Below are 144179 nucleotides of genomic sequence, written 5' to 3' on the forward strand. Positions count from 1 at the left end.
ACTTAGCAGGCACTCTTATCCAGAGCAACTTTCAAAAGTGGAGAGAATCTCTGTTTGACAGAATTATGATATCACCAAGAAGGGACAGAAGGACCATTAATAAGTGTAAAGTAAATCAAACAAAACAACAAACAGTGTTGCAAAAAAAAAAAAAAAAAGAAAATGCCACTTAACAGGTACAAATTAATCAGTGAACTTATGTTTTTCCTATGTGATAAGTGGCTATGGATAAGAGCATCAGTTAAATAACTATAATGATTGTTAACCTGATGCATGAAACCTGGTATTAACCTGGTTCATTTTATTTCTATCAAAAACAGTTAGCATTTAAAATAATTATATAGGCTATTCTTCCCTCCACACCAGTATGCACATTTAAGCATTTAGCACTCTGGTTGATGGAAAGCATTGTGGGACTTGCAGTAATGTGTTCCCCAAATTGTATCTGCAAATGGTGTATCAGGCAAACAAGGACATGTCATGTTTTCTTAACCTACCTAGTCAGGCCTATAACCAGGCTAACTTGTATTGAGACTGCATGTCTAGCAGTCCCCTGTTGCACTGAATCTGAAATATTGAAGAAATCTTTGGATCACAGTGCTGATATTTTATTTTTACACTTTGTTGCCTTGACATGTGAATCACAGCATTAAAGAATGATTAATATGTTGCCTTTTTTCATTCATCTTCATTAAACAATGCAATACTTAGTGGTACATTTTCTGTGAAATTTTCTTGGATTTTCTGTACACTTCTGTAGGTCAGGTGAGCTCATTGGGGTAGGCTACTAACTGTAAGGAAAGGATAGTAAACCCTTGCTGTAGAGAATAACACTGGTGCCATCTGCAGGAGAGAAAGGAAATGACCACAAAATAAAAAGGCCAAGGATTAAATCAATTCACATGACATTAATTCAGCAGATGCTCTTGTCCGGAATGCAATAATTACAATATTTTATATAATAATAGTTTATATGAGCAATGCCAAACCAGCAATGACCATTAGTTATAACATCACTAAATCATTCATTCAAGATAACTGTAATATCCAAGAGCCAAAATACAAATCCTGAATACACAAAGATCACATCCATAACAAGCCCTAAATATTATTATTATTATTATTATTATTATTACATTTTTGTATTTCTTCAGAACCACTGGGAAAAGCAATTACATTCGCATAATGTCAATAATTCCAGAAGTGCTTTGGTGCCAGAGCCCTGTGTCTAAATACCCAAGAGTTCAGATCCACCCATAGATAGAAGTGAGTGTAATAGCATTACAGTACAAACATAAATGGGCTGTCAAAATCAGAAGGCTAGGGGTGTTCGGGTAGCTAAGTGCTATGCACTTACATCACAGTTGAGTATATTATTTCATACCAAATAGAAAAATAAATTAGAATTTCTTTTTAAAAAATGCATTACTTAAATAAAAATATGTGATTGACATGCAAAACGGATTTAATGTAGAAAAAATATCTAACAATAATGCGAAATGATTTGCAAATTGAATGGCAATTGTATCATATTTTAAGCTTATTATATTACATCTATGTATGTCATATATACTTTGCATATATAATGTGTTATACATCTATGACATATATTTATTTTGATTAAATATATTTTAATTGCTATTTTCGGAATGGAAATGTAACTCTTTTTGGTACTGAGTGCTAAACATTCGGAAGAGTGCTGTGGTCAAATGAATGCTGACGCCTGTCAGATTGACAGTAATCTCACCAAGGATTCACTGACAGCAAGGAATTAGAATGAATGTTAACTGTGCAATATGGGAAATCTCTGGGTGTGTGGGAATGCACTGACAAGCCAGTGTGTCCACTGTGCAATATGGGAAATCTCTGGGTGTGTGGGAATGCACTGACAAGCCAGTGTGTTCACTGTGCAATATGGGAAATCTCTGGGTGTGTATGCAATCAAGCTTTCCCTGCATGGTCTGAGTTTGTTCTTTTTAATTCAGCAGTCTCCCTCTCACTGGCGATCAGTGCAGTGCTAATTTTTTAGCCATCTCAGAGGGATTAGTCTTTACTGGAAAGCATGTGTTTCAATGACAAAATCTCAACGGCACTTACCGAGAATAGTTCATTTTGGGACCTGGGAGGGCTCTGGTACAGATATTTTTGGAACAGGCATGAAAGGATATAGAAGGCTTCTACAATACTTTTTGAGGAGCCATTCCTGCATCAGGACTGAGCAGGGAGAGCTGTGAATTACAAATTCACTTTTGAGAATTCAGTTCAAAAGCTGTCAAATATCTCCCCGGCATTACATTTGATAGTTATGTGCAGAACTAGATGCAAGAATAGTCCACGGTAGTGCTTATTCTCTGCACAAGGCATGAAAGGTCACCTTCAATTTTAGTACAGCACTTCCAGTGGTTTGCAAATCACGGTCTGAAACACTGTACAAAATTACGTTAAAGCCTTTGTGAGCTTTGTACTGTAAGACATCCATCTATAATTAGGACCAAAATTACTTTGTAAATCCATCACAACCATGCTGTGAAAATTTTCTGGCTGTTTATTCGCTGGACCGCAACAGTGGGGCCAGCCCTACAAACACGAATGTCTGTGACTGACTGAGTAACTGACTGAGTGAGTGATGAAGTTACACCATTGGTCGGCCGAGTTATGACGTCACACCATTGGTCGGCCGGTCCAGCCATATACTAGGTTTTGACTTGGTCTTGTTTTTGTGTACTGGTTGTATATTGATTTGTGAATAACAGGACTTATGTAGTGAGGAAATATATGATTAAAAGGTTAACCTGAAAAAGTCCATACATGTTCGCCACAGTATTATTTAAATCAAAAACACAGCTGTCTAGGTGTCAACACACTAAAGCCATAGTTATTCATATTAATATTCACCGCATGCAGGAAGGAATTTCAGCATAACATTACCTTAAGGGCTTGTGTATCCTCTGGAAATTCAAGGTGAAATTGCGTCAGTATGTTGTATAGTGCAAGCATCACCCTCTAGTGGAAGCTGTGGATATGGACTGTGTTCATTCATTAGCAGAGTTTCCAAGAATAAGAAATTGTAACCTGTCTGTATTGCTTGTCAGACACATGGATAGATTCTGTATTTCCACATAAAGGGACTAGAGATTTGACATGTGAAGTGAGTGTATGTCAGAAAAAGTGTCTCTATCAAATGGCTGACATACTCTAGAAGGTAACAGTATGTAACTTGAGGGAATACCAGTAATGGGCATAGCCTTTTTTGAATCAGATATTTTATGTATGGACTGTCCAATTGTGTATGTCTTCCCTTCATCAAATGGGAAACATTTGCCTACAGTATGAAAAACAGAGCACTTCTCTTCCTTGAGGCTATAAAGAGGCAAGCTAATGGAAAACAGCCCAAATACAGTCCAGTCCAGCTCTGATATTGCAGCCTGTGTTTCGTTAGTCTAGCCATAACATGATGATAAACAGACAATGCTAATAAAATCAAAATACTGTAAATACCAAAGTGAGAGACACAAAATATACAGTAAGCAGCTTTTTAGGCTACCATAATTTTTCAATGTGAAACTTTTTTTTTGCAAAGAAAAGAAATGTTGTTTTTTTATTTTGAAAAGAGAGATGCAAATTATGGAATCTACATATCTATCAGTGCCCATTCTAAACATTCACACTAACCAATGTCAGGCAAATAACCCTGTGGCCTTCAGACAGTAAAGTAGTCAGTACCTCTCCTGTAGCACTGTGTGGCTTGTGTGGGTGGGGGGCTCATTGTTGCAACCTTTGATATCAATGAAAATGAGTGCAGACAAACATGCACTCTTCCAGGATGAGGTGCAGTCTAATCTGTGTCTCTGAAGAGGTAGTCATCCCTGACCGACTGATTCCCTACCATCCTGGGCAATGTTCCAGCTAACTATGTGCTGAACTGCAGGCCACTGCTGGTCACAATCAGTATCAGCACAGCCTGAGTGCTGTACAAGACTGTGCTACCCATACACAAACTGGAACAGCGCCTTAACCCGATGCGCCATATAGTAGCCCCCAGACATGAATTCTTAAGCATATTCACTCATTCAGAGTCTAACTGGACATGAAACAATGGAGCAAGGCGAAGGGCGGGGCCAGGGCTGCTCTTAAGTGTCAGTCAGCACAGGTATAGACACACCCAAAAAGCTCTAACCGAGCAGTAGATAAAAGCACATAAACTGTACACAAAAACACACTATAGTCCTTCACAAGTTTAACGGAAGGTATCTGGTATCTTTCTGTAGATTTGTGGGTTTTTAAGGTCTCCTCCATACCCGAGGCTTTGAACAGATTCACTTCAGAAATAAAATAGGTCCATGGGGGACAGACCGAACTGTTTGAAGTGCATAGTGACAGGGCAAGTTGGATCATTCTACAATGATTACTTGTGCTTCTGGATTACCTGTGCAAGTACAGTACATCATATGCTATGTCAGTATTCTTTAACTACTTTTCCCTGGCGGACAGATTCATTTTACACTTATCATTTTGTCATGGTGGTTGATGCTATGACACCGTGCTAATGCATATCTGAACAGACAATTTATTCTGTTGTCTCTGTTGCTGATGTCCATTTGTAAGTCAATAAAAAACATTCAATTTTTTATTTTTGAACAAATAAAATTCTATATTTTCCTTTGGACAACTGTCACACAGACCAGAAAATTGTCAGACTATGAAAATCAAAAATGTTGATACACTTTTTTTAACATAAAAATGTTTCATCTATTTTTCAGAAAACCAAAGGATTTCCACGACCAGTGTGATGTGCTGGTTTCTCTGTTTGTTGATGTTGTGTCTATCTGCTGTTTGTCTGCTGAGTGTTTTTTTTTTTTCATTCCCAAACCCTTTTACAAGAGGCCTTTTGTCTGTTGACAAACTTTATAATTCAATCATCAATAAAAAAGTGTTATTCCGTTTTTTCATAAAACCAAGGGCTGTGCAACATGTGTCCGTATTCTGTGAGCAATCCAATAGTGTTTTGGGGTGTCTAGGTCATGTGACCTAAAAGCTATTGAATATCCAAAATTTGAAAATATTCATATAAAATAGTGTGAGATGAAAATGGACAAAGCAAAGGCTGTGCAACATGTGTCAGTACTCCGTGAGCAATCCAATAGGGATTTGGGTGTGTAGTCATGTGACCAAAAAGCTATTGAAATTCCTAACTTTGAAATATTCATATAATATTGCATGAGATGAAAATGGACAGAGCAAAGGCTGTGCAACCTGTGTCCATTGTTTGTGAACAATTTAAAAGTGGTTTGAAGTTACCCATTTGAACTTACCCACTGTGCTACACTCCATAGGACGGAGTGCACAGTGGGTAAGGAACTGGGCTTGTAACCAAAAGGTCGTAGGTTTGATTCCCTGGTAAGGACACTGCCGTTGTACCCTTGAGCAAGGTACTTAACCGGAATTGCTTCAGTATATATCCAGCTGTATAAATAGATACAATGTAAAATGCTATGTAAAAGTTGTGTAAGTCGCTCTGGATAAGAGCATCTGCTAAATACCTGTAATGTAATGTAATGTAATAAAGTTTCTAGGTCCTTTTGTCGAGGAGCTATTAAAATTGAAAGAATTTGTAATCTGTAATTTGTGGACGGTCCCTAACAACTTGCACTGACTAAACGGAAAGTAGGGAAGAGTCGGTGAAATAAGACGATACGAGACTGGGTGTCTGAATATCTGTATGAATGTCTGTGTCTCTAAACACCGGGACAAAGCGGGAAAGGGTCGGAGAGACTGGGTGTCCGAATATCTGTTGAATAGCCTATTCAACTTCACCTCGGTCGACTTTCCGATTTTCCACGCAGTGGATAATATGATGAGAATTCCTTGATAATTGTGTATTTCGTCCCATATTCACTGTACTGACGCAATAGCTGCGACTGGAGTAACGCGGACTTGACGTGCGGAACACTGTGAGGTTTAAGGAAGCAGGGAATCAGTGGTCATAGCGACAAGTACCCCACAGTTGACAATTAAGCTTTAATGGACCATATCGTCATCGGACTGGATTATAACCGTACTACTGATTCAGTCTTGTCCTGTATAAGCACATGGATATTAATGTACGATTTTTCTATTTGGTGACGAAACTGACCACGAATCCACATTGCTTGGTTTTTGGCGTTTTTGGCGTTTTTGGTTAATGATAAAACCAAACATGCTTGTAATTCTGGAACAGGCTACCATAATAATGTGTTGTGCAATAATTCTTATTGAATACATCTCTGAAGCTTATTACATCATTCATATTTAATTTTACGTGTACAGCTGAAATTATATAAGTGCAGCCTACGGCTAGGTAGTAATACATACGACCGACGATAAGCAAAATGTAGTTTCTCGTAAGCGACTCCTTAGAATTCCTCAGGTTTCTTGCGCACATCGGTGAAGTTGTTAGTTTGGTACTTCCTTAAAGTTTTATCACCTAAATCTGTGCTTGTACCGCTCAGAATATACGTATCAGATGGCGGCGCCGTTGAGTATATCTCCGCTATATTTAATCTATCAAAACAAGAAATGGTTAATAGCCCAGACGACCCTCTTTGACCACACGACATATGTGTAGGAAACCGGTTATACGTGAAACGTGCAATCGTACCACGTCAGGTAATGCTCAGTGCTTGTTAACCACCTTAAACGCTCACTGCTGTTTTGTTACATTGTAGCGGAAAGAATGTCGGAAAGGGCCGATGATGACGTCAAACGGGAGCAGCGCAAAGCGACCAGGCAGTCAAGGCAGCAGCAGATCCAGCAGGGAGAGAGTGTCACAGCAATGGCGACTGTAGGGGAGCGCAGATCTCTGCCCAGTCCAGAAATACTGTTGGGACAGCCCTGGAGCAACTGGGTCGATGCTGCCAAACTCAACGGGAACGTCGGTGAGGAGTTAACATTTCAAAAGAATTAAATGACGTGTGTTGAGATTTACGGAAACGGAAGATCTCGACGTTTTTTTTCTCCATGCATGCAGTTTTGGAATATGAGGATTGCTACTAGTAGCACAGCTCCTGCAAGTGTAGCTAACTATTTATGTGGCTTTATCCGATCGCTTCTTTAGGTACAGAATCGGAGGAAAGTTTGAAAGAGTGCGGGAAAAATCGGGAAGGCATGCGGCTTTGCAGAGACGGTGAGTGCTTTTCATTGGAGAAGGTGTGTTTTGTTTTGGGGGATTTGCACAGCTAGACTTCGTGCACCGGCAGTTATCTGCGTTCCCTTTGAAGCAAGTGTATTTGGTGGATTTTCAGTTGCTAGGGTAAGGAGGCAGATCCAAATGTGTACACAAATGCAAAAATGTACACAGCATGGACAGTAATTGTATCTTGAGAAATGGTTGGTTTATTTTTTAACAAGAGTGAAATTGAACTGGGGCAAAGAAATGCGAAGTAGTTTTCGCAGCTATTAATTGTTGTACTGTTTACTTCATGGGAGGGGTAGATCATTATCAGATCATTATAAACACATAGGCTGTGCTGCTATGAACAGCTACTCATTTTACATCTGTAATGCACTTCTCAGAGTCATGTTGCTTTGCAAGTTTGCTTGTGTTCACTGTACAGCTTAATCAATCACCTTACTTTTACACAAGAAATACTTAATGACTTTTTTTGTATTTCTGGGAAATTTCAAAATATTTTCATACTTATGAGGCAAGTAATATTTTACTAATTTAATGCCATCAGTTTTTTTCTTTTGTTGTAGCATGCCTAGTACCCTTGTTCCCAAGCAGCTTCTAAGCAACACAAGTGAACTGTAAAATGTTCAAAAGTTTTGGTGCAATTATTCGGTCTGTATTATTCAATAACATAATTCCTTTCACCAGCAGAAAATTAATGACTGCTGATGTGATAATATAAAGTATTAGAAATGCGTTTACTGGACAAACTGTAGCGTGAAAATGAAATATAAAAAGAACTGTTTTGATATTGAGGTGCCAGCTCTTTTCTTCGTGTAAGAATACTTAATTTAATTTGCATTATTTCTTTGCATTATTTAATGTAGCCTTAAAATTAATAGTCTAATTATATCATAATTACTTTTTAAAATTTTGCACAATTCTTCATATGTTCTGTACAGTCCGATGTATGCATGCCTTGATCACTTTAAATGGTGCCTTGACAAAAACGTGCTGGTTTCAGCAATAATAAAGCCTATTTCAAAAACAATGAGCACATTACATTACTACAATTTGAGCATGCAACGGCGGCACTACTCCAGAGTGGTGCTGTAGCATAGTCAACACTGACGCACCTCAGGGACAAGGCGATGACAAGGAAGAAGAAACCTGTGCTGCTGTAAAGCTCATAGCTACGCATATTTAACAAGTCAGGAAAGCGCGCCCTCAGCCAACCTAGGCTGTGAAGCCTCAGAAGTAAGCCTGAACTGTCTGCACTGTGAGGGCCGAAAATGAGGAATATCAGACATTTTAAGGCCCAATAATACTTCCCTGATGGTATGCTGAACCTCAATTAATGATTATAACTTTTCATATGAAAAGCAGACCTTGAAAATGTAAAACTTTTTAGGCAAGTTTACAGCAGCTAAATATGTTGTATGTCTTTCCTCACGTATGAAGTAGATGGAGTGCCAAGCTCTAGAAATTTCCAATTTGTGGTGGGATTATACGATCACCTGGACCGCAACGAGCGCAACGACTCTGAAATACGACTTTAGAACTTTGGAAATACAACTTTAAAATCTCGTAAACACACCTTTTAAATTATCGGAGTAATCTCACAAATACGACTTTACTGTAAAAACTCATATTTTCTATTTTAAAATCTTGGATATTGGGGGTGGGGGGGGATACTGTGGAATACCAGGGCATGTGCAAACGATACACAACAAGTAGTATTAATTCTCACCAAAAATATATAAATGTCCTCTGTATTTACAGTAGGATAAAACGGGAATAGTCAATTAAAGTTAAATTAAGCAAGTTAAATGATGTACTATGAACAAACATGGCTGAACTCAGTAAAGAAAAGCATTTATGTAATTCCCATATGTGCCTATTGACTGGATAATTCAATATATAAAAAAAAACACAGGTACTACATAAATAAATAGTGTTGTGGTGAATCTGTTTATTATAAATGTCTTGTTTCTAAATCAGTAGGTTTCACATCACTGTGTTATTCAGATTGCTGCTGGTGTATAATTATTGCATAGACAGCCAAACGTAGGGTCATTCGAAAATAAGGCAATGCAAATCTCCATGCAATTCTTTTTCTCCTGCTAAAGCAAAGGATTCTAACTCTAAAAGTGGGTGGGAATGGATTCCTCAGAATGCGTTCAGTATAAATGTGATGCGTTTCAGTTAATTCATTTGCCCTATGAATTGTGGCTAGGGTTTAACTACCATATACATCCACCCTTATGTGTATATTGGGGATCACAAATTTCTCTTGTGAGGGAAAAGGATTCTAACACAGTAACGCTAGGGTGAAACGGCTTCCTCAGAATGTCTGCTACATGAATCATAGGAGCTTCAAGACCTCGCCCTAGGAATTGTGGCTTAGGTTTAACCCCTGTTCAGTTTTGGTTGAGATGGCCACCTTTGCCTGATTTTTGGCCAAGAAAAACTCTAACTTCTCTCTCCTTCTGCTTTTTTATACAACATCACAGGCATAATAACATAAAAGAGGTAATAAAAGGCCAAGTCATATACAGCATGTTTGAAGTGGGAGCTGCTCATTATTTTACGCAGTATTTATTTCTGGTTCTCTCCTCTCTGGTCAAGATTTCCTCTTGGCACTTATCAACTATATTAAACTACATTTAAATTGTTCTGCATTGCAAAGTATAAATAGTGTTTTGCTCTGCTTGGTATCTGTATGCATGTGCAGTTGTTTGTACATGAAGCTAAACAACTCCTTTCTGATTACTTGTCAAACAACATGTAGGCTATATCTTGGAATAATTATGGAGGATCAGCATTGCATTCCTGTTCATCTGAGTCAGAGTGACATTTATTTACAAATTGATGAATGCTATGGCTGTGTCATCATTCAGAGAATGCAGAGTATACTTCTAGGCAGTGTTTCTAGAACTGCCGTTCTGCTGAAATTATTCACGGTTTCAGTTGATAACACATCGAGTTTCTATTTAATAGTTTTCAGAGAAGTTTAAAACTGCCATGTTATATTTTGCCTGTATTTTGATGAGGGTGATGTAAAAATATTTTTTGTTTTTGCTCCAGTTGTGAAAACTTCAAATTTTTCCTTGTAAACTATGTGGATCTGTCATTGTTTACATGTACTTATTTGACTCCAAGTTAAATGAAAACTATGGAAATAAGGAAAGTTTGCACAAATTGCTTTCACTAACTTTGGAGTAGAATCCACAGCCATCTAAAAGGTGTAACGACCCTCAGTGGCATAATGTCTGTTCAGGTTGGTATACCAATTAGATTTTATTTATTTATTTATTTATTTGGCCTGCCTGGCATTTAAGAGATAATTGATGCCACAGGTAGATAACACCAAAACATTCAACATTCAAACATTAAAAATTGTTAACACTTTCTATGCCGTGTTCCTCTTGATGGATGCTGCTGGAGGCAAATAAAATTGGCCGATAAGCTAGCTAAAAAGCAGCTTGGGGTGTGTTGTTAATTTATTAAATATATACTCCAGCATTGTAGAAGTCACAGCAGATTGCAAAGAAATGGGATGTATAAATATATTTGATTTGATTTTAAAATTTGCAGAATTTAGAATTTTTATTTTTGAGTTTTTTTTTTTTTTTGCATCCTCTAATGCCAACAATGCTCAAATTATAAAGCAAATATCTTGGAAGGTGGTGGTGAATTTTTTAAAAAGCCCATGAAAGTCCTTGACAATCGGTTAATGTTGGCAGGAATGGTTTGGGAGATAGACTAAGACTTGTTTCCTTGCATCCTTTGCAGTTTTTACCAAGTACAGTATATTGACTGAGAGCTGGGAGCACTGCGTATGCTTGTTTCAGCTTTGAATGAAGAACTGCATGCAAAGTGGGTATTAAGGGCCCCTTGCTATGTTTGTATGGGCTTTATTGTGTGCTCATGATGAAAGTGGAAGAGGTGACTCCACACTCTCCCACATAATGAAATAATTCAGCCAGCCTACCAAGTGATGCCGTCCAGATCTACCATTCTCACATTCACCCACATCTCCATAAGCAAAAAGGGTGCCAAGTTGACCTCCATTTCTTTGCTCACTTATTGCTGTACATTCTTGATTGGTGAACAAAACGTGTGCCTTCTAGAGCACTGCTAATCCCTCCTGATAGGACTCGTACACTGTTGTGGTGGTAGTTCATCTCCTGGTGCTTTTTGTCTTCGGTAATGAAAATAGCTGATCCCTGTTGCTAACACGGCTGCTCATCTTTTGTAACGTCAGTAGCGTATCCTTTTTGATAGCATTCCTGCTTGGCTTTTGTAATGACAAGAGCAGAATTGTCCTGAGTAATACGTTCTGTGAATATACTACTTCAGGATCAGTGATTATGTCTTCCACTTACTCAACAGTGTCAGAGTCATCTGAGTCACTGATAATTTGATTCAGAATTAAATATTTCAGTGCTGTCCATTTCTGTCATCCTTTCAACCAAATGCTGTCCATTTGTGTCATCTTTTCAACCCAAAGGTCTAATTGCAGAGCTGCTTCTGTTCTCCAAAATTACGTCACACATCACAGAAGCAATTTTCCAGGGTGACTTCAGGTGTTTCTGTCAAGAGTGATCAGTTTGTCGAAGCCATACTAAGAACAATTTCAGCTTAATGTAATGAAAAACCTTGAGACTAAAAAGAATCGGGCCAATATCTTTGGGGGAAGCCGTTATGTGGTGCTTGCCCTTTAAGTATATTTCACTCGGCAGCAGAAAGCGCCATTAACGTGAGGCTGGGGATGGTCACGTCTGAATCATGACCCTGGTGTCTCGGCTCCCCTCGGAATGACTCAGAATAATGGTTTCCCTCAACTTCACCTCAGCTATGACTCACGGGCTCCTGTCTCGGAACACATGGAGGGTGCAGCCACATCAGGACTCATCAGCATCACGGTTCCCCGACTAATTTAACTCTTTCAGACACTGGAATTCTCATTCTTCCTGAGTACTGCTTGTTACTGAGTGTAGTTCATTTACGTAATGTTGCTGTTTCTTGTTTTAAACGCTTGCTATTGTTACTATTTGGAATACCGTACAATTATTATTGCCTAAGCCACATTAGACTACTTGAATTGAATCCTTGATCATAGCTTTAAGGAAGTAGTAGTGGCAGTCAGACTAAGGAACTTTGATTGCATATGCATGGCTCTGTTCACAACAGTACAGTGCATCAGGTGGGAGTCAGAGGGAATCCAGGAAATCACATTAAATTCAATTAATGTATTGGAGACATCCACGTAAGATCATTCATGTAATGCATTAAATTTAATTTCTTTGTCTGAAACCCTCTGAACAGAAATTAAATGAACCCCCCTCCCTGCTGAGCGCTGAGTGAGACCTACCAATTCATAACCCTGTATACCTCTAGAAAGACTCATTATTTTTAATTGTGGGGATATTTACTGAAATTAATATGCTCTGAAGTCAGAGCATTGTATTGTTAGAGAAATTAGCATTTGAATCTTGACATAAATTGTACACCATACAATGTATGTGAAGTAAATTTCACTTCCTGGAAATGAAGAAACCCTTCATGGTTAAATGTATTTTGATATCACACAGTATATTAAGTAAAGCATTTCTGTGGTAGTACGCTGTCGGAAAGCACCTCCTGATACTTGTGCTGCATCAGGTCCTGGGAGGAGGGGCTGCTTACCCACTTCACTCACTAGTAGTGTAATGGTAGGATTCTTGACTGTGCAATGAAACTGTCAGAAAAACAAATTTCTTAATGACCTAAAACCACAAAATGCATGTCACCACCACAGCCTGTCTCATTTCTTTTTGCACATGCGTACACACTCAAGGTTGTGAGCGTTAAGAACAATGGAAATTATTTTTAACACTCTCAGTAATGTTGACAGGTAGCTGTGTTATTTTGGGGCATATGTACGAAGGACTTGCGGTGCTTTTATAGACATTAATGAGACAAAAAAAAGGTGCCACACCAGAGGTTTGCACTGGTAAAATGAGAGAGTCCCTACATCCCAGGCATCCCTAAAATTTGGGATTGAGGGAGATTGGAGACAGAAGCATGCAGAAGTGATTGGCAATTTTTTTATTTGAGTTTTTCACCCTAGTTTTTTCTGTCCCAAAATAAGTCCAATTTAAAGTGATAGTTTACCCAAATTACCTAATTCTATAATAATTGCTAATGGGCAGTGGTTTCCATAAACTAGCCTGCTGCTGCTATGCTGCAGTTAATAATGGATAACTCCAATTCCACTATTAGCTATTAACTATTAACTATTTGCCAGCAGCCATACCTCCATGCGCTCTGCTCCTGCTGAATGGCTGAAGCTAAGCAGGTGTGGGCTTGGTTAGTACTTGGATGGGAGACCACCAGGGAATACTGAGTTGCTTCTGGAAGTGGTGTTGGTGGGCTAGCAGGGGGCAATCTTCCCTCTGGTCAAATAAACCCCAATGAGCAAGAGGAAACGAGAGTTGGTGCCCTGGGAGATCATGGACAGGGCTTCAGATTTGGAGATTAGGGACACTAGATGGTTTTGAAAACCCTTCTACATGTAGTGTCCTTTTGTCTTTTTCCTTTATTAACTTTAGTGCGTACGCACATTATCTGGTGTTTTCATTTACTATTACAATTATTCCGCATCTCTGTTACATTCATGCTGACTAGGAGGTATGAATGTAACATCGGACTGCGTGTACATAATCCGACTGGATTACTTTATGGATGTAATTGAAACGCCTATTGACGACTGACTTGTCCGAGCTGTTTGAATTAAAATTTCATAGTACGGGGCTGAATATGTAATCGTAAATGCACAAAACCCAAAAACTTTGACATTTATAGAAAATCTCTCCTACATTAGCTGCGATTTCCTTCCATAAAGTTTTTCTCCTCGGTGGAACAACATAAATACCGGGAACTCGCTGAGGCTATGCTCATTTACATAACCAGTCTTAGTAAATACCGCGCTAAATTGAGAACATGCGGCGACGCGGAATTTTTCAGCCCTGACGGTAATATGCGGCATGCTTAGTAAATATGGCCTTTTGTCTCGTTCAATTTAGAAAGTAGTAAGTCTGGGATTCAGAAGTGTTCGAGTCCTGTTTTTCCCATTATTTATTTTTTATGGGTTTAAAGCTGCTCATGAAGCTTTGATTCGGTTCCTGCTGTGCAGAGCTGTTTCAACCCCAGGAGTGTGGGTCACTGTGGACTTCTTTTCCGAGCATCAACAAGAAGCAAAAACCGAACGTTCTTTAAAGTGTTTAAAGCCTGCGAGCGTTACTTTCATTTTGCAGTGTCTTATTTCAAACAAATAATCAGCGCTTCCGCGTTGTTAAGTGACTGAAAACCCTCTACGATTTTTCAGAAGTTGCAAACATCTTCTGCTCTGATGTGTGGATGAGATTCATTTTGTTTGTCCTTTGTTGTAATCTCTTAATTAGCCTGTTTAATTAGCTCTATCTTTGAGACATAGTGTGACAGTACATTGTTTCTGTCTGCTTTGTTTTTATCAGTTTTCTCCTTCACTTCTCTTCACTCAGTTTCTTCCTCTGTAGTATGTGACAGCGATTATTTTATATTTGATTCATTATTCATGTGTGAGTTAAGTGTTAATTTGGCAAACAGGCATTTACTTTGTTCTTCTGCATTGTCTATATTGTATTACCCAGAGCAACTTAGGACATAGGATGAGAGCATCTGCTAAATGAATGTGGTGTATAAACAGAAGGTTCCACTGCTTTGGACAAGGACGAAAATGTTTCACGGATATGAAAATTCCATGATTCAGATCTCACCAGTGCCAATTATGAGATAAGTGATGCGAGTCACGCAGGTAATGTATGCAATGTTGCAAAAATGCGTGCTCATGATTGACAACCCACCAAGCCAATTAATTTCATAATGAACTCTTAGTCCTTGTCAATTGTGAAATTTCAAATCTAGAATGTATCGTCACTCCCTCCCCCCCCAAAAAAATTGAATCAACATGAATGTGACAGCTGTTGCTTGTAATCTCTGAAATATGGAAATCTAAGTAGCTACACGCATCCCTGTTTTGAAAACTGCAGTGAAGAATACTGAGTTTGTATTTCAGTTTGTACTTGATTGAATGGGGAACAGCCACAATTGTCCACTGTGAGGAAAAGACTAGGTTCACAGTCATCCCCTGCCTACGCCTTGCTATATTTAAATGGCCTGCCTATTTATTCTGTCTAACTGTTCACCTTCATGGCTGATGCTTATGTACTGAGATAAGTTGAGAACTTCTGAGGTCATGCAAAAAATAAAACTGGGCATTAAATAACATTTGGCTCGGATTGACTGCTCTTTGAGTACAGAGAGATCCGTGTCTAACAACCCCAATCAACAGAGGCATGTACTGTACTGTGTAACTTTGTTGCATTGGCTTGCCAACTGAGCGTCCTTACAGTACTCAGGAAATCAGCTGACCCGTCACCCCAGGCCCATTTCCCGCGGACTTCAGGCTGGCTGCTGTCGTAAAGGTGCGCGTGCTGACCCCTCCTCAGCGGGGATCGCATCGTTATTGGCCCGCTGAACTGCGCTGACCGCACGCAGCTGGCCTCGCTTCACATTCAGAGCCCCGCATTCATAAAAACGTCTCAAGTAATTAAGACGTCTCGAGCGCTGATCTGGGGTCAGTTTTGCGGTTTAGTTGGTAATGGATAAGGTAAGGATATGGGCGTGGGAACCCTGATCCTAGGCCGGCCGCTCCTACTCGTGAGACATTGTTTATAAAGGTCGTGTGCGATGCTGACATTGTAGCATCACACACGCTAGTTAATGCAGTCACTGCCGCCTGGGTGAACACATATAGTGTTACGTTTAACAGATCCCATAATTTCCAGAATTTCCACTATGCAAAGAAAATATTCAAATTTTATAGAAATGTTGATTGCATTTTTTACTGTTGCATAAATATGTTTTCAGTCGCTCAGAGACAAGCATATCGATGCAGTATAAAGTTTGTTGTGATACGCGGGCACAGTCAGGATTCGATGCTCACTGAAACACTTGGCAGGAGGACATACTCCCTCCTGAGTCATTTTCTGGGCTTTAAATGGAGGATGTGGTCCTTTATTTCAGCATTGGAATCATGCATGAAGATATAAGCGCACATAATGAACAGGCCACTCAAACCATCCGGACTCATAATTTACTTACAGACTGAAGGATGCCCAGTGACTGTTGTAATGCAATAGTGATGAGACACCTTTCAGAATACCTGTAGATTTTGGGAGGCCGTTCGCCTGTTGCTTGGACTTCCCTGGCCATACTGGTATTACACGTTTGTGTGAAGTGTCTTTAATGCTCGTGTGGTGTTGGAATCAGCCCTGGGTGAAAGCTATGTAGGTACAATGCTATTGCAATGGACCTACATTCTATACAGCTCTAAGAACAGGATTAACTTTTAATAAGCCCAGGAATGCTGGCTTGAGCAACCTACATATATTTCACATAGAGATCAGACAAAGATGAGCGCATGTAAATCACAGCAGTTCCTATTAGCCAGGCTGCTTGTTGACTTTATTGTGCTGGGAGTTTTTTCATAAACAGTGGGTAGCTGGTGTTCTGGGTGACTCATGGTTTGGTACGGAATCCAGACCGCATCCTCTGTGGCCGTCAGCCCCCCCACGGCGGGGAAAAAAGATGAATTTAGCGAAGCCCTCAGGGGGGAGAGACTTCTGTTGGTGGGATTGACTCGTCTCAGTGCGCACCAGCTCCCCCTGCTGGTTAATGGGACTCCCGCAGCCTGCCTGCAAAAAGTGCACAGGAAGTATCCTCCTCTGACTCAGGGTTTAACTGGAATTTGAGTAAGAAGAAGCAGCGATTTGACATTGCATGTTTCAGTGGAGAGCGTGTGCTTGTCTGCTCTCTCTCCCTCTCACTGATGAGCAAGAAGACGCACAAAGTCAGTCAAAATGTAGAGAAGATAGGGGTAGAATTAACAGTAGTTAACTGCAGTTTGCTAATTTTGGGAGAGGTTGCGGTCCCCCAGGTGCTACCGAATGGCCTAATATATTACTATATTATTATATAGTACTATATTACCTGTATTTGTCTGACTGGTAGGAATTTTCAATAAGTTCATGTGTGGTGATCCGCAGTGTAATTTTAAGTAGTAAGATTAGTTTAGAGGTTTGACTGCATCTCAAACAGTGTGGTACAGTGTTGTATGTACATGGTGCGCTTGCCTAACCTACCAGAAACCTGAAGTATTTGACTTTTGACAAATTAGAAATGGATGTTGAATAATCATATCCATAAATCTGGTTTTTCCTATGTATCTACCTGTCTTTTAACATGTTTGCTGTGTTCTCTCTCCGTGCAGACATGCCCATATTTGGACAGTGCCCAGCGCAAGACGACTTCTACCTGGTGATGTGCAGTTGCTGCAGTCAGGTGGTCAAACCACAGGCCTTTCAAGCACATTACGGTAAGCCAGAAGGAACATTTCTAATTTGCCCCAGCGCTGGCTAGCTCTTGTCCACCTTATTTTTTTTTTTGGCAGAAACTAGGGTGCAGCCATGTTTATTGAATCAGCAGGATCATTTCTGGTTCTGCGCAGTTGCCAGTGGGAACGTGTTTTCTGTTAAACCAGACTGCTCACCACTAAGATTACTTGCTATTGCCCAAAAAGCAATGCATTCACAATGGGAATAGCTGAAGCTCAAACCAGTTATGCAAGATATTAGACAATGACACAAGCGGGTAAGATAATAATGATACTACAGGAGCCCTCATTGGCTGGATGCAGATGTTGTTCAGTGCATAACAAACCCTTATGCCATGCCATGGCAAGGTGAAGCTTCTTTTGGGTAAGAGCTGTTGGAAACTGTGCCGTGAGCTGAAAGGGGATTGGATGTTTGACTGGTGGTTCTCTCCCTTCACGGGGCGTAACTTGTACACATCAGCCCAGCTTCTCAAATCTGGCTGTAACATACCATATGGATAGGTAGTTCGCTAGCTGGATAGGTGTAGGTGGTGACGCTTATGTCTCTTAGCACTGCGTTGGCGCTTTTGAGGTTTTGCATAATTGCGCCATTGTTGCAGGGGCAGTAGGGAATATAATTAGAAATGTCCTTTTAGATTATTTCTGACTGCTGCCCACATTATACTCCCAGTCCTGAATCCCAAAGCTCCTCCAGACTGGCTGCTGGTAGATAATGTGGTGGTTAACAGCACAGGGCAGTGATAACCTGTACCTGTCCATAGGCCAATAGTGTGAATAATAATGCAAATGATCATTATTATTCTTATCTTTCATTATTATTCACAATCAAAATAACTTGTAAAACGTTGTTAATCTATACATACAAAAATGATGATGATGATGATGATGATTATTATTGTATATTTTTATTATTATAAATTTTTTAGGAGTAGTAGTAATTGAACAGTAGTATTAAAAAGCATTCAATTTTTTAAAATTATTTGAGTATCATACATATGTTCTGAATGAAGTTACTTGTGTTTTGGATGGGTGTTTGTCATTATTAGCATGTGACTTCTCCTATAAACTGAGTCGATACATTCCGCCCGGTCTTGACTCACGAATCGCAGTGATGGCGACACATAATCCTCTTCTGGCGGAGACGGACGAACCTTGTTTATATTTCCGACGCAAACAGAAACGCAATACGCACACGGGCAACGGCTCTCGTATGGATTGTGTTTGGCAATAGAAAGCTGTGGCCCGTGCATGTGATGTGCGTTACGGGACAGGAATGCGCTCCAGACACACGCCAGCAGGCAGGGGAGCGCCGGCACGGCCTTTGTCCCACATACCCGAGGGGAACGGCCGAATCGGAGCCGGGGGCCCGGGGGGAGTTCCGCGCCGTGGAGCTCGGCTGAGGGTCGTTCCGTACCGTGACCTGCGAGCGTCCCGCCCCGGCGCGACACCCCTGCGTCTCCCGGGTGCTCTGCGGGATGTGGCGGGCGTGTGTGGTCTGATGAGCTTTCAACAGAGCCGGCTCTTTAGCCGCCCAATAGGCTAGCTCCAAGGTTTTGGGTTTGGCGCGAGCTGATGCTGGTGGCCAATGAAGGGTCTGGCACGAGCTGCGGAGGGTCTGTTGGAGGAGGCTGGGAGGCCAGCAGGGAGGGAGTTGCAGCGGTCCGGGTGGGAGATGATCAGTGGCAGGACTAAGAGCTGGGTTGAGTAGGTGGGTGTGGAAGGGGCGGATTGCCTCAATGTTGTACTGTAAGAATCTGCATGGCCAACAAATTGCCATAATGTTCTCAGAGAGGCCAAATGTGTTGACCAGCAGGGTTGTTGCAGCATCACGGTTTCACCACGGTAGGTCACAGTGAATGATCTGTCGGTTGCTGCACCATTGACATTTTTAGACAAGCATTTAACCGTCCAGGCCCATGGCGCAGCTCACTTCCACAGACGCATTTTAGCTGGCACCACCTGCGCATGCGTCCCACAAAACGTTCCTCAAAGGTCGTTCGTGAATGAGTGAGTGACCGACCACAACTTGCCATGCATAGCCCACGGCGGCAGTTTCTGCCCGCCCTGGGAAAAAACGATTAAAATACACCTCCATGGGTATATATGCTATACTTTTTTCCTGCTTCCATAACAGGTGGTCTTTTCATAAGAAGTAATCATCGCAGCCCTGTATGTGTTATCTGACAGGGTTGCCACTATAAATATAATAATTTTTCTTTCAGTTTTCACCACCCTCTTGTGTTCTTTGTAAATGTATTGTACTGTGATACTGTAAAACCGTGATATTTTTGGACACGCTGTGACACCCCTATTTTCCAGTACCTCTTTATAATTCCTGGTGGATGAAGAGGGTGACGCTGTGGTGCCATGTGGGATGAAGGGATAGCTCCAGCCAGTGGGAGGACTTCGCTGGGAGGAGAATCTCAAATTTAGCCGAGATGAGCTCGATGATTTGTCATCCAGCTTCAGATGTCTTGTAGGCAAGCTGAGAGGAACATATCGGGAGGGGGGGGGAGTGTAGTGTGTCATCAGCGTAGGAATGATAAGACGGGACATGGCAGGTGATGACATCCAAGTGCTAACAGAGCCCAGGCCTGCTCAGCTGCAGCAGCGTGACATCAGAAAAGTACAAGGCAGAATGACACATCAGACACATCGTGCAGAAGCTCAAATGTGACGGCTGGAAGTGTCCTTGGATCCGTCTGCCTGCTTTCTGATTGGCTGGGTTTGTAGCGGTGGATGCTAACAGGTTTCGGAGATTTCTGCAGAAATGAGGAACACTGTTTACAGTCAGAGCAGAATCTGTCCTAAAGGCTTAAACCTTAAATCATTACTGGAGGCAGTCCCTGGGCACCAGTGGGCACATACCCTGGCACTGCCCTCTCAATGTGTGGTTTTGATAGTAAGCTGTGTAGACTCCTACTGGGTCGCTGTGTGAACGCTTCTTTATTTAGGGATGGATGATGCCCACGTCCCATCAGTAGCTTGTGCTGTACGTTTACCAAGTCAAAGCTAATTTCTTACTCTACTGTATAAAGTGTGTTGAGGGAAGTAGCACTGAGGTGCACTGAGACTTTGTGCATTTAGCATTAAGGCCTTGTGTTTGTAATGTTTTTCTGTGCGAGGACTGGTCGAGGACTGCTCATGTTTTTTATTTGAGCTGTATCCATTTGGTTTAAGTTATCCTATTACTGCCTCATGTTCCTTCAGGAGCTTTCATGTAGTCCCCTGTTACTGAAACCATGGCACTTGAGGTCGTAGTACTGCTGGATTTCCACCATCCCTTTACCTGGGAGTCAGGTGTGAATACCTGTGGCCAATCAAATGCACTAATTGTTCAGTTGATTACCAGGGGGAAAAGTAAACCAGGGCCGGATTTGGATTTGAGGTCCAGATTTGAGTAGCCATGGTGTAGACCATTTCAAACCACTGTCTGTCAGTAGGGAACTCAGTCAAACAGGACTGCAGGTGAGTGACGGTTCCTTCTTGGAACATATGATTGTTTTGTTAAAGTTTTGAATATAAATTTTGCGTCCCCTTTGTAGTGTGTCTGACTGGTTCCCGAATATGTAAATATAATTAGGGTGTGGTAACACCCATTACCATGAATCTTGACAGAATAATATGCTGAAATCAACAGTATTAATGTATTGCATTGTACATATCTGGCATAACCAACAGCATGGCCTAAAAGTGAAGCAGTTGAAGTGGAGCTTATGATTTTTACATTGTTAGGCATGCGTGTATTACTCATTAATATTAATTTGCATGACGCTACAGAAGGTTTTTCTTCCAGTTGGATTGCTGTATTATTTATAATATGATCTATGTTTATGGGGATCAGTGTAGTTTCGCCGTTCGTACCATTGGCTCCTTGTCCTTCTCTATAGGCAAGCACAGGCATTCAGAGCAGTGCGTTTTATTGTTCTGTTTCATTGGTCCTTCGGGATTAGAATGTTGGCTTATTGAAAGAGCGTCAGGGCGAATCACCCATTAAAGCAGAGTTAGGAGGATATTTGAGTGCTTACTGAACTCTCGTGTGTATTACCGGTTCTGGATATCGGGTTATATTTTTGCCGTTGAATTGGCATTGCACACAGGCCTGCAAATGCTGAAAAATAATCTCTCAGGTTTTCATATCCCAAATGAGCCTCAGACTATCGTTAATGTCGGAAAGGAGTTTGGCCCAACTCCACGAAAGAACGTTTCCAACGACTGGCGACGCAGCCGGATCGCCCCGGACGGTTCTGGGACGTTGTTTCCCGTGGGAAGAGTTTGGCCTGCGCACGTGCGCGCTCGGCGGGAAACGGGAGGTCGTCCGGCCGGTAAAACGCTCTTCCCACCCGCCGTTACGTTCCCTCGGGCGGTCATTACCGACGGTTCCCCCAGGACGAGCGCCGCCCGCCGCACGGCAGCGTCCGGCAGGGCCCTGCAACGCTGCCATTTTAGAAAATTGACGTGCGCTAACCGGAGAGATCATTTAGGCGCACCTCAGCTAATTGGGATGCATAGTGTGCTCCTGAATTTTTCAACTGAGGTACGCGTGTGCTTCTTGGAGAAAAAAATGTTAGCGTGGAGCCCCCCGTCCAAGATGCTGAAATGGGTTTAATTCTGCAGTGTATTTAAGTAGCATTTCGGTCTTCATCCCTGTGAATATGATTTCAAGGGCACCAAGCTGCTGTATAAAAAAGCGAGGAGCGGTTGATCTATAATTGGAGCTGGAGATTTCTGCAGATGAGGCCCAGAGGGCCGTCTGGGGCTCCTGTGAGTCTGGCGTCTCAGACTTGGAACAGCACGTACAGTCAAACACTTCCTTGTTGTCTTTTTAATTTTTATATCCCTTTGACGATGATGTCACATATATACGCATGTGTCGGCATAAGCGTGATTGCAGTGCGGTGGGACGGGGACCTTTTTCCTGAAGGACTAATGACGCCGAAGGGTGATATGCAAATTATTCACAAAATGTTTCTGTTTTATACAGTACCAGGAGCGTGCACGTGGGGGGATCTTGGCTCCTGTGTTGGTTCTCTGGCATACCAGGTCCTCTGGTGACACCTACTGTCCTGTCCGAGGATTACAAGCTGCTACAGTTGTTGCAGTTGAAACCTTTGCTTTCTGTCATATCGCCTGCTGTAAGATGCTTACACGTTTATATTAGAATCTCTGGTATTGTTTGCTCACCTGTATAGAGAGCTGATGGATGTTCTACCAGGTGTATATGATTTAATAATTCAAATTCAATTCATGAGTGTAAAAAAAAAAGAAAAAGTTATCCTGAATGCGATCTGTGGCTTGTATGAATATCAACACATTCTTTGAAAAGGCGTTGCTCTAAAAAAAACCTCAATAATAATATTGTTATGTGCATTAATGAGTTTTTTGCATGTTGGAGGCTGTGGAAATGAGGTCCAGACAGCAAAACTATCCAAATCAGCTCTCCAGTGGGCAGTTTAGATATATATATATAAATGTGTAAATAAATAAATAAATAGTCAATGCACAAAAAAATATCCATTTCAGGAAAAAAATTCATATTACAGACTGTGACATCATTGATTAAAGAACAGAACAGGATTTTGTCAGACTTCCTCCCGGCGCGTACCTTCACAGCTCTAATTAATGGGCTAGCAACACCGACATGCCAAGCTTCCCTGCGTGTGATTGGCCCGCCCACAGAGCCCATGAGTGTGCTGTCATGTTTCTCTCTCTCTCTCTCTCTCTTTGCTTTTCTCCAATTTTCAAGAGGGCTGTATTTTGCCAACAAAAAACAATATTCTAACAAGTTTTAATTGTTTGTTCCCCTTTTTTCTCAACTTCGATGTTCACCAAATATTTCTCTGTGCAGGAAAATCCTGTGTATGCCTGCGTGTGTGCGCGCATGAATGTATGCATGCGTGTATGTGTGTGCGTGCGTGCGTGCGTGCGTGTGGTGTCCTTCAGTTTTCTCTCTACATCTCTCTTTCCTTTCTGTATTCCTCAAGCAGCTCATTCGCTATAAAGCTTCTCCCTGTGCTTCTCCCCTGTTGCGCTTAAAGCAGCCCTCTTCCTCTCTTCTGACCTTCATGTTAATAGCTACAAATTATATTAAATAAACGTATGTATGATTACATGCAATGATGTAAGATTCTCAATGAAATTACATTATCTACAGCTAACTGGATTATGTCCATTACCATAACTACTTTATATATTTCCGTAACAACCTCTTATATGACATGGGAATGAGTGATAAGCATTACGGTAATGATGACCTTGGCCTTAGCTAGCATAAATTGGTGGATGCAATGATGCCTCATTTGAAATCTTATCATTTTGGTTATATAACACTATCTTCTTTGTAAGTTATCAAAATAATGACTTTTAAAACATTTTTTAAAAAATCAAAGGTGTAAACTTGGCTGCAACCTCTTTTTTTCTGATTGTGTCTCTTCTCTCTGTCTGTCTTCTCTAATGCCACGGATGCCTCTCGTCCATTTGCACGGTCTTTGTGCTGTAAGGATTTTGTCCAAAGCGTGTAAAACCCTTTGCTCAGAATGTTGTTTCAGGAGTGGTGCTCGTATGGATTTAGAGTGAGTTTTTTTAATGTTGTTCTCGTACAGTCAGGTAACAGAAAACTTTGAATTTGCTCTTCTTGCTCAAAAGTCAGTGGCCGGTAGAAGTCTGTTTTCATAGTAAAAAACGGGGAATGGAATTGGAATTGGATCCCATATAAATCTGCAGTGACCCGCCTCCCCTGGTGTGGCCTTTTGTTTAGATTCAAGATTGTCCAACTGGGGACCCACTGTTTATGGTTGTTTTTGCTCTCCCCACTTTCCTTGACCAGAGAGAAGACACGGCTCGTCCAGCAAGCACCCGTCGGCCGCGTTCCCCGTGCCCACGTTGGTGTCCCGCCGCAACGGCTCTGCCCCCAACGCCAAAATCCTCAAAACGGCCAAAGAGAAGCTGCCCGCACACCTCAGGGTGCTCCACCACAAACTGTAAGTGACCCACCCTCCCCTCCACCTCCACCACCAACCCGCTGGCCTGGACTGGAGTAGTGACCCATGGGAAAACCCAGGAATGTGATTTCTTTACTGATTGGAAGTGTTACTTGCATTACTGCAGCCTTCTGTTTTTACAGACTGCTGTCATCGTGCAGCCATAACGCTTTTCTGTAAGTTTTCTTTTTCAGTGGCCTGTCATCATTGACTTTTTAAAAAACTGTTTGTTCTGATCCTTTTTCAAATGAGACTTGGTTCATTTTCCCCACACTGTATTCTTTACCAACTGTGATGGCGGAAATGAGTTTTGATATCGCTAAGGCGCTAGCACATGGACCTTCAATGTTCATACACTTTCAGTCCATGAGGTTCTGCTATGTTAGATGTGAGGGGCTTCTCCTGTGGATGGCCAGAGAGGGGATCCTCTTGGGGGCGATTCGATTGATATCTGGGCTCCCTCCCCAGCCTATCTCCGGCGGTGAAAGTGGAGAAGATCCCTCTGAAGGCGTCGGACGGCCACGCCCCCTCGGCCTCGATCGCCGTGAGCTCGTCGCTGAGGCCCAGCCTTAACTGCCCCTCCATACCAAAGGCCCCCCTCCTGCCCCCTGGGCACATCCCCAACGGGAAAACCCTCCACTCCTCTCTGGAGAAGAAACAGGACAACGGCTCCGGCAGCAGGAGGCACCTGCACAAGAAACTGTCCGGTGAGCCGGCCTCTCGCTGTCTGCTGTTCTCACCCCTCCCCAGCCTCCATCAAACTCAAGCTTAAACTCAAACTCAAACTCAAATGTGCTTTAAATGTGCACCAATGCAATGTTTAAAATAAACATTTAATAGGTGAAGTATATCTGGCTGAGGTAGCAGATATCAGCTCTGAGAACCCCAAACCCCTTTAATTTAATGCCTGTTTGGGTTTGTAGTTCAGCGCCCTCGATGTACTTGTTCTGGTTTGTTAGTTTTTCGTTTTTCTTGCTTCAGGTCCCTGTCTGTATTTCTGACAGGCTATCGGCTTGAAGGCTTCTGTCTTTGAATTAAATGCACTGTTATATGTAAAACAAGCAGCAATTGGAAATGATTTCACAGTGTCCTATTTTGCATGCAGCTGCCTATGTATGCACTGTTACTTATATTCCTCACCTCCTTTAAGCTGCTAAAGTCTGATCAGGTTCGCACTCACTTGTGAGAAGAGTCTTCCAATCTCCCAGGGATGTGCCAGTAGTTCATTACTTAGTATATCTGTTAGGACGAACTGAAATGAATCTATAAATGTGGTAATTCAAAATATTTCCCACAAAGAAATTGCGCATTCGTAACAATGGTTTAGTGTTACTGATTCATTTTTACAAATATGTTTATTAATTTTATATTTATTTTTCACAAGCTAAGTAAATGCAATTGAATCGTTATGTGAATCTGAGTGTTTCCTTTGCAACAGAGCGCGAATTCAATGCAGATTTCCACTGTGGAGTGTTGGACCTGACTACACGGAAGCCATGCACAAGATCACTGACATGCAAGGTGGGTGAAGTGGCCTCCTTCATACTCTGTGTGTTTATGCTCAGTCTGTAAGGTGTGTGGTTGGATCCAGGTTTATTTTTGAGTGTGATTGATACCAAATATTTTTTATACTAAAACTGGAGTGTGATTCTATTTAAGAGTGAAAATTCTTCATTTACCCCTGAATAAGCAGACAGAAGTGACCCAGATGTGGGGAACCCCATTCTCGAGACATTTTTGTCTAAAAACTCTGCTGCTAGGCTTTTAACAAAAACCAAGAGGTATGACCATATCTAGGGCCTCATATTTTCTGGAAATCGGGATGGAATCACAGAGTCAGGGTTAAAAGCTAAAAGAACTTACACATAAACGCGGAATGCTTGGAATTGTGAGGTTTTTTGGTAAATGATTTCGCAAATAGCATTTTGTGCTGTTTGAGCAATGGGGATACCGTCTGCGTATGCCTGAGCGTGAATGAACATGCCTGTGCATCGTCATCCTCGGACGCAAAACAGACGTTTGCAAGAGGAGTTTGTAGCGGCACGTGCTACAATCCAACATCCCACTGGAGAAGATGAAGCTGCTGCTCCCTTTCCTCCTGGATGGAATAAACTTGATATTGCGATACTGATGGGGACTGTTTCCTCCACAGACGCATTCCTTAACCCAGCGGAGGGCGGTCCTGGGCCGGAGGAAACGCTTCGACGCGCTGTTGGCGGATCACAAGGGCCGAGCGAGGGAGAAGGAGCTGCAGTGCAGCGCGGCAGACCCCTCTCGGCAGACCCCGCCTCTCAGGGACGCTAACCCCGCCCCCTGCCCCTCCCCCGTCTCCCACGGCAACAGCACCGCCGACGCCAAGCCTTCTGCGCCGAGCAAACCCAGACCTCACAATCCAAGTCTTCCACGGTGAGTGTTCCCCGCTGCGTGCTAATGTTCCTCGCTACCTGCTAGTCTTCCTCAACTCCACGCAAGTCTTCTTCACCAAGCTCTAATCTTCCTCACTGCCCCCTGGTCTTTCTTCCTACATACTAGACTTTGTCACTGCACACTAATCTTTCAGTGACTTCCCCTTTTCGTCTTCACTGTGTGCTAGCTGTGCCTGAGTCTTCCTCGCTATGTCGGCTCTGCATTGAGTGTTTCACGTTAGGTAGGTTGAGTAGGTTTGGACTGACTGTACAGTTCTTCTTCAGTTGCCTCTTTCCTATTTCTGCCATTAACCTCAGGAACCTCAGGCAGTACTCCAAGTGCATGTATTCGAAATATATGTTACATATATGTATTTCATGTAATGGGTCAGGCCACTAATTTATCATGTGACCCACAGAGACTTAAACTTGTATTTCAGTCGTTCTCCTCCAGGGGTTCTTGCAGGCATCTGAATGGTACACTCAAATTAGTTATACAATTGTGGCTAATTGTGATGTTTTACAATTAGTTGACTTAATAGAGGGAGGGCAAAAGGCCGGGAGGTGAACAGGGATGGAATGGCAAATGTGCAAACTAGTAAAAGCATGTCTTTGAGCAAACAAGTGTAATCATGTCTGTCTTTCACTATGCCAAGTCACTAAAAGAATATAAAGATTGACCAACAATTAGAAATTAATACATTAATTAATCATGTCATTCAGCATTCAGTACTTAAGTGCACGTATTCCTTTGGGAATTAATTAATGGTGGGGCAGTGTCAACAACTACATTGCTTTGACAGTATGCGCTTATGCATCAAATCAAAATTAAAGAACTGATCGAAGCGACTGACAGAATACCTGACTCAACAGATAGGGCAGAGAGTCATGTTTTGCATATTTTAACTGTGGGAAATTTGTCACAGCTGAGCTGAAAGTTTTATCGCCGATACACGGTTTCTTACTGTCGCAGTTTTTTTTATAATGTGTTATTAAAAATAAAAAAAATTGCCACGTTTCAGTCCGCCAGCTCACAAACTCCTTAGGCTGTGAGGATCCCAAGCAAACGTGTGCAACGTGATAATTGAGTGCACGTGGTAATCCTCTCACTAGACTCAATTGCAAATCTCCACAGAAAGTGTTGGTTGTAAGGGGAATTACAAATTATATTCACTAGAAAAGGGCACTGCAGTGTCCCTGCACGAATTCTGGGAAACGGCTGAGGAGATTTTTCCGGATCTTTCTCAAAAGGCAAAATGATGCTTTCCATTGTAACTGCTGATGCAGAATGATACGTCTCTTCATATGGATGTGTTTTACCAAGCATGGCAACAAAAGAGAATCTTAAGCACCTGACCATTATCAAATTGAATTGCAGTTTACAATATATAGTTTTTTTTTTTTGCTTAAGATAAATGACATTCTCCACTTTCATTTAACATATTTTTTTTAATTCCTCTGATCTAAACTACTTTATTATTAAGTAATAGTATTACTATCAGAACATTAAGTGATACTGCTTATTGAACTATTTCTGTGCTTGCTAAATGGTTCAGTAAACAGTATTTTTAAGTAGCAATACTGTTTCTTGAACAATTTCTGTGCAGTTTTTATGGTTACATAAATATTCTCATTTTTAATGTGAGAATTTACCACAGCTTTAAACAAAAAGTAACATCCCTCTACAACGATTTCAGAATATTGCCACATGTCAAGGGTTGTAAAATGAATTGCACTGAATTTACCATCTGAATGCTGCTTGTAAAGATTACTGTAATATTCTGTGCCTAATTAGTGGTAATTAGTTTATCAGTGTAGATGATTGAAGTGGTGCCGTCAGTCAAATCTCTTGACACATGGTCTGACAGAAAGGCTGTCGAGCTCAGGTCTGTGGAGGACTGCAATACTGGACTTCTGAGAAAACAAGAACAGGCAAACTGGGGCTTTAGTAATCAGGTTATTCCGCCCATTTTGAATGTGGATTTTAGATGCATTTATCTGGCAGGTATCTTGAAATTTGTAAAAAAAAAAAAAAAAAAAAAAAAAGAAGCATTTTCGTGTGTGTTTTTTCATTCTTGGTTAGGCTGTGTGTCGCACCAATCATTCCTCGGCTTGGCTATCGTAATATGTTGTGTATGGAAACCAAAACGGCGCTTTGTTTAACAATCCTTTGAATCGCAGACCGAACAGCTATCCCGCACACCTAGGGGGGAACAGTCACACCCAGGAGGACCCCGCCCCGCTCCAGGAGTCTTCCCTCCAATCCGCACCCACCCCGGACGGGACGTCCCGTCTGTCCAGCGACGAGGGGGAGAATGAGGAGAGGGAGGAGGACTGCCACTATTCGGGCTACCACCCTCGGCCTGCTGCTGTAAGTCTGTCACTTGCTCTTTCCTGAGTGTAATAGGAATTCATTAATATAATAGGAACGTTTTAGTGAATTTTGGAGGTCCTCGCAGGACCCTTATTAGCTTGATTTGGAGCTGCAATCATGCACTTGATCATGACGTTTGGTGAAGGATGTGATTATAGCGGCCAAATCAACCCTGTAGTACTCTCATGTCAATCTGCTGAAGCTAATCAAGAGTGGGCTTGGGTTGTCAGCAGTCATGGTTTAATCTAAGTGGGCCTATGATTTGGTAGTACGGTCAGCAGTCGTCTGGTTGAAGCTAAGCGGTGCTGGGATTGGTTAGTGCTGTGAGCAGTCATGTGGCTGAGGCTAAACAGGACTAGGATTGGTTAGTTCTGTCAGCAGTCATATGGCTGAAGCTAAGTAGGACTAGGATTGGTTAGTTCTGTTGGCTGAAGCTAAACAGGACTGGATTGGTTAGTACTGTCAGCAGTCATGTGGCTGGAAGTAAGCACTGCTAGGATTAGTTAGTACTTGGATGAGAGACCTCCTGGGAAATTATGTTGATTCTGGTACACGCTGATTTTTCTTTACGATTACTTGAGTACTCAAGCATTTTCTCCAGCTTTACACAGAACACCAGGACAGAAATAAGTGAATAAGCACCTGACAACTGTTTTTTCCAATTATTAACGGCCTTTAATAGACTGATATACTACAGATATTGTTTCATAAACATTCTATTTAGCTATTCCGGGAAACAAAGACATAAAGATAGACAAAGATTTAAGGTTGAAAAATAAGGGCCTATGAGATTATAGCCTATATGTTAGCCAGCATGTTACTTTGACTCTCTGGGATTGCCTCTCATTCCCTGCAGTCTAAGTGAAGGGCCTTTAAACTGTAACTTATCTGTTGAGAATGAATCAGTGGAGTTTATAGTACTCACAGGAAGTGCACTAATTGGGAACCTTTGTGTTAGTGTGGCCCGTGCGATGTGACTGTTTCCTGTTTTCAGTTCTGCACCTTCGGGAGCCGTCAGTTTGGGAGAAGCTGCTACATGTTCAGCCGACGATGGGATCGGGTTCGACACACCCTCAGCGCCATGGTAGAGAAGCACATCAGCTCTCAGATGTGGAAGTGAGTCCCCAGACATGAAGCATACTCCCATTCATCCAGACTGAATCTGCTGACATCACTTCCTGTGCGAATGTAGACGTGGAAAGGATATTACATATTAATGCATAACAAATTTAGCTTTTTAACAGTTGTAAACATTTAGCAATTCATTTTGCCATTGGATATTTGTTGGATACATATTTATCTCTCAAACTAATTTTTTACTCTGAATTCGTATTGTAAAATTGGAAATCAAAGACAGGTAGTACTGCTGTTTTGGTGCTGTAGTGGTTGAATTTATCTCTGAGATCAAGTAGATCTTGAAGAAAGAAATCTCATGTAGCACTTTGGCCTTCACTTGTGCTCGTTATCAGTGAAGGTAAGTTGTGACATTTTTTAGCCTTTGAGCACTATCACCATGGCAACAGAACGACTTCCTATTAGCAGGCAGAGATCGACTATTCAGAACAGAAGGCTGGCTTTTCTAAGTTAGCAGTATGATATGGTCACATCATTCATTTATAAGTTAATATTGTTATGATACATGCATACATATAGTTATGTAGTTGTTATAAGACTATGAAAATTATGATGGAGTTTTTCTGAAGCGTTTTAAATGGTTTTATTTTCCATAACTGTCCAAGACTGGGTAGTGTCACTGCCAGGTGCTTTGTCTTCTCCAGATTTTTCATGTCCGTATGAATCCTGCTGGTAGTTTTAAAGCGGTTATCCTTTCAGAGAGAGAATGTTGTCTGTGCTATCAGCTTCTTTTCCAGCTTTTTTTTTTGTTACTTTCCTTTCACATGCTGTGACAGATGGATCTAGCCAACCTGAATGGACACTTGAGTGGCACAGGTTTTCTGGGCCTTGAAATCCTGCCTATTGATTTGCTATTTCTGCTATTTCTAACAAGAAAATTGACGAGCCTCTCTTGAGTTCATTTGTCTCGGGTCTTGTAAGGGCAAAAATATTTTAAAAATAGATTCATATTCTAAAACTGAAAACCCACTGTGGTGAAATATGTACAGGACAGATGTTTCTGGCTCTGTAGGAATTAAGCAAGATGTGCCACACAATGCAGTTTTTTTCCCTTTGGAGGGCAGGCAGTAATCACTGTAAAGCTTGCCTAATTCCAAAAGTGTGAAAAGGATTACATTTCTTCTTGGTGACAGAGATCTCTAGCCAAATAGCATACACACCAGGGTGAGGCTGATTGGTTTGGGCTTTGCCATTCCCAAAGTCTTTTCATTCTCATTACTGTACTTTTAAAAATTTAAATCTACTCAAATGTACTACGTCAATTCAAACCGTTTCGAAGAAGGAACATCAGCAGTGAAAATTTCCCACTAAAAAAACAAAGCTAAAATAAAGAATCATCGATGAACTAGCAATGGAAAATTCAGCCTGTAAACACCAATACAATGAGTATTCTCATGAATAGCACAGCATTTGGGGAAATTCGTTGAATGTCTGTTTTCTACATCCTTTCCAAGAGGGGCACCCCTAATTCCTTTGGTAACAATTTCCACTACCTTTTTTGATTAAAAAAAAAATGCACTAGCTTCACTGGACTTGATGTCTAAATGCCTTAATATGCTGCAAAACAATCATTAATTTGTTCCATTTCTGGTGCTGCAGTGGTGGCTGGCAATGAAAAAAAATGAATAATATGAAACATGACTTTTCAAAACCTTTTATAGCTTTTTTTATTTTCCAGAACCCATTTAGGCCTGGAAATATCACTGTCAATTTCAGTGACTTTTTTTATATCTGTATGAACTTTGCTGGCTTGAGAGTGAAAAGCCTCAGACAGCACTGGCCTTTCATTAACAGCCAGCTTGTTTTCCAGGAAAATCCCGCCCGCTACGCAGAACTCCACGCACTCGATGCCCCACAGAACGAACGCAAACTCGCTGGCCCCACCCCACCCGAGCGCCAGCGGGGGTGGGTTCCTCCCACCCGCCCCCCAGCCGCTGCCTTCATCCCCCTACTCTCAGTCCCTGGACAGCCGGGCGGTGCTCTCGTACGGGACGACCCTGAGCGCGCGGCAGGACCGCCCCCCCTACAACAGCGCCCAGCCCCGCCCGGGCCCCTCCTGGACCCAGGTCCCTTCCCTGGCCTCCAGCAGGCCCCTGAAGACCAGGCCCAGCGCGAAGCCCTTCAGACCCAGGGAGCCGCCGCCCGCCAACTCTACCGCCAGCCTGGGCGTGGCCAAGAAGAGGAAGAGCAGCTCGCCCACGCACCCCACCGAATCCTCCTCATCATCCACCTCCTCCTCTTCCTTCGTTTCACCAGTGCCGAGGAAGAACTGCGCTCTGAACCCCAGGGGCCCGGGGAGCGCCCGCCCCCTCTCGCTCATGGCCCCACCCCCCCATGCCGGGGTCCACCATGGCCCGGGGCTTGGCTCCGCCCTCAGCCTCAGGCTCGACCAATCGGGGAGGGGCCCTCCGACGGGCAGTCCCGCGGAACCAATCAAGCGCATGAGCGTGGTGATGAACAGCAGCGACTCCACCCTCTCTCTGGGGCCCTTCGTGGCGCACGCGCCTGTGGACAGCCTCGAGGGGAAGAGGCACAAGGGGCCAGGGGCCCCGGGCCCCGGGAGGCCCCTCAAAATGGCCAAGCTCCCCACACTCAACAACGTCCATGGCAAGCACAGCCGAAGCATTCCAGGGTCACAGGGGCTTCCCAACAATGCCATTTTACAGCAGGTGGGCCTTCATACCCGTCGTAACAGCTGTGCTGATGAAACATGAAAAAGCATGACCGTGTAGTGTCATGTGGTCCTGAGACTAAGGAGTTGAATGAATGAATGAATGAATCATTGCATTTATATAGCTCTTTTTCCGAACGCTCAAAATGCTTTACAGTGATGAGTACGAACTCACCTCACCTATCACCAATGTGCAGCACCCACCTGGGTGATGCACAGCAGCCATTTTGCACCAGAACTCTCTCCACACATTAGCTAAGGTGGAGAGAGAAAGAACAGCCTCCAGCCAGGCCCCTGAAGATGTTAAAATTATTCAACACTCAAACACAACTAAAAATGTTTTGTTTAATTCACAAGGTTCTTACAGTACCTACTATAGGGGAATTTGGTATCAGTCTCTTGGTGACGGATTTACATTCTCATCAATCAGCAGTGCAAATGTTTAGTTGGCTGTCCGTCAGAAGTGAACCTGTGAGGAATGTCTACATGGAACACACAATATCAGACCCTACCAGCTTATAAATAATGTTCAGAAATTACATACTTTTCATCAAAAGGAAATTCTGTTTTCCGGTTTAGAAATTTGTGAAAAGTACATTTACCTTAATTAACACTTTTTAAATGGAAGAAAAAAGGGTCTTTAACCTCTGCTCTTCATTTCCTCCAGCCAAAGGCTCGTCCCTGACAGGGGGTTGTGTGGTTTCCCACAATTCCGGCCAAATGACCGCACTGGTTCTCCCTGCTACTCCAAACCAGAGGAGGCCTTGCCTTGCTGTCCCATGATCCTCAGGGGCAGAGACCTGTCGGGACAGAGTTGGTAACCGCGGAATTCCCCGAACAAAGCCATTCACGTCCACGGCCGGGCAGGTTGCCTTGACAACGGAGACACTACACGTGGGGTCGTCGTCGCCCTTGTCGCAGTAGACTGGATCGGCTGGCTGGTCTTCCTTTAGAAGGGGATTGTGTTGTGTGACCTTGCACAGAAGGTGTAACGGTACAGACTACGAGGCCAGGCAAATACACACGTGTGTGTGCGCACACACACACACACACACGCACAGACACACTATCACACTGGTGATGAAACACTACCTTCCTTGTAGCACGAACGCAGAATCACAGAATCTGTGTTTTAGCAGGTCAGGTTCTGCCGAGCTGAGATTTTAAAGAGGCTCAACCATCACTTGAACTCAAGCCTTAGAAAACTGGCTCAAACTAACACTGATAACAGCTAATTCCCCATTTTCTACTGGGTCTTACGGTTTAAGCATATTTTATTGCTTAACTTCAACTATGAATCTATGAGTGTCTGTTTGTCTAAGAACACCAAGCTGACTACAGCAGGTTTTTAGGTCAAGTTATGAAGTTTTAACTAGCACCTGTCTGAATTAACACCTGTTCAAAGGTTTTCTGAGACCTGTGGTGTTTTAAGGGATGTTGTGAGACGGATCTAGAGTGATTATATAAGGGCATATGTAGTAGGAGAAAATGAAAGCCATCAATGTAGAATTTTAGATTCCACATGAGTTTTATGCCTTTGATAGTGATGAGTTGCAGTGCTTATTCCATCAAACACACACACTCACTGTAACACACACATACTCACTCACTGACACACACAGGCACACACGCTCCCTCACCATAGCACGTGCACACAAACACACATACACACACACACACGCTGACACACGCACACTCTCACTCACCATAACACACACACAGCTCTGAAGACCAAACCAAACTTTTGAAATAATGAACATAGGACCACATTTGCTGTTTAATTATTTTCTGTTCTGAGAGAAGCCCTTTCTTGGCTTGTCTTTACAAACTCTGCCTAACGGTGAATGTCAGATCAAATAAATATGAATATAGGTACATTTAAACTAGCTAAAATTAATTGAAGGCCATTGATTTGCTATAGATTGTGTCATCTGGAAACCAACGCCACCCTTATCGACTACCAGATATATTACTGTGAATAGTATTGCCTAAACAAAACACTATTTTGTACACAGATTATGCAAGTTTGTTTAGCTTCTGTTCCTTGCAGCAGGTGATGTGTAATGACTGCTGTGGACAGGTCAGGAATACATGCATATGACCAGTTCAGCTATACCACATGTTTTTGCGATCCAATCAAAAGCTATTGCCAGTAATTAATCTCAGTTATTACAGTGCCCTCCAAGATACCTCTGTCATACCTTTGACAATGATGAGCAAAGAAGGCTGTAAAATAGAAAATACAAGTGATTTTATGCAAAATGAACATAGGGTAAGTAATATTATTTTAAAATAATACAATTCCTCAGAAAAAAAATATTGTGCCGAACAAATAATATCTTCTCCCTAAAAGATGTCACAATTATTCACGCCCTACTAATTATTTGAAATAAAATCCAACAAAAATAAATCTGCATTCATATGCTGCTTTTGACTGTTAACCAGAATTCTTAAGGAACTGTATTGTAGCCTCCTGTTTTCCTGGGGTATGAAAATGAGGTAACACATGTAAACCTCATGTGTCATCACCATGTGGAAAGAGGAACATCGTTCAGCAAGATAGCGAGTTTGAGCATACTTTAAAAATGACCAAAAAAAAGACCTTAAAAAACCACAAAAAGACACTTTTGCAATGGCCATGTCAGAAACCAGACTTGAATGCAATATAAAAAATTGTGGTTTTAATTGAAGAGGTCAGTCCATAGAGCACTGACTGATAGATCTGAAGGATCCTGAAATATTCTGTATGGAGGAATGGTCAAATACACCCCCCCCCAAATATGTTCACCAGTCTCATCAAATAAAATCCTGTAGAAGATGACTCATTAGGGACAGTCCACAATGTACTGAAAACAGGAGTGTGAATATTTCTGACAATTTATTGGAAATAAATTAATCATTTCAGAAGTGATAGTTTGGTTGTTAAAGTAGAATATATTTCAAATGTAAAAAAAAAAAGATAAATATATCTCAATACTTTGATAAATTATTTTATACTGGCTTTGCTTCTCATTCATCATTATCAATGGTGTGAATAATTTTGGAGGGCACTGTATTTGAGAATTAAATATGGGAAGAAATAGTGTGATATGAGAAAGGTGCGTGGATATGTGGATTTCTGAATTTCTGAACTCACAAGCAACAACTGAGAGATTCATGTAGATTCCATATTTTCCTATTTTATGACAGTCTGTGCTCAAAATGTCTCAGTCCACACTTGCCAAGTAATAATAAATAACTCTTATTGTCTCAGTGGGTCATCAATCACCTAAATAGATGTTTTAGCTTTCTTGTGCAGTCACTCATCGATGATGTCATAATCAGTACCGGTGAGCTCTGAAATGAGGAAATCCGCACATCTGCTGAACTATTATTTTTGATGAAATTACCAGTAGATAGTTGTTTACCATGTTTACCATTTTAAGGAATATTAATTTCAGTGCTGAGTGCGACTACTGTTCGCTACTAAGTGCGACTAATTACCCTCTATTGTCAGTCACGGAAAAACAAAAGTATCCAAAACATGTTTTCTTGGAAAAATACCTGCAAAACCTGTCCCCTCAGTCAGTCCGAGTATAGTTATGGTGGCTGCACATCGTTAATGGATATGAACGCCACTTTCAAACTTCACTTGTCTTTTGACCTGAAACCCAGACCGAATTCACATTTGGTTTTGTCGTTCAGCATGTTGCTCTCCGGTGACTGTTGCTGTAGAAATTGTGAATCATTTGCCAAATAATACCAAGAATACAACCCTCTCCCATTCCCCTGTGAGGAGTCAAGCGTTAGGGCGGTCTGGCGGCGAAAGTGCTGAAAGGCGAGGCAGGCAATACCGTGTAAAACTGGCAGGCAGACAAACTTCCTTAAGTCTTAATTAGTGAGTCTTAATAAGAACTGACCTTGGGATAAGTCCACTTCTTCCTCCACTTGAAACATATTTTGAGGACTGTTGAATTTGAAACATTAGTGGCAAACTTTTAAGGTGGAACCGAAGTTCAGGCGCAGATATGATCCTGCTTCTCTTGTCATTTCTGTAGATTTTTCACCCCCTATTGATGTCAGGCAGTCAATGTAGCCACAGAGTCAGATTTCTACCCGTTATTTTGGCATTTTCTTCTGTGTATTACGAAATATTGAAATATCCCTATTTCAGATGACATATTTTGTTAAAAATGTACATATTTAAATATGTATTTTTGCACAGGCATTCTTTTATATCCATGTTTGGTACAATTGATCATATGTATTCATTTACTAAAAATTAGTAAGTTAAATTACTTTTACTGAGTGGTTCACTGCCAGTAATGCAATATACCTACTTAAAAAAACTGATGGGCTGTCTCAGGTCCTTTAAAAGTGAAGCGTTGTCTTCGAGGTGCAACCAATGAAAAATGAACATGTTAAATGGGGGATGTCCCTGCAGCATGCCTGCGGTTGATTGGTCCTTTTAGACCAAAAAAGCAAAGCCACGTCAAAGCAAAGAATGTCAGAGCTGACCTAGTCACTGGATTTTCTGGCCTGGCCCAAGTATACCATTCATACTGCTGGTCTGTTAACATTTCATAAGCTCAACACTTGACTTTTAAAGTTGTAGGGAGCAGGGAAATTCCTAAAATGAACAATAAGTCATCTGCAGTACAGCTGTTCGCATCGTGGTTGCCAAACCTTTGTGTTATAACACTGCTTTTTTAGGGTTTTTATTTTTGCAGCTTCTACAATAATTGAAAAAAGAAAGTGCCTAACAATACTTTCACACTGACTGTTTAAGTATAGCTTCTGTCTTCTTCTTCTTCTGGGAGCTCGCTTTCTCACATCTGTTTCTGGGTCTTTACTGTAGAATTAAACACAGTGTTAGCCAGTTTCAGTGACTCCAGCATAGAGGACCTGCTCTTGAAAACCTGAAGTGAATTTTTACTTTTTTTATCTTATATTTTATTTTATTGTGGGTCCTGGTCGATCAGTCAAATTAACTACTGTTGTATTGTAACTCAGCCCCCACAAGCCCACGCCCCTCCCCCAAAAATGAAAATGTGTTATGTACTGAACCTGTGTGTTCGTGCATTGAACAACAGCCCACAGTGGAAAGACTCATTTACCTTTAACAATCTTGAAAATTATGCCAGTGTTTCAGTGATAGAACTACACAGAGACTTAATTTAGCACTATGAACATGTAATGTGAATTTATGACAGAAAGCAGCTCGTAAGGGAATTGTTCTAAATGCAAAACCCAGCTTATAATTGTGTATAGTTGATTTTTGTATACATAATCAAATGCATTGGATCAGCTGGACTTGTGTTGGCTGCTACTTAATTCATGAACAAATGTCATAGGATAGAGATTTTAAAATATTTAAAATGAGATTGTATAGTCTATTTGTTTTTTATCAGGTTTCTGTAAATAATAATACAATTATTTATACTGTTATTTATACATTAAAAAAAACAAAAAAAAAACAGCTTGGTTTACTTTTTCTGAAATTGTGGCCAAAACGTTGGGGCACATTATTCACATGGGAGCTTTGTATCCTCCACATTCTTAACCTTTAAGGATCTTTGTTGAGCTTTCACCCTGGAGGGATGGTATGCATGCTGGCTTTTGATTCCATAATTATCTGCCAATTCACTCATACATTTGATCACAGTAAAGTGTTCATATACTATAGGGAGAGAAGTACAGTATACCCTTCAACTGTCATTTATGAGCTTATAAAGAACTTCAGATAAAATGCCAGATCAAGTAAATGATTGTGCTAATCCTGAAAATCTTTATAATCGCGGTGGGGTGAATCGCATAGGTGCCTGTACCTTCTCACCTCTTCAGCTAGTCTCTCTTCAAATGTCCACTCCATGTCTATTTTATGTATTCCGCATCACCGCGTGTTTCCGGTGCCACATGAAATGCATGTTGATGTGAAACAGTTTCATACCGAGCCATGATTTGTGTGACACAGGTACGCGTACGCTAGGCACGCGCGGTCACAAAAATTGAGCTTCGCGCGGACATGCCAAGGCGGACGTACGCTGAGGTCCGCTATTTCGTCATTTTGACCGCGCGGACCCCAGCGGAGTCCGGTCCGTGTATGCTACGTCTGGACCATGAATTGGCCTTTAGCCTACTTGAGCACCTGCCTGTGTGCAGCAGTCACTGGGTCCCTGTATGCAAAGAAATGCACGCTGATGAAGGTCTGATAGCGATCTCCAATCTGCGTCTCCAATGCACTGACAAGCTTATGCAACCTGTATGGGCGTTTCCACCTGTGAAAATAAAGAATAATATTTACACCACCAGGCAAACCAGAAATTAATATTTTAACGGCTCAATGGTACGCTATAGTGGGTAGCCTTTTCTTCCCCTCTTGCTACAATTATATTTGTACTTACTATGATTTCGCAACCGACCAGTATTAAGTATAGCCGACTGAAGCTGCAAACATTGCATTTAAACAATTTGTGGACATTCTAGATTTAAATAATATAGATATAATTATATATTGATTTCTAAATATGTGCAGCTGAAAGTGCAAACTAGGAAGATCTAACCGAAAATGAAAGTAAATTTTGATTCTTCCTGGTCTTTCAGATCGTCTTGGTGTCGTTTACCTGAAAGGGGAATCGGTGGAGCTAGCATAACATTCGGAAAAGCAAAATGGTATGCATCAGCCACTTTTAATATCTAGCGTATGTCGCTTAAATTTAAACAATCGACTGGAATAAACTGTTGGCTAGCCTGCCAATGGCAGCCTGCTCCTACATGTATATGGCTATCAAAACTATCATTTGAATTTCAGTTTGTTTTCCACTGTTGCAGCAAATGTAGGCTAAAATGTTAAAAGTAAAAATCATCTGAATACTTGGATCGATTTGAAATTTAACCACATTAATTTATTCCGTAACTGACCTACAGGTATTGTGCACGTTTCCTAAATCGCTGTCGTGCTCGCCTCTGTTACTCAAATATTGTTTTTTTTTCATGACTCAGCCAGCCTTGTATTCTGTGTAGGCCGGCAGGTTGATGGAAACTTTAGTTCCTTTTGGCGAGCCGCTTCTTTTGACTCCGTTCGTTCAATTATAAATATTTGAAATGTCAGCTACGTGTCTTTTAAGCGCTTCTAACAATTCTACAATTCTGAAAAGATCAAGATTATCAAATGACATGGTCGTGAACTCTCAACATAACATCTCATGCAAATGATGTAGCCTATGTCACAAACAACATTATTACTTAACACAAATGCTAAATGCATCTATGAATAACATTAGGTTTCATACGAAATTATATGAGAAGTTGTTGTCAAAGTTGTTGGACAAATATTTCAAAAGTACCAAGATTACGTTACATATAGGCTAAAATGCAGTCTGTATTTGGACAGTGAGACAGTCCGTGTTTGGCTCTGTACTCCAGCATCTTGGATGCACTGCATTGTCTGGCTAAAAGAATATGAGGATAAAGTGCAGACTGTAATTTCCAGGTATTTACATCCGTATCGAGTGAACAATGTAAGAATTGCAGTTCTTTTTTATAGATAGTCCCGATTTGCGAGGATTTATAGGGTACTGAATATTAGACCTTTATGGAGTGGTTGATCTTTGCAGGAAGAGAGAAGTCCTTTTAGAAGACCCAGAAGTCTGTCACTCCAAAGAAACCCTTTGAAGCCAAGGTAGGTTCAAGTGGGGCATTCATATGAGATGTCTAACTTGTAAGCAATCTCTTGTGTTTATTATTATGACAGCTCCTATATGGTTAAATATATATATATATATATATATATATATATATATATATATCAATTTCTATACTTTTGAAGTATTATTCATCACTTAGGCACTAGGCTAATTATCACAGTTATATTCACTGATTAAATATCAGTTGTTCCTAAATATTTGTGTTTATTGTTTATGTTTTATTTGGGACAGAGCCCAATTAAAAACATGAATGATTACGTTAATTAGAATGGGTTTTCTACTTGCTGCATCTATTTTCAGTAATCCTGCCTGCAGATTGAAGCCAAATGTCACGGGTTCCTCATCTAAATTTTAGCTTAATGAAGACTGCTTTCGGAATAGTATTTATGCGTGTGTGTTTGCGTGTGTGTGTTTGTGTGTGCTTTATATGTGTGTATATGTGTGTGTTTGTGTGGTTCGTATGTGTGTTATTTATGATTTTCCAGATTTAAGAATAATGAAATGTTTTTAAGGTGGTCAAGCACCAGTTTCAGATTCCAGAGATATCACACTACTGAAAGTCATCCCAGAAGGCACCCTACAGGCTTATATCTGCGCCCCCTATCGAACCACTATGATGATGTGAGAAACCACAGCAAACATTATCCTGGGTCATCAAAGGGACACAAAGGTATGCTAGGTTCCAACATTGTTCTGAGAAATGTATTTTAGTACTCCAGGGGTGGACAACACCATTCCTAGATGGCCGTTGATGTCTGTTCTAGCTAACTACTCTGGCTTAATTTTCTAAATTACTATAAACACCAGTGCTGGTTCACTGCTATATCAGTCTAGAGTGAAAAAAATATATGATTGGGCTTAGGTAAATAATTGAGAGCAGAAGTTAGCACAAAATCCTAAAACTGTTCAGCCATCCTTGTGCATCCTTATGCCTATACAGTGTCTCGATCTGGGTAAAGTCAATGTGAGGGCATGTCTGACCACCAGATGGCAATCTTGTTCAGTCTTGTAACATTGATGAGGTAAACGGAGTAGATGCATTTACTGTGGCCCACTCCTCACCAATATAGCCATATGCATTAAAATAAACCAAAATGTTTCATTTTAGTAGCATATGGGTAATTCCATGCCAGATGAGACCAAAAGACCCACATTTTACCAAAATGAAATTGAATTTAAGAATGAAAATTAAAATGATGGTTTGTCAGACCAAAAAAAAGGAAAGAAAGAAAAATTAGTGACATAGACTTTTCTACAAAAATACTGAAAACAGTTAATATTACCAAATTAATGACTGTGAATGTTACATATGGTAGAACTGTGTTATATAAAGGAAGTCATTTATGAATTGTTAATCATTCTTTAATACCTTAGGCCTTTTATGAATTTTTATTTGTGAGCAACCTATTCAGCAAATATCATCAGTTCGTGGAGTTCATCCATCAAGAAGTCCATTATTCGGAAGCTGAATCATTATAATTGCCTTAATTGTATCAACAAAAAAAATCTGTAGCAAACGATTATATTTTCCCACTGATACACCGTGGATAATTTATTCTATGGAGTATTTGGAATTTGAACATCATTTTCTGGCCATGTGAGCGGTGTTCTCACAGGGAACTGTGTACTCTGAGCTCTGAACAGGTTTTTGTGTGTTTTTCCGAGATGTGTGAGAGTGACTCACTGCTTGTGTGAGAGAGCTGGGCCTGAACACTGCAGCATATAATGAACCATAACAATTCTATTCCCACGCATCAGAACGCTGCTTTCAAAAACCTCACCAGGCAGATTTTATAAACTCTACCCCATGATTTCCCTTAAAGGAGCATATTTTATTTTCTGCAGATCATTTTCTTACTGACTAGGGAATGATCTGATGTTTGGAGGCGCCTTTGAAAATGAAACAAACTAGCTGCTAACCATTGTGATTATTGTCGTACAATTTGTGCACGTCATACACACGTCCCCCGAAATGCAAGTTTTTCATTTATCCATGTCTTGGAAGTTACTGGCTATTGATGATCTGTCTGTTATTTTGTGCATTTTTCAGATGCTCCAGGGTCAGCTCACCGCACAGACAGAGAGAGGGAAATAAAACCTCTTTCCGTCATGGTAGGCTTCGATTTCCTTCAGATAAAAACACACAAGATTGTACCATGCAATATAGCACTGTGCAGTACTGTAACACAGTACATTGGTCTGCCACAAACGGTTTTTGTGAATTGCTGGTTTGACATGCAGCATTCACTTTCACTGAGTTGACGTGATTGGTTAGAAATGATTTATGTCATGTCCTGAAAAGGGGGTGGGTATATCAGATTACAGATTTGTGTCCCATGAACATAAATGTCATGCTGCTCCAGATGTTGGCAAACTAATTTTTATATGAGAATCAGTGATACAGCTTTGCAAGAACCTGTATTGGATATCGTGTTTTTTTATTTCTTTATATTTTCGTGTCATTTATAACTGTGCACATGGATCTGTGCGTTATGGGTCTGTAGCAAAATAAAAGTATGTTCATCATCATGAAGGCATAAAGTGGACTTTCATTTGAAATATGTGCATATATGGGAAATTCTGATTATTGACAATTAAATGGGGTTGTGCTTATAGCAAAATAATGAGCGATATTCACCAGTCAGGACCCATTCTGTGCGAACGGAATGTTCAGTTGAGAACAGGCGTTGCCATTGAAACAACGTTCCAAGCACATGCTTTGCAAGATACGCTTGTGAAATAAAATAGCTAATTTTGAAATAATATAATCTTTTTTTTTTGGGAAACGCTTAACAGAGCTAAACAGAGATGGAAAGTGGTTCACAGGTATTAGGTTGCATGTCACATGTATTCTGAAATGGACCCCTGAACGGCACCGCTTCCAGCAGGTTTATAACAGAGAGCCACAGGCTTAGCATGTGAGGCTGCTTGCAGTGAGTCATTTTCTCCCCTGCGCACCACCCACAGATCTCTCAGGAAAGGGAGAATGCCTCCAGCAGAGGGCTCCCATCTTCCGTAACGAGGGCCGCGGCTCGAAATCGAGCCATTCAGCAGAAGAGGAGGGAAATCGAGGAGGTGGGTACCAGCACAATCACCACAGAGCAAGAAAGCAATTTTCCAGCAAGGAAAAAAAAAAAACATCTTACTCAGTTCATTTATAACAGAAAAAAAGAATATAGATCATTGATTCTCATTTCTCTGGCGGCCATTTTCTCCAGGATATTGTGGTTTTTTTGTTTTGTTTGTTGTTCATTAAGAGCTGTGCTTTGTGCTTGTCTTTGCGAGGAAAACAAATTGGTTCTCTTAGTTTTTCTCATGGTAAGATAAGATCAAGGAAAATGAGTCCAGTATGTTCTTAGGATAATATTTATCCGATTTTGTTTTCTTAACGGTGGGTAGAGTAGGTTTTTTTTACCGAGTTGGGCGTAGTGAGTGGGATGGAAAAGTCTGGAAGCCTAGTGTACTGCTGCCCACCACTGATCGGCAATATGCCCAGCAGGCCATAAGCACACTGAGTTATGCTACAAAACATCCAGCCAGTCAGGCTTGATTCCACTATTACAAAAAGACTACCGTTTAGTACAGCTGGTCACAAATCTAAAATATAAACATTTTGCTGCTGGTCTGGCTACCTGTTAATCCATTAGATTGTGAATATCAGTCATTCTATTAGCTTTTCCTATGATGCAATATTACTAGGGCTGTCAACGGTAAATGCCTTAACTTAAATTCGTTTTGAATGATTACCTGTTTTTAAACATATGGGCGGTTCTATGACCAGATTTACCTTCTGCCATCCTGTCTTAAACTGTTGTAAGGTAAACCTGACCATGGGTATGCTCAGATGGATCTGTCACTGAGAAAAACATCCTCCAGAATCTGTTGTGACCCTGGCATGCAGCTTGTAGATGAGTTGGGTACTCTGACAGCAATGACCGAAGGTCTAGGTCAATGTACTGTCACGGTATCAGCTGAAGCAGATTCAGTAGCACTAGAGACAAAAAATAAAATTAGAAAGGTTCCTTTTGTTATAAAATGCTTTTGTATGGCTCACTTGATAAAGCTAAAGTCATATGGACTTTATGTCAAGGAGGGTTTGGATATCACAGAAATACTTTGAGTTTGTACTGACCTGTACGTTACCCTCACAAGATACAGTTGTTTCATGTATACACAGTGCCGTCAGATGCCAGAATTCACTGGGGGGACCAATCAGTTTTTTTTTTTTTTTCCCAAAGGCATTTTCCTCTGGCTGAAGTTTTAATGCATTTAAAAAACATAATTTTATGTTGATTTTAAAAATTAAAGGCTATTTTATATGGAAAATATAAGTTTGGGTAAGCATTTGGATGTCCAATCGTTTGTGCATACCACAGCTATTTTACAGTGAAAAGAAACTGTTTTACACAAACAAACAAGCTCACGTTGGACTCTTTCAGGCAGACTGATCTCTTGCCTGCGTAACCCATTTATTTATCAACTGTCCATCACAGCAAAAGATAGATGTGCTGCTTGAACAACATGGCTGCTTTGGTCTGTCTGTCATCATTATCCAACACCATAATCTTTACCCTAGCTGCTAGGGCCTAGCACTTTGTCCTCAGCTTTGTTTTTGCAAGCCTTCCAGAATCCTCTGTCAACTGTACTGGCTCTGTAGACTACAGAGAACTGTTGTGTTTTTTGTTTTCAATTTGGACATTCATTTTAGTCAAACAGAAATTTTAATTTAGCTGCCGTTTCATAGATGTTATACGTGAACTTAGCTTTGATTTAGAGATGATATTTAGAATGAATAGAATGGTATTTACAACTCGATTTTCCAGCCGGCACTTAGCATGTGGCGAACCGTGTTTTTATCATGGATTTTGACGCGCCGAAGCCTGTTTGGCAATTTGGTGACTCACCATGCACCGAAGTGGGAGGAGAGGCGCTGCTGGGAGTGTGCCAGCCAATGCGGTACCTCAGTTCACTTCAGTGATTAAGTGATTTGTTTCAATAATTCAGCTTTAATGTGACTTTCATTTGGCACTGCATTTTGTGCAGTGCCTTATCCTGATATAGCAGACCATTTTGAAGAAGACCATTTTTCTCATCGTGATCCTCGGTCCTTTAGTATATACTTCAAGACTAATAACGGTCATTTGCTAAAGCATACTTCACATTCGTCTTTGCTCTCTGTGAGCTTAGCTGTAGTCTGCGGTGTGAAAAGAAGCAGCTGGTGACACCGTGTGTTTTGGAGGAGAGCGATGGATGTGTACACTGTCTTGAATCGGCAGCGGGGTTCCCGTATGAACGCGGCTGCTTCGGATGCACATCATTGGACGTTCCAAATTAGGGTGGAAATTGGATATGTTCAGCCCCACATTGCATGCCAATTTTATTTTTATTTTTTAAACTGCCAATTTAATTTGCATTCCATTTTGAAACGGCTGCTGATGCTGTGAGTGCACTGACAACATTACAAGGTGGGAAGGGGTATCATAAAAAAAAGATCTGAATCATCCTGGCTTGTTTGTGCTTACATCCAGTCCAATCTTACTTACTTACTTCCTGTACTTAAAGCAATATATAATGCTGAGAAAAATTTCCTTCCGATGTGAGATCAATCGTGATTAAGAAGTGCAATCTATTGTCAGCACTAAGAAATACACACAGCACATATTTAATATTTAAGCATAATTTCTGTTTAGTCTTTTATTTTTCATTCTTGTTTAATTAGCATGGAGTTGAAAAAGTCTGAGCAGCATGAGATTGGAACTGAAAGATATGTTTGAATAAAGGTATTTCAGGTTTATAAAAGGAGGGAAGGCTGACACTATCAAAATAATACATGCTATGAGTTCAGAAGGTACAGAAGTTAATGTTCTTAAGGAGAGCAACAATCCATACTATGCGTAATTCTGTGCTTGATAAGATAGGATAGCACCCATAGGATTTAGACAAATGACTCCTGATGCGAAGCACTCCACAGCAGTTTAATTAGAAATATTTTTGTAAATCAGCATTCCTGCTGCTTCTCTATTATCAGCTATTTCAAAATAAACCATTCATACATGTGCAGCTACTTTTCCTCTGTGAATTCAAAAATTGGACATCTCCAATTTGATGTTCCCAAATTTTGAAATGTATCTTGAATTTCATGCACTCGCTACCTTGTTTCCCTTGTTGCGAAGCAAATGTTTGTGATGCCTATGATATGTTAGAGAAACACTTGGTCTGAATTGTATTACAATGCAAAACAAATTTATTTTCAAATATTTAAATCAGAAGCACCTTTTGGAATTAATGCAGTGTGGTGAATTTTTATTGTGATATGATGACACAATACAAACCTTTCCACAGAGACTCGTTGCACTACCTGAAGTTTCCAGAAACATTTTAAATGTAAACACTGTTGGCTCATCAGAGATTCACTATTCTTCTTGGTTCCATTCCTTGGAGCTCCAATGGAGAAATAAAGTGTTTCATTGTTTAAGCATGACATGCAGCTCTAGCAGGCGAGAGCATTGTGCAGCATTTTATTTTTCCTGATATTGAAGGGCAGGCCTTTTTTGCACCTCTTACAACATCTCCATGGTTACTGCAGGCAGAAGAGGCCATTAGCAAGCAATCTGGCATCAGGCAGCCTGCAGCAGGCAGAACATAAATGTCTAACTGTAGCACTATCACTGCAACACTGTAGCGTTGTCTAAATCTGTTACACTGTCTAAACCATTGTAATATTGTAACACTGCAACAGTCTATAACAATAACATTAATAATAACATAGGCACACTGTCTAACACTACAATGCCATAGAATTATCTAAAACTGTAATACTCTGACACTGCAATCAGCAGCACTGTCTTAATACTGCAACACTGTAGCGTCTAAAATTGTACCACTAACGCTGTAACTTTGAAAAACTCTGCAACGTACAGCAATGTGTAACACTGCCTAATACTCCAAAACTGTAACAACAACAATGAATAATAATAATGATGCATTTTTATTTATCAGGCACCTCTCCGAATACTCAAGGTCACCTTACTGGTATTAAAAATGGGAATAATATAAATATGAACAGACATGGCATCGCTAGTTAGTTACAAATAACACATACTGTACAATTACAGACAGCATGTAGTCAGACAAATGAGGATGTCTATGTCCTGTTTAGGTGAATCCTAGTGGGAAGAGGCCAGTTTCCAGATGTTTCTTAAAAATGGAGAGTGTCTCAGCATTACAGAAGTGGGGAGAGAGTGAGTACCAGAGTTTGGGTGCTGCACAGGAGAAAGTCCGATCACCAAGAATGGAATGGTGGGATAAGAGGATAGTTGAAAGACTTGCAGAGGAGGAGCAGAGTGAGTGGGTGAATAGGTCAGGAGAAGGTCAATCAGGTAATAAAGCTGGAACTAAACCATAAAGTGAATTGTAGGTCAGCAGGAGAGTTTTGAATTGTATCCGATATTTTCCTGGCAGCCAGTGCAGTTAATCATTTTGAGATATATCATCGTGTGATTTTGTGTGGGTCAATCTTTGCTGCTACATTTTGGATTATTTGAAGTTTGCTGATTGATATGATTGGAATACCAGGGAGAATGGCCAGTAATCCAGCCGAGATGTAACAAAGGCATGAATTAGATTTTCTGTGGTGGCGTAAGGTAGGATGGGCCTGAGTTTTCATATGAAGAAGGGAGAACTGGTGACATATTTTATGTGAGGTTCAAATGAGAGTGTAGTCAAGGATGGTTACCAAGGAACACAAAAAATCAAATCCGCTGTCAAGGAAACATTGAATAGAGCACATTCTAGGTTTCTAAAACCAAGGAACACATTCAAGAAATTTGTAGCGAAAAAACATCTGAACTAAAAAATTTCCAAAACTAAAACCAAACTTGCCAGAGTGTATGAGGCCTCAGTGACAGCAGTAAAGTCAGTTCTGTGGTTCCTAATAGACATGTATTGCTGCCTGTCAGAGAGGTAAGATTAAAATCAAGCAAGAGCAAGATGGATGATACCAAGGCTAGCCATGCACTCAAGCAAAATGTTGTGACAGGGTGTGTCAAGTGCAGCACTCAAATGCGTGCGTTAGCACTAAGATATTTAAGATCCTGTTGTCAGCTGCATGGAGAAGATCATTGGCCTCTTTGACTAAAGCTGTCTCAATGCTATGTTTTTCACTGAAACCAGATTGGATAGGTTGAAGTAGTTGATTTGTGGAAAGGTATTCGTGAAATTGAACAGCTACTATTTGCTCCAGTGTTTTGGCTCAAAAGGCCAAATTTGAAATGGGTCTGGAGTTGTGTAGGTTTCGAAGGTCAGCACCTTTTTGAGAATTGGTGTGACTGCTGCCACCTTCAGACTGCTAGGTGGAGTGCCACAGGTGACAGAGTAGTTGATAATAACCAGCAACAGAGAAGAGGGATCAGGGAGGCAAACATTGACCAGTGAGGTGGGCATTGGCTGGCTCAAGCTGACATGTGGAGGTCCTAGATTTAGAGATGACTTCAGATAAATTAGAATCCTTGACATGGAGGAACTGAGCTAGCTCTGAAGTGAGGAAGAAGGACATCAGGTTCAGTTCTAGAAAAGGGGAGCTGTAAAATTGTCGCACTGTCTAACACTGCAACAATGCAGCGCTATCAGAAACTGTAACACTTATGAATATTCAGCGTTAAAAACTGATGACTTGGTTGACATTGGTCAGCCAATTAAACCTTGGGCTCTAGGTCGGCCCTGGAAAGGAACAGGTTCACTGAGGTTTTGGTAACTGCACTGTGGCAGTGTTCTATATTACGGCATTGCATTATATTGTAATATTGAATCGGACTGCATTGCATACGCTGTGTCATATGTGTGGTGCTTTACATTTGGCGTGAAATGCACCAGCTGAAGGGAGGCTTAGCAGACTGTGATAATGCCAGAGAGGCTTACAAAAGCTTCACAATTAACATGATAGCGACAGCAGAGAAAATCCGTTGACATCCCCATTCGCGGGAGTTTATGTGTTAAAATAATTAGAAGGAATCTGCTTCCCTTTGCTGTCCCCTCTGTATGAGGATTACATGTGATTAAGGCTATCACCACCACAGCATGTGCCTCTCCCTGGGGACACGAGAGGCATGGCGGAACATTAGGATGAGGCTAACTGTAGCATTTCTTCAGGTTATGTGAAACAGAAAGGTTATATGAAGGTTAAAACATTTGTGCTGAAGGTGACAGGGACTTGGCAAACACCTTGATCAGTGTAAACTTAGCAAACTTAGTGTGTTAGCATGCACGCATGCATGTGGACGTGCATATGAATGTGTGTACATACACATCCATGCATGTGTGCGTGTGTGGATGTTTGCATTCGTGTGTGGTTGTGTGCATGTGAGTGTGCTTGTAAGTGCATGTTTGCATGTGTGTGTATGTGTGTATATGAGTGTACAGTGTATGTACTGTACATGTGCGTCCATGCTTGTGCATGCATTGTGCTATTGCGTGTGTGTGCATGTTTCATGGTGCTCCACTTGAGTATGAATTAAAGGTCAGATATTATATTGCATGAGCAGCAGATGTAAAGTCTTGTATGGGGGCTATAGTGCTGACTGAGGCTAATCCTGCCTGTGCTAATTGAACACACGATGGACGGCCAACGAGTCAGCAACTCTTCCTCCCTCATGCATCGGGGTGGCAGGTGTGCCATCAGTCAAGTTGCGGCTTGGCGGGGCATGCCCCATACCTATACAGCACCTTGAGTGTGGTACTTTAAGGTTTCCTACTGAAATAACCACAATGACCACAGACTCTCAGCCCTTAAGAACATTAACTTCTGTGCCTTCTGACCTCATGTAAAAACACAGAATTCTGATATAACTTTGCATGTCCACACAATAAAACCCCAAACTTGGGTTATTTCTCATTTCCTCCTTTTTCCTGCCGATTTCGGCATCACAAATGCTGGAGTCCCACAATCAATAATTTCCCCCCTGGACATTTTGGTACACCTGCCAATAGCAACATCTGATCAAAGTTGTCTGATGAAAGTAGCCATTAGCAAATTATGATTGACACTGCAGTTCCCAAATCCCTGTTTAGAAACGGTTGCTATGTACGACTTCCTCCGACATCTAGCTCCAACACTGTTTGCAACATAATTGTAGCTGATATCGGAGAAAAAGTTACAAAAGTTACTTCTGGAGGTGTTGTTGGGGTGTTGTGTTTGTGTCATCTTCAAGTGACACAAAGTTTGAATGACTGCATTCTCTTCAGATGGTAAGATGAAACACAGGGTCATGTTACATAAAATAATTTAGGAAACATTGGGTTGCCTTGCTTTGGAATAGTATGCCGGTGGTATGTACTGTATGCCACAGAAGCAATGAAAGACCCTCAGAACCATGTCTACAACCATCAGTGGAAGTTTGGGGTTGTGTAGCAAGATCTGGAGTTGGTGATTTGGTTTGGAACGGCATGAATGCATCATGAATGCTGATAAATACAAACAAATCTTAACATGTCATGCAATAGCCTCTGGACAATGTTTGATTGGGAGAAAATTCATTCTACAGCAAGATTATGACTCCTAAGCAGGCTGCTAAGAAGATCAAGCTGCTGGTGTTCTTAGAACAATGGACTGGCCACCCCATAATTTAATGTGTTCGGGGTATACTTGAATCGAGAGGAGCCGAAAATGCAACAAACTTTTAAAACTGAGCTGGACTCACTAAATACTGAAAGATTTAATATTGTACGTATTGTACTGCATTGGAGAATTTTGTGTAATTTTGTGTTAAATATATGCTTGCTGCATTATTTCCCGACATGGAAAAAAGCAAGGATGGTCTCTTTTGCACAGTACTATACTACATTTCCAAAAGTATGTGGACACCTGAATATTACATCCATATGTACTTGCTGAACATCTCATTCCACAGCCATGGGCATTTATATGAATTTGGACCCCCCCCCCCCAGCAATACAGTTCATCCCAAAGGTGTTTTATGAAGTCAGAGCTTTGTGCAGGCCAGTCAAGTGCCTCCCCACCAAACTCACCAAAATATATACCTTGCTCTGTGCACAGAGGCATTGTCATGCTGAAACAGTTCACTAGAATGTCAAATTGTCTGCTGTAGCGTAACCTTCTCTGGAAGTAAGGGGCCTCGCCCAAAGCATGGATAACAGTTATACGGTTGGCACTGTATATACATAGCATAAGGTCACAAACTCTCATTTGTATGCACAGTTACATATGTACCCAGGTGCTTCCTAATTGTACGTGTGTGTGCGTGTGTGCACCTGTGTGGGTGTATGTGTATGTGCGTGTGTGTGTGTGTATCTGTGTGCATGCTTATTTCTTCAGGTGTACAAGCAGGACTGTAACACAGTGGGCATTGTTGTGAAAATGCTGATAGATAAGGACCCCACTCTGGAATGGCTGATCCAAGCGTCGCTGCAGGAGAACCTGAGAGAGATCGGCCTACGCTGTGTGGAAGCCATGGAGCGCTTTATCCAGGACTACGACTCCCAAGATTCCTGCACTGCAACCTCTCAACAGTACTGAAACCTGTATTTTCTTCTCTGTGGCTATCAAAGAGTATGACTCCCAAGATTGCCCTCATATGGGACGAGATTTATTTATTTTATTATTATTTTTTTATTTATTTATCAGGAAATACTGACATCGTTTGATAAATTACTCTGATTTGCTTGGGTATGTCGTGATAGCAGGAGACAATGTTCAACAAACAAACGAAATGCTAGTGGCTTCAGAGAAATTTAGGATTTGAAAAATATTTTTAAAATATTCTCATTAAAGAAATAATTCACCACCCCTGCGATCAGCCCAGTTTACAAAACCGGCAGTCTGACTGTCTGTCCAGCCTCGTGCGGTTAAGGTCGTTCTTTCTGGTGGAAATCGTACCTGAAAATTTTGCCTGTCATTCTAACTTTTCCAGAAAGAGATTCTCTGTCCTTGGTAAATCTCAGGCTGTATATTTTATCTGGTTTTATATATAAGAAGTGGCTTCTCGTTACATTATGTCATAAGATGCCCTCATGGCCGTCTTAGTTTTAAATGCATTCATCCACACTCAACACAAAAAACGAAGTAAAAATAAATAGTAAATATAATCACAGGTTTATGTATCAGCTGTACAGTGCAACGTTGGAAAAAACTGGCCTTTATATCCTGTGGTGTTCTCTTCATTTCAGATCTAAGATCGGAAAAGGTGAAACACCTAGATGAAAGGTGTCCATTTCCTGATCTGCTGCCTCCTTCCAAAAGAAGCAATGGATCCTTTAATTAAATGTCATCAACACAACAAAACACAAGATTGAAGTCTTAATTTGGTTATTTACATTGCGTGAGATATTTGGCCTGGTCTTCAGACAGTTCCCCTGAAACATGCTCATGCAAAAGCATTTTGACAACAGGGATAAAGGACTGGAGGGCCAGATTTACTAAGACCAATAGCACGTGCAAAACCTATAAGCACGCGCAAAACCGATAACATCGCCGATGATTGGTCGTGGTATTTGTTTTGTATCAGTCATTGGCTGTGTTATTAGTTTTGCATGCGCTAAAAGGTATGAAATTCCAAGTTTGCCTGTTAGCCATTTTGTATATAAATACCTCTTCTGACCACTGGACAACTCTATAAACTTAAAATCATCCATTCTATGAAATTTCCATGGAGAGGAGTCAATAAGTTATTTTTATTGAAATACTTTTTAAAGTTTTAACACAACACCAGATCAGCACACAGACGTGCATGCATATCTATTACTACACTAATATGGTACATGACTACAGTGTATGGTACATTATATTAATACAAAATATAAAAATATGTGGGGCCTCATTTGCACAATATTTACATTAATACATCAACTTACCGGATTTACATACAGTTTACAGAGTTTAATTTGACGGTAACTTCCAGAACCAAGAACAATGCATTAATCCAGAACTATACAGAACTTTACAGTGCTTCACTGGGAAAAGGAAAGTCGCTAGCATCCACAGCCTAACAGAACAAGTACATAATGCAAAAAGCAGGGAAATACCTGCTTATAACCAGTGATATAAGGAGATGACAGCAAACAGTACAACAAAAGGCTTTATTTGTCTACTGATGCAGGTAAATCAGTGTCCATCCGATGTTCATCTGGTGCGCAACCACATGGTCAGCCTCAGCCAATGGCAGATATCCTGAAAGAGGAGCCCGTATATGGGTGTCTTCCACCATGTTGCCATTCACTCTGTCATTGGAAGTGCATTCATTAAAAATCTTTTTTTTTTGTTGTTGCTGTTTGCCACTCATTAACAGGATGCAAGAGCTCCAGGAGACATAATACTCTCAAGAAAAGGTATATAGTAATACACAGTACATATGCAGAACATTTGTTGCCGCCAATGGTCACCACACTGTACACCACACACTGCAGACTTTACAACATTAAAAAATGTTCCACGTTTCAAGTTAGAATGAAATTAACTTTGCAAATGTTTACAAGGGCCTGTTTGATGTTGCCGTTATCCCAGGGAGCCCTTTAATCCATTTCAGATCAAAAAGTCATTGGCCGACAAGATGGTTTTTGAAGTTAACTAAAGTTTCAAAAGTCTGCAAAAAACTGTCATTTTATGTAATTTCACACAGTAACATTCTAATATATTTTTTTTTCATGAAAATGGGTCATTCTTTTTTCATCATCTACTCTCATGCACTTTTTGATCTGAACTGGACTTCAGTTATAATTTGGCACTATGAAATGATGCAGTTCTTGCTCTTCCTGTGCTTGCGGCTGCTCAGCTGAGCCCCGCCCATCCCTGGGGCCCCGTACTTGTGCAGGAGCTCCTCATTGGTCAGGTAGCAGAGCTGGACGGGGCGGGGGATAGGTTGGCCCAGGAAGTAGCCCTCGTTGTCAGATTCCGAGGAGGAGGAGCAGGTGGAGCACCAGTCAGCTTTGTCCTCGCGGTCGTCCAGGAAGGCCCCCAGGCGGCGGCCCACGGGGTTCTGCAGGGAGAGGTCGGAGGTCGTCCGCGGGCAGGGCCGGTAGAACTCCCGGCGGAACCCGCCGCTGCCTCCCGGGGGGTGGGGGTGGTACTGCAGCTGGGTGAAGTCGTGGTCGTGCCGCTCGGCTGCCAGGTGCAGGGCGTTGTCGGAGCGCGATCGGCGGGAATGGCGGGACAAGCGGCGGCGGTGGTGTCGGGGGTGCGGTGCCCCGAGAGCCTCAGCTCGGCGCCGCGTTCTCTCGCTGGTGGGGGCCATTCGCATGTCGCCATGGCAACCCGCGGAGGCACCCTCGAACGCGAAGCCCTGAGGGGAGCCGCGGTAACCCAGCGGGTACTGCAGCCGGACCGGGACCTCCAGGCCCGGGTACCGCCGGCCCGAGCTCAAGCTCTGCAGCGACTCCGTGCTCCGGAACGGGACCGAGGAGTCCAGGGTTCCCATGGGGCTCCTCTCGGACACGTTCACGCCTGAGTCTTTGCTCAAATCCGGCATGGAAAACCGTGACAAATGCTCCTGCCTCTTACCACCTCCATCCATCGATGTGCCTGAAAGAGTTATCATAAAAGGACAAGGCTATGTCAAACATCACACAATCAAATGATTACATTTTTTTCCTGTAGCAGAACGTTACTTCCTGTTAACATGTTATTGGGGTCATTAAAAAACCTTCCATCTGAAAGAAAATGCAATTTTCAGGGACAGTGAACAAACCTTTTCTCCCCATTTACTAATACCGAATTATGGATAAATAAAGAGTACTTATTTCATATTTCAAAACCCCACATGACTAAGCACAGTACAGAACAGTCTTTGGGGAGCTGAAAATTCTATTATTTTGAAGAGGCAAGGATTTTTCGCAACACTGGCCTCAGAAATGCAAGAGTCAAATAAAGCTGAAAGACCTTGCAAAATTCCACTAGTCAAATGTGTGGTTGTATACTAACACTTGTCAATAAGTGTCACAAGCATGCAATCATATTTTTATTTATTAATAAATAGTAATTTTTAAAGTGTATTTACCTGTTGCATTGGATAGAGCAAGAGACTCCATCGAGCCCCTTGGCGTTTGTTCCAGGGGGCTTAGTTGCTCAGGGAAACTAAGACCACTGATGGGGTTCCTGGTTCTGCCCAGCTGGGGCCCGGCATCTCTGTGGAACCCATGCAGACTGATGCTCCTTTTCCCTGAGAATCCGTTGCTAGAGGTCTCGTTGAAGCTCATCTGCATTTTGAGCTTGGGAGGGCCGAAGTCTTCTGGGCTACGGCGGATCCAGTTGTCGTTAAATGACTGCCCCTTGAAGGCAGCCATGGAGGTCCTCTTGGTCTCGCTGGGCTCTTTGGCCCAAGAGCCAGGGCGAGGCGGACCCTGGCTGGAGCGGTTTGCGGCGGTCGGCGGGGTGGGGCTGTAGGCCGTCCGGACGCTGCACTGGCTGAGGAGCTGCAGGGGCGTGGGCGAGGTTTCCAGCTGGTCGCGGGGCGGGCCCAGGCTCATGCGGTCCATCTGCAGCGACAGCGGGTCGGCGTCGCCGGGGAAGTGGTCGGGCGCCGCCGACAGCGCCGCCTCCAGCTCGTTCCCGCCGTTGCCCCTGGAGCGGCCGCTCTGGAAGGCGGAGTCCGAGGAGTCGGAGTCGGCAGGCTCCTCCCCCATGCTGCAGGAGCGCGAGCAGAAGATCTGGCCTTGCTTGGGCAGGAAGGGACGCCCCAGGAGGGACCGCTTACAGCACGCGCAGCAGAAACACTCCTCGCTCGCGTGCCAGTGCTGACCGTCATACGTCATCTGACCCTGGTCAATACCTGCAACACAGGTAGATACCTGGTCAATACCTCTAGCACGATGCAGTCAGGTTCAGTAACATGATCAATACTTAGAATACAACAGGTCTGGCCCATGCAGCTCCACAGAAACTTCAAACTATATGTGCCAATCTTCTTTATTCCATTTGAGCATCATTTTCCACAAAAAATCTAAATAAACAGACCTTGTCAGTCAGACCTTGCTTTTTTGATGTTGGATAATAAGAACATTCTCATTATGTTTCGATAAATAAAATACTGGACTGTACATTCCTGTCAGATGACTCATGGTAATGAATGTATAATGGAGGCATACAAGATGATAAATTGCTTTGAGCTTGTTTTGCTGTGGTGCAGCAAATCTTCCATCCTTTAAAAAATATATTTTCTTCTGGGTTAGTTTTTTCATCAATATTGCACATGATATTCCAGATTTATGTGCCAAACACAGCTGGCTCCAGCTAATAAAAACATTCTGCCAGTGCTTCATGACGGATTTATTAAACAAAGGAGGCTGCATTCACACAAATCTTTATTTTTAATGTGTTTAATCAGCATTCTGAATGTCAAAAGCGTAAAGTGTGGTGTTGCGGCTTAAGGAGGCAGGAGCCAAGGCACAAAGCCGGTATTTAAAAGAAGCTGCAAATTTTATTGTGAAGCCATACGTGAAAGCACACACCAACAAAATAAGCGAAAAACAACACTGACAAATCAAAACCAGACCAAATAAGGCAAATGCTAGCTTTGGACCTACAGGCCCTGATACTGGCACCACAAGGCGACCAGTATACTTTTAAATACTCTCCTGCCACAATAGAGCCACACCTAGCCGCCATGACAGTCTCCCGAAAATGAACACCTATCGCCCTTATAAGGGGTAAGAATCCCTATCCCACCCCATGGCACAATCCATGTGTGGGCAATTTTAGGGAAAACCTAATATAATACCATTAACATAAACAACAATGACAATAATAATGTCCCGCAATAACTATTGCAGGACATTATTAATACACATGCACCTTCTACCCTCAGACAGAAAATGCAACGCATTTCAGTATTTTCATATTTATACTTAGATAATTTACGAATACAAAAACGTAATTCATAAACACAATGCTGTCTCTGAAACAATCCCCCACTCAGAATGATAGATTGCTAGTAGCTATGCGGGCCCAAGAAGAAAGGAAAACCCAGAACAAAGCACGCAGTTTCCCCCCAAAATATATTATTCCCCACCGCTGCTAAATTCACTACTATTTGGATTATACAAGCAATAGTGGCCATGCATTATTCAATGGTGAAAGGAAACTGGCATTTTAGACACAATCAATGCCTGCAAAGGCACAAGACACAATCTGTTTCACATTTTATACAATGTCCTACCCATATAATACAAAACGTGAAGCGGGAACATTATTGCAGAGCACGTGTGAATGGAAAAATGTGCATGAGAGTACTGTGCATGGGACGATATATACATTAATACATTTTGTGTTAAGCATACAAAATTTTCCTTGAAAACTACATTGCTCTTAAAAAAAGTTGTCCTCTGTATTTTACTCAGATTCAAATATTGTCTCTTATTCTGAGGCCCAATTAGAGTATTTTTGAGGCATAAACTGTGTAGCAAAATGTATATAAACCATAGATTAAATATAGTGTTATGTCACTCAGGTTAAGAAGTTTGCAAATTGCTGGAGGTTGGCATCAGCCTGGACTCGCAATGAACTGTCCATCGGTCTTTTTACCAAACAGAAATGACAGTAGGCTAAACCTCAGATCAATGCTAATTAAATGCTTATTAATTTCCAGCCATTGCCACAAGAAACCTAAGTGTATATTTGGCACTCACACTGCAAACTGTCTCTGTAATTACTTCAGAATGCTAAGAATGGCATCTCCTCCTCTGAGCAGACAAGGTCAGAGATGACTGTTGAGAATCGCTCTCTGTCTGGGCCGGTGATGGTAAGATGCTTGGCTTTAATATGATTATGCACGGAAGCTGTTGCAGTCATACATTTTAGTGCCGTGGCACACAACTTTCACATTACAGTTCTCATTGTTAGCACTAGGGTTGTCACTTTTTTGTTTGATGATCAAATTTGTTTGAATCTCAGGAAAATTGAGAATTTTTAGTATGTACTTAAGGGTTAAAACTACCGTTGCCTAGACAAAATAAGGAGCCCAGTGGCACTCTGCACTTATCCGTGTGCTGCTCATGGTAGTGCTCAATATCAAAGAGACCAATAACAACAAGCCATGTTATTGGTTTGTCAGCAGGGTATACCAATAGGCAGAGTAAAGTTCATGTGTGGGTCATGCTATCCGCATAGCCTGCAGGCTATAAATTTCAAATAAAGAAACTTAGGAAAAGTGTAATTCCACTGCAACTGCATCATTTGGACACATAACAGGTTTTATGCCACTGGGGACAAAACAATAACCAAAGAGAAAGTCTCCTAGAAAGTATGCAAATGGAAACTGCCCTACTAATGCTCCAAATGCTGACATTTTTTCCTCTCTAAAAGAAATCGGTCAGTTCAATTTAGTGTAAGCCGTGCCATTGTTGTGAATTAATGATGGACTTCTTTGGTTTGAGTAACAGTTTATCTACTGAGTCATTTATTGCTGTGAACGGCCTCATTAACATTGCTATGATTTTACCTAGTCGTATTTTGTTTAATAAAACTGCAAGATACTGTTGTCATTATTTCTTATTAATGCATAGTGCATTTAAGCTATTTAGCTGCATGTTTAATGGTAAATTAAACCTATGCCATAATAATTATACATTTAGGCAATGTTTTATTGAAATTATCCAAGTTTAAAAATTCAAACACTTAAGCATTTGGACCTTAAACCTCTAGTACTGTTTTTTTTCCCAATGTGGCCCATTTGAAAGTGACACATTAACAAAAACGGCTTTAATCTTTCTCAGTGCTTTCAGATGTTTGAGAGCACTATGTGTCATACGAGGTAATGATGCCCCTCACCTATTTGTTGGCCACAGGCGTCGCAGTACTCTGCAAACAGAGACTGGAAGCAGTCACAGCAGTAGGGCCGGCCTTCCTTCATGATGTAGCGCTGGCCCCCCAGCACTGTCTCGCACTCGAAGCAGCAGAAGTGCTTCATGTGCCAGTGCCGGCCCTCTGCTTCTGTGCATTCGTCTGCAAAAATGATCTGGAGGGAAAAAGACCACCAGTCAGTGCATGCAGTGACATCAGTGTGGGAGGAGTTATACATTCACTGTATGTAGTGAAAGTAGTGTGGGTGAAGCTATGCAGTCACTGTATGCAGTGAAAGCAGTGTGCGTACAGCTACGCAGTCAGTACAAGCAAAAAAAGCAGTGTAGATAGAGTTATAGTCACTGTGCACAGTGAAATCATTTTGGGTAGAGTTATGCAGTCATTGTACACAGTGAAAGCATTTTGGGCAGAGTTATGCAGTCACTGTACACAGTGAAATCAGTTTGGGTGGAGTTATATAGTACAGTCACAGTACACAGTGAAAGCAGTTTGGGTGGAGTTATACAGTCACTGTAGTATGTAGTGAAAGCAGCGTGGGCAGAGAACATCTGTTCACCTCGTCACAGGCGGAGCAGCGAGGCTTGAGGCGCTCGGCGTGGTGGCGGCCGCAGTAGATCTTCCCGTCCTGGTAGAAGTAGATGAGGTCCACCAGCAGCTCGTCGCACATGCTGCACACAAAGCAGTGCGGGTGCCAGCACATTCCGTGCCCAGCGCGGGATGCGAACACCGCGATGTCTCCCCCGTTGATCTGGCCTCCGCACTGCCAGAGACAGGACACATCATTTCCCCCTTAAAATGGAGCCTCTCACTTCTGCGTAACCTTCCCATGATCCTCACCTCACACAACCTCATTAAAATCAAATAACTTCATGGGCTAAAGCCTCCTGCCTGGTCAGTCTCCTTCCTGCTCACATCCTACTGGTCAAGGAGGTCTGCCGGCACCTGAAATTGCACACCTGACTGCTGACATCACTGAGGCCCAGTCACTCTTACTAAGCATTTGCCTAATGTCACCCTGAGCGGTGATAATTAAGTACTCTTCTGTCATCAGTTATAATAAGCTGCCAGTTTGCTTCCCCAAAATGCCTTGACTCCGGGTGAATATCGAGGAATTTACTTATCAATGTCAGTGGCACAGTGGAACATAAGAAATTTGTGCTTTGTGAAAATCAATTCATCTAGGGTCAATGGCTTCTCCACTTTGACACTCTCCCAACAAAATGATATTTTCATGTTGGCTAATGTTAACTATTTAACCTTATCATTGTTAGCTAGCTGGCAGGCACTAACTACCACATACACATATTACATTATAGGTTTTATGGTCCAATTACTTCCTTTACATTTCACTCACAACAACTGGCTCCATATAGTTCCTTGTCAGTCTCCACTGTGTTGCTGTGTATTTTAAGAAGCACAGCAAATTATCAGTGCCTTATGTTGAAAAAGCACTCATTCTCATTCTTTTTTTCTGGTGAGTTCTGTGCTCAGATTCCACACATGCTTTTAGTAAGATTTATCACTCTTGGCTTGGTGGGCTGTTACTCACATGAATAGGTTTCTGCTGAAATGTCCAGGTTAAGAAAGAGAGTATTTAATGACAGGCCACAGTTACACAGTATGACTGATTTCAGTAGTGTATAATGTTGACTAGGATGCCGACGAGGCTGAAACATGGCAATCACTATTATTTTTTAGAAAATATAAGCCACCTTTTTTGATGAAACCACTTACCAGCAGCTTGATTTCAAACCATACTTCATGACCTCAAAAGTCCTCTCATACAATCCCTGAACCATAATGTCCACAGACAAACTGAACACTTTTTGTACTGTGCACTTGGTGTATTGGATGGGCAATTCTAAGTATAAGATGAAACATCCTTCATTTTTTTGAAATAACCTCTGCATATATTCCCACAGATATATTTGGGGCAAGGGCTCTGTCCAACAGATGGAAGCCAAGCAATCTGGGGCAAGGCCTACTAGTCAAGTAGGCACACACACCTGGGTTGCATTAATTAATCAGCCCAGGGCTTAAAAGTGTGCATCTTTCCTCAGTAGGTGTCTGAAACCGGGGAAACTCTGCACAGAGAGAGAGCAAAACCAAGAGGAAGAGATAAATACGAGAGAAAGCAAAATGTTTCTGAAAAGTTTCTGTAGTGTTTTTGTTTCATTTGTCTTCCTCATTTTAGTCAATTATTTTACCAGTGTAAAAATCCCCACAGACACACCAACCAGTGGAAGTATTAGAGTGGGGAAGAAACATGTGTAGTCTTACCTGGTGCTATTAACACAATTAATTGAATGTTATCTCAGATATTTGACTCAAAAATAATGCTTTAACCTTTCCTCAGTGCTAAGAACTGTGCAGAGAAGGAGACTGCTATAGCCTCTTTCTACCAATAGTGGGGCTCTATACGAAATAAGGATCACTATCTATCTTAGTAGACATGGACATCCCTCTGGCTTGTATAGCATACAAGGATACAATGGGCATCTAGTGTATAGGCGAGTGACTATGGGTAGATGTATACTGTTTAGAGTCAAAGAGAAATGAGAGGTTAAAGTGAATGCAATTTATTATGCAGTATGTTCAATAATGGCAATATGCAATGGTGCAAAAGGTGTGTATAGTGAAATGGCTATACGTGAATGGAACACAGGAGGTTGTATGGACGAGTCTCCTTGAACCATTCCACTTTTCCGTTTATACACCCAAAGATCAAAGAAAGACATAATTGGCAGTAACAACAAAGGTCCCTGTGTTATCTCTGTACACCCATCAAAACACATTAACCATTTGTAGTGCAGCTGGCTGGTGACTCATTTGCATTACTGTACCCACTGTTCCCTTTTGAATGGTGCTCTAAGATCTTAATTCAGCACTCACCATCAATGACACCAACTTGTTCCCCATGACATTGGCTTTCCAACAACACCAAACACAATTACACTGTTTTGTGGAACGGTAATGTAATGTTATGTCAGCTCAGTAGTTCTGGGAGTATTCCACCAAGGTGGTAGAATGATTGCAATAGTGCTAATGGGGTAATAGTACTGTCTCTTTATCAAACCTTTCTGACTCCCAGCCAGCACTGCAAACACAGTCTGTTCTTCTTTGGGGGTGTGATAAGGGGCACACTTCTGTAAACCACCCTACACCTCTGCCAAATTTTACCGTACCATATTTGATTTTTTTGTTCAAAAACTTGCTCTCTCAATAAACCACCGGTGAAAACCAGAATTACCGCATTTTCCTGTGTCCAGCCATTCTGACGCTCCTAAGGGTGGTCACCCGGCGTGCAACTAGATACCAACCAGATACTCCATGCTCAACACTGATAGTTCTCTCTCCCTTTTGATGATGTCAAAACATTCCAATTTGAGACGTCTTATGGAAATTAATTTAGGGCCGTGTCCAAGTACAATGCAGTTGTAATGAAAAATCATGTTGCCTCTTGTACTCATCAAGAAGAAGGGATGGAAATGATTGGCACTCTGGCTAGCCTATAATAAAATCAGAGGTTTCTGACATGATGCTGCCCTAAAGGGTCCCCATACTGCGGAGGAGTTACCTTCTCACAGACAGCTCCAGTCATGGTCAGGGGGAAGGGTCTAATGTTGCCCCGCCCCAGGTTCTCCCTCTTGCGCTGGTTACTGAAGAGCTTCAATTCCCTCTTCTCCTCATCGTCCAGAGTGTTACAGTACCGCACCTGCAGTAGCACATGGCCATCCTCACCATCACAATCATCATAATCATTACCAACAGAGGTTTAATGGTACATTTATACCGTCAACAACATCAACTTGCATAATCATCATCATCATCAACCTGCATTATCAAGACCAGTCTAATCATCATTAGAATTTGAGTGGTGGCTCATAAAGTAGTCTTTAACCAAATTTATCTATTTCAGAGCTCAATTCACATATTTCTGTGGCTTTTGGGAGGTAAAAAAACCCCATTACATTTATGAACCAGCTCAATATGCAGCTAACCAGAAGGTCAAAGAAATAATAAATACAATTTTCACAATGATTAAGCATCTGCATTTTATTTGGATTAAACAATTATCTTGATTATCCCCATGTGATAGCTAATTACAGCCAAAAGCAAAATTAAATGAACATGAACAGAAATTAACATTAATCAAGTTAATCTATCTAGCTAGCTAACTTTAACCTTCATCTCATTACATAACTAATCTATCCAGTAAAACATTAATTTAAACAAGAAAATTAAACCCTCTGAGATTTCGTTCTCGTTCAACAGCTTGGAAACAACAACAGCTAGCGCTTGGCAATGAAGCTCAAACAGTACATTATGGTGAGTCAATGGTATCAAAGCTTAAAGTTCCAGAAGCAAAAAATACATGCATACTAAGGGCCCTATTTTTACAGTTGAGGCGCTGCAAAACACTAGTGGTAATGCAAGGTGCTGGCAAATTGGGGAGAGTCCAACTCAATTTAGGTAATTTTTATGACCTCGGGCATTAGCGCAACTGCAGTGTAGTCATAAAAGAGGTTGGTTCAATAAGAATAAATTGACTGTGGGCGTGGTGGGGGTTTGATTTCATCATTACCAATCAGTTCGGCCCGTTTCTTTCGATTTAAAAAACACTGCGTTAGCGCAGAGGCCAACTGCTAATTTTGTCATGGCCGAAGAGCAAGCACATTATGAAAGGCTCGATTACAAGCATCTCCATGAAACATTACTCGAGATTTCAAAAGCACACATTAAGACTGAATATTTTTAATTTCATATTTATTTTCCCCCTCAAAATATATTTTCCATTTATATGCCAGTGCTAAACTGCAATATATGGTTCTCGTGAACATTTTCGCAGGGTGAATATTCCCAGAATGGCCAGGAGCAGGAGGCAGCTGGCAGAGACAGCCTCCAGTCGGCTGCTCCATCGTGCTGCTGCTGCCACTGTTTCAACTTGGCAGGCATCGCATTTTGCAGGCATCGCACTTGCCAGGAGGGGGAAGAAGATAGCGCATTAGCTAGAATTTTCTATAGCTTTTTTGTTTCTCTGCTGTCAATTTTTTTGTTTAATGCCATAGATTAATGTACACTCACTAAGGAAACAGGTCTGCAGCCAACCAGGCCCTGCTCTCTTGTGGACTCTGTGCCTCTGTAATCTCCATCACGATTGTCAAATGCAACACTGACTCTCTCCACATGAAAGTCTTGTCCTCTCTTAGGTCTGCGTCACATCAAAGGCATATGGCTATGTAGTGTAGAACACAGCATGCCGCTAAGAATACAGAGAGCTGTATTGTAATGTACCAGCCAACCTATGCAAACATCTTAAGTGCATTGTTAACATTCCAAAGATTCACTCAATCATTGACCTAGCCCTGACAAATGTACAGTTGTTGGTGTGCACTGGGCTCAAGTAGCCTTGATGTCAAGCAATGCGTATCTACAGTACACTATTTGATGGGTGTAGAGCCAGTCTTGCACCTTCCTTGCATCTCTCATACAACTAGCTTACACTGTTAATTCCATACTGATGCACTGCCTAAATAGCCTAAATTAGACTGCATAACAAAACAGAGCTTGCATTTCAAATATTTAAACTGAAACAAGAAAAATATTCCCTGCAGCTGTGTTGTGTTCACGGTGCATTCATAATGCTATAAAAATGCACAATGCATCACTGTTTGAGTTAAAACCTGGTCGGAGCTGGTTTACGTGGAAATGCATTATTCAAGACCAAACTTGCTACACAAATGCGTTTACTGCAGACGTACCAAACCTGGACGCAGGCAAAGAATATTCAGTCTGCACATGAAAATAGCAATTCCGCTAGTGCCCAGCCAGGTTTGTGCTTACATTGTCACCAAAATAGAGCCCTACAGTGCCATTTGAGTAACATATTGAGTAGCAGGTTTCTAAATTGAAACAAATCATCATTGTCATCAGCATCGTCATCATCACAAATTACGTGCAATACTCCAACAAATAGGCTTTATTAATCATCATCATAACCTGCTTCATCTTCATCATCACAATGTGTGCACAACTTTGCAGGATACTTGATGGAGATGGAGGCTGAAGGAGGCAGGGTCATACAGAGGTGGAGGGTGAGAGGGCGGGGTCTCATGGAGATGGAAGGTGAGAGGGTGGGGTCACATCAAGGTGGAGGGGGAGAGGGCGGGGTCAACAGAGAGAAGGAGGGTAGCAGGGTCACATGGAGATGGAGGTTGAGAGTAAAGGTCTGCATCAGGGCGGGATTCATAATTTCCGGGGTAGCGGGAGATATTTAGAGTACTGCGGGTGGGAGCGGGCAGTCAGTAAAAAAGCTAAGTCAGCAAGGTCCCAAACTTATTTCGTAATTAATTCATATAAAAATGTACGAAGCTATGCTTTGACCATCTAAAGGATTAGATAAAGGACATTCATTCATGGATTCCCCAGAACGATGCATTCTCACACTTACTTTTCAGCCAATGAATTAAAGGCACGCCAATTATCACTCGGTTATATGCCACTCACTTCACTCGCTTTAGTTTAATCAAAGTCATCCATTGTCATTGCTGAGTATGCCTGCCTCAAGCGTAGAATGATGAGTAGCCCAATACAGTTACCAAAAATCCAAAGGGAAAGTCTGACATTTGAAAATACTTTTCTATTGTTGTCAATAGTGCTAGAAAGGAACTTTGACAAATGTTCCAACACAAAAGTGCTAACATAGCCTACAGTTGTCTTAAGTCGGGCATATCGGGAATCAAATGTCACATGGCCAATGGACTATTATAAATGGTCAAACTAAACTGTGTTTCAAATGACCAGACCATTGCAGTTGCCTGATACTAGAAAAAGAAAGCCTCGTTTAAAAAAAAAAAAAAAATTTAGTTGTATAGCAGGCTAGTATGAGCATGTCTAAATTCTAAATAATAGAATTTAAAAATTATCATACGAGCCTGCTATACATACATCCTCAATTAACTTTGGCTGTTTTAAAACATGTAGAGGTCCGTTTTTTATAGCCTATTGAGGTCTGTTTTTATTTGTACACCAGATAGTCTGTTTTCTTTCGTTTAATAGGCAATAGCCTAATACATTATGCTGAATAAAGGAATTTTCATGTTTGAAATAATGTCGTATTAGGCTCAGGTGGTATGTAGAATAGAACCATGTTATCGGAATGACTGCGAATAGATTTTATAGGGCAGGAATGATTAAAGCCGCGTTTCCACCGCAGGAACTATACCCCGGAACTAGGAACCTTTTGAGGAACTCAGTGCGTTTCCACCGCAGGAACTAGGGTCTAAATTTAGTTCTGGGGGCTTTGTTTTACCCCCCAAAACGTTCCTGCTCGGGAGGTAGTACTTTCCGAAAGTACAGGAACCTTTTGGGTGGAGCTTGCAGCGCTGAACATTTCTGATTGGTCGAGTACTCGTAGCATTTGTGTTGTATTTATTTTCCGCCATTACCCGCCATGTTTGAAAATATGCACCGGCAAACCAATTTATTTTCATAATAACTTCAAATCAAACTTGTATGTTATGCGGCGCAGTAGCCTACTTCTTGGTTATAACGTCTTGGAATTATAACGTGTGCTCTTCTGTTCTTTTCTTGCTTTAGTATTCGTTTTATAAAATGCTAAGCATTCGTGCTGGGACAGCATATTACGTAGGCTACCAAAACATTCAAACGGATTAATTCGGTTGCTGAATATTTTCTTCCGGATTTTCTTTGTTAGCCCGTTGTAATTGACTCAAAACGTTTGATACAGTTATGTGAGGTATGCGGTAGTTCTGCATAATTAACATTGGTGATACAGTACAAGCAAACTGGAAATCACCTTCCGCACTTTTTATCCGGGTAAAATAACAGGTTAATTCTAGTAATCTTCCCTTTAGCTTTTTCAGACTGCCGTAATTTTACTGCCATTTTTAAATTCCACGAAAAGACCAGGAAGACTATGGACTCATTTATGGTGCATGGTTCGCATCTGGAGGGCACACTTCGCTGCTCGGCTAGCAGTAACTTCGAAGGAAAGCAAACGGTGGCTGTACCACTACTAATTTACATTTTCACGCAAGTCCGAGTTTTCGTTCTATTCTTGTCATTTTGCGATTAGCCTATATGGAATTGACGACGAGAAAGTAATAAAACAGCAAATTGTTAACAACGTGTGCATGTTTTCTGCTGTTAATGAATGTGTTTGAGAGGATATATGAAAATCAATAAATACAAAAGTAACCATATATAGTCATTGTTGGTAACCCGTTGTATATAAGTGGAATAAACCCCTCCGGGCTGTCCCGGTTATTAGAAAATAATGTAGGCTACTTCGGTGGTAGTATGGGGTTACAGAAGAAATCATTTGACAGATGGACCGACGACAACGTCAGTGGGCTAATTTGCCTAATCTTCGCGGTACTTTAGACCCCGGTGGAAACGCAGACAACCATTGGCTGAAGGAACCTTTTAGTTCCTGGTAAAGTAGTTCCTGGGACTGAAAGTTCCGGGTAATTTTGGTGGAAACGCGGCTTAAGGCTATGGGCGGACGTTAGAGTAAGTGGCGCGGGTGAGAGCAAAATTTAATGTTGCAGTTTCGGGCGGGTGTGGGATGTGAAAAACAGTCTCGCGTAGACCTCTGTGGGAGAGCGTGGGGTCACAAGGAAATGGAGGGTGAGAAGGCGGGGTCACATGGGAATGACAGCGCAGGGGGGTCGCTCACCTCATTATCATGGGGGGGCAGCTGGTGCAGAAGCTGCTTGATTCGGTGCTTCTCTCCTGGGCTGTTCACATATGGAACCTTGTCCTCTGGGAGCGAGTTATAATACTGATGGACCTTAGAGGGAGCAGGGGGGTAAGTACAGGTTTTAACAACAAAAACACATCCTCCTTATGTGATGGCAGATGGTTCTTTGACACTCCAGAAGTTATTCCAAACAATTATCCTCATCATCCGGTACACTGCCAAAAGCTGGCACGAATGGAATTATTTTGGATTCTGTTGGTTTTCAAATGCAACAGACCATTGTAATTCTGAACGCAGAGCCCAGCCTGATCACTGATATTATTTATGGATTTCCATTATGGAGTTATTTGAATCTGGTCTTTCTCAGAATACAGAATTTAAGTGATTGCTTTGTTTTCCAAATCAAATACCTCACATAATAAAAATAGTTAAAATGAAATGTTAGATGTGACATTCAGATGATACAAAATTAAAATTTCAGTCTTCCTGATGGGCTTGATTGGTTAAAAAAGACTATCATTCTCATAGCGTTTTTTGGCTGAGACACTTTCCCAATCTTTGGGTCCTGTGAATTATTTCTGCAGAGGTAAGATGGTCTCTGCAAAGCAGCAACTGGAGAACTGTAAGCCGTTCATGGTGCCCCAGCAACGGCTGTTGCTAAGCAGAAACACTTACTAAATTAAGAGGTGAGATTTTGCTTGATGTAAAAAAAAGAAAGAAAAGAAAACAGGCTAAGGAAAGAAGTAGCTCGAACAGAGATCCCCAGAAAGATGTTATAAACCACAGAGTCAAGGATGACCCTGGATAACTATGTACCCTGCGCTTACTCCTGACCACAAAATGGTTCTCCGAAACCCAGAAACCTCTGTAAGTCACTAGGCTAATGAGTATACTGTGTGTAATGTGGGAAATGCAGTCTGACGTTCACATTCTAGTACAGAATAACCTGATGTGCCCCTTCATTTTGTATGCATGCACACTGCTGGGCTGAAATGTGTTCTAGTTTTTCCAAGCTGGCTTCCATATTTCACACTTACTGAGTAGGCTGCTATATTACGCTGTATGCAATGTTCTTGCCTCCTGTAACACTGGCTTTGTATATGTCTATAAGGAATGGCCCCAAACACAAAAAACATTGGAAAACCTAGTGTTGAGATTTATGAACATGACATGAAACATCAACTATGCTTCATGATAATAAATTAGAGAGAAAATGCCCAAAGGCCTCTGTGTTCCACAGATCTCCAGCAAACTGACAGCTCTGAAATAAGTGTAATCAGGACCCGATCCTGGCCTTTACTGGAAAGCAGACTGTAAGCACATTGCAATAATATAATTTTATACATGCAGATTTTTCAATTTCAGCAAAATAGTTTTTTTTAAAACAGCCCACAAAAATAGATAGCTATGACGTCAATGGTAAAAGGGAAGAAAACACATGCGTGCATGCACATACACATACACATACACATACACACACACAGTGGCAGACACTGAAACATTCATTTTCAGAAAACAGCACAGGCAAGAAAACAGGAGTGAATGCCACAGTAGCTTATAAAAGACAGCACGTTAGCATTTCGAGTGCTATTGAGACAAAAGCCCATTCCACTCGGTCGCACAATTCGCCTCTGCAGTAATTGAGACCTCCGCATCCAACCAGAGGCTAGGTCTTCAAAATAAAAGTCATAATTCATGGCTGATTGGGAGCGAGTATTATGTGATCTCGCCGTATCCCGGCAACACGCCTCATGCAGGGTCATTAAGGTGCGGATTATTGGCTGGGACTTCAACACAGGAGCTGATGAAAGCTCTTTAACAGAGCTGCCGGCTCTGACATCTACAGGCAATAGGATATTAATCAGTAAAAACTCCAAACCATAACCAAAAAAATTATGTTTACCCTTGTTGAGAGTATGAGAGGCCTGACAGGAACTCTCATTGAATGGGTGTTCTCTCTAAAAATGAAAAAGGACTTGAGGGTTTGGGAGGCCACATTTTCCAAATTCACAGATAATAAAGATTCTTGTTTTTGCTGCACTTCACAATGCTTTAAAATAAAGAGGCTGACACCTCCAGAAATCCTGGTATCTTTGAAAGCATACTTCAGTGACTCGGCTTTTGTCATGGTATGGTTTATTTCTGAATCCAAAGCATATGGTACAGTTTCAACCACAAGACAAAAGAAAACTAATCAAATTAGTTTCTTATAGTCATACAGTACATTCAACAAATCTTCTCTGGTTAACATACTGTATACATACTGATATACAGCAACATAAACATATGTATATCTACAGTATGTTAACCGGAGAAGATTTGTTGGATGTACTGTATGATTAAAATAAACTAATGTGATTAGTTTACTTATGTCTTGTGGTTGCAACTGTACCATACATTTTGGACAAATACGGACACACAGGACACCAAGTTTGGTCATAAATCTTGGATAGAAACATACACATAGTTGTCTTTACAGCCAGGCATACGTGAGAGTGAGGAAGGTACTGTGAAATCTGGGAAATTTTAGAAAGGCTAGGAATGCACAGTAAAATGTTGGGTACCTGTTCAGGTTTCAGTCCGGGGGGCACCCAGGCGTACTCCTCCAGGGCGCAACCAGAGTCGTCGTCAGAGGTGGAGTTCCTCTGGAAGTCGTACATCAGCTTGCTGACAGTTTTCTCCATCTCCCGGGGCATCACCCCCGCTGCATGCTCCACCCGCGGGCACTTACGATGGAGACAGATCCTCCTGCAGGGGGGACAGACAGGCCCGGCTTCACCTCATCTATCCATACTCAGGCTAACTCGGCTGACTGCTTGGACACAGAGTAGCCCTATCTCTTCTGCCCCCTAGGGGTGCAGGCAGTCCCACCCACAGAATGGGGACAAAGCATAGATCCACAGTTCAAACTCAGCACCGGCAACAGACTCTTTTCTGGGCCACAATACCACTCATTCCCATTTTCAGTGCTCAGAACAGTAAAACAAAAGGATTCCCCTTATGGAAATCACTTATTACACCCTAAACCCCATCATAAATCTTATTTTTAATAATTTCTAGTTATGTTGCCTCATTTATCTTTGCATGAAAAATCACATACTCTCTCAGCTTTCTGAACAACGCCTCAGATCACCTAATAAATCATTCAGAAATAAAGTTTTAGATGTCCATATGTAAAGTACTTACATTGTACTTATTTTCAGTGTATCCAGTACTTTAAATTACACCCATTCATATCGCAATCATGAATTTCAAAGCTGTTGTGTGCTTTAATATAGTAAGCTTCTAACAAGTTGCTATATTGGGACTACAACAAAAGGTTGCATTCCGCGAACATCATGACACAATGGGGTTAAGGGGTAACCTTTATGAGAAATGCTGCTCATCTTCTTATCCAACTATTTTAATTGTATTTGAATTTTTTTTACAAAAATGTAATCTATGTTACTTGATACAGCAACTAATAGTACTGAGTTGAAAATAAAAACAATCTATTGGCCATAAAGAAAGTGCAATGCATTGTGGTTTAATAAATGTACAACTATTTTAAAATGTAATTTAACTTAAATTTCTTTTATATTTGGAAATGTCATTTTTGGATCTCCTAAATTACATTTGGGTCTCTCAAATCGCATGTGAGCCATCATCTTGCTTAAACCAGTGGTTCTCAATGCCTATTTCTGGAAAACTGATGGCTTTTGATGGATTCCATTTTACTAAGCAGTTACAATAAGTGATCAATTAAAGCTGTTCAACGAATGGATATCATCTCACACACCAGGACCAGGTTTGAGAACTACAGGCTTAAGAGTCAGTCTAACACAGTGATCCTCAATCCTAATCCTGGAGAGCCACAGGGTTTCCTGGTATTTGTTGTTATTCAGTACTTGAGTAGCACATGACTGAGGATCACTGGTCTAACAGGTTACTGTGTGCTACTACTGGCTTTATGATAGATTTCAGCTGCTTTATGCTTGAGGATATTTCAGCCTAATTATGCAAGTGCATGCACTCAGTGATACTTTCATTGTTCCAAATTATGGGTAGAAACTGCAGCTCCCACAGAAACTGAATGGGTTCATTATACCTTCATACCAATATGTGACAAGTGATGAAAATCAGCAACCACAGTGGGACTGCAAATGAAGTTACCAACCTCCATATAAAAGCCTATCTGCACTGGAGTGTAAAGGTCCATCCTAATGGCAGAACCGAACAGGAGCTCTATGGCATCCTGGAAAAGGTCAGTCCCTTGGGAGACCACACAGCTGTACCAGTACTGCACAGGGTATAACTACTGCACTGTTACATGACTGACAGGAGAAGATGTTTTCTGCCTTTTACAAGTAAGAACTGTGGACGATGATTCAGACGGTAAACAGGTCACCATAAAAGCTGAGTCATCAACTCCCCCTTTCCCTTCCACTTATTATATAGTGCCTTCACCGGGTTTTAAAAGGAAACCGCATGAGTAATCCTGCCAGGGATTCAAAATTAGTCTGTACATAACCCTAAATGAATTCAATAGGAATTCAATTCACACTGAATTCAATAGGATAGTGGCATTGGCACTAAAATGACCTTGGGTTACCCAAAATGCACAGTGGGCGGAGGCAGAATAAGCTGGGGAGGCAAGCCGTGGGAACAGGATCAGGGTGGGTACATGGGTAAATCCAGAGTCCAGACACAGATTCTTTAGACTCAACAGATACTCAACTCCTGATAAAGGTTTGCCTGAGGACTGCAGGATAGCTCTGGATCAGCTGACTTGTAAGTTTTAAATGGGACGTTCCTGCTTACTAAGCTGCCTGCTTATTAAAAATAAATAAATAATGAAGCCCCGGTTACTCCCTGGTACCCCTAAGGAAGAACATGTACTAGTACAAGTGAAATAGGGAGAAATACATTTTTCATTTAGTTTTTTGCATTATCCGATACCCCTCCATACACATAACATTGCTTGTATCTCAAAAAGTACCAAAGATCCCACTCAAAGATTTATACAATACAGGTTACAGAACAATGCATCCAAGGACACTTCTGAAATAATCATAGTTGTACTTTGCTAAATCAGTAAATTACTGTATAAAAGTAAATCTCAGACCCTCAAATACCCAATTTAAAACATTCCATAAAACAACACCAAGATGCTATGGCTACAATGAATTGTTCTTGAAGGAGATATCAACAGGGCCAAAAATGGCCACAAAAGGATGCAAGTTTCTCTAAAGACCTTTGATATATTTCTGGTAATCAGGTGATTTACTCACAAATTACCCAAGGCTGATTACAAGATTAATTCTTGAGCACAAGATTAATTATTATATTATAAATACAAAAAAAAAACAATTGTATGATATTAAGTGTTTTTTATTATGCTGTGGTTTGGGTATTTTAAGCTATTATACTGCCAACTGCTGTAAGATTTGGTACTGATCTTTCAATACTTTGTTCACGATATCATCAACAAAATTTACATAAAAGTTTTTTTTTTCCAACAATCAGCTGTAGCAGAAAACCTGTTCAAAGTCACTTAACCAGCATTGACTGAACCTTAGGCACCGTAGGGGCATCATGGAATGATGCACAGGCATCTGCAAGGGCATGTCAGAATTGAATATATTAAATATAGCTGTGTAAGGAACAAGATGTTGTTGCTGAGGTGGAATAGCAAGCTAAGTTACCCAGCGAAAGCAATGTTGTGTCAATAAAGGGTACGTAGAGAAATATCATCACCAAGGTTCCTTGGATGAAATAGTATTACTTCATTCTCAGAGGAAATTAAATTGCACTGGAAATTTGTTAGAAGGCTTGATGACAAACTGACACAGTTGCCACATAGCAATAGTTTGCTAACCTGGCAACCCAGACAGCAAACACTAGTCGCCATTCTGACACATTACTACACTATACTGCCTTATACCATATTTATATAGCACTTTTTCTCAAACCTCAAAGCATTTTTTTACAGTGAAGAGGGGGAAACTCACCTCAGCCACCACCCTTGTGTATCTGAAATACTGTAGAACCTCAGAGATACAAATATCAGAGTTACAGACTGACCAGTCAAGCTAACTTCCACAGTAGCATTATCTTTATCCACAATAATATTATTAATATTTAAATAATGTCAGTGACTAGTCTGATTTAAAACCAATATAATCATCAAGATAAATATTTTATCTTGAACAGATAAAATGCCCCAGTAATATCCAAAGCACTGAACAGTATGTGCAGTAATGGCAAAAGCTTCATTCACAAAACTGATTGCTGTAGAACTTCATTCAAAAACATTCAAAATCTGTTTAAATGCTGCGCACATTACCTTATCTTGTTAAAAAAAACCCTAGTTGCAAACACTGAGAAAGACTACATCTGAGAATCGAATAGGCTGGAAGTTTCATATTCATATATTTCCAGATCACTAACCATGGATATCCTTCCATTCACTTCTAGGCTATATCATTTTTTTTTTTTTTTGATTTTCTGTTGAATATTGTCAAAATCACTGCTCCCTTTACATACAAGACACCTCTGCCTTTTCTCATAGGATTACATTTCAATTACTTTTCTGCCAGGGAAATATGAAAATTAAAACGACTTTCCTTAAATATATTAGCAGCCTATAAATGTATCTGGTACTGGTACAGAAAGTTAGAAGCCTGCAGTAATAGTACAGTGCATTGTACGTCACAGCAGACTATACAAACTAACATTTTTTTAACATTTAAATAAATTCCATTTTACTTGTATATCACTTTTTTACACACTGGAATACTGTCACAAAGACAGAGGAAAACAGGGCCTGAACATTGAGCTATGGCATTAAATAGACCTGGGTTGTCTTTTGTTCATGCGGCTGACTAACCTATGCTAATTTTTATTTTTTTTAAATATATTTTTGAGTAGGTTCCACATTAAACCATTGAAAGTGCTAATTTTACATTTTAATTTATTAGTAATAAAAACAAGCATGCTGTTTAAAATTAGGTTTTATGTCATTTGCAACAGGAAACGGGAAGTTTGAGAACATATTTATTGCAGCTTCAGATGGTTAAAGAGGGCACTGGGAGGTGGATGTTAAGTGTAGGATATGTGCCATCAGGCTACGCACTGCTCTAAATTAGAACAGGAGATACACAACGCTTCAGCATCACACCAGCAGTTAAAAAACAAAGGCCTAAATTTGTCAGCAAGCGGGGGTGGTGATGCAGATGGGAAAAAAAACTTGTGCGTTTAAAAAATAAAACTTTATTAGTTCATAAAACTGTAATTAAACATGAATATACCAACTTAAATTAAACATGTCCTACCAATTTTTTTCCACCAAATGCATCTATGTGACATTAATGTTAGAGAATAAGCTTTTCTCACCAATTCTTGAGCCAACTGGCAAATACACCATCTTTTTTTTTTGAAAATCTTTATAGGTAACTGGAACATTTCTTTGGCAAACAGCACCATATAAGTATTTCAACAAGCTTAAAACAACACTTTTCGTGTTGGCTAATGGATGGGGTATATTGTAGCATTTTATTTTAAAACATTTTTAAAATTCCCAGTTAAAAATAATTCCCTCTGTGAAACACCAACCAACAAAGGATTATTTGCTCTCTACACTGCATTACCATACATAACCTTTCAATTTACTGTACCTGTCAGACCTGACTACCATGCTGAGATTATGCCTGTACTCCTGCTGAAAAGCTGCAGCTCACTGTCTTCAGTATAAACCCCGGGAAACCGGGTAGAAATAGCCAATAGCATTACATAAATAAAGCCAAGTGAATCCATCTCCTTATGCAGGCTCTCTACAGGAGTCCTGCAAGGCCTATCCCTCAACAAGTCTCACCCTGCTCCAGAGATATGAAAATAAAAGGCCGGAGGGCCGCAGTGTCTGCTGGTTTTTCAGCTCTTCAGAGCTTAATTTAAGTAACTGGCTGACTAAAGAGTCAAAACAAATGTTTCCATGGACTGAACCGGCTGCTGATAGAAAGGGAACCACGCAGATCTGCAGGCACCGCGGCCCTCCAGGACTGGCGTTTGATGTCCCTGCACTACGCAGCATCTCCAGCCTCAGTCATCTCCTGTCCTGTCATCGCCGCGCTGGCTTTCCTCAGCTCTTTCTCTCCTTTCCCCCCGCTGAGTCACACATCTACGCATGGATCATGGCACGTCTCAGTGAAATATCTGTGTGGGTGAGCAGCGACCATCTGAAGCTCAAGCTCTCTGAAAACAGCTTTACGTGCCAAGCCGATGCACTGTTCTCCCAGAATCTCACCATTGCACTTCCAGGACATAATCTCACTTCCAGGACCTCTCCGTCCCGCTTCCACGACCTCTCCGTCTCCCTTGCAGAACCTCTCCATTGTCTTGGATGGCTTCACACAGACAGCAGCCAAGAGTGCTTAAGATCTTCTGTGTCAATATCGGTGACCAGTTCTCTTTCTCCAAGAACAGCGTGTCAGTGACCTGAGCCTGCGGGCTCTTCCTCTACAGCAGGGCTGACAAACTCAAGTCCTGGAGTACTGCAGTGCATGCCTGCTTTTGCCAGGTTTCCTTTCCATCAGCAGTCAATTTATGCCTCGGAAATGAGGCGTGCAATCTCTTTAGTTAATTAATAGGTCACTTAAATTAATCACTTACTGTAAATCCTGATACACTGCCAACTTTGGCCCTCCAGCACTGGAGTCAGACGCCCCTGCCCTCCAACATCTAATTCTTTACCACCTGAGTGCACTGTTGCCACTGAACTCCTTGTCCAGGTTCTTTTGTACCTAGTATACTACAATTGCTCCCAACATGCACCACTAAACCACGCCAACTCATCCAGAACATGGCCACTCTCCTTCCTCACCAGGACTTCACTGTGATCTTATACCGCTGGCCTCAGCCTCAGTCTGGCCTCTTTTCCACCCTAGCCCAACAGTGTGGGATTCAGCTGCCTGTGACAGTCAGGACAGGACAGTAGCATCCTCTTCATCCTCAAGCTCAGACTGAAAGCCCACCTCTACACAGATCCTAACCACCTGGACCATTCACAGCAGCTTTGACACTTAATATCTTACTTAGTTTTTTACTGGCATTATGGTTCATTTTGGGACTGTTACTGACTCATCTGCTCAGTTGACTGTAATTTTCCTGTTAATTTGCACTTTATGTTGTTTGCCATAATGGCTTTGGAAGTCACATAAAACATAATCCTAAAATTAGTCCTCAGCCATTAAAAAAATGTACCATATTTATGATCTGTCATCGAAAAATAAGTAGGCCTACATTAAGAACAAATTCTGCCATTTTGAGGTTATTTTCCGGTAAAGTAACATGTGTCTACAGCTCGTGAGAAATGTGTGAGGCTCTATGATATACGCTGTTTGTTCTGGGCAGGCTGACGATAAAAAAATCTATTTCCTTTATATTTTGCATCAACTTCACAGCCTCCTTTGTACTTTGCAGCTTCAGTGTGGGCGTACATGAGAGCAGCTTCTTATTTATGTAGAATCCAACATGAGAGGAGATTTTTCGACGAGGCATCTACACAGTAAAATGTCCAGTGTTAATTCAACTCCAACAGAGTTTATGCAATAGGAGCCACATGTACACTTCATTGAACACAAAATTTTACTGCGTAGTGCTCAGCCGGATATTTTTTTAATTCTTTCCTCAAGATTGTCTTTATTCTGCAGTATTCAGTATTCTGAAATACCAGTTTCAATGTTTCCTGCTATAATTCACTGCACTGTATTCACATGAAAGAAAATCCTTCTGATCATGCCCTGGATGGTGTTTGTGTTCCAGCACTATAATTTACAGGCCTGCTTCACCAACAGCCCTCTCTAGTAATGCACATGATCTGTATTCCATAGAATGGACCATCAGAGCATTTTGTTCAGTGATACCAGTGTTTATCTTTTCCTCCGAAATGTCGCCCCCCTCAAAGTGGGGATGCAGTTACTTAAATTAGTTGTTAGTCCACTGCTAGTTTTTTCAAGTGCCAATCCAGAGGCCTTTTTATGAAGCCAGGATAGTCAATACACAATGAGTGGTTCGGTTGTAAACTGTCACTCCAAACGCACAAGCACAGTGGGGTTTACAGACATCAAACACATAGGCTACTGACGCTCGTGCGCGCCCGAGGCGTCCCCAAAATAAGAACTAGAATAAAAACATGGATTTCGCACACGTAGCGGCTTCGAATTGTCATCCACAATATCCCCTTCTCTCAGTATAAAGTGGGCTTCGAAACATCATTCTTGTAACGTATACTGGCGCGTTCATTTAATCTATTGCACGAGTCAACGAATAACAGCAACCCGCGCAGTTTTTAATCAATACAACTCAATTGCGAAAACATATGTTCCTTGCTTGCAGTCCATTTAATCTTTCAAACGTATATTTTCACTCTACTCAACCACATCAAATCATACGACATAGAAAACTATTACACAATCGAAACACAAATCTTGAAAAACAAACATGCAGAACGCCGCGCATATCTACGTCGTACGTAATTTACCTTCAAAATAGATTTTTAAAGCTTGACTTATCCCATCTGCCAATGTTAGTTTTTTACAATGCTGTCCATTTTCACATCGCCTCCGTAGCATCGCAACCACCACGACGCATCTCACTCCAGTTCTGTCGTCCGTGTGGCACCGCAAGCTGTAGTTTACCTCCCTAGACGGAAAAAATAAGCCCTCTCTCTACATCACTCTCACAACCCAGGATAGACTATTACCTAACAACGAATTGGAGCCTGTTGTTTCTTCCTCTCTGTCCCGTAAGATATCTGATGATTTGAGGTACAAATGGTGCAGACGTTTACCTTAATTCCCTTATTTGAATAAAACTACGTTAGATCTGATATTTTCCCCAGCTGCAAAAATCAAAAAGAATAGTAACGAGCCAAGTCACCTGTCAAGTGTCCGCTCGTTTTTATTCGCTTACTGCTGACACAGGGTCCGTATCCGGTGATAATATTTAGCAGTGATGTCAATAAGATACTTCTAACATAATTTTCACTGTTAACAAAAGGACTGCGCTGTAGGAACAGTACAGAGAGTTCGGAGCGAATCAGGCTAACCAAACGGCTGAATACTGGCTACAACTGTACCCTCACGGTACTGAATAAAGTAGGCGAACCCCACTCATTACGACGTTGATTAAAATACTCATACAACAAGGGGAGCTTAATCTATATTTGTGATGTAGTCGTATTATGGTCATATTTGAAGTGTAAATTGTATTTCGTACATGGCTGTCATAATTGCACTCCACTCTTAACGGACAGATGTCGTTTTCTTACTCACGACATTTAATACAACCTATGGCACGCGCTTAGTGCGGCAGAGGAGTTACCACAAAACTGGAACAACCTCGGAACGACCCTATACATTCAGTGGAATAGTCCACAAAGAGCATTGTCCACATACAGTACCCTAATTCACCCAGACTTGGCAAGAGTAAAAGTTCCCAAACTGTCTTTTATTTACACGCGCTGTCATGTAGCTCTGCACTTTGCCGAAGCAATCATCTGTCTTCTTTAAATGCGTCTGCCTGTTATCTGAGCTATACTGGCTGGGACCCCTGCTATTATATATACATTCCTGCGCTCTTGCCATCAGCCCTGTGCCTCTCAATGTCCTGTTGCGCTACACTTAACTGAACAAGGAGCGCAATGTTTAATGTGAGCACTCACCTATCACAGTCTACAGGCCACCCAGTACTCCAGGAAGGCCAGTGAATATTTTACATCATACAGACCACATAGTACTGCCTGATAGCAGCCACTATTTCACATGCAGTAGCAGAGCCAGTGAATATTGTACACTCTGCAGGCCACACTGTAGCACAGAATATCCAGTGACTATTTTACATCCAACAGGGCACACAGCAACACAGGCTAGCTTTCACAGATTTCAGAGGCCTGGAGCATGGCAAGGGAGAACTAATGCATTTTTCAACAGACCCCAAGAACATTGCACTTTTCTGCTGGCAAATCAGGTAAACAGTGAGCCTTTTCTGCAGTTCTATCTCAAGCAGGGTATTGAAAGTCAAGTGAATTTCAGGTAAGATGGAAACTGGACAAGAGAACCCAAGACAGTCATCCTTCATTGCTCACTTTTAACAGACTGGAAGGATGATCTGTATACATCTAAATAGTAAGCTACCAAATACCTAATTCATCCTCTCACCAGTGGTTGACAGCGACACAATGAAAATTTTCATGAATCTCAGAAACATAGCACCTAGACATACAGTATGTCACTAAACAAGGAAAAACTCACAGCCATGTATCTGGGAAACTGGAAGAAAACAAGATTTCAAAGTGTTATCATATAAAGTGTTGTTATTATTACATAAAGTGTTATTTATTCCTCATGTTTTATGTTTTACTTAGTGATCAACCATGTATTTCTACACTGGCACTGTTGCTATGCCACCCACACCCACAGCTAGAGACCATTTCCCACACTACAACCTGCGCACTGAACAGAGAGGCACATCTCTCACCCATGGTAACTGATAACCTGGCTGCTGACATCGTCCAAACTGTGGACTTGAGTTAGCAATATACAGGCGCTGATGTGGCCAAAAATTAGCTAGCTATCAAGCAATGTTATCTAACCAGACAGCTCCGTAAATTATCTGTCCCCATTTTGTAAGCAAATTTCCGGCAAGCCACTGTTAGATAGCTACCTTTGAAATACTTTTTTCAGATGGAAAAAGAGAGTACTTCAGTAACTTGATTTACAGAAGTGCCAAGCACTGCACTAAATACAATTAGGCAGCTAGCTACAAAACTGAACTAAAGCAAGCTTAATGTGATTAAATTGATCCGGACAAAGTTTAAATAGCAGACTTACTTCCTTTGCCCTGCTGTGTTCCTTTACAAGGAGCTTCGAGAGATAAATGCTAATTAACATTCACATTTTATACAGCTTTTTTGTCCAGCATCAGTGCCCTATCACTAAAGGATGGGCTCAGGTAGCATGAAGGGCCTCATGCCTCAGCTCATCCTAAATGCAAAAAGGCTTTATCTCATAAACACTGCTTCCTTTTCATGCACTATATGGATAATATCAGTGACAGTCACACTCACGTTGTGAAAATGTCTTTTTTAAGTCAACACTTGCTCAAAATTCACATGCAAACGTTCGTTATATTCGATAGAGACCAAGGTTTACTTTTAACTGCACATGCTGCATTAAATAGCACCAGCGTTCAGCGCTTGTTGACGTATATGACAGTATCCTCGCCCCTTTCTGACAGTAAATCTAAGCATGTGAATGTACAAGACGTCGTTCAGCCTTTGAGAGTGAAATGATGACTAATGAATGCCTACAGTGTTCGAGGCATTTGTCACCAAGTGTGACAAGATTTGATCGCACAACAATGGAATTCAGTGTTTAACAAGTCGGCTGATAGACAAAGGAAATAATAGAGACTTCATAAAACAGAAGAAAAGGGATAAAATGGTTTAGCAGATGAGACACATATAGTCTAAAATATTCATATTATATTAACATCTATCTTAATTTTAGAGGTAAGACCTATGTTTACTCTATTTCTTAATGAGGAGAATAGGTCACCAAAGCCATCTAAGCTCTCAATTTACATTTATTTACAGAATGGAGACGCTCCTTTTGTGACCTGGTAAAGATTCTGGCAAATCACCATTTGGAGACTTTCTTTTCTCACATGGTGAACATTCCAGCAAATCACCATTCTTTAATGAGTTCCCCTTAGATTCCTCTTGAATTGCACCAATGAAGAGGTAAACAGATGCTGATCTAGTGAGGCTTGCCAATGACAATATTGACACCTGCTTCTTTTTTTTCTTTGTCTGTAAGAGGTCCCTGTTGTAGAATGATTGGGTGGGTGTTAATAGATGCATAGGACATGTCTGTCTATAACTTCCTAATCTTTGCCAAGGATTCCAAATGAGACACACACAAATGCTTACAGAAACACACATAAACAAACACACACACATGCAAATGTACAAACACATGCTTACACAAATGCATGCAAGGAAGTCAGTTCTCCAATTAAACCAAGTCCACTAAGGATGTGAATTGGTGTGATGTCATTGAAATGTTAATTAGCAACAGTACTAAGCTAGGGTTGTCAGAATTTGTGAAAACTGGACAATAACACACACAGCTGGTAGCTTTATTGCGAATTAGGTGGGGAGGTGTCGGGACCAATGACAGATGAGCAGACAGGAGTGGGGAGGTGGTGAATGGTGGTTGGTTATGCTTGCTATGGCTATGACCAAAAGTATCTGGACACCCCTTGGTCTCTGGCTGTTTCTCATGGATTGGGCTAGGCCACATTGTTCCAGTGAAGGAAAATGTTAATTATATGGCCTACAATGACATTCTAGACAAATCTGTGATTCCTAAACAGTTTGGAGAAGGCCCTATCCAGTTTCAGCATGACAGTGCTCCCTGACATACAGCATGGTCCATGTTGAGAACGGTGTGGAAGAACTTGGCCTGCGCAGAGCCCTGACCTCAACCCCATCCAACACCTTTGGGATCAATTGGAAAGCCAATGGCAAGCCAGGCCTAATCGCCAAATCAGTGCCCCACCTTACTAATGGTCTTAGATTAATGGAAGCAAATCCTTCCATACATACTCCAACATCTAGTATAAAGCCTTCCCAGAAGAGTGGAGGTTATTATAGCAGCAAAGGGTGGACCAACTCCATATTAATGCCCATAATTTTGGATGAGATGTTGGATGTCAGGTGTCCAAATACATTTGGCCATGTGGTGTAGGTAATGGAAGGGATCATGGACCAGGGAGTGGGTCAGATGGCAATTCATTATTAACTAACGGTACATTTTTCATTTCTCAGAACAGAGATTTATTGTCCGGTCAGGACCACAAACCTGTACAAATTATTTGAAAAGAGGATATTCTGGTTGAAAACTGGGCATCTGGCAACCCTGTGCTAAAATACTGTGCCACAATATTCCTAGTTGTAACAGGGATACATCATTTGGTCCATTTCCAATTCCTCAATGTACTAAAGCTGTTATATGCAATTTGTTGTATTCTGTTGTGACCATTGGATTCTGGAAGGCATGTCCCATGAAGTTGAATCTCGCAGTCATCCCAGACCAAAACACTTAAAGACTTAAAATCATGGCTGACAGTGGTTACATTCCCCGTGCCTGTGGTGGTTACTACTTTTGCTGAGTGAGTTACTGAAGAAATTTCTCTCTCTCTCACTCTCTCCATTTCTCTCTATCACTCTCTCTCCCATCAGGTTTTTCTATTTGTCTTTTACAGTCAAGTGGCTTTATATGGGTAGCTATGTTTAATATATCTGCATTAACTTCAGTGGTGTCAAGCCAAAGGAATGATCGCTGAAATGCAACAACTAGCAATGTTTTGTTAAATATAGCAGTATGAATGAATAGGCTGAATAATTTCAGTCAATCTATGTGTTTATCTATTTATCCTCTCTCACTCTTCTCCCTATCTCTCTTCTTTTTCTATTCGTCAGTACACTCGGTCACCATGGCATCTGTCTGAGCAAGTATCCACGGTAACCTTCTCTACCTCCTTTAACAAGACGTGTGTGATCAATACAAGATGGCTGGTGGAAGAATGCTTATTTGTCATTAGCTTTACCGGCAGACTTGCAACAAACATTAAAAATATGTATAACTTTTCCACCTGAGCAGATTATGCAAATTTAAGCCTCTTAAGAGATTCAGTCCAGCCTCAAGCACTTTGCTTTTAGCTTCTCAATATCAATATCATAACTGAAATTAAATCAATCAAATCCCCATTATAATTAAAAAACAGTCACAGTTAGTGATCCTATTAAAAGAAAAAAAAAAAAAAATATATATATATATATATATATATATAAGAAATGCATTTTTATGACTTTTTAAGAATTAAAAACACTAAAAGACATTTTAAAATATAAAACATTATTATTATTATTATTATTAGTATTATTATTATTATTATTATAGAAGAAGTTCTTAGAGTTTGCATAATATATGTGTTAGCAGTTTGTAAATAATCCATGCTAGTATTTTTAAAAAATCTTGGATATATGCCACTGGGGTCTGTTGGCATGTTTTCTTTAGGTTATTGTAACTTTTTTAGTACTACATCATTCTGTACCTCAGTATCCTCCAGCTGTTCCAAGATTTCAGTGTTGATGTTTGTTTGACTTACACCAACAAACAAAAAATAGTTACCATTAAAAAGGAACACTGATAAAGGTGAATGGAAGGAAGTGGGAATCATTATTTTAAAATATAATTCAAGTATTGCCAAACATGGTATTTGTATTCGGCACCATCCCTAGTACTTCCTTTTTCTTATTTGTCCACATCCTTTGTATTTTTTCAGATTATACATTTGAAATATATCAGGAAGTCCTGTTCTTGAGTGTGGGTATGAATTTATGTTCTTTCATGTTTAATACCCACACTCAAGAACAGGACTTTCTGATATATTTCAAATGTATAATCTGAAAAAAGACATGGACAAATAAGAAGACAGTAAATACTAGGGATGGTGCTGAATACAAATACCATATTCGGCAACACTCGAACAATGTGTCCTCTCTGAAAGTTTTCTCCTCTCGAATTTTGCTGATATTGTTCTGATTTGAATCTGTTTTTCCCACCTCTTTGATGTGATTTGCTCAGAAGTCAGCACCAAGTTTCTCAATTTGACGCACACACACACCTGCAGAGAGACAGCGAGTGAGAGTTTCCCTTAACATTAGGCCAGTGTGACACCATGGGGCTTTGGGGACTTTAAAATTAAAACAACACCTTCAATGCTATATCCTCCTCCTCCTTCCACAACTTTCATAAATATTTGTATTAAAATAACTGCGTTTAAAAAAATTCCAGACACTAAACGACATGTGCTTTTACTCAAATGCAAATGTGTAATTGTCTACAATATTCAACAACTAAATAATGGCGGTTCGATAAAATTTCCTATCAAATTAATTCCGCATGTATAATCACACAAAATTCATTCACTGCAATCATGTGAAGAAGTTGATAAAGCCTTTAGGGTGGGCATGAACAATTGTAAACACCAGTATAGAAATGACAGGCGTAGAACTTCGCAGAGATAATGCCACCAACATATTTTCAAGCTTTTTCTGAAACTGAGACTTTGAATAAACGGAATATAGCAGCTACATGATAACTCTGTGAAATGTACTCAATCTAATCAAACATTTCAATCAAAATATGTTTTTTCTCGGTACAACTTTATGGGGGGGGGGGGGGGCAGGGGTGAGGGTTTAACAGTTTCCAATATTGGGGGGGGGGGGGCATGCCCAAAACTGTATTATTATTTATGTCATTGTAAAACTATGGCTTTAATGCTTTTATATCTCAACAATTGCAGCGTCAGTGATTATGATGGTAAAAATCTGGGATTTTTGGCATTTTATACAGCTTCCTTGTTAAACTCCACCCACTTCCAGTTTATGCCATGCCTACTTCTGGTTTTTATCCAAATACAAATACAGAGAAAAAAAATTTGGTTGAACAAATACAGATACAAATACAAATAGTGGCATCTTCCTCTATCCCTAGTAAATGTATCCCAAAAAATACAATAAAAAGTTCAACAAACTACAGTGACATGACTACGCCTCCACAAACAATTTTACATGCTGGAATGCAAACCCCCCCCCCCCCTCGGCTGGCAACTAGATTACAAGGTAGTTGTCATGGAGAAGACGAGATCATGGACACAAATATACATAGAGATGCACATACACAAACACACACATCTACACACACAAAATGGACATATACACATGCAAGCGTGCACACACACCCCCACACAAACACACACAGAAAATTGACAAACATACTTGCAAGCGCACACACACAAAAGAACAAACAGACATACAAGCACACACAAAGAAATGGACGAACACAAATATAAGCACACAGCACACATGCACAAGCACACAAGCACATACACACACATACATACACACAGATGAACAAACACACACATATAGTAGACATGCTCACTCTCCCAAACCTGCATCACATGAGCTGTTTCTCTTTTTGCCTCTTGTGACATTTACTTGATATGCTAATTGTTGGGGTACTGTTAAAGTGATCTAACACACACACACACACGCACACACACCTTCCTACAGCAGAGATTTGAGCTGAGCTGAACTGAAAAGCAATAATTAAGTGGTGATAAAGTTCTAGAGTGTGGGATGTTGTGACGTACTATTAAATGCTTTCTGTAAATGCTCTCAAATGACAGAGGAATAAGTGATTTTTTAAATAAATCAGAATGCTTCTACATGTCTAACAGCTTTGGCTCTTGTCAAAGGTTTCTATAAAATCCTTGTGGTAGCAGAAGAATTTGGATGAAAACGTAATGCCGAGACCACACAGTTCATCACAGTAAAACAGGCCATTACAAAATGTTTGAGCTGGGTTCCCAAATCTTTATCTGAGAAGAGGCCCTGTGGGTGCAGGTTTTGTTGCCAATCGCAACACCAGATTCAAGTAATGAACCAATCATGACTTTGATTAGTCGATTCAGGTGCCTCATGTCTGAATTCAGATAAAATTGGGGAGCCCTGTGTAAAGTGTTGTTCTCATGATGGATTTCACCCTGACTTCGATTTCCTTCCTTTGGCTGGTGACTCATAGCTTATAGATAATTTGTGTGAAAAATTCTCGAACCATTTGCTTGCGGGTGGAATACTTAATCATGGCACTTTATTATTCACGCCTGGCAACGGAAGTGTCTCTGTTGCTATGCTTTGGCATCTGTTGCTCCTACCATCTACTTCACAGAGAACATTAGTGAATGCTGACGTTCACACAGCCATGCTAAGCACTGGTGGTTCATGCAGTAAGTACTCACTATGCACTAACATGTACAGTGCACACACACAAGCACACATATATTAGGTATATGTTCTGAAATGTATATGTATACTTTATGTTATGTGGATTCTGTATGATCTGTGTGTGTGTGTGTGTGTGTGTGCATGTGTGTTTTACAGAAACAGCTTTGGGCCCAGTTCAAGTCTATATCAGGCTTCTCGGTATCAAAAATTCCAGACTGGCCACTGAGCCAGAACAGGCCATGGAGAGTTAAGGATTTTGTGCAAATACTAGTGGGAAGGGATCTCTGCTATTTAAATCCAGAAGACAATTTTACGTACAGCAATGTAATAAAAGATGACAAATTCAGAATAAATGCTAATTCTGAGATCTGACAAAGACTAGTTCCCTTTGAATGGGATTAACGGATGAGCGATCCACTGACAGCAGTTTGAGCATTAAGCTTCCAGGAAATCGAACAAAAATTCACCAATGCATGTTTTTGTATTCTTTTCTGTACTGGGGACAATGCGCAAGCAGTAGCTTTTCAATGAAATAAGGCGTGTGTGAACATTGGCCAGAGCAGGAACCAGGAATGGATTAGGCCATCTGGTATGCATTTGCAGGTGATTACTGAAAACAGGAGAACCTGTTCTCACGTATTTTCCTGTTTGTTCCATCACTAACCTAGACAGTGAGCCAGACTGGGACAGAGCCCAGAAAACCATCTCTGTCCCTGACAAACATCTTCACTCTCTTGCAATTATCTGCTGCAAATCACCACTTTGCAGAAGAAAGGTGAAATGTGGCATCCCCTTAGCCGGCAGACTGCGCAGACCCTGGACATCCTGTGTTGACGACTGCAGCTCGTTATATCACTGGCTCTGAAACTACTTGTGTAACTGTGAAATGTCAAAGCAGTGACGTCAAACTCAAATCCTGCAGAGCCGCAATGTGTAGCGTTTTTTGTGGTTTCCTTTTCAAACAGCAAAAAATTTTGGCTTTATGTAACATCTTTAGCCAAACAGTAGCTTAAATTACTCAATAAGGTGCTGAAACAAAATCCAGATACTGTGGCCCAGCATGGCTTTTTACGTTTGAGGTCCCTGAGTTAAATAACATATTGACATACTGTAATGAAAACCTGTTTCATATTCTATACTCTCTCTACCTAAAGCAGTGTGCTTGGCTGCAAATAGAGCTCTAACCAGCAAATAGCAACTTGCTGACTAACACGTCAGTGCAAAGCCATGCCAGAAACACTCGTAGCTTTGCGCCTATATTTTTAGCTAAAAGACAGCAGTGAATTCTGGAGTGCAAGTGAATAATGTGTTCAAAAGGTCCCAGATGAGCAAAAAATGACGGTTCTATGGTATGCCAATAGTAATTTTTCCAATTCCCATATAGTGGTCATAGTTCATGACTTCTTGTTTGAAAAGAGTGTGACAGATTTGGGTTATGAGAAATGCATGATGGGTAGGGAGGCTGGATGGTGGGTGAGGGCCTAGCTGGTGATTAAATACTGTAGCTGAGGCGGTAACATCATTTCAAGGGATCTCTCAACCCAGTTTCTGCTCAGTGTCTTTCATTACGAGTAAAGCAGTCACTCCTGAACCCAGCAGGATACGGGCAGTCAGAATTCAGTGCTGTAATTGTGCCCAAATGGAAACCGCTGAGGGAAAGAGAGTCACACGAGCAGGCTCGATACGTGCCTCAATAGCTCAGAAATGGGCCTTTATTTGCCTGCACAGCTTGTAAGTGCATACCTGTATAGATACACCTAACTTACTACTATATGGTACTACCAGACATGGCAAAGTAACATTTTTTTGGAAAGGCACGTTTTAATCATGCATTACCTGCTTGCCATCAATTACCTTTTCCGGTGCTCTTGTGTGCCTGCTGCTAACATGACAGCGATGCTGAGTGAAGGTTAGCTTGTCCCCGAAGCTGAGATTATCAGACCCCCACTTCGCCTGCCAAGCTCAAGCAGGGAGGGAAATTAGTCCTGTCCTTCAGCGTAGCACTTCACAAGCATGTGCACAAACACGTGAACGCATTCAAGGCCAAAGACAATTAGCTTTACGCTAACGTGAACTTCGGCTCTCTGCGAGGGGGATGATGGGAAGGTGAAAACACCTGCGATTTGAAAGCGTGCGACGCAGGGTAAGACAGAAAAATACAGGAAGTGCTACATTTCACAGATTTGTCTATATTGCACTCTCTTTTTTTCCGCATTAAACGGCTTTTGTTTCTGAAATGTATTGAGCACGGGCTAAATAAACGAAAAATTCCACATATTTAGACCTGTTGGAAACTTCCAGGTGCCATACATACTGGAAGGGGGACCACTGTGCAGACATTCTTATGGGGATAAGCAAGGTCCTTTCCTATTAGTGCATTTTCAATCAATATTTGAATGTAAACCACAATCAGCAGATCACAACTTGGCAAAAATGTGTGATTTTTAACTCTGCTTTCACAGATTTTCACAGCATTCAACATCTCTTCCCACCAATTTACATATAGATGTCTATAGATGTACTTGTTACCTGTGAGAATTTGAGGCTTGTTTCACGACAGGATCAGAATAAGCAACATCCAAAGGCCTCACATTCAAAGGTAGGTCAGTATGATGTAAATTATGCAAAAATATTTCAACTTAATGATACGCAAAAACTTAAACAGTTCTACCTTAATGGATCAGGAGTCGGACTGGGCACAAAGGATAATCCTTTGTTCAAGATGGACTTCTCGTGAGTCGTTAAATCATGCACAGTGAAATTGAAGATCAGCTGGTTGTCCTTTTTTCGCTCCCCCATGTTTAACAGCTTGTTCTTTTATCCTGATTCTATTCTCTCTCGCTTACTTTTTCCCCCCTGTGCGATGGTGGATGGCGTTGTCAAGCCCACATAGTTACCTTCTCCTGTCCTAAAAAATCTGACTCCGAATCAATGGAAATTCGGAAGTACTGGATCCAAGTCTATATGTCAGCCCATGAGAATGTAATTGTTTAAGATTTTGGGTATTTGTCTTCAGACAGGGGTCCCTCTTTATAATCCAAGGTATCCCTCTTAATTGTCTTTATTTTGACCCCATGGAGCTCATGTAGATATTTATCTAAAGAAGATCTGATTTAAGATAATCCTCAATCGTCTTAAAATCAATTTTGGTTACCAGTTCTTTTGATTAATGTTCTGTGAATGAAGAACTCAGTCTTACATGTTATCAGTAGTGGTTGTGTACATGTTATCTGTAGTGTTTTTTTTTTTTGTTTGTTTTTTTTTGCTTTTTTAATCTGCACATACTGCTCTCAATTTTATTTCTAGGTATATATGCACAATTGCATGTATATGCATTGATCTTATATGTGATCTTTGGTACCTAATTGCTTTATGGAATAATTAATTGATAATAGCCTTTAATTGAATTTGTTGTCATTGCATTACTCATGTAACTGATTTACATACATGTATGCAATGCTCTTGTAGAAGATAAAGCTTGTATTTGTAGACCCTTTTTTTGGTTTTTGGCACTGGCCGAAACATTTGCAGCTCTATTTATTTGTTTATTTTTGTAAATATGCATTTCGGCACTTTTATTTTGCACTATATGCTTGATTAAAATGAAGTTATTTTTTGCTAGCTCAGCTTTTTAAACCTTTTTCTAACGGACTTATGCTGATTTTCAGTGGTATGCAAGTTTCCTATTTGACGCTCTGATACAATTGAGTTTGATGACAGAGGGTATTTTTGAGAAAAACTAAAAAATACATGGCAGATCGCATATTTTCATGACAACCGTAATTGGTCAAAACATGTAAGAAATACATAGATACAAGGTGGGCCCGCAGCAGTGGGATCAGTGGCCAAAATTCACTGGGGGGAGCTGGGGGCATGCATATAAATTATTTATTTATTTATTTTTATTTTTAATCCATCGCTAAAGATATATGAGCTGCTTGAACAGTGAAGAGAGGAGAGTTTCTTTAGCATAACTAGAATCACGTACTGCTACTAAATAGCAGCTGTGACAGTGGGGCTTAACATTATACAGGATCAGCCAGGAGCAACACGAGAGTTCACAGCTGATGACGATATTATATCTGAACGACAGAGGATCTCAGAAGATGGTTGACAACTAAGTGCGTGTTGTGGCTCACTCCAATGACATGGGTAAGATCTCTGTGATGAGACAACCTAAGGCAGGGTTGTTTTTCAAGGCTTATCGCATTAACAAAAAACAAGAAGTTTATGCTTGGCCCCAAGGCTTGTGACTTAAAAATGTTGCCAGGAACTGGCGCTGCTCTGTATGTTCTTATGTATTTATTTTTTAGACTGAAGGAAATATGAACCGGAAAATGCATTCCCCCAACAAATTCACCCCCTGAACATTGTCTTCCGGTGTTTTCCATCCCAATGAAAGCACTGGTCCCCAGACCCTATATTTCAAACATATCTCAGAGTAGAAGTGCTGAGCTAGAATCAGTTTTGCCTTTTAGACAGGATAAATGGACAAGACAGGATAAATCTGATCCTAGATCGGCACTCCTACAGAGATGCTTTATAAATATGGGATTAGGACTGAGTTTATGAACCACTGTCATCAGGGACATTCGGAGCTCTACTAGTTCTCCTGACAGGAAGTGTACAGATGGTCACCCCAGTCTGTGCCTCAAACACACTGCACACTGCATACATCACCATCCCTGAACCCTTCAAATTGAATAATTCATTTTGCTTTCATTACTTTGGCCTTATTATTTTACACAAGCTCTAGTTTTATGGCTAAAAAACTTTTACAAAGTTAATACACAATTATTTGACAGGCCTTAGGCTGGATCCCATGCTGGCTTTCCAAAAGATGCAGCATAACACATAGAACAATAATAACCTTACTACAGCTGACAACTGCTACTGTCTTGCATACTTCATGCTGAAATGCCATAAATAATATATGTGATTTAATTTAAAAATACTGAAATTATTGACTAAGAAGTGTCAGGTAGGCCACGGTACACAAGAAAGCACCATTGTTTTTTGTTTTATTATGCCACTTCCTTGGAAAGTTGCACCCAGCTTAATTGACCTAGCAAGCACTTATAGAGGGAGAGGGGTATTTACAGTTGTCAATGGAAGGAGTAAGCCATTTACATTTAACACTCACTTTATATCAGTGAAGGTACGAAGAAAGAATGTATATTCTATACTGAGGAACTTTAAAATATGTAATTGCCACTATGTTCATTCTTTGACTGGTTCATAACACTGAAGTCGATATCTCTGCGGTTTGATAGGACAAATTACGATGTTTACAAATGAATACCATGGAAGCACTTCCATGTAGATAACTGGCTTCCGGTTTGATATCATCAGTAGCTGTATCAATGGGCTATATACCTTACAGAACTGTATAAGAACTAGAAAGGAAACGTGCTCACATGGTTCCATTCAACTCAAGATGGCTGCCACAGCCCAGAAATAGTTTTACTGATGTGCTCTGCTGCCCTGCATTTCCCGAGAGTGTCGTACAAATTCATTAAACTCGCTCCAGTATGAATTAGGCATCAAAAGCTCACACTAAAAAAATTTCCTGGATCAAAAATATTTCTAGGCTGAACTGATAACAGCAAAACATGACAAAAAGTAAATAATCAGATTGCGTTGATTAGGCGCACTGATCTCTGATTAGTTAAGAACAAACCAATGAGATTTGCAACAGGGTCACGCAACGAGTGTAGTAGCATCATAGCTTCATCATGTGATGAGGCCTAGCCCTATTGTAGCTTCAGTTTCAGTTTCCAAACCACCAAGCTACATAAGTTACCTTTTCAACAACCTGCAGCTAAATAGCTACTAAATGTTAGTTGACAGATTTGATAATGTGTTGTTATCTTGTGCATAAAAATAAAATGGTTTTTGATGCTTTTATGTGTGTAATATTTCTGGGGACAGATTTCACATCTTAAGTCAATTTTTGTTGAACTATGTAGCACAACGATGAAAAATATTGTATCGATATCAGCTTATTCATTTCATGAGAGTACAGCATCTAGCCTGTTGTCTAAATAGGTTAAGCCTGCTTTGTTCACCAATGTAATGGTGAGGCATGTAGCTTAAACGTGAAACGCCTAAACAGCTCGTTAACTAAGCAAGTTAACCAATAGCTAACTAAACAATATTTCTGTCACTGTTCGATTTCTCTGGCTTTGCGACGGCACATAGAAAAGTCTTGGCCTGTTTCTGCAATTTCAATTGAAAAAGCTACAGTCTGTGGGTTTCGCTCTACCAGGAATACGTGTGTGTCAGTCAAAATGGCTTCAATTTCACAACCACCGCATAGGCTACGACTTTACCATCGACAACTCAGCAGTTTCATTCATAGCGCTTTCTGCATGGATGATCAGGTGCCCATGGACTGCATGCCACAGCATGTCTTCCTCCGACTCAGCTCCATGAAAGCATGGCTGTGTGCTTTGGCGTGAAAAGAAACAGGCTGGAGACACCACGTGTTTCAGAGGAGAATCGCAGATGTCTTCACTCTCCCAGACTGGCAGCTCATCTCCTCGAGGAATATCATTTGGGGAAAGGCTTAATTTCCATGATAACCAGATCAGGACTGAGCACTTAATCAATCCACTCTAGAGACCACAAAAGCCACCAAGTTAATGTGATTTACATGTGCGTATGGAACTGGCAGGGCTGTTGAGCATTGTGTGGAAACTTGCCTCTGCGGGCAGAGCTGCGGGCAGAGCAGACCACAAATAAATGTCTGATTAAGAAATTCTTTGGAAATTTTATTTTATTTTTTTCATCTGCATCACTCCTTGGATGTCATGTTTAGAAATTCTGTACATTTTTAGAGAACCAATGTAGTCTTTCATGCACTTTCAATCATGAAAGCACAGTGAAAAGGGTAATTATCGAATCAGTCAGGAAAGGAACATAAAAGAAAGATAGAGAGGGGATGGGGAGGGTCTTGTTTTAGTCTGCTATTCCTTTTTGGCAACATTACATTTCTTACAGTATGTCTTCCAGTATGTAGGCACAGATGACAAAAGACCAGCTACCTTCTGGTCTTTTTTCATCACAAAATATGAATAAAATAATGGACAACTGTAGCCAGTTCAAGTTTGAAGAAAGAAGGTGAGTGAAAGAGAGAGACCGACTCTTAACATCAAAGTCAAATCATTCCAGTAAAGGGTAAACGCGTGGTTTGCACATCCAGCAAAACACACAAAATCAGACATGGCCACAAAGACACCCCTCACCCCCTCATGGTAATCTCACATTCCTCCTCATCAGCCATGTGATATACACCCCCAATGCGCCATGTTCTGCAAAGAGAGAAATGGAGAGAGAGTGTAGCTTAATTACACCCCCAGTATCAGAAGTGGAGTGGCTTGGCAGTGCTCCCTCTCCCTCCCACTCTTTCGTTCCCTGCCTCCGCTGCTGTCCCAGTTTCTGCAGGCAACAGAGATTTAGGTCCTTTATACTCATACATGGGTTTAAACCCTTGAAGTCCAATTGCCGTGAAATTAGACACATGCACCTTACAATGACATTGTCCTAAATTATTGCTTTTATCTGTCATTGATTCAGGGTACAGCGATATAACATGTATACCATTGTAAAGCTTAGACCCTTCACACTTTGATACAAAAAACACTGTCTTGATTGGTAAAGCTAGCGATTACAAAAGAAATGGCTAGCCTGTCCCCTTCTCCAAAGGAGGGTTGAAATAGACACCCCAGGTTGATGTAAATTGTATTTTATAATCCAATAACTGTCCACAACAAGTCAAAGAACTGCTAATACTACAGTGATGGTTTTTACATTGCCAAAATCCCCCTCCAAGCCATAAGCTATCAATTCATTCTTTGTACATAGGCTAGGAAAAGTCATTATTTCATTTTGCGTTATTTCCATTGAGCTGAAAGAATTTTCAGGAGCACCTGAAAACGAGCATTTCTATATTCATGAATGTAATTTTCAAACTTGAAAAGTGCCATTTTTCTAAGAAAGCAACTTCATACCTTACAGTGAAATATATTTGTCACTTTCCAGTGCCAAGCAAATTACCTGAAAGCAAGAAACTTCTAAATACTAACTAAATACTAAACTATTTTTGTATTTCTTTGTTGTTTTTCTGAACAAATATGCCCTGTATGTTTACTGAATGAGATTCCCATAGGATCAGAGGATTTAGTCATTTTGGTGCAAATGTGCTCTTTATTTCAAGCTTTAAACCATGTCACACGTCTGACTCTCAAACTCCAGTCCTGGAGGGCTACTTTGTCTGCTGATTTATGGTGTTCTTTAGCAATTAAGGGGTCAATTTAAATCACTGGCCGAGGGCATAGAAGCAGCATTTGACTAAATAATATATCTGACAGCATCTAAGTTTGTTCTAAAAGGGGATTAAAGTAGTGTTTCATCTAAGAACAACAACCCCTCAGGTTCAAGGTACAATCTCCTAAGAAATATGAATGCACTCTTATCACCACAGCAACAGCTTCTGTTTAAACCCACATTTTTTCACCAAACACAGCTTTGCCACCTCAAAATTAATTAATTCATTAACTGAGTAACATTTATCAAACATGTCAATATTTATTTATGACTTTGTCAGCATAGTTTCTACTCATAGCCAAAACCTACACATGAAAAACTCACTTTTTGTATGTCACACTGGATAAGAACATCTGCTGAATGGCCCAATGCAAATGATTACTTGTTTGAAAACCTTCCCTTTTTTCTCCATAGCCTGTTTTTCTCAGAATTATCCCACCAACAAGAATAAATAATTTTCCCAAATGCTGATATTAGATTGGTGAAAAGACAGAAATGAACAGTTGAAAAACATGCCTCTCTTCTCTAAGTTCTTTTAACTGTGAACTAAAAATAAGAGCGAGGTCCTTCAAAGATGGCTTCGTCTGCATTGACTACTGAAAGGGAGACATATATTTAAATGAAATGCTTCGTGTTTTATATGTTCATAACCGCAAGATGGAGCTCAATGAAATGAACACATTCAAGATGTTATTCTTGTTAAAAAGCCAGAGGTATAGTCTCATACTGACATCTGTATCTCCTTAAATGGCTAATTGGCTGTATTCAGTTCTGTGGAGAGATAAGTCGGCAGTAAGTACTGTGGTCCGCTGTTTGGAACAGTAATGAGTCACACTGGAATTAAATAACTGCGGGAAAAAGAACTGAAGCCCAGTCAATTTAATTTCCATTGTTGTCAGCACAAAATTGAACATACTGTACATGCATCCATCCATTCTCAGTCTAACCCACTTATTCCTTTCCTGGTCAGAGTTGTGGGGGGCTCGAGTCTATCCTAGCATGCATTGGGGAAAAGGCAGGAATGTACCCTGGACAGGTTTCCAATCCATCACAGGGTGCACACACCATTCACTCACACACGCATACAGGCAATTCAGAGTCTCCATTTAGCTAACCTGCATGTCTTTGGACTGTGGAAGGAAACCAGAGTACCCGGAGAAAATCCACACAGACAATTTCTGTAGAGCAACACTTATATTAATACAAGAAGCATCATCTGGGTTAAAATTTTGACAGAATTTACATAAGGTGAAAGCAGACAGTAAACCCCTATTTACACTCATATTAAATAATATTTAGTGCCAATATTATTCATACGTGTTTCACAATTCACGCCTGTTTTTTGGCCCACAAAACATAATTCATATGTGTTTTATGCACTGGAGAACTACAAATCCTGTTTATCAGATCGCAAGCTACAAATTACAAACTACAAAACTCAAGCTGTGGACATAGAAAAATACAAATAATTCTGGCACAATTCTTCCATGTACGATAGGGAAACAAGCCACACGTGTATGCACCAATCAAAATGAAGGTATATACAGCCAGTCAGTGGAAGAGTAGCTCATAACCACTCTGTGAGAGCAGCAAAGCATTAAATAATCCCAAAGAATAAGGTAACCACTTTTTTCTGCACTTTCATCTTACCTTTACACAATCGCTAGCTACTAGCGATACTAAATCAAGTTTATTTGTGTAACACATTTAGCAAAACCTTTGTCACTATATACTTTACAGCAGTGGTCTCCAACCCTGGTCCTGGAGAGCTACAGGGTCTGCTGGTTTTCATAGTGACTCTGCACTTCATGAATCAATTAGAGTTGATTACACTGTTAACTCAACACACCTGGTGTCTTGGGTCTCAATTGGGTGCTGATTTTAAGGTGAAAACAAAAACCAGCAGACCCTGTAGCTCTCCAGGACCAGGGTTGGAGACCACTGCTTTACAGTATACCTGGCCTAGCCCTCACAAAAGTACACCTTGAGTGACAGGGGAAAGGAAAAACGCCCTATATGGGGAAGGACAAAACCTTAGGAGGAATCAAACTTAAGAGAGGAAGCACATCCTTTGGCCGGCTCAGCGTGTGAGTTCATAGTGAACAACAGGCCCGATCAGACAGTTAACACTCCATTTAATTTGGTTGCTAGACTGATGAAGGGGTGCAGGACTGGTTGAGTGCAGGTTCAGTAGATTGTGGTCCAGGGGCAATATGCAGGCTGGAACAGAGGGGGCTGCAGAATGCTTGGGACCCAGGGCAGGTGCCCCACCGGTGAGGGAGGGGGACAAGGGCAAAAACGGGCAATTAGGGGGAGACCGATGGGAAGCAAGCAGGGGCACAGATGGGACATTTGGCAACAGGTGTCCCCGTAAGCTGTCCCCGTCATGCATTGCCATACGCTGTCAGTTCAACAGCAGATCATTTGCATAGCTGATTAATGCATAAAATCTAAAATAGTAACCAAATGAAAGAAAGCATACATCTCATTTGCAGACTCAAATGTTTAAGATTATACAGTCACATTTTTATGAAATTGCGTTCCCCGCAATTGTTGCTGCTGTTCAAGTGTGGCCCAGACATGCATTGCTTTTCACTGTCAGTTCACCACCAGCTCATTTGCATAGCTGATTACGGCAAAAAAATTTGAATTGTTACCAAAAGAAAGGGTAATCTGTAGACCCAGTCACTTCTGTGAAATCACATTCCCAGCAGTTGTTGCTGCTACTGATTTAGGTACTGGTACCGTTTAAAAGTATCATTTAAACACCGGTGTTGTCAAAAACGATACAATAGATAATCCTTAATTAATGCTATAGAACAGAGGCAATACATTTTTCATTAGATATTACCGAAATCTCTGATATTACTCACCTACGTGTCCGCCATTCTATCGGCTTGCATCCAGTTTCCTGCTCCCTATCGCTTTGCTGCTCTCACTGATTGGTTATGAGCAACTGTTTCCCAGATTGGCTGTGAATACCTTCATTTTGATTGGTGCATAAATGTGTAGTCTTTTTGTCATACATGGAAAAACAGTTCCAAAAGGATCTGTATTTTTGTGTGTCCACAGCTTGAGATTTGTAGTTTGAAAAACAGGATTTGTAGTTTTGCGATGCCAGTTCCACAACCATTATACCATATTGCCGGCTACAGTGACTAGCCATCCCATTTTCAATGTCTTTTGGGACCAAAAATATCTCATGCAAGATTTCTAAATTCCTAAAATTGTTAGGTTATTCTCATTCCGTAGACTGCATATAAGCAAACAAATAGTCTAGTATTTGTCTAGTTCATAACTCTATGAGTAAAAGCAGTGGGGAAAAAAATAAGTGCTCTTTTTCTGGGGTGCCTGCAGGTTTCTATGTAATTGCATGCGCGTCTAGGGGGTGGGGTTTAGAAACGGACATTCTGGTCCAGACCTGTAAAATTAATTTCAAAACCGAACATTCCTCTCCAAAATCAGGCATCTGCTAACTCTACCCCCACCACTACACACATACACAACACAGCTTGTTTCATGAAATAGAACAAGTTGATATGATGTTAAATCTTCGCTTCTCTTTTAGATCAAACTCATGCAGCACTGCCTCACTGTCTATTTTGATGTCATGGTGGATGTTCAGTAAAGCAAGTCAATTAAATCATTTGTCAGTCATTGTACTCCATAAGTATTGAAGCATATCCACGCCAAAATTCAAATGAAAATGTAAATCCATTTTATATTCCATTTCATCTCACTCTCTACGACACAACTCTGTCATAATTTAAATGAAAATGAAAAACCACATTTGAAATAAGTTTCTTGTTGTAACCACATTATCTATGACAAAAATGAATTTGTAATTAATTTCATTTTCATGTTATTGTGGCACACGGGTGACGTAAATCAAAAGCAACGGCATTGCTTCCGTTTGCATTATCATTTTTTGGGTGCTCATGCAAAAACGCTGCCAAAATTGAAATAACAAATTCTATCCATCCTTTGCATTTTCATTTTCAATTAGAATTTTGGCAGGATATTTGTGTGACCGCACAAAATAATAAGCAATGCCACTGCATTTGATTTATGTCACCCTTGTACCACAAAAACATGAAATTGAAATGATAAATGGCCAACTGAATTATTTCATTTTTGTCATGGATAATGTGGTTATAATAATAAACTGCCTTTTCTATTTTAGATGTATATTATGGCAGGTTTTTGCCATAGAAGGCAAGAAAAATTGAATATAAGATAGACTTTGCATTTAAAGGTAGACTATGTTGGATTTTTTACTTCAAAATACTACAAAAGAACTATGCTAGCACATATCTATGATGCACTGGCAATCTATGTCTTTACTTAGTTTTGCCAAATTCATGCACCTTTTACCTGTATTTGTTATTCTAAAATGTGTTTGGGATGTTTCTGGGCGTGGCACTCTTTTCTGTGTGGAGGGGCAGGCATGGCAACAAGCAGACAGGATTTGTTCAAGAACTAGAGTCAACCTTGGAGTTGGCCTGTTTTCTGTTGGACCTGTATAAATAACTTTTAGCTTGCTAGTTACATTAGGCAGCTTGAGGCTCAAGGTTGAGTAGCTTGAATCAAATTTTGTTCTCTCGTCAGGATTTCCAAAGCGACACACAATAACTGCATACTGAAGGACTGTTGAAACAACTACAGAACACAGGTCAGATAAGGTAACTACAATTTGCATGAAATACCCATTATCCATAGCCATGAACATATACATATTATGTTGTATTTGAGAAAATAAAGAAGCTAATATTTGGATAGGATACAAATAATTTCATGAAAAAAACATTCACTTTACAAGTATGTTAGCTAACTATGATAGACCGATGACCTGCTAATGCTACTTATTCCACAAATGATTCTGTGTTTACATCCCAATTCTAACTAAAATACCGAACGAGGAAAAACGAAATAGCTGGACTACGGAGTAGCTATCATACGATGTTCCCACACACTACACTCAGTTTAAAGATCGTTATAACACTGCCCAATTACTGTTATCATCTATATGAAATCATAAATGTTGCTAAAATGCTATTTTAAATATCTCTGACCACCTCATCTCTTTGCTTGACATTTTGCGCTCGAGGGTGTGTTCTCAACGGAGGTGAGGGTGGGGTTGAGGATCTTACATAGTATACCTTTAATTTTTTAAATTGTAAGATACATTACATACATTAATATGAAAATGCAAACCAGACTTAGAATTATGTCATGGTTCTTGAGCACATCAAATGAAAATGCCACATGAAAATGCAACAGTGTAGTATAATGGGTAAAGAACTGGTCTTGTAACCTAAAGGTCACAGGTTCGATTCCTGGGTAGGACACTGCTGTTGTACCCTTGAATAATAATAATAATAATAATAATAAATAACTTTATTTGTATAGCAGTTCATACATGAAATACAGAATTGCTTCAGTAAATAATCAGCTGTATAAATGGAAGCAATGTAAAAGTTGTGCAAGTCCTGCTATATAAGAGTGTCTGCTAAATGCCTGTATTGCAATGAAAACAAAATGTAATTGCCAATTTGCAGTTTAACTTTAATTTTGGTGCAGATATGCTTCCATATGTAAGTAGGCTTATATCTTCAAAGGATGCAAACTATGGTACATTCCGCAGAGGCAGTAGTTTTGGAGGAAAACTTGCCAACACTGCTGATGAACCCCTCTAACTTACTCCTTTTGTAGACAAATTGCTGTCATCAGCAAGCTATGTAGTCTTACAAATACATCTGCTTGTAAATGCCTTCTGTTTTAAAACACAAATAAGCTGGTTTGCAACAGAACAAGAAGAAGAATACTTTCTGGTTAAGAATCTGACCTAATGTTATAGCGTAATTCAGACAAAATAGTTATGACCTATCTCATGTTTTAGCCTGGAATGATGTTGGGTTTGACTGGCTAGCATTGTCATGTAACACACGTAGATGCTACGAGTGAATGGCAAGGTTAACCTAATCAAGGCAACACATAAACCAGAAGCCACACAGTTTCTTAAACAGGAGGCAAAAAGCATGAATTTGTATGACTACTGTACATGGCTTGCCGACAACACAGCATAAGCTAAAAGACAAAGACTGCGTAAACCAAAGGTGTAAATTTACCAGAGAACAACATCTAACTAATTCTCCAGGCACAGACTTTCACAGGCATGCATAGGAACAACCAGAGTGTGTTGCCAAACAGTGTGTCAGTCTTATAACACATCAGAATAAGACAACAGCATTATCCAAATGACTACATATTTTCAGAGGATAGAGGGTTCTCTACAGGACTGACACAACTCGCTCCTCAACAGACCTGACTCTTCATTTGGACACACAAGCATCAGGTTCTTCATCTATTCTGCCTACCACACAAATCATCCACCCACTCTATCATTTACCCTCAACATTTTCAACTGAGACTCTTCATCACCCACTCATACTCCTAAACACTCAACTCTGACTCTTCATGATTCACGCATGTCCTTCATTGCTGTAAGACTCCCGAAGCTGATAGGAAAAGGGATGAGGCAAAATGTACATAGTCAGTGTTATTTATTACCACAGAAGTCAGTTCAGACAAAATATGTATGAATCCCATAAAGGGGCAGTCCCTCAGGGCATTTATATAATTCACTTGTATTTACATTAAGCACTAGCAAATCATTACTTGTTATGCTTCCTTAATAAGGTTAATAAGGTTAGTTTTATTACTTCTGAGAAAGCCTTGGCACAATTCCTTCACCACACCCAGGCCCCCTTTATCTCGATTATCTCGATAGTAGAGGCTGTGACTTTCAGAAGCATCCTAACAAAAAGCATCAAGGATTCAGAAAGAATGCATCCTTCCAGCTTTCCTGTGAATATATAAACAGGCTCAGATGGACAATAAAGATGGAGGGTAGTGTGTTGTACTGGCATAAGGCAAATGATGCTCCAGAGATGCTGGATAGATGGAAGCAACAAACTCGTTAGATGGTACAGCACTATTAGTATAGGAATTAAAATAATGCCGAACACTGAAGTAGTATGGAGAGAGGACTATGTGTTTCCTGTCAGTCCATTGTAATCAGGATGGCAGAAATGGCAGGTCCTCCTCCTGTTTCTTACACTAAAGCTCACGTCACCAGCTACCTGAGTGTGTTTAAATCACCTGCTCTGAAACTGTACTCTGTATTCAGTACACTCCCAATCTCACTGTCTCACACACATGCATACAGTAGATACAATTAGGCACACACACACCCATGCTAGTACTGGGTAGGACAGAACTGGTTAGGACAGAACAGTCTGAATTCTTAGAGCCACTTATTCACCAAGGTGCTGGAAACATTCCTTTGGGATTTTGGTCCATGCTGACTTGATAATATCACGTAGCTCCTGCAGATTTTTCAGCTTCACATTCGTGCTGCAAACCTCTCATTTCAACTCATTCCAAAGTTCCTCTGTTGGATTAAGATCTGGGGAGTGTGTACGCCATTCGAGCCAACTGAAGTTACTGTCTTGTTTGTGGAACCAGCTTGAGAAAATTCATGCTTTATGACATGATGCATTGTCCTCCTGGAAGTATCCATTTGAAAAATGGGAGACTGTGGTCATGAAGAGATGCAAATGGTCAGCGACCATGCTTTGGTGTGCTGTTGCATTCCGATTATAAAGAGGTATTATGGTATTAAGAGGCCGAATGTGTGCCAAGAAAACATTCCTCACACCAGTACACCACCAGCACCAGCCTGCTCAAGGCAAGAAGGATCTATGAATCCATGCTATTTAGGCCAAATTCTGACTCTACATTCAGCCTGTTGCAGCAGAATTGAGATTCATCAGGCCGGAAGACGTTTTTACAGTCGTCAATAGTCCAGCTTTGGTGATCACATGCCCACTGCAGCCTCATCTTCCTGTTCTTAGCTGACAGGAGTGGAACCTGGCATGGTCTTCTGTAGCTGCAGCCCATCTGCTTCGATGTGTTGTGCATTCAGAGCTGTATTTCTGCACACCTCTGTTGTAAACAGCTGTTATTTGAGCATTTGTGGCCTTTCTGTTAGCTTGAACAAGTCTGCCCGTTCTCCTCTGACCTCTCATTAACGATGTGTTTTCCCCACAGAACTGCTGCTCACTGGATGTTTTTTATTTTAATTTTTGTTGTTTACCGCATCATTCTCTGTAAACTCTAGAGACTGCAGTGCATGAATGTCCCAGAAGGGCAGCTGTGTTCAGATATGCTGGAACCACCACATCTAGTACCATCATACCACAGTCAATGTCGCTTAGATCATGCGTGATCTTGCCCATTCTAATGTTTTTTTGAACAACAACTAAACCTCTTCACCATGTCTGCATGCTTTATATATTGAGCTGTTATATATATCGAGCAGGTGCACCTAATAAAGAGGCCAGTGAGTATATGTATATTACACACACACACACACACACACATTTAGACATGTAAACACTGGCAGACCCATGCACACACACCCACTCATATAGACACATCACACACACATAGGCAAACACACCCATACAGACATGTAAATACAAGCAAACCCTTGCACGCACATCCAGTCATATAGACACACTATGCACACATGCACAGCAGCACACACACACACACACACACACACAGACTCACAAACACACCCATGTGACAATGTAAAATACAGGAAAACCCACACACACAAACACGCGCACACACAGACACGGCGCGCGCGCACAAGCACACACACCCAACGTGTCATGCGTCTTCTCTGAGGCAGTATGAAAACCACAGTGACAGCCACGCATTCCAACATTTCACAGCCCATGAGAAGGCAGCTTAGCTCCTGTTAGAAACTTTTTTTTTTTGTACAAATGCTGCAGAACAAGATCACAGGGATTATGTCATTGAACAAGCCGAGTGAACCCATATCCCCTCTGAAAGACTAACAGAGACAGCACCACAAAGCAAGTCTTAGGGAAGAGAGAGATACCCTTAGCTGAGACTACACTGCGCAATTGTGCTGCCACCTTACAAAGCCTTATGAAAATGTATGACACTCACCTTAGTCTCTCCTCTGTATTAAATCACAAGAGGACCCTCACAGGAAAAGCACTGCAGTTCAGTGAAGATCTGGAGGAAGACACTTTCAGCACCTTCTCAGTTATGCAATTTTCCTCCTTGCTCACGTGGAGAGAGGAGAGAGGAGCTGACTGCGGAGCGGTAAACTCTCTATAGTGCTGCTATTTCTCCCCTTGCCTTCTGGAGCACAGGCAGCAGGGGACGGAAAAAAAAGCGTGAGTTAGTGTGGCGAGGTTAGGTCACCGTGCGCACTTCTGAAAGCCAGGCAGAAAGCCTCTTCTCCTGCAGAGAAAACAACTCCCACACCATCTTCGCCCGCCCCCGTCAGTGAACTGAAATGAGTCATCAGCTCCCAGCCAATCGCTTCCCAGCTGGCAGGCTGATTAAAATCACAAGGGTTTTACACGGTATTCTGTATCTGTAGTTACTTTGCTGTAAAGAACAGAGAGTAGACCAAAAGACTGTAGGGGAAAGGAAAGCTCTGTGGATGGAGAGAAATTTGGTTTATGTACAGCATCTAGACTGTATATGTTGTGTCTGTAAATTTGTGATCCTCCCCAGAACTGAATTACTACTGCACTGTCAGCATCCCCCCTTCTGTACCAGCTGTTCGCAACTCAAAATTCACCATCATCTGGTGGCTTCAGTTCCAGAAATTCAATTGCTCAAAGTTTACAATACAATATTTACTGATTCATTAAAAAGATATATCTTTTTTGGACCCACTGATTTCCATTCCACTTAGACGTTTCATAATGTCACATTTCATCTTTGACATTCCTCCATTATACAGCAGCACCAGGTAATGACCGACATTGTCAAACAAGGTTTGACTTTAAGGGCCCTATTTTCCGGAATCAATGTCGAGTGGCGTATGGGACCAGTCAGTGGCCCGGCCCGTGGGCACACTGGGCATGGCTAGTGAATGTCAGTATTTTTTGCGACCAGAGGCAAAGAGTGCGCAGTTCAAGGCATGGGCACAGGTGGAAAATGGGCTGGATTGTGCTGAATATATTATTAGGGGAAGTGTTACCACTGGATTCATTCATAACCAATCAAATGACCTCTTTTCATTCCCTTTAGGAACTGTGTGTTTTGCGCAGGGCGTACTGCCAATTTCCATAGTCTACGACTGCAATGGACGACGAGGACAAGGATATTCTAATCACATTTCTCACAAGATGTTCTTTTGCAGAAGGTACAGAGTTCGGCTGTCACTTTTTTCAAAAAATGAGTTTGAACAAATCTCATAAATAAGAGAAATTCATTTGAATTTGTTTGAAATTTCTTTTCTTAAAACTTCTATCTGTGGCCTCTCTTCTGTTGAGCCATTTTTGTCTGTAAAATGTATTTTAAAGTTATCTTCTTGACCACGAGTGGTAATGCCATTCTGCGAATGTCAGTAATTTAAAATAAAGTAGATGGCAAGAACATTGCCATTTTATGCAGAAAAATACTGGAAACTGGACAATACAAATTCAAGCGGGTTATAATACAATATAATCTCCAACAGTAAGATACATTAGACTGCTCAATTATGTTGGTATGAACCTAATACATAGAGGAAGGTGTAATGATTATTACTTGTTCAACACAAATGCTAATTATTTCTTCATTTTTGTTTTATATTGATATTACATTTATTACATATGACATTTATCATGCCAACAAGACAAGATTGTTGCAAAATATTGCATTAATTGTCAATGTAAAATGTCAATGTTTGTAAATGCAGTCTATCCATAATTTGTGCCAGTACAGTCACTATCATTTTAACTACAGTCACTTACTGTAAAATGAAAAGATTGTTCAAGTTTTGTTTATTGTCATTTTTCTCATTACTGATGGTTGTAAGTAAAAGAATGAAATACAGTATCTCAGGGACCACAGTATAAGAACAGCCATAAACAATTAAAAACAGGAATGAATATTACAAAAAAGAAAAAAACACAATGAACAATAAATGCAAAGTACTATGCATTTTTTCTGCTTGTGGGATTTATATCAAAGTCAAATTGGACAGCATATGATCCACACAAAAAACCCCAAAATTAGCAATCCGCCATATGCTGGGCTGTAGACATGGTCTGAGCAGGCGGGGGGAGAGGGCCCAAATTTCAGACTAGGTGGATACCAAAATTGCAATGAGCTGCACAAAAATTGCAGTATGCTGTCTGATCTTGACTGAAACACCCCCAGCCAAATCACCAAATGGCTCAGGCGCTTCAAAATCCATGACAAAAATAACACTTCACCAGGGCGGCTCGCTCCACGCCAAGCACTGGTCAGAAAAAAAGAGCTCTTAGTCTTTCATATACTTTGTCTTTTTAGTGTATCATAGGCAAAATTATGAAATAGGCTGAAAAATGAGAAGCATATAACCAGCATAATGACTACTGTGAACAAAGCTAATCTTCAAATAGTGTCAAAGGAGTCGACAGACATTAATATCAAAAGTTATTAAGATAAAATTATTGTAAATGTCCTCTGTCATGTAGACACATGCAAATGCACAGTGAGACACTCATACAGACATACATATAGACAGGCACACACAAAAAGGCTAAAATATTTCAGAGGAATTATGTTGTCTGTCCTTACATGTCCTTTCAGCTAGCAGTGGAGAGCCAGTTTTACATAGTGGGCATGCTGTGGCCGTGGCGAGGACCAAAACCACTACTACATTCTTCCTCCATCCTCCTTCCTCACAAAGGCACTTTTAACCAAGTGAAGCGACCAACCTTATGGGCTCGCTGAAAGGGGAACTATATGAACATGGGAGAGCTGCATATTGGACCTGGGTTTCAGAGAGGGACCAGTTTGATCAAGCTGGCCTGTCCTCACCACCACAGTAATAACACTCAGTTTCATCTCCTCTCACAAAATGGCTTCCCATCCCTGGTCCTCGAAGGCGAAAAGATCTGCTGGGTACCATAACTCTGGTGCCGGCGAGCTGCAGGGTCTGATGGCTTTTATTCTCAGTTTGTTACCACTAAAACTATCAATTAAAGCTATTGATTACACTGGGGATTACACCCCAGTCCTGGAGATTGCATGCCAGTTTTCATTTCAACCTTAATTGCAATTCCTGAAGTATAAAGAGCAGTTAATTGTCCAAATGAGGGGCGGTTTACCCTGTTAATGCGTCTAATGTCAGAGACAGACATTGATGTTACAAAGAATGAATATCCCATATTAGTTTCATGACTTTTAATCAGTAAAATCAGTTAGTCAACTCATGCTTTACTTTTCAGTAATGAGGAAAATGATACCTTTGAAAGAGGTTACATTTTGTATTGATTCATTGCATTGATTTTGGCCTACAGCTGCTATCTGGGAACTCCTAAAATGCTGAAACTGACATTGAAACTAAACCAGTTGTAGAAACTGTACTGTGTTACAATAACTGTTTTAAACCCATGTTTTCAGTAATTCGAGGTTGAATGGAACAAAATCTAGAACAAGGATTGTCAGAGTTCAGAGTTAGGAACCCATGGATACAGTCAACCTCACCTGGGTTTCTTGGGTTTAACTATCTGTTTTTGGGTGTACACATAAACCAGCACACCTTGCAGACCAGCAACACAGCCTACTTGACTGTTATCAACTAAAATGTATGTCTCTTGGGAATATAAATTTTTCTTGGGAAGTGAATATTTGCATAGGAACCATCGTGCAAGTGATTAGCTTAATGCCAATCACATTCAATGTCAATGTACCACTTTTAGGTTTTAATATTTTTCAGGAAAGAGCCTAGTACTGTAAGGATTTAGTTGAAAATCAAATTCAGAGCCCAAGTTCTGTTTCATGAAGTAAAAAAAATGTTGTGAACTCACAGATTTCCTCAGGAGCTGCACAGGTGCCAGGGATGTGTTGCAGGTTATGTCATGATCCAGTCTTGCTCCTTTTCCAGGTGTCCTCAGAAAAGAAGCTAGAAAGTGGAGAGAGGAGGAAAAGTTTCCTCGCATCCCCGGAATTTGTTTGCCACATAGAAATATTTACTTTTAAATTAATACCATTGTATCTCAAAAAAGTACGTTGAAAGACATTTGATAGTATTTTACTTTCATACTCACTATCTGAAGAAATGTATGGCTACAGAGTAACTAAGTAAACCATTATTTACATTTTTTCTGAACATATACTTATATATTTATATAACATACAGGACTCCATCAAATACCATCAATCTGACTGGCCCTGCCAGGAGGCTAAAACTAGATCATGGTTGGATCTTCCAGCAGGACAATGATTCATAACCGATCTCCCAGTCTTCACAAAATGGTTAATTGACCACAGGATAAAGTTTCTGCAATGGCCATCCTAGGCCTCTGCCCTAAACCCCATTGAAAACGTGGGTGAGCTTAAGAGGAAGGATCTGACATTTTCTATGGTAGAATAGTCTCAGACCCCTTCATATGGGTTCTTCCACTTCATCAAGCATTATAAGAGTAGACTTGTCTGCCCTCTTGACAGAAGGATGGTGCACAAAGTACCAAATGAGGGTGCTAATAATTGTGACAATAATAATTTTGTGTTAAATGGTTTTTTCCACTGAGCATTAGTATTACAACAAAACTACCTATTTTTTTCAAATTGTTGAGCATAGAAAATCTTTAATAAACAATAGTGAATGTTATCCAAAAATGTTTTGCTCATATTAATTGAGGGTGCCAATAATTCTGGAGGGCACTGTATAGTGAGAACAAAATTGAACCAAGAATTGATCCCTCGAAGACAGCAGATACTATAACAAAACAAATTCAGCTACAGAGGCTTTTCTCTTAGACAGGTAAGGAGGACAAGCAGTCAGGGTCAGTTCCAGATATACCCAACCACTGTCTAAGCTCGTCTAGAAGGACACCATGAACAATAGTGCTAAACGCCACACTAATGTCCAGTAACAGCTGAATAGAGCATTCACTAGAATTGGAATGCATTGAGAAATCATACATGACCCTGAGGAGAGCAGTTTCAGTAGAATGCAGTTTTATAAAGGCAGAAATTTGTCATATACATTATTGTTTACAACATCTCTAATAGTTGTTTGCAGACACCTTTCTCGATGATTTTGGGAGAAGTACATGATAGTACACAATTGTATCTTGATTTCAGTGAGTGGCAATCTCTCATTAGTATAACAGGCATATGATATCTGCATTGTGACTTACATAACTAACAGCATGTACCCATTCTGCTGAGCAGAAAGGTCTGTGATAAGCTTGATTGCATGGAGACCATGGGAGTCATCTTGAAAGTTATGCAACCCACTGAATGGTGTGTGAGCATTGTCATTGTCCCAGAGGCAACGGGAAAGATCTGGATCTGTGTTGATCTTACCCACTTGGACAAATGGGTAAAGAGAGAGCAACAAATTCTGCCATCTATGGACCAGATGCACTGCTTTTGGAAGCGAATGTAGTCTCAAAACTAAATGCCTAGTCATGTTCCTGGCGAATAACATTGGCTCATGAATCGTCTCTGCTAATGACATTCATCACTCCCAACGGCAGATACTGTTTCAACAGCCTGCCTTTCAGAAGCTACTTGGCTAGCGGAACATTTCCAGTGGTGGATGTCCCAATGATGGAGAACCATGAAATGGTGCTCTGTCATGCTGATGACATTCTGGTGTTCGGCTAAGACCGATATGAACATGACAGTGCATACATGAAGCCCTTCAGAAACTGCGAGATGAAGGGTTAAAGTTCAGCAAAGACAACATGCTTTTTGTGGAGCACAAGATAACTGCAACTGTGGAAAAGTCAAAGCCATAATGCAAAAGCCTGAACCTGAGAGGGTAGCATATATGTACAGGCTGCTAACAATGGCTAACTACCAGGCAAAGCTAATTCCGGAGCTGACATTCACTACACTGCTAATAGAGTTACTCTGCAAGAGTACTGTTGGGCAGCAAGACAATTTGAGGTTTTTCAGGAGCTGAAGTCAAAACTTAGCTCTCCCACAGTGCTCCCTGAGAGCTGAAACAAGGGTTCCAGCGATTGCATCCTCATGTAGAATTGCGCTGTTCTCATGCAGAAACAAACAGATGAAACATGGAAACATTGGCCTGAAGCCAACGGTATGCCCAAAAAGGAGGTGTTCGCCATCTTCTGGGCATGTGAACACCTTTACTACTTACTTGGGTTGTATTTCATGAGTATTCTCATGACCGACCACAAGCCATTGTTGCTGCTGCTGGGTAGACTGGTCTAGACTGAAGGTAAATTAAATGCCTAGATGGGCTGAATGAACTGTTTTCATTAAGATAAGGGGTTACATTACATTATGTCTGGAGTCTGATTAAAAAATAGATTTATACAAAAGCTGTCTTGTACTATAATTCAAATCACTTGAAAGTCATTCTGGATAAGATAATCTTCCGAATTATGTAAATGTAATTGCCAACAGGTGGCATTGAGTAAAAAGGAAGACAAATGTTGAGACACCCATCCATCCATCCATCCATCCATTATCTATACCCACTTATCCTGAGCAGGGTCACAGGGGGTGCTGGAGCTTATCCAAGCATGCATTGAGCGAGTGGCAGGAATACACCCTGGACAGGCCGCTAATCTATCGCAGGGCACACACACCATTCACTCACACACTCATACTTATGGGCAATTTAGAGTATCCAATTAGCCTACCTGCATGTCTTTGTACTATGGGAGGAAACCCACGTGGACACGGGGAAAACATGCAAAGTCCAATATTGAGACAATATAATTTAATTTATCCTTTTAAAAAGGGTTACAATTCGAAATGTAATCAGTAAATCCCATCTGCTTTTGTGACACCCATCTGAGCCATTGTGTGTGTGCACCATTACATCAGCGAGAACAAAATGCACAGGATAGAATGTGGTGGTGCGAGCTGTACATGATCTTAAGATTTCGTTGGTTGTGCAGTCTGAGCCCAGCATAAGGCTGAATCATCTGGGGAGTATTTACCTTTATTTAGCAAGCAAATATGTGTGAAAAGTACATTTTTCTGTTAAATTAAGACATGCATGTTCTGTAATACAATGCATCAGGCTGGGTTCCATCCAAGCCATTTGTTTGTATGCACATAAATTCTGTTCTTCTGAAAGAATAATTTGTATGCCTCTGACCCCTCCATCTGATATTTTGACTGATATTTTGTTTGATTCCGATTCCCGTCTACCCATTCTGGTTTGTTTGCTGATTAGATCTTGTGTATGACCACTGACTCATTCCTTTTGTCTTTGATTCTTGCCTCTGGTTTGTTTGCCCCATGATTTTGTGTTTCTGACATTCGCTCTCGTATTCGATTCTTATTCTTGCCTAGCCCTCTGGCTTGTTTGCTGATTGGACTTTGTGTTCAACCATTTTTCCCTCTGTTCGCCATATAGTGCTCCAGGTAGTCAGTGTGTTCCCAGTTGGAATACAAATCCTTCCATTGGGACACAAGTTTGTTATTTTGCTTTGTTATTTTTCCTTTATTATTTTGAAGGTACTTTGTGTGGAGATGTAGCACTCCTTTGGAGGTACGCTATTCAGACTTTTGGTTTCAGACTATTGCTACTTACAGAGTAGTTCAGCATTCAAAGCTGCCCCTTGCCCAGTACCCTTTCCCTTACCCATTCCCCACTCACTTCCCTTATCACTCACCCTGCCACGGTTTGACCCTAGACCAGGTCGTGCGTGCTGGTTGGAAGCTGAGTGCAAAGTAGGCAAAGCCTCTCAATCAAGTAATATGAATGACTCAACTGAGAAAATGAATCATTACTCCTGATTCAGTAAAAAAATTTGAACGAATCATTCGCAAACTGCATCATCACAAATGTGCAATTGTGCCTGACATTGCTTACTGTATACACATTCGCTTATGCACATACCTGCGCTTAAATACGTTAATTCATTCACTCATTCAGTCACTCATTCACTCTCTCACATATACACTTAGACAGGGTACTTGCATGGACATTCCTAGTGCCATTTTAAAATGTCTTATTGCTATACTTGTATTAATTGTAACTTTGATGCTTTACTTATATAATTTTTATATACAATTTTTTAATTATTCTTTTTTTTCATTTTGTTATGTGATTATTGTCGCTTACGTATTGATTGAAGCCACCCTCTGATATTCAAATAATTTCCTTGTCTTCAAATTCATTACATTAAATTATTAATAGAACAAATTTAGTTTAACTGAATTATGAATACAATTAATAAAATTTTACCATTAATATCTGCAATTTTAATTAATAATTAAAATTACAAATATTACTGGTTGACCATTTGTGAGACTGATATAGAGAAACAGCTGCTGCCTCTTATCCAGCTCAGCTTGTTCAGCTTTCAAATTATCGTAAATAATTACTGTTTACTGTTTAAAATTACAGTTTTTTATTTGACAGGGGCAGTACACACTATATAAAGTTTGTGTATCATATCAAAATGTAAAACTTGATGAACTCATAAAAACCAAGATTACATATTTTTATTAAAGCCTTACAAAATAGAAATATGGAAATATAAATATAACCAAAAATGGGAGAGAAGTTATTGATACTGGTTTGATGTAGTTGTTCCACAGATACTGAAATGGTCTTGCACAACTACCTTTCAAATTCATGCGAATATGAGAGATAAAGTACTATAGAGAACCACTGCTGAAGCCATTTGTCCTCAGTGGATTTCAGTGTCAAGCCGGTAATAGGTCCTTACAGCTTAGACAGTAGAAAGTCATGATGATTACAAACCTCAGTGCTTCACTTTAAGAATTTCTTTTCTTCTCAGATTTTCATTATCTCAGAAGTAAATGTGACAACGGCAGACAGGCAGACTCTCTCTCCCACATAAAAATGCACGTAGCTGAGAACAAAAATTGTTTCTGTCATACCCCCGTTCCAGAGTAAGTCTAGGCAGTCAATAGGGGTGATGAAGGCATCGCCAATATTCTCAGAATACACTGGGGCCAGCTGACATTCATGACCTAACTCTGTTTGTGGTCACCATTCAACGCGAGAACTGCTGTGGCTGAACCAGTGCAGCCAGGCTGAATGGGAGCTTGTGGGACATTTCAGGCATTGGCTTCCTCATTCAGAGAGCCGATGAAAGCCTATGGAGAGACTTTGCCATCACAAAATGAAGCAACGTACCTGTTTTTCACAGGGCCTGCTGAGCTACCTAACCAAGAGCAGCCAAGTGTGAAAGCTAAAGAACCTGCAGCATTACTGTGATCTACAGCTCCTCAGGGTCATAACAATAAAATCCAAGAAATATAAGATGATCCTTGTTTGTAGAAGTCCAGAGCTAAATAGCTTCTTGGCTGAAAAAGATGATGTAGATTTGTGCCTTATCTGCAACTTCATTTCTGTAAAAGTAAATTAATGCGGCAAAACGTTCAGTGTAAAATCCACTTTGGGCTCTGTTTTCCAAAATCAATGTCACACTGCGCATGGTGTGCTGGGCGTGGCTTGTGATTGTTGGTATTGTTGTGATTGTAAGGTTTTTAAACTTCAGGTGCAGGACAGTCAAAGAAAATCTTGGAAACTCTATGAAATAGGAAAATCATAGAAAGTTATCTACACATATGGTGTGCATAATGTGAATCTGTTTTATCTTGAGATAAGCATGTTTACTACTGTAAGTGGTTCTCCAATGATACACCTTACAGTAGTTTAATGGGTTTCAACAGCAATCCTGTCAGGCAGGATTCAAGGAAGATCTGTTTCAGTCTTAACTCCTCCATACTTTTTCTGACAACGTGCGCACGATCCTGTGGTTTAAGGACTGGAAGACAGAAAGTGTTGAGACAGAAGATTGGGCCTGCAATTGAGTCACTGCCAAGGCTGGGATTTTTCATCCTCCTACTCTGCAGATGGCATTGCTTTAGGAGAGTCGGAGCGGACAGAGCGGTGCAGATTAAGTGATCCGCGATCAGGACCCCAACCATTTAGCAGCAGTGGCTTCACCCATCACCACCTCCACCGCCTCAGAGTGCACGCCCTTCTCACACGGGGGACTAACGCTGCTGGCCTATCACAGCCATTCACTGTGCTACATAGAACGTCTTTGCTCTCATGTATACAGTAACATCAGAATAAGATTATTGTCCTGGCAAGCATGATGATACAAAGGCACTAAGACTATCTGCCCTGTCCATCACAGAGCTGGTACTCATGAACTGTCAGCAAGTTCAGCACCGGCCAAATGCATCCCAATAAAACAATCTTTTGAAGTCACTGAAGTCTCCACTAGCAGCCATGCTAGCCGTAATTATAGGCTACCAGGCCTGTCCAGCTTGTTCATACATTATAGTATGCATCGTATGCAAGGATGTTATTCGCTGAATTAATGGATGAGTGCTTCGTTCACTGTAGCACATAAGGGATCTTATGCACAGCAATGACAGGCATGCCAAATGTATTCAGTTTTCATACAATAGAGGTATTCTCTGGAAAAATCAATGTAATTAATGTAATTATTATTGTAATGGGGAAGCCCTAAGATATAGATAGCAGAGTTTTTAGCTGCGACCACAGCTCTATAGCTCTGTCTGTCGGTTGGTCCGCAAAAAGTATCCCACCCCATAGCGGTCACAGTTCTCCCCCCGGCTGAAATTTGGCATGGACGTTGGTCATGACCGCAGGTAGAGCTGAGTAACTTTCAAGGGCGATTGACCAAGAGGGGGCGTTGCAATGGGCGTGGCCTATCACAAAAAGGTGCATAACTCCCAAATGGATTCACAGATTTTGTGGATAGGTTGGTCATGAGCCAAAGAAGAGGTCACGTGTTTGTGTGAGGGTGTGTGCATGGATGCATACACACATGGATGCATGCGCGTGTGCGGTCGCAGCTATTGCGGATTCGCACTTGTTTCTCTTTCACTCCGCCCCACTGCACAGAAGATGGTGCATTCCTGTTTGATGGGATTGATTCATATGGGATACATATGAAGCAGTGACTGATGCATTTGCTTCTGCAGCGATTTGCACATTTACATTGAATGCCGAGATCACCCACATGAGGTGAGAATTAAACATCTCAAAGATTGCCGATTCTTAAGGTGAGAAATGCATTTGAGCTAGATCACCCCATATGTGTTGACAGCTGTCACAATGAGTAGCAGGAATCCATGGCAGTGATAATATTCAGATTTTTAATCATCTGGTCCCAGAAGCTAATCAGACTAATTCTGCTCATTCAGCATGCTCATCAAAGAAGCAATACAGGGATCCATCCCCAGTGACCCATTAAAAACCAATTCCTCTCTGAGGGTCCAAACCAATCTCAAGCCGAGAAGGCAGAACTTAACAGCTGAAATAGGAACTTCGACAAAACACTCCTCCCTGCTATTAGTCCAACGACAGGCCCCGCCCAGTCTCCCCAGTGTTGATCCTTTCTCCCTGGGTCCATTCTCACAGATGATTATGGAAAATTCATTTTTCATTTATGCTAATATACTTGTGCATGCGCATGCATAATGTGAAGGAAATCAGAGATGTTTTTAATAAGCCTGATGGTCCTCATGTAAAAATGTGGAGGAGCCTGTTTGGTCCAGTACTTTAAACAAGTGTATGACTTATTTGGCAACACAGAGGATAGTATGAATTTAACTAAACAAGGCCACCATTCTGGGAGACATGTTTATGAAGCTGCTGCAAACTAAAACAAAAGAAGGAAAGTCACATCCCCTTGAGTCATTTTATTGTAGGAAAGGGCATCCTGATAGTCTGTTCACAGGATGGGAAGCATGGCTCTGACAGCAAACATGTGAACTTCATGAATTTGGTGTCATCTGTTCCACAATGCTAACACAGTGAGAGGTACATCATCTCAAATTTGGATTTCTAGTATTTTTGCTAGTATTGCCAACTGTCTCATATAAGGCAGGGCATTCTGTATCTCAGGACAGGAATGCCCCTTGTCCCTCAGCTCCCTATATCCTAAAAATGTTACTGCCATTGAATTATCATGACACAAATTGAAAAACTAACAGCAGACAGGTGATCGAAAAACCAGACTGCTAGGTGGGGCCATTGTGAATTTGATGACTACCCAAAATGAGTCCAAGGCTAACCGATCTAGTAATCTGGTGGGTGCCGATCTTGCTGATGTACTATCCAGGCTTTAGAGGTCAATTCTATTGTGGCCATTTCATGAAACCCACAAACAAGTACAGAGAGGAAATATGTATTGCATTTGGGAAAATTGGTTTTGTTCAGTAAACAAAAAAAAAAAAAACTTTGGCTAAACCTCAAATTCCTTTTTCTTTAATTACATTTCTCTTCATAGTTTTCACAGCTCCCCACAATAACAAATACATAAATAAATAAATAAATAAATGGATGAGGACAAAGATCCAGAGAGGATGACGAATGTACTGGTGGGCTGGAGTGCTGCTCAGCTTGTTCTTCAGACTCATTCCTTTTCCTGTTTTCTCATTCTGAAAGCCCAGCTCAGCCCCCACAACACCTGTTTTAGCAATAGAGAGGGTCCAAGGGGACGGCACACCAAACCGTTTTGGGCAAGAAAGAGAGAGGCAGACAGAACAAGAGAAAGGTAGTCATCTTTCTATTTTTTTAAGTCTATTCTCCCCTGGAAATGCAGCTGTGTACAGACATCCCAGCATGCCTTCTGAGGGCTGGAAGGGGGAGAAACAGTGGCAGCCTGACCTGCGTGTACGAGCTCAGTACGCGGCCTATACGTCCGACTGAACGAATCAGAAAGAGGGAGAGACAAAAAACAGCCCAAACGATCAATGTCATCTGGGTATCCTGACTGTTGCCCCCCCCGCCCCCCCCCCCCCCACGCCCCGCCCTTCCGTGAGATATTGTACATGTGCACTCCAACATTTTCTGTAGTAGCGCTCACAAGGACAGGTTTTCAGATAAGAGGGAACCTCCCTGTAGCTCAGTAGCTGTTATCGGAGTGATGGGTTCAGAATGAGTTGTTGTGAATGTAAATTAGACCACTGAAAGAGGGACCTCGGGCTCATCTGAAATGATGGGCATATTCTACCATTCCAGCAGTTAATGCTGAGCCTGCCCACAGAGGTTCAGTGTGAGTAGGACCCTGAGAGCACTTGGGAGCCTGTATCTCCAGGTGAAATTCTGCTCTCTCCTGTACAAATTTAATAAATTAATAAATAATACCACACAGAATGTAATCAGAATATTATGATATATCAAAATACAAAGCACACCAACTAACTTACAAATATATTAATTGTATTTAGGTGAAAATATGTAACTATATGTAATCTATCAAGCTACAGGTAGTGAACAAAAACTGAGAAATGAAAGACAAATACTGGACATCCAAATTATTATTGCAAGCATTGTCTGAAAAAAGAGACCTCATTGGCTGACATAAGCAGACATAGTTTATGCTGCATCACTATGTGTGTGACTGATAAATATTGTAGCCTATATACCGGAGGTTAAAATGGAATGAAGCAGTAGTGTGATGCACTGAAGTCAGTGAAATTATGCTTTTAACTAAAAAGAACAGGAAAAAAGCTTGACCTGGTAAAGCTTGCTTCAAAATAATCTGCAAGCCTTCCACTTTGCTCCGGCTGAAAATAGAAGCTGATTGAACTGAAGCAGCCAATCCTGATTCTGCAGCAGTACAAACGGCAGAAAGGGAACAAATGCAAATTACTATAATAACATATAAAAAAGATCTCCAAAGTCTATGACCTTTGAAGGGACTCATAATTCTTTTCTTTCTTTTTTTGCGATGGGCACAGTTTCTGCTGAAATTTTTTTTCCAGCTGCCGGTCCTGCAGTTTACCGTACAAATTGTCCAGCAATCATCACAAATTGCAAGGCTCAGAACACAACAACTTTGTCCCTTTGATTTTGGGGAAGTACAATAGACTGATGCTTATAACTGTGAAAAATTATTCGGATTCATTCTTTCATGTCCTCTCACCATACATTTTTGATTCCACAATGTACATGTGGATGTGATTTCGCAACAAAATATTTCAGTAAGCGCATACTGTATATCCTGGATCGGAATTGCTGTAGGTCTAATTAGGCACTATGTCAAATTACTGGGAAATATGCGCAGTGATATTGTAAGCATTAACCAAAAAGTCTTCACAATCTGTCATTGCTGAGATCAACAGGAGTGGTCAGCAGAGGACATGTATGTGGGAAAACTAACAAAATGGAAACACAAACCATTAAACCAATAGCATTTCTAATTGCAATTCATTTCTTACAGAAAGGAAAATGTAGACTTCCATGGTTTAAAAGGTTAAAGTATACCGCATGGCAAATTTCATTGAACAGCACGTGGTAGATGTGGCATATTTTAGCTCCTTATGCTGTGATTCAAGCTAAAAATTGGCATTTAATGCATATTAACGGACCAGCTATTTGAACACCAGAGAAAAGCTTGAGCTTCATGTAGGCCTATACAACAAACCTATTCTTATTAATTACAATAACAATTTAAGCTTCAAACAGATTCAACTGGAAATAGCCTACTCCATTTCAACCTAGTATGTCCCACAATTCATATATTTAAGTTTAACTTGACTCCATGTTTTGTACCCACATCATCTTGTCCTCCTAAGAGAATGCAGTCTTCCAAACTTCGTATGTCTGATGATGGGAAGCAGGGCAGCCCAGATGTCCCTCTCCCCAGCGGCTTCCCGTGACTCATCCTGGGGCTAGGCGATCCCTGGCCAACTGGGAGATATAACCCCTCCAGTGTGTCCTAGCCTAGGTCTGCCACTGGGTCCCCTCTCGGCTGGCCGTTCCCAGTACACCTTCAAAGGGGGGCGTCCAGGGGGCATCTTTATCAGATGCCTGAACCAGCACAACTGGCTCCTCTCAATGCAGAGGAGCAGCAGCTCCACTCTGAGGTCCTGCCAGATGGCTGAGCTTCTCACCCTGTCAAGGAAAGTAAACCCCACCACCCTTCAGAGAAACCTCATTTTGGCTGCTTGTATTCACAATCTCACTCTTTCTGTTGCTACCCATAGCTTGTAACCACAAGTGAGAGTAGGAACAGAGATCAACGGGTAAATCAAGAGTTCTGCCTTTTGGCTCCACTTCTTTTTCATCACCATACAATACAATGCCCACATTTCGGCAGTCACTGCAACAACACAGCAGACAATCTCCCAATCCCTTTTACTCTCACTAGTGAATAAGGCCCTGAGATACTTAAACTCCACCACCAGGGGCAGTTGTTTCCCCCTCACCTGAAGAGGACAAGCTATCTTTCACACTCCTGTGCAGCCACAGTATCAGCTGGCTCCTGTGCAACCCCAGTCAGCTCCTGTGCAGGACACATACACAAAGGAAAGGCTTACCCTAGCATTAGCATTGAAGCTATTGGATTAATAGCTGTAGCTCAGGTTGAAGACACGGGCTAGAGTAGTCCCTACCAAATATATCTGAAATGTGAAATATATATCTACAGAAGTTTACATAAGGATTATTATGGTATATGTTCACCACAAACATGATATTACCCATATCCTATGTGGGTTAACATGTTCCTAAATTCTGCTGAGACCAAATAAAATGCATGTTGTCAACAGTCATTAAACCCAGGCACAAGTGTTTAGACTACATAAATGATGAGAATCAATTGGCTGATTGCCTTGTTCTCGTCATTATGTATTGTAATGTTCTTATACTATTGATATACCCTTGCTTCAGTAAAAACTTGCTTCAGATTCTGAAGCAAATGGTTTCTTGCTTTCAAATTATCACGACTGCAGGTGCAATGTTCTCAAATATTTTTTGTCTGTATGCCGTGACCGTATGAAAATGTTAGATAGCTCCAGATTGATTTAGCTCTTGAACCTATGGTCAGTTTCCCACCTTCATTAATCATGCCTGACGTTCAATTTCTCCGGGCAAATCAAAGCATTCACATTCTGAGGCTAATTAGATGAGGCCCCAAGCCTGCTCTATAGTCCAGCTGAACCTGTCCACCCTGGGTTCTGAGATCCGGCCCACAGCCTGCTCACTGACTGTGGTAAAATGACTGCAGATCATTAATCAACAGCGGAGGCACAATGCGCACTTGTCAGTCGAGCCACCATTTTAAACCCATTATAGTAACGTGACTCTTAATTTGGAATCATGTAAATGTTCCTTTGTTTTCCGCAGCCTACCTCATGTCTCCTCCCTCATCAATCTGAACAGGAGAAAATGGCAGCTTGACTGTTTCCAGGGATGTAGAGGATGACAACTGTGAACATTAAAAATCATCTGTACTACTGTTTTCTACACCATTATTCCTCTTAACGCAACTGCTGCATAGTTCTTCTGTTAAGGCACTTTTAGTCCTCTGACTGACAAATAACATGGCCTGTATGCAGAAGGCCAATTTGGACTCACTCACAGCATAGACTTGCTCTGTTATCCAGTACAAATTACGAAGCTAATGTTTTATTTTATACACCCCCATTTATACAGGCTGGGATTCACTAAAGCAAACCAGATTAAGTACATTCTTCTAGGATACTACAGCAGTGCCCCTACCAGGAAAATTATTTGGAACCTCTAGGAGCCAGCGTTTCCCAACCTTGGGGTCGCCTGATATGCAAATGGGGTCGCAAAAAAATAGCTGAAAATAGAAACACATTTAAAAAATAATAATAATATAAAGTTTCAATTTATTATAATTATTTTTAAATATTACGTTAATTTAAATCAAGCTTGTGTTTGAAATGTTCGCAAAGTTATTTCTCAGTAAAGGAACACCTCGGCCTTTTAACAGTTCAATTGCTGAGCACATTAGCTTACATACAAAACATGATTAACAGAAAATAGTAATACAAACAATAAGTTGTCGTATTATGTGTGGTATTTGTTTTTTAATGTGTAAAACAAGTACTGGATCTCCTGTAGTCCTCTGGCCTGTCAAGTGTGAAAGGCCAATATAAAATAGTCACTGGCTTTCTTCTGTAGTGTCATGTGGTGCCAAACAGGTCTGCAATCGCTATCTCCAGCACACAGATCCCCACTCCTCCCTGTCCTTGATCTCACCTAGGGTGGGAGAATGGCTACAGCCATGTCTGGAATAAGGTTTAGTTTCTTTAAGAGAGGTTAAATATCTAAAATATGAAGGTACTAAGCCAATAAGCAGGGAGCTATTAACAATAGAATATCAGAGCAGTCAAATACCTTTAGAATTCCCTTTAGAAGTCTAGTAGTTACAATGTCCTTGGAAAAAGTGGAAGATTTCATGTGTGCAAATTATCTCAAAAACAGCCTCATCAGATACAGGCTGGAAATAGATTAACTCAACCGTGCTCTGAAAACATTACAGTCTTGTACAGGGGGAGAGGTCTGAGATTGGATGTTGACCACCTTATTGACAAATATATCATATCTCTGGAGATGATTCTACAATACAATTGAGATGATAATTCACACTGTGATAAATTGTACTAAAGACTGTACGACCCCACTGTTGGTAATGTTTTCAGGTATAATAATAGATTAGTACTTAGCTCTCCAATCGTTAACTGCATTGTTAAAATGCTTCTTCATGAGGCTGTAGTGAACTTGTAAATTATATGCATTCTATCTGATCTGCTGTTGTGCACTCCCTCTTTTTAAAACGAATATGGCCATTGATCCAAGGCTTGTGTATAATAGTATGGCTAGATTTCATTTTGCGAGGAGCAACTGCATCTAACATGCAGACAATCATATGCTATTGAAGTTGTTAACTAAGTCCTCAGTATGGTGTAACTGAGTGGGCAGTGTTTGAAGTTGAAAAGACTACAGAGAATTTATCTAGTTGATAACTACATCTAGTTGATGTAAATGATAATCTTAAAATCAACAGAGTACCCTTCACTAGTGACAGGGGTGGGCAGATAGATATGATGGGTGGAAGTAACAAAAAGTATTTAATAAGCACTGAATCGGTTAAATTGAAATGAAATTAAAAATTGATTCAAATAAAATGCAATCAAATTAAATATTCCCTCAGTGATAACATAAAATTGTGTACAAATCATTTTATCATTGTATTTGATCACATTGATATTTACCTAGCTACAGTTTAATCAATTTGATGCACTGCAGTTCTAATCACCACACTGCTTTTTATGAGTGCATTGCTGCTTTCACTACCATGTTTATTATTTTGATGTTGCTTTCTATACTTCTTTAAAATCAATTATTTTGATAAAAAAGGCAGTTTCACCAAGTGTCAATCAAATTATCCCACCCACCAACATAGCGTACACATAGCACTCGACTATCAACAGCTCTGCGTTTGGACTATCCAGCCAGGAGAAATTGCACTTATGGAAAATATGTTTAGTGTGTGATTTCAATGTGTCTGCCATTTCGCTCAATGAGGCTTTACATTTCATTAATATAAAACCAGGTAGAAAAAGTAAGTTTGCTGCATCAACATACGGACCAATTGTTGTTCTCCTTAGGCACATAGCAGTTAACCTCTTAGCGCAAAGCCGTTAGTGGTCGGCATGCTCGCGTGCCGAGATTACTGAACTCAGACATTCCGTGCTACTGCAACCAAAGTATGAGTTAAAAACAGAAACGCGTTGTTTTAGTTTCATTAGTAGACGATACACGACAACTATGCAGAATACGGAGTTTGGCAGTGCCACCATTGTCGCTCTGGTCGTCCATTTAACACGCACCCCCTCCCTGCAGTTTCATCTACAACTACACCCCCCACCCATGACATAATGGACAATATTGTCTATCTTGGCATTCATAAAAATATTATTTTACCACTAAAAAAATTGTATTCCGTCATAGAAACAAGATAAACCCGACAATAGCCCTAAGATATGCCAATACAGCAGTGAAAACGCTGCTCACTGAATAACGAAATAAACGAGAAAAAGTTTTTTAAAATGATACCATGTCATTCTACAGTCATGGGACTAAATATTGAATAAATATACAACCTTACCATTAGTTTTGGGCGTAGAGATGTCCCTTTTGAGACTAAGTGGTCATATATTGTCTTGGACAATCCGTTTGTGAAATATACGTGCATTTGTGATGCCTGGGTACCTTTCAAAATAGCTGTGCGTAATACCACACATGTTGTTTACGGCGCTGTCGCCAATTTTAGTTCAGTCTGGCTTGATTGACAATTCATTAATTCAGTAGGTGAGAGTATAAGCTTTCTAACGATGTACAACATGTCTAATTTTGCTTTTGGAATAGCGCTTTATAGGTCAGCTTAACCAAATTTTTTCTTATCATCGCATTCACTTATGCATTCACTCTGTGGTAGCAGTAAAAGACGCTGCACTTAACAAAACGTGGTCAACACTTTTTCGTAATTTCTTGGAAAATACTATTATTATTGAGGCCATAGCTAAGCTATACGTTTGCTGATAGACCTAGCTGACATCGTTTTCTGGAGCAAAACAGACCGAATAGAACAGTATCATTGATTTACTGTCCCTGTCTCCATCTACTGGACATAGATACGATTTCATCATTTCTATGTAAGTATTACTGCTCAAAATATTTCGGTTATACGTTATTTTTTAAATTTAGTGTCTTTAAATAAGTTAGTGGTATTTAATAATGTAGATATTTTGCACTGTAATGTAAGCGTTAGTTAGTAGTGTAATAATTTTTGTGAGGCATGCAACAGTGATGACGTGAGTGTTGGAACATTGCCAAAACGTGGTGGATGGTTGAAGATTGTTTTCATGTCGTCCCATCCCCAACAAGAAGATATACGAGAGTACAGAGTATAGAAATACATAGAAGAATTAATTATTACACATTTAGCTACTGTACCGCATTGTGTGACAATATCTTTGCATTATTTTTTAATCTGATAGCAATGTTTCATCTTAAACCTTCACAAGGGGCTCATTTGTATGCTTTATAGGCTAATGGACAAAAAACATTTTATTCATTTTTGGAGAGATTTTGGATATGTTTCTGGACCCCTAGATATTTTACACTGTACTGGCTGAAAGCTTGTAATTCCCACTTGAAAATGATGCAACAGTGAGTTTATTGAGTCAAAACAGTTGATTTGTAGTGAAATTAGTGAACATGTTGTGATTTACAGCAATGCATAATTTAGACATTTTGGATGGATTTGGAGACACTGGGTACACTGCTTAGTTTTTGCATCATACATCTATTGTAGTTCTACAATATCCACCCTTAGATGTTATGAACTTGTGGTCAAGAAGTTTTTAATCCAGCACATGTATAGTTTAACCTGCTGTATAGGCTATATGCAATTTCTCAGTATTTCACTGCCAGAATCAATGCACATATGGCCAGGAGTCCGGGTAGATGGACTAGAACCAGACGTGATTCTAGCAAGATGGTTGCTTCCCCATATTTCTGTGAATAAATTAATTGTCAAAAAGATTCACAATTGGCTGTGGGGGTTCAGCCAACATAAGTGGTTGGGCCAGCTCAGGATACTATTTAATTAAACAGTGACTGACTAGGGACCAAAATAGCTGGCTGGGCCTATATTTGACACTAGTTTGCTACTACTGTAGGTTTAGGCTACCTACATGGCGCTAATATAAGCAAGCATGGTTCCCTAAATGCTTAGCCCCAAATGTGACAGAAACTGACATACAGAAACTCTGTCAATTGCTGTCAGATATGGGGCAACCTAAAATGTGTGCTTTGCTAGCTAACCTGCATAACAATATTAATAAATAATAATAATAATAGTAATAATAAAGAAATGTAAAGCCTCTTTGAGCTAAATGTCAGACACACTGAAATGACACACAAAACAACTTTTCCACAATGGGCCCTTTGCCAAAACCACACGCAAGATCCCGCGGCTGGATAGCAGTGTTGCCAACTCTCGGGAGACAATTAAGCAACCTCTCCAAGGAAAACAAGCAACAAGCCCAAACAAGCTGTGAGAAAATAAAGGATATGATGCTGCTGACACCAAATCAAAAGTGTTGAAACGTTTCAGGTTCTGAAAGACACTGGACAAAATGGCAGCAATATGCAAAATATATCAAACAGAAATTAATACATAGATAACAGAACAAACACTGCTAACCACATGAAGCAACAACACTTGATCTGGCTCAACCAAGCAATGCTACACCAAGTTCAGAATCACCATCCATATAGTTATCTGCAAAGTTCTCTGGCCTTACAGCATGGTGGAGAATGCTGGCTTTTGCGATTTGATGCATGTATTTGAACCAAGGTATGTGATACCCAGCAGACAACATTTCAGCCAAACATGCATTCCCGCAATGTATAAGGAGGCAAAGACACAGGTCCAACTATCTTTGCAGAGTGCAGAAAGAATGTGTTAACTACAATACCGACAGACGGACAGTTTGTTCTACCCAAGACCATGTGGCGATGACATCGCATCATATTTCCCCAGATTGCACCACGAAGAAAATATATCCTGCAAACGTGCATCCTACAATTGTGCACACCAGGAAAAAATAAATATTGAGTTGTGGATGCATATTCTGTGTGGAACATTCTGAACAAAAACCCTGCGCTTGTGACTGACAGTGCAAGGAACATGACCGTGGCAGGTGCTGAAGCTGGGCTGTCTCCACATTCGAGGTGTTTTGTTTCCCGTGCCGTAAATCTCGCCTCTCAGAAAGCTCTTAAGTGCAACGGGGCCGACCGTTGGCTAGGCAAGGACTGTCATGTGCAAGGAGAAACAACCCACCCTCTCCCTTGTTGCACTGCTCCACGGGAAATTGGTTGGACACTTGGTATCCTGCGGGGGTGATGACTCCCCACTTATCACAGAGATGGAAGGCAACAGTGGTCAAAGACCTAAAGGACCGTTACAAGGCTGTACTGAGTATAGAGTGCTCTTCTTGTTGCCTCAGCCCGAGATTTAAGAAGTTGCCCTTTCTGAACAAAGGCGAGAAGAACCTGACCTACAAAATTGTCATTTCTAGGCTGCTACTCTGTGGGACAGAAAAAAATAAGTTGATGCTTCTCTTAATCTACTATTTTAATATTAGTTTACACATTTGAATATTCATGTATTATTAGGGGGAAAAGCATAATTAAAATGCAAATGAAAACATTTTCTGTATTATTTTCTTGTCAACATTAGGTGCCTGCAGAAGCCTGTGCCTGCTCCAGCTCTTCCTCAAAGGTGCGAGGAGGTGACCTGACAGGTTAGTGTATTCTCTGTTCATTTATGGTTTTATTGTCTTCCACTAGCAAGTAACAGGGAAACAACAAGTGGAAATGGGGGCACAGACTAAATCTATTACACCTCAGGCTACATCTTAATGGGGTGGGAAGTAACAAGATGAAAATATTGGAGAACATATTTGACACATCACGCTCTTGAACCTTCCTTAGAAATGTATAATAATTTGAATTCAAACATAAAAGGTGTAATTTGTATTCAAATTAGGACAGTAAAAAATAAGACAAAAATGATAATTGTGATTATTTTACCTAATATTTTGATTGCAAATACTAATTGTGGTTCAATACTAAATGGAATGCAGTACTTACAGCCTTTTCATAGTATGTAGCATATACAGTTCATTGTGCAGCCTTAATTAAAATGTATGATCTTGTAGTGCAGTTAGCCAGATACAAATGTTGTATATTCTTTCATCATAAAGATTTTGTTACTTCCAAAATGAATATTAAATTCACCAAGAATCGCTATTATTTCAAATGACAAGTTGAACAAAACTTTGGGAATAGGAAATAAGAAAATAATTTCACTCGTGACAAAGAGAGTGATTTAAAGCAGAGAACTTGTAACTTAAAGTGAGTTCCGGAGGGGGAAAATGTACAGTATGAGAAGTTTTGCGTCTCTGCATGATCCATCTGTCAGTGGAATTGTGTGTAGAGGAGACCCCTTCCGGGTGCACAGAAATGTTAAAAAAACTAGCCTCAAGCTCAAACTAGCTTGTTCCCCTTTCACAATCTCTTTGAGTTAAAGTTTGCTCTCGAAGCAGAAGGATCTCGTGTTTGAGATTATCATTTGCCTCCACGTTTCACAGTTGTAGTCATCAGTGAACTCTTCAGTTGGCGCAACAACAAGCATTCTGCAGGAACCACATGCCACTCTCTTCTTGTTGTTATCCGTATTGCACTTCACGGAAAACAAAATAGGAGAACTCTGACTCCCAGTATGGCCCGTTCTCCGGTGTGTACCAGATTTGTTGGAAGTACAACACTCTGAGAGGTTAGAATGGGAAGAGTGTGTATTATGCAGGCGTAATGCAGACATGCCTATTCACGAAAATATTTCTATATTGATTCTGAAGTTGAGTAATAAAAAAGCAACTTGTACAATAGTGTCATTTCTTTAAACACCACTTAAAACCCCCCTGTCTTAAATAAACCCCATTATCTCCAAAATTATATACAGTGCAGGCATGGTTCAAAGCTTTAAATAAAGAGCACATTTGTATCAGAATGACCAAATCCCCTGATCTCATGCGAGTATCACTTTGTAAACATACAGGACATTTATTTTGCAAAACAACAAGGAAATCCAAAAATCTATTCGTATTTTCTTTATTTTGTAGTGATTATATGTACTTCTGATACCGTATGAAATCATGTTTCTTTTTCCAATCACAACACATGATGTGTACAACACCAGGATAAATGTTTGGAGTGGATTGGACAAAGCAGTAAAATTTGACGTGTTTTCCCAAAAGTGAGTCCAAATGGCCTCTCCAAATGGCACCAAATTAGAATATTGTGTATATCTTTTTCCCCAGCCATATTCCACCCCAGAAGCTAATTCCATTGAGGGTGGTACCCTCTGGAACCCCACAAAACAAATATTCTTTTATATCCATTCTCTCGTTTTTACTAAGCCCCGTATTTCAGTCAAATGTTGTCCTTATGGAGTACAAAATGTGTTCATAATGGTTAATTATCACTACTTATAAACTATATTCACTTAGAAACTAAATATATGTATTCTAAACATCTCAACATTTATAACACTGTAAAATTCAGGCTTTCATGTTTTGCGCTGTGCTGTGTATATTCAAACATTTTACAATCACGTGATGTAGCTAGCTAGCAAAGCAGAATTTCGTTTTTTTCCTGTCATGTAAGTGGCCATGTTAATTAACCAGTTGGCTAGCTATAGTGGCTTTTTCTTTTTTTGTATTTTCTTGTTAATATCAGAAAAGCAGTGATCAGAGTTGCAAGAGCTCACAGAGATGCTTAAAAAAAACAGATTTTTTTAATGTAGTAGCTATTTCAAGCATAGGCATGCACATTTGAGGCCAAATGATGTATGATGCGGTGTAAATGCTAATACCAGCACACCACCTTTCATCCACCGGAGTAAACGGTGTCCATACAGATAAACCAACACTTATTTCTAGGCAGAAGATTGTCAGTGAGATTGGTGTCATGTCACACGAGGAAAAGGTCAGCCTATAGAAACACGATAAATGAAAGTGGTTTTGATTCTGGCATGGACTGAAGGTGTGTAGACCATGGGGAATATCATGTCAAACCAATATCATGACAAACCAATAGAGCACAATACGGAGTTTACCATTATGTATTTTAAGTAAGCAACATGCAGCTGCTGACTGATAAAATAACTGAATTTGTTTTCAAAAAGCGTTTACTTTCTAAGGATTTGGATTCTGTCGTAGGAAGGGAAGAACAAGTTTGTCTGACTGAAAACCTCTAATCGGAATGTTTAGGAAATTTTGTTAGTACGAGTGGGGAAGGTGCTATGGAAACATGACGAGCCCAGAGACAACCTGATGTGTGTGCTTTGGTGCCGGTCAGCATTCCTGCATCTTGAAGTCCATGCATGGCACCAGCACCACCCTCTGGCTTTGTCTCAGAGGTCTGGGGACTTGTTTTTAGCTTATGAGAAACTCAGAGGTCTTCAGACTTGTTATCTGGGTTGGTACCTCTTGGTTGGAGGTCTTGTAACTTAGAATCTATTTCAGTGAAACTCAGAAGTATTTCAGACTTAGAGTCTGTTGCTACAAACTCGAGAGGTCTCCTGAGACTTCTCACCTAACTTAGTACTCAGAGGTCTGTGAGACTCTGAATCGAGTGCTAAAACTTAGCGGTCCTTGTGACTTGTACCAAACTCTGAGTGAAGCACAGGGTCTCTCACTCCAAGATCCAAGTATATATACCACAGTACCCAGAAGAACATACACACTGGAAATAGTGGGTTCTTATAAGCTGGGTTCTTAGTATTTGTGAAGCTGTGAAAGAGAAAGGAAAGACACAGATGAGGTGAAAACATGATGATTTCTTAGTAAACATAATTACTGCCTAAGTCTGTGTGAGCAAATATGAACACAATTAATACCTATAGCTAAAATCATCTTTTCGTATGAAATGTAATGGTCATCAATCAGGTTTTAAAATATCACTGAGGAAGTTTAATTTTGATGATAGTTCCCATTCACTCCAATGTTTTGCCCTCAAGACACACAGTACAGGCTTACTTCCAGGTCTTCACAAGCTTAGGTTAGCTGAAGGTGTGCTTGCCTGTCTAGTTAAATATGCATGTCTATGCGTCGTAATCGCCTCCATTCATTTCAATGTGAGCCAATGTTTTTCATCCGCAAGGTATGCTGGGATAGCTGGCGATGCAAGGCAAGTGGGCGAAGCGACTGAAAACACGGGGAACATGGTGTGATAACTAATCAGATATATTTTTCCCCCATTCCACATAGCTCTGTTAAGGAGGACCTGTTAATTATTGCAGTGTGGAGATTTCCAAAATACACAATTGGTATACTTTTAACGAACACTGTTTTAAAAATAGAAAACACGCCCACAAGGGGCCGACTGTGGGAGGGGAGAGCGATGTCAGGCGACCTCGTCGGAGGATGTGTGCCTTTACCCTTAAATGCAGTCTTGAGGAAGCCTTCCATACTTCACAAATCCCTCAGTTTGCCCAAATAAGGTCTGGCCAGGAATGGCTGTAACACCCAGGAAGAAAGATGCTGCATAGTTTACTCCCCTATAATCTTGTGATAGTAATGAGATGCTTTGTAAGACAGTACATGACCTAATGATTGCAACTGTGATTTCTCTAGATACCTTTCTATGGAGGTCCAAGGTGGTGGCACCCTCTGTGATCCAGGCACTTATGTAGGCATGGATATCTATGTATAAATATCCTCCTAAGGCCCAGAAATTCATTTTTGTCCCCTGTAGAGGATGTGAATTTCTAGTCTTAAGAACTCAAGAACAATATGTTCTAATATGAGGAAGACTATATTACAAGGGACATTCACTTAAAACCGTCTAATTATCCCATCACATATCCTGGTTTCTTGCCTGTCTGGTCCAAGAGGTGTTGGTAGGGGTGAAAAAGGACGCAAGACTGTCCCATGTCCTGAAGATTGCTGTGGGCTCAACAACTTGCCAAGCTCAATAAGCTAAATAAAACAATTCACAGGACCACTTCCAGTACTCAGTTACACTAGGGTTGCGCTACCGGACGCTGCACTACGAAGTACCATACGATGTTCTCACACGTTAAATGGTATAAAAGATCGTTGTAACACTGTCTAATTACTGTTACCATCTATATGGAATCATTCATGTTGCTAAAAATGTGATTTTCAATATCTCTAGCCACCTCACCTCTTGACAGTTTGCTTGTAACGCTCGGGGGGGGGGTCTCAACCAAGGTGTGGGTGGGGTTGAGGACAGAGGAGGAGACAACACAGAGTCTAGAAGGGCCAAAAAAAACCTGCATAGTATACATTTAAGCCCAAAATCTGTGTTGTGCCTTGTTCCACTACGTAACGTTACTGATCGTATATGAAACTGGCGCAAGATAATGACATATTCAAGTGTGTATTGATTTTCTTTAAGTCAAAATGCTCACATTCACCACTGCGCCCGCACTGGTATCTACTTTTTAACTAGGCTACTGTAGCTACCCTGCAATTCCACATTTCTAAATTAATGTTAGCTAGCCCTATATATCCTCTACCAGCATACAAACAATTAATAGGTCTGTTATGTACAATAGCTCATTAAAAACACTTCCATTTAAAAATATGCCATACACTTGCATTTATTTGTCATTCATGGTATAGGAAAAATGATTGAATCCATGCCTATGTGTTTCTTTCAGCTAGAATTTTGGCTATGAGTGTTTGCGTGAATTTATGTGTATGCATGTCTCTCATATATACTTTTTATATGCATGACTATTATCACCTACTCATAACAAACGCACTAGAAAAAGAAATTATATCAGATGAAAAACACATTTTCAACATACAAAAATGCCAAGTTACTTGAAACAATTTAGGAAACATTGGGTAGCTATGCTTTGGAATACATCTTGTTTCATTTGAGTGGGCTAAGATAGCCAGTATTGTTCATTGTAATTTTGATGTCAGTACTTTCAATGGCAGACATACATTGCCAGTTTGAATGAATGATTTATAGTCAGTGCTTTGTGTGTAACTTGGCATTTTTGTATGATTTTTTACGAAGAGTACAGTTTTATTACTGCATTCCTTCCCCCAAAAGATCATCTGCTTCAGTTGGTTTCTGACCAGTGGTCTGCACAACTGCCAATATACCAACATATCGCACAGACTGCCATTTCCTTGGAAACCAAAAAGCTCACATTAGCTAAAATGGGTAGAAACAGCCGTCTATTAAAATGTGCCGTAACAAAAGCAAAGGAGACATCTGCAGTGAGGATACAATATATGTGCTCTGCTCTGATTGTATTATTTATGACTTTGACACTGTATTGAGCAAGAACAGCTGAATCTAGAAATCTCTTCTGTTCAAGCCATCTTTTTATCCTGCTCCTTAGCACCATCTGGTGAGGAAATAGGATGTATTCCTAACTGTTACACAATCAAAATAACTGCCTATTAAATACAGACAGCACATTAAATATATAAACTACATTTCAACATTTAGCATAAGCTGTTATCCTGATTGACTTACATTATTTTTCATACTATCCATTTATACAACTGGTTATTTACTGTAACTATTCACGTTAAATAGCTTGCTTAACCCTTTGGCGCAGATTCTAAATCTGGCCAGTCCTTTCCCATTTAGGGCGTGTTCTACTTTATAACTCCACATGTGAGCATCACAGTGACTTGGAAAAGGGCTAAAATGAAGCAAGACACCTTTGCAGTACTAAGATTAGATTATATTCATAATTTAGTAAATAAATGGCTAAATGCAGTTGTAAATATTATAGAGCAGTGCCCTCTGCTGGTGATTGCATCTCTGTTGAGGCATATTATAGTATTCATTCAGTGCAAAAGCTTTATACAGTATATCTGTGCGGAGATCAGCATAAGAACAAATAGCAATATTCATGCCACAGAAAAACTGCCTAATTTACACATCCCACTCTTGCAATTAAATTGTTTTCTTCGATATTATTTTCAATCTATTGATCAAGTCGGTCACACTTTATTCAATAATATGTGCTTCTTGTCAGTTGGCCAGCTATGAACAAAAAAAGTGATTCCAAGATCATATACATCTTGAACAACAAAAAATGATCAGTAAAAATCAAGTCATGTAATGTGCATATGTTTAAGTAAGTTAAGTTTCATTCAATTTTGAAAGTACATGGCACCAGGGGAAGTCATTAATTTAAAGGGGAACCTCAGGCCAAGGGAGTTCAGATCTACAGACAAAACACTTAATCTGTGGCTAGGCGAGAAGATAACATTAATTCGTTTGGCAAAAGCAGTAATAGGCTCTCGGTCCTGCCAACATTTTAGAGTAATATTTGCTGAGGCATTTCTTTTCAAAGACTTAAGACTCAGTTATGAGCCATCAGTAAAACTAAATGACAGGCTGTCACATGACAACATGTTTACAGTTTACAATTTGGTATTTAGCAGACACTCTTATCCAGAGCAACTTATGAAATAGCAGTGTCAGAAGTGAACATTCTGGAAGTTTCACTGATAAACCTCCAAGTGTCCTAAAAACAATAAATCAAATGACAGCAAGGAATAGACTAAACAACATACATGTACACATTGTACAGAACAAAAGGCAATGTATACATCCAACTTTACAACGAAGCACAAAGATGTGAAGAAGAATGGGGTGTGGTGTTAGCAACAAAATGAAAATAAAATTCAGAAATGGAAATGAGAAAGGTATTTCTATTTAGGAGAGATTGGCAAACCTGTGCCTCCACCACAACTGGATGGCCTGGGTGATTAGCTGAAGTTGAAGGCTTCAGGCTTCAGAGAGTGCAGCAGGTTTGGCTGTATTTTTCGGTGTGATCCAAGCCTCAGTGAGACAAAGGAATTGTAGAGAGCGAAGGAAGCCATATGCTGAAATTAAGTCAGCTTTCTGGACTTTCTCAGACTGGTAGTTCCATGGCCTCGCCTCAACAGTTGACCTAGGTTGATTGATAAGGTTAGAGGGATTGCAATGATGGACAGCAACATGCTGATGCAAAAGGCATCGAAAGGAAGAGAACCAAATTGAATAGAAATTAGATACATGATCATAAATATAGATTTTTTTAAATGATACAAACAACTGACAGTACCACTGAGTTGTAGGCCCTTTGTGTGCCCGAGTTTCCATGCGGCTAGGCAGCCACTCTTTATTAACAGGCACACAATAAATACTGAAAGTATAGCACCTGTGCTGAGCTGATCAGCTGCAGGCATAGCTAGATAATTTTCAATTGAGAATCTGGAACACTTAACACAAACAATAGAAGCTCTACTATTGATGTCAAAGTGCTCTCCCGGAACTCTGATTCATGCAATTAATCACCAGCAGAATAAAAGTAACTAAGCCAAATTCTACTCAATGGATCGTTTTAATATGGATGAACACTACAAAATGGAACATACTGTTCTCCTCTGTGAGCACATTGCAAATAGACAGCAGTAATCTTGGCTTCCCCAGAATTCTCAGAATATGCACACTTGTGATGATGCTCTGTTATCAGAATGCTGTCCACTTCAATGGAGAGAACAGGTGGCCTGAAAAGCCTGCAGGAAAGGCTTTGATGCAGTGCAGTAAGTGTGCTAGCCAGATGGAGGTACCTACTGTGACACCTCATGCAGGTCTGTCTTCAGAGACTAAACCCAGAATGCATTTGTGCTATGTATGTATATGTGTATGTGTGAACTTGAGTTTAATGGGGTGCACTGCATGTGTGTATGTGTATATGTACATATGACTGTGTCTGTGCGTGCATATGTATCAGATAACTATTTATGATTATTGCCTTAGAGAGACAAACAATATTACGTGGTCTGACAAACTTGCTCATCGTCCACGTTATGATTAAATGGCCTTCTCTCTGTTTGACCTGACCTAGGAATGCAGTCTTTATCTCTCTTCTCAATTGCACATCAAAGGAACCATCACTGGGGCAATTAAAAGTCACGTTACAAGTCTTATCTCTGTATACAAACCTGGGGTGTCCTGGAGTCTTCTCTCTTTGAAAGTTTTATTACTTTGTTTAGAAACATACCACACCAGAACCATTGGGGGTCAGAGGCCCAGCGTGACCACAGAATGCCATAAGGATCACAGTTTCTTTTTTATTTTAAATTTGAATGCCAATCTGTGACATTTAATTGAAATCATCAATTGAAAGTCTGAATGTCTACATACTGTAGATAATGGTGGTGGAGGCCTGACATTTGGAATTTGCATTTTTAGAAGCAGTTCCAGTGGAGATTACTGTTGGCTGGATTTAACAATTTTTTGTCTACTATCACCTCTTTGTCAGATGTGGGAGTAAACTTCCATTTTTGTAAAGGTACTTGACAGCTGAGCTGAGCAAATTTATGTTTGGTCTTGAGGCTAAAACCATGAATCTTTTGATAATATCATGCTTGGCCCTGCTTATATCCAGCTTATACATAAGCCAGGCTTTATTTGACTCCACTTACACACCTCACCCAATCAGCACAACCATCCTCCCCTGATCATTGAGTAAGCATGGGCCAGGAGAAGCAAGGCTGTCCCTCTCCCTCATTCAATGACACATAATGTGGACCTGTCTACAACTTTTGGGTGCTTAACATTAGCCAGTTTACAGCCGTTGTGGTGGACATGATGTTGGTATCTGGAGAATTTGAACCTAGCATTTGGGGCTGATGTATATTAGTGTTCGGTGTGGACAGGGTCTGATATTCTTGGTCTTACAGCTCATATGACATTTTAACAATTTTTCTCACTGGCTTTTTGGAATATATTGTCTTGTGGTCTTAAATCTTAATTTTTACCTGGTTGTTAGTTGTACATTGGTTGATCCAATAGTGTTTGCCCATGCATAACGGAACATAAGGGAATAGGATGCAAGGGAAAAACTTAGATGTCTAAGGGTTGTCCCTTACAACATGTTAGGAAAACACTTAAGTTGATTATAGGTCTATGGAACGTATTTGTTCATACACAGTTGCAAGGATAAACTTGAAAGGAGCCAGTTGAAAATAAAACAGTTTGAAGTAATATTTTTGAGCATTTCTTCATATCATCATGAATATTGTTGTTGCAAAAAATATTTGAAATATTGTGATATTATTTTTTAATCCATGTTACTCATCCCTAATTTGTGGGAGATTTCTGACCTATTGCTGGCATCAGGGTGCTAATTCCAAAATATGGGAAACACCTGGAGCTACTGGGAAAGGTGGGATGTATGCTATATTATATTATAAATTTCATCACATTTAAAAGTGTGAGTCTCTGGCACCTGCAGTCTACACTAACTGGTGTGCGAACAGCTTTCCCCCACTAATACATGTTGCATAGAAGTTATATTTATGCTTTAATTTAGCACCCTGAGCTTTTGAATTCTATGAAATAAAGCAACATAATCACTATTAACTTCACTATTGAATTCACTCAAGAATGTGCAATTGGAATTTTATTTCCAGAATTGATCCTAGAAGAGAATGTCATTATAACTACTGAGGAGAAGAGGATACAGCTGGAGAAACTACAGGAACAGGAAACCAGCCCTTCTCAGCAGGGTTCTAGCCTGAGCAAATAACGACAAGAATAAATGCCTACCACAGTGTTTGAGACGACAAAAGAATCCTAAAGATAATCCCACATTTGTCGAGGAAAAATGGGGTCAAATTGTTAATAAGGGTTCCCTTGATTTAGTGCTGTCAATCATTGAGCATGTCTTGGTGAAGCTAAATCGCTAGAGGATGAAAAAAATGGAAGGAAGAGGTGTTTAAACCAGAACATGGCCCAAACTTCACATAGACTGATGAAACCATTAAAGAACCGCAGAAAACTACAAGGGACACTTACAGCTGATGAAATGGAACACTTTCAAGTGGAACGTGATGGACCACCAGCATGACAGGGTTTCCAGATGCGAGGGACAGGATAACAAAAGAAAGGCCAGTCGGCCCAGACAAAGCACTCAGTTAGGATAGGTCTGAGAGTGAGTTTCTCGTGGACAACAATTCTGTATTTTGTGGTATACACACCTAAATATTTTGTCTGTACTAGAGCCAGACCGATATATCGGTATCGGCCATTATTTGACCTTTTTGACGACATCGGGATCGGCAGTTATGCCGCCGATGTGCCCCGATTTTTAAATAAGTATAATAAACAAAAAAACAATGATTATTTATCTGTACTTGCCTGTTCGAACGTTGTAATTGCTATTTACTAGAATTATCCAGTAGAGGGAGCTCTAATACAAGTGTGAACTGCAGCAGCTGACGCGCTACTTCTCTAATAAGACGTTTGTCACTCGTGCCTCATCCAGTTCTCCACTGCAAGACTTGTCTGCACAGATTCGATTGCGGCAATAAAGGTATGTATATTTAGTGAAAGTTTTTGATTAAATGCGTTTATACGACCACTATGTTTACCAATCCTCATTATCAAGCGAGCGAGCTAGCTAACATATTTGCTTCACTTTAGCAAGCTAGCTGGCTAGCAAGCCTTTATGAAGTGGCAGTGAGCACATAAGCAGCGTAGGATCTACATTTCCAGAGGACATCGCTGTATTCTCAAATAAATAACCAGCCAAAATAAAATGGTGATTGAATGTATCACACATTTGTCTTTTTATGTGAGATAATGATATTAGCTACTATATGATGCTGTGTAAATAGCCAACGCGTGATTGCAAGCGAGTGTCATCTAGTCACGCGTCATCATAGCAAGCTAACCAGACAGTAAAAACGCAGATAAAACACTTCTAACATGGATAATTTTAAGCCATGTTATCTAGCTTTGTCGTGATAACATGAGAGAAGGATTGCTGTTGGAGAAGTGAATCAACCAACAGTTAGCGCGGGTAACCTGCATGAAAGCGCATTGTAGTTTTTTTCACGTAGGCTATTTCATCCAGTCAATTTAATTTCATCTAACGTTACACTTGATTCACTCTTTAGCTCCGCTAGATAATGTCTTACTCTTTGAGATCATGTAGTAGAAATAAAATAAGAAAATATAATTAATTTAACTTACTGAGAATATATAATAAGAAATAATGAGGCTGTGTCAATAGCTAATGCGTTATTGCGAGCGAGTGTGTCATCTACTCACGCGTCAGAGCGCATTGTAGTTATTTTCACCGCCTAATTCTTATGGACAGGGAAGCTTGCTAGATAGTCTTACTCTTTGAGATCATGTAGTAGGAATAAAATAAGAAAATATAATTAATGTACTGAGAATAGATACTAAGAAATAATAATAACAAATTAATAACAACAACAACAATAATAATATTCATAAAAATACATGCTTGAAACTGGAAAACTGATTTTTTTTAAATTAATTTTTTATAGATGGCTGGAAAAGAAAGGAGTAAAAGCAAGGTGTGGAGTTATTTTGATAACTTAAAGATGGTGTTAATATATATATATATTTAATTTAATATCATCTTTTACTTTTTCTATCTAAAAAGTTATTTGTGTGTTTATTTTTATTTTTATTTGTTTGCTTATAAGTTAAATATTCTCAAATATAGAAACTTTAATAAAATATAAGTTTTTTTAATTGATTTGAAAATGTTGCACTTTTTGACAAAATATCTGTCAAAACATCGGTAATCGGTGGGCTAGGACTCTCCAAAATCGGGATCGGCATCGGACCCAAAAATCTGGCATCGGTCGGGCTCTAGTCTGTACACTACAGTACGCTTTCTTTTGTCGCATGAGACTCAGGCGACATTTTTACAAATGTTACCATTTATAGTCACTCCTAGGGAAATTTTACCTTCATCAAGCCCACAGTAAATTAAAAATCCCAGTAAATTAATGAGTATTTTCCAAGCCCTAAGTGACAAGTATAGCCCATGGAGTAATACCCCACATTATGTATGATAAGATAACAATAAAATAATATTCCACCTTCAAAACACATGTTGGCGATGTGGTATGCTAGCTTCATGGTAAACTAGTAACCTGAAATAGGGGTCTATTTATAAAAAAGGCAGGTGAAACCAAATAGTATAAAAATACCCTTTAATAAAATCTGGGAATGTGTACTTTAATCACATGTGAATTGTTTGATTACAAATCTAAAATTCTGGAGTACAGAGCCAAATCAAGAAAAAAAGATGTCCCAAACATTTTGGAGTATATATGTGACTGTACATAAATATGTCACCCCAAAGCAGCTAAATAAGATTGGGATCTCCCCAAAGCAGCTTCCATACTTCTCTGTCACTCTGCTGCCATCCAGTGGACTAAACATTAATGTCAACTGTAACCCGCCAACACAAACTCTTTAAATCCTTAAATCATTACTGTGGTTCTGGCATGATTTTTTTTTTTAAAAAGGACATACAGGCTGCTGTTGGCACTAAGATCTGTAGGTGTCTGGAAACTTTTTGAATAATAACAAATATGGGGCTTATTAATGAATAGGCAAGTTACATTGGTGTACTGTAAAACTGGCTGTAAGATAGTGTGGATATCCTACAATGGATCATGCACTTATATGAGTAATTCTGAATATAATGATGTTTAAGCAATAAGAAGCAGGCTTACAAGTAGATATGACTGGACTTTATTTTCTTAAATTATATGTAGTTGTAAAAATATTTAATTTACAACATAGAATCATCTCATATATGTATCCATAAGCATACATGCATAACTGGTGAATACTTTTCAATATGCCAAAATACACTTCTCACCTTAAAACGTACATTCATATCTAATCTTCTATATCCTCATTATCTCCCAGCTTCAATATGATTGGTCCAGCCCCAGTGGGAGACTTACTTTTGTAATAAAGAATCAGTATATGATCATTTAATGTATTTATAAATGAAAGGATCACATACTGCATATGATCCTTTCAACTGTGTATGATACTTTAGAAACACATCTCTCTCTCTCTCTCTGTCTGTCTCTCTCGAGTATATAATGGTTTTATGGAATACAGCTTTTGTCAGGCAGGTTGTCTTGTAAGTCAAAACGATTTTATTGAAGATAATGGGAGCAGCGGTTTCTTCCACCAACTACAGAGCATTTAAGGGGGTGCTGTGACGGGGGCTCTTAAAAGGGGGCTTTGAAACCTGGCAAGAGCCAGATTTCTTATCTGTACTTGAGGGCTATAATTACAATGCCACATACTTTTGTTTTAGTATTTTAGTATTTTTTATTTTCTACTGTACTGAGAACCTTCTCTGGTAAAAAAAATAAACCGCACACTTTAGCAGAAGTCGGTCCTCAGTTGCATCTTTGTTTTCAGCCTTGAAAACACATTAGGTGCACTACCTGTCTTGATTTTATGAAGGCTACCCTGTAAAAAACGCTGGAGGCATCTTTTCTGCAGTTGCTAGGCAACCACACTCCGCTACTATCAATCACGTGGCTGACATTGGTAACATTGTTAATGGAATTACCAAACTAATTTCACTGGAAAGTTGGATTTGTTTTTTTTTTGTTTTTGTTTTTTTTTTCATTTTTAAAACAATGGATAAGCAGAGAGCACTTGCTTTTGTTCTTTTGTAGAGTGAGCGACAAAAGTTGAAAAACAACTTTCGTGAAATAATATGTCTGTGAAACAGGAACAACCAATTTCTCCTCAGTCTTCTTTACAATGGATCCTAATGGCAAAACCAAGGCCCCCCTCTATTTTCATGTGATTGGACAGCAGAGAAAAGAATGACAGTGACGTAGGGAGTATTTTGCTCAGAGCGCATCAAAATAGGATAATTTTCAGCTCCATGCTAACCTAAAAATAGCGTGGCACCTGGGGCGGATCAACACAAGGCGCCTGGTGCCCAAAAGCTGCAAGGAAAAAGCTTCAGATCCATTGAGAATAATTCCAAAAATCTTGCGCAGTTGTTAAAGTGCGTCCAGTGTGATCGCAGCCTTACAACATCACTGCCCGGCCAGACCTCTCACAGACTGTTTAAATGCTGGATTGATTTGGGTACTCACAGATAAAAGTGGTGTGTGAGCTCATGACCCTTCATTAAGAATTTCTGCAATTTTTTAAAATGTGAATTTCTGCCATGTTTTAAAATGTGGTCCCTTAAATGCTGTTTTTGGTGTGTTCATACTATACTTCAATTATGGAACACAGATAGAGAAAAAGAGAAATTAATTGCTGAAATTAAATGATTGTCTGTACAGTTAAGCAAAGTAGTATGAACTATTATTTGAAATACAATCTTGCTCTGACATAGAGTAAGTTTAACTCCTTCAGTCTGTTTAAAATGATTATTATTAGATGCCAGTGACTAATTTTAAATGGCCATAGGGGGTTATAAGGTGATTTTTCACTCTGGAATTTGAACAATTTTTTATTTTACTTTTAGTGTATGTTTTTCAGTAGTCCAGGCAGTTTTTGTGTGCAGTGAAGGATATTTTAACCATTGAAATCACTCAATAATTAGTATGGCCACATAGTGTCAGTTTCCCATGTATTGTTTGTAATTAAGAGGATGAGCTGGATTAAATCCTACCTCTCTGGACATTCCTTCAAATTGAATGGATGTTGTGTAGAATCTAACACTAGTCTTCCAGCATGGTCTCCCAGTCTTCTGCTCATGGCTCATGGTCATGCCATAGTGAATACTGCTGACACTCAGCCTTCTCTCGTTCACTCCCTCTGACACTTTGTCCATTTTTAGTGTCACACGTCACCTCAAACTGAATGCCTAGGAACCTCTTGAAGCTCCATCTGGCTAAGACGGATATGCTTTTTATCCCTGCTGCTTTAGTTGTATAAGGGCTGCCCTCCATGTGTCCTCACCTACATAGCAACGCACAGCCGAGACTCTCACCTCCGGTGACCTCCAAGTGAAGCTGGTCATTAAGCTTCTCCAACCTGCAGTAACCTTGCACCGCTTGTTTTGTCTGTTGATGGTCTGAAGATAGGGCAGTCATTAGCAGGAATGACCCACTTGAAGGCTTTGTGTGTGAACGATGAACCATGTCCATAGTAGTATAACTCATCGTTGAAAATACATTTTTATTAAAAGACCTGCTAACAAGCTAATGCTATTGCTCAGCACACAGACAATGCCGTTATTGATTGAAAACCAGAAAATTGAGGATACTGTTTATAAGGCACTCCACTGCAGATTAATTAGTTAAAGGGAGAGACAATGCTTGATTTTCCTTGGAGCTTTCAGAACTAATTAATTAACGAAATGTTGCCTGGTCTAAAGCCAGGGAATCAAATTCCTCTTCTCTCTGGACTGTATTTCACCATCCCTGTAATAAATCAGGCTTGTGTATAAGGAAGTCAAAATCTAATTTTTAATTTATTTTTTGTGATCAATTTTTTTTTTCAGTAGACAAATCATAACATAAACAGCACACAACCATAATTCAGATACCAACAGAGTTATACTAGAATAAAAAGAAAATCTGACATTAATAATTGAAGAATAAAAGCACAAATGCAATAACATCTTGGACATCCTGGAGATTTACCCTATACAATGTATTTAGTTCACAAGACATTTTGTCTCAAGCTTGAATGGTAGAAGGACATGATTTATTAATACAAGCTACTGAACGTTCTATCAAAACAAGAGAGAGCCACACATCTCCCTTTAATGGATCTGGGGATGCCTTTCGTGACAACAAAATAGTTTCTAGTGGCTATTAAAGCAGCCGAGCAGAGTTAAAGCATACATTACATTTAAAACATTTTTAGAGGAAGAGAGGGGATGTCATTGAGGAGAAATAAATTGGGCAGGAATGCAATATTGGTGTGTAGTGATTCTGCAAGAATATATGGAAAAACTGACAATCAAATTTCCTTTGTGGCATGGCCCCTTAACTCCTTGTGAGTGATCATGATTGACTACAGCTGATGACTTCTCTGAGGCAATTTAAAAAGGGCTCGTTAGTCACAACCAGCCTGCACTACAATGGGAAGGTCAAAAGAGCTCAGCATGGATCTGAAAAAGCATATCATTGACTTGAACAAGTCAGGAAAGTCACTCGGAGCCATTGCAAAGCTGTTACAGGTACCAAGATCTACTGTGCAAACCATTATTTCTAAGTTTAAAGTGCATGGAGTGGTTGTGTCACTGCCACGAACAGGAAGAAAACGCAAGCTCTCCCCTGCTGCTGAGAGAAAATTGGTCAGGCTGGTCGAGATGCAACCAAGAATCACCAAGAAGCAGATCTGCAATGAATTGCATGCTGATGGAATACAGATATCAAAGTCCACAGTCAAACGTGTTTTACATCGCCATGGTCTGAGAGGCTGCTGTGCAAGAAGGAAGCCCTTGCTCCAGAACCGGCACCTTAAGGCTCGACTCAAGTTTACAAATGACCACATGGACAAAAATACAACCTTCTGGGGGAAGGTCCTGTGGTCAGATGAGACAAAAATTGAGTTATTTGGCCACAATGACCAGAGATATGTTTGGAGGGAACAAGGTGAGGCCTTCAACCCCAAGAACACCATCCCTACCGTCAAGCACAGGGGTGGTAGTATTATGCTCTGGGGATGTTTTGCTGCCAGTGGAACTGGTGCATTACAAAAAATAGACGGAATCATGAAAAAGGAGGATTACCTCAAAATCCTTGAGGACAACCTGAAACCATCTGCTAGAAAGTTGGGTCTTGGACGCAGCTGGGTCTTCCAACAAGACAATGACCCCAAACACACCTCAAAAGTGGTGAAGGAATGGCTAAACCAGGCTAGAATTAAGGTTTTAGAATGGCCTTCACAGAGTCCCGACCTCAACCCCATCGAGAACATGTGGACACTGCTGAAGAGACAAGTCCGTATCAGGAAGCCAACAAATTTAGTCGAACTGTACCAATTTTGTCAAGAGGAGTGGTCCAAGATTCAACCACAAGCTTGCCAGAAACTTGTGGATGGCTACCAAAAGCATCTACTTGAGGTTAAGATGGCTAAAGGTCATGCGACCAATTATTAGAAGCGCTGTATGTTTAGTTCTGAACCTGTTTGTATATTTTTGTTTTCAGAGAACTCACAATAAATATAGGCTATTACAAAACCAAATTTCATGAATGTTTTTTTTGTGACAAACAAGTTTAAGCTCCAATCATTCCATCACAGAAAAATAAGACTTGTAGAAATAATTGGAACCTCAAAACTGCCATG

The 144179-nt window shown here is 40.4% G+C and overlaps 3 protein-coding genes and 1 long non-coding RNA gene across 9 annotated transcripts; 2 read left to right on the forward strand and 2 right to left on the reverse strand.

Annotated features, from left to right (window-relative positions):
• Positions 1 to 5700: 5700 nt before the first annotated feature.
• Positions 5701 to 39830, forward strand: LOC118207899 (ataxin-7-like). Of its 3 annotated transcripts, none has more exons than XM_035382083.1 (12): positions 5701 to 6101; positions 6705 to 6914; positions 7094 to 7162; positions 17505 to 17609; positions 24454 to 24607; positions 25076 to 25314; positions 26046 to 26128; positions 26760 to 27013; positions 29194 to 29383; positions 30381 to 30502; positions 32331 to 33189; positions 33859 to 37904. In XM_035382083.1, the coding sequence occupies exons 2-12, from the start codon at positions 6713 to 6715 to the stop codon at positions 33874 to 33876; spliced, it is 2295 nt and encodes a 764-aa protein (XP_035237974.1). In that variant the 5' UTR covers positions 5701 to 6101; positions 6705 to 6712; the 3' UTR covers positions 33877 to 37904. The 3 variants fall into 3 exon arrangements, 2 of the variants coding, with proteins under 2 accessions (XP_035237974.1, XP_035237973.1); XR_004761479.1 differs by lacking the exon at positions 5701 to 6101 and adding an exon at positions 39774 to 39830 and having other exon boundaries at positions 6206 to 6914; positions 33859 to 34185; XM_035382082.1 differs by lacking the exon at positions 5701 to 6101 and having other exon boundaries at positions 6206 to 6914.
• LOC118207900 lies at positions 37935 to 39688 on the reverse strand. The gene is made up of 3 exons (XR_004761480.1): positions 39575 to 39688; positions 39007 to 39448; positions 37935 to 38022 (listed from the first exon to the last, which is right to left on the reverse strand). It is a non-coding gene; the product is annotated as an uncharacterized LOC118207900 (long non-coding RNA).
• Positions 39831 to 40085: 255 nt separating the features above from the next.
• LOC118208004 lies at positions 40086 to 53176 on the forward strand (the record flags this gene model as incomplete). The annotated part of the gene is made up of 7 exons (XM_035382243.1): positions 40086 to 40097; positions 40787 to 40851; positions 41389 to 41546; positions 42927 to 42988; positions 43844 to 43951; positions 52206 to 52399; positions 53057 to 53176. Coding segments are annotated over 7 exons (633 nt in total), but the record flags the coding sequence as incomplete, so codon positions are not given.
• A 370-nt stretch (positions 53177 to 53546) lies between these two features.
• On the reverse strand, positions 53547 to 104996 carry LOC118207898 (prickle-like protein 2). Of its 4 annotated transcripts, XM_035382077.1 has the most exons (9): positions 104672 to 104996; positions 94546 to 94611; positions 70968 to 71151; positions 68380 to 68493; positions 63256 to 63393; positions 60235 to 60438; positions 59646 to 59832; positions 55879 to 56649; positions 53547 to 55403 (listed from the first exon to the last, which is right to left on the reverse strand). In XM_035382077.1, the coding sequence occupies exons 2-9, from the start codon at positions 94581 to 94583 to the stop codon at positions 54610 to 54612; spliced, it is 2430 nt and encodes an 809-aa protein (XP_035237968.1). In that variant the 5' UTR covers positions 94584 to 94611; positions 104672 to 104996; the 3' UTR covers positions 53547 to 54609. The 4 variants fall into 4 exon arrangements, with proteins under 4 accessions (XP_035237968.1, XP_035237970.1, XP_035237971.1 ...); XM_035382079.1 differs by lacking the exon at positions 94546 to 94611 and having other exon boundaries at positions 104672 to 104995; XM_035382080.1 differs by lacking the exons at positions 94546 to 94611; positions 104672 to 104996 and adding an exon at positions 79318 to 79526.
• Positions 104997 to 144179: the final 39183 nt, after the last annotated feature.

Source organism: Anguilla anguilla, chromosome 11 (assembly GCF_013347855.1).
Source record: "Anguilla anguilla isolate fAngAng1 chromosome 11, fAngAng1.pri, whole genome shotgun sequence".
NCBI lineage: Eukaryota > Metazoa > Chordata > Actinopteri > Anguilliformes > Anguillidae > Anguilla > Anguilla anguilla.

Coding starts and splice junctions, on each gene's coding strand:
- LOC118207899 (XM_035382083.1), top strand. CDS start 6,713: ATGTCGGAAAGGGCCGATGATGACGTCAAACGGGAGCAGCGCAAAGCG. Junction 17,610..24,453: donor GGCCTTTCAAGCACATTACG/GTAAGCCAGAAG, acceptor TTCCTTGACCAG/AGAGAAGACACGGCTCGTCC. Junction 29,384..30,380: donor ACCACCCTCGGCCTGCTGCT/GTAAGTCTGTCA, acceptor TCCTGTTTTCAG/TTCTGCACCTTCGGGAGCCG.
- LOC118207898 (XM_035382077.1), bottom strand. CDS start 94,583: ATGGCTGATGAGGAGGAATGTGAGATTACCATGAGGGG. Junction 60,439..63,255: donor CTGGAGCTGTCTGTGAGAAG/GTAACTCCTCCG, acceptor TGTCTCTGGCAG/TGCGGAGGCCAGATCAACGG. Junction 59,833..60,234: donor GCTGCTCCGCCTGTGACGAG/GTGAACAGATGT, acceptor TTTTCCCTCCAG/ATCATTTTTGCAGACGAATG.